This window comes from Lepidochelys kempii, chromosome 12 (assembly GCF_965140285.1).
Source record: "Lepidochelys kempii isolate rLepKem1 chromosome 12, rLepKem1.hap1, whole genome shotgun sequence".
Classification (NCBI taxonomy): Eukaryota; Metazoa; Chordata; order Testudines; family Cheloniidae; genus Lepidochelys; species Lepidochelys kempii.
In genome coordinates, this window is record NC_136391.1 from 17,038,529 (window position 1) to 17,182,707 (window position 144,179).

Here is a 144,179-nt window from a genome sequence, read left to right on the forward strand (position 1 = left end):
CTCGGCTGACAGGGGTAAAAATCTGATCATTAGAGTTAAAATATTTAGTATTTAGAAGAATCCATTTTAGTGTTAGCTACTAAAATCTCTGTGGACTGGCACAATAGCATCAGAACACTAAAGTCTTCAAATATTCCGTTTCAATCATTCAACAAGGCTTAACAGGCAAGCTCTAAAAATACCCCCCCACCCTCCAAAAATTTTATACAATATTTGACATCTTTAAAGTGTTCAATTCTTCCCAATTTTATTGGTCTTTGAATCTCGCCCCACCTCACATAATGAATAAAACTGATTGGTTTTTAGATGTAATGTCTGCATTCCCAGTTCTCCAAAGCCACACACACATACATCCCCTAAACTTATTTTTCTACATCATGTATTTGAGATACTTTCGTTTTCATGAATTAAACAAATACATTTGAAGAAATTAATAAAAAATTTTCATATATAAAAGTCCATCTTTGTCTTTATGCATCCATAATCAGTGACACTTCTTCAAAAATAGGTAATGTATTTTACAGGCATTTCAGTTTAAAATCTCCAACAAACACATTTGAGTAGATATCAGTTCAACAATTTTTATAAAAATCTTTTTTATATCACATTTCAGTACAAAAATAGCTGTATTTTTATTAGGTGTATTACTTTCCCGAATCCAAACTTTACCTTAATGTAGGATCTACAGAAGGGAAGTAAAGCCTATTGAACTGATTTTCAGAAAGCTGAACATCCACAAAATGAAGTAAAAATCAGGCCAAATATCTTTTGCGGGTTTCTTCTAAACTAACTTCCACAATAATTACCTGTCATATAAGAATTTATTATGCTGGATGAAAGTGAATTTGACATAGCTGCTTCTTTGATAAGCCTCGGAGGACAAAAAAAAGTCCAAATGCTCATCACAATCTATGTACTTATCATACTTTGCTCAGGAAACTTGCCAAAGCTGCCCTTTCAATTTTGAACACAGCTGACAGTACACATTAACTTTCTTAGGCATTTAGCCGCTACTTAGATCATCTGAAAAAAAAATCTCGGCTTTTTATGGGTTTTCTCAACTTTGTAGGTAACTGTGATTTTATTTTTTTAACTAATTCCTTGTGGTATAATTTTGTGCCAGGGTATATGAAGGTTTCCACACAATGAGAGTAAACTGTATTTACATATCTCAAGATTGCAACACCATTTCTTACAAGCATTAACATGAAATTTCAAAGTAATGCAATACTTTAATATGCTGAATCCAGCTTTAATATTGCATCTTCCCAGAGAGTATAAAATATACATAATGTAAGAAATGCAATGTTAACATAAAAACAACTCCCTCTCCCCAAAATCCTAGAATTCAAAACTTACATATTTGACAATCAATAAAGAAAACCTTAATTTAAAGTCTGTTTCAAGTAGTCTTTTCCCCCCCTAATTTCTCTTGATAGGCAATGAATCTTCTCAAATTCATTTTCACATTGTCAAGAACACACAACTGATCTGTACTGTACTGTCCTTTTCCTTCTTTCCGCATCTGCAATAAAAAAAAAAAATTATACACACACACACCCCCATAATTGAGAAGGCAGCTTTTCAGATTAGGACAGCCAAGCACTCCTCTGATACCCTCTGGCAGGATATGATGCTCCTGCCTTTCAATTATTCAAAAACAGTAAATTCACAGCACATCATTGCCAGATATCTGACCAGTACTATTATTGGTATCCGACTTCAGAGTTAAATCTGTATTTATGTATAAACATGTATTTATCCTCTGTAGATATTTTAGGGAAAACACCTAGCACTGCACTCAGAAATAAAATGAAGTGCAGAACACCCACACATTTAATGAAGGGTCAATTGGTGGAGTATGACAGCCGCGAATTTGTTGTGCCCTAGAATGATGGGCTAAAAGATATTAGGCCATCCAGCAATAAACTATAGAAATAAAAAGGTATCTATTTTAAAAGTATATTGGAGCTTTTAGCCTACTGGGTGTCACCTGGCTAAAGTAACACAATGCTTTGAAAATTTACCCCCTTTTAAAGGAAAAAAATAATAATTTGAGAGATCGGAAGTTTCATTTGTATAATTTCACTTACAAGTAAAGGATTCTGGTTAAGACTATCTTAACTAAGCAGCAACAGGATAAATATATACACATCTGGACACCCATGCAAATTAAAACAAGAAGTCAAACTAGTTTCAGAAGAGGATTTCCTCTCTCCTCTCTAAAGGTTAACCATGTTTGGCCCTCTCTACCCATGGAGGAATTGGCAGAATCAACTTACCAGAATTTCAGAAAAAGATCGACAATAACTTAGACACCAAAGGTGCCTCGTAGTAAATATGGGATTATTTCTTTATACCCCTGGTTAAATTGATGGTCAAGAAAGGAACTCTTCTTTCCATCTAAAACATACTAACAGTAAGTGAGGTTTGTTTTTGTGCTCTCTTCTATGCACTGAATTGTTTAAAATCATGTGGGCATATTTCACATAAAATTCCTGGTAGTACAAGCAGCTAAACTAATCTCAAGTGTTAACTTGCACTGTGTTTTGAGGCCTTGGACTGGTTACTATTTGTGAGATGCCTACCCTCATTTTGAAGACTGGCTGGAATTCTTTCAGTGCAGGGAGCAATTTAATCTGAACTGCTGCTTTTTCAGCCTCTTTCCCATCTGCAAAAACATCAAAGAGAGCATCCAGAGCTTCTCCGGCTACCACAAGAGAAGAATCCTTCATAGCAACCTCAAGAAGAAATTTACCAATCATCTGAAAAGAGACACTTATTTTTAAAAACATGGCATTATAAAACAATGGCAAGTAATTTCCACTAAAGCAGTTTAGGGGTTGCTACCAAGGTATTTTTTACCTTTAGTGTTTCAGCTGTATCTTCTACTTTTGCCAGCACGCTGCCAGCAATTCCCAGGATGCTAACTACATTTACTCTAACACTGATATTACTGCTATGAATACCTGCTTCACATAAAGTCATCAGCTGCTCAGGAGTCATACACTATTTAAAAAAAAGGGAAGAAAAGTAAATGTCAGACAAATTTAAATTTCCAGAGAAACACTATTTCAAAGAAAAATCTTTAGGTCATTTGCGTCTATATAAGACAGACAAACCTATAGCAGATAAGTAGCATCAGTATATTATGAAAAAAGTTAAGACTGAAGATGGAATCAGCATGGAGATTATTAAACTATCCTTTTACTCCTTCAGGAGTTTCCTCCAGAAAGGCTCGAGACTCATTGTCATGTCTCTGTAGGTAAAAAGCCCTAAACCAAAAGCCACATATTTACCTGAAATATTTGAATAACTCCTTCTAAGCCATTAATAAACATTACAGAAACTCTTTATTCATAAATTCATAGCATTTAAAGCCAGAAAGGACCATTAAGTCATCTAGTCTGACAAGAATATCACATTTCCCCCAGTAACCGCTATAATGAACCAATAACTTGTACGGTTAAAGTACATCTTTTAGAAAGGCATACAGCCTTGAAGCTATCAAGCAAGAAAGAATCCACCACTAGCCTTGGTAGTTTAGCACACAAAAATTAAAAACTGTGGCTGCTGCACAGACAGATACAGCTTCGGTTTTACATTTGTTTTTGAAAAAGTTAGCCCAACTGTTTTTCTTTAAATATGTATATGAAATAACCACCAGGCTCAGAATTAGCGTGAAAGGTTTCTTCTAGGACAGGGGTGGGCAAACTACGGCCCAGGGTCCACATCCGGCCCATCAAGACCTTTTAATCCAGTCCTCGAGGTCCTGCTGGGAAGCTGGGTCAGGGGCTTGCCCTGCTCCGCACGTGCCGTGGCTCCGTGCGGCTCCTGGGAAGCGGCCGGCATGTCCCCCCTCCGGCTCCTACACACAGGGGTAGCCAGAGGGCTCCGCATACCGCCCCCACCCCCACAGCTCCCATAGGCTGGGAACCATGGCCAATGAGAACTGTGGGGGCAGCGCCTGCAGACAGGCCAACACGCAGACCCACCTGGCTGCGCCTCAGCATAGGAGCCAACGGGGGGACATGCCGCCGCTTCTGGGAGCTGCTTGAGGTATGGCCATCTGAAGCCTGCACCCCTGATCCCCAACCCTGATCCCCCTCCTGCTCTCCAAAACCCTCAATCCCAGCCCAGAGCCCCCTCCTGTACTCCAAAGCCCTCATCCATGGCCCCACATCAAAGCCTGCACCTCCAGCTGGAGCCCTCATCCGCCCGCCTCCCCCGCACTCCAACCTCCTGCCCAAGACCAGAGCCTCCTCCCGCACCCTAATCTCCTCATCCTCTCCCCACCTCCCAATTTTGTGAGCATTCATAGCCCGCCATACAATTTCCATACCCAGATGTGGCCCTCAGGCCTAAAAGTTTGCCCACCCCTGCTGCAGGAGCATATTATTTTCAGCAAACCTTATTTATCTATGAGAAAAATTAGGATGAATTTTGTTAAACCTACAATTCCAGCAGTGTTAATAAGCATTGTCACAATGCTTAAAGCATTAAACATCAAGTTACAAGAATCTAGCACTCTTTAAAGATTGGTTTGTTTTCAAAACCATTCAAGTACAATCTGATGTAAATTTACTGTACCTCAATCTACCAGAATGCCCAACGTTTGGTAGAAAAATCTCTCACCTGAGATATATTCTTTGATGCCATTGTTTGCAAGAGAGCCCTCATAGCACTAGTTATGGCTTCCAGGAATTCAGTGTGTGTAGGAAATTCTGTTCAAAAATAAACACAAAGCCAAAGAGTCAGAACAAACTTCAAATCATTTTAAAGACTTTCTGCACTGAGAGCAGAGAAAAATTTCCTTCTATTCCACATCTATTGGTGCTGCTCTATGTTAAAACCTAGATTTTCAGAAACTGGGCCTCTAGCTTTGTAGGTGGAAACTGCCAACAATTTCATGTTCATACACCTCTACCCCGGTATAATGCAACCCGATATAACGCGGGTTCGCATACAACGCGGTAAAGCTCCAACACGCTGCTCTGAGCAGTGTGTTAAGGGTTCCGGGCCGGGACGTTGGATAAGGGGCAGAGGTCTTGGGGGCGGTCAGGGGCTCTCCCCCCAGGGCCTGGGAGGCAGGAGCTGTGGGAGGGAGGGGGCACTTTTGAGTGGCCCGGAAGATTACCCGAGGGCTGGGAGTAGCCTGCTCTGCTTCCCTCGCCCCGGCCCCAGCCGTGTCGCTCAGGGGAGGGGGCTTGGGGGAAGGGATTCCCCCCACACTCACCGGTAGCAGCGGAAGCGGAGCAGCCTGGCCCAAGCCAGCTCCACTCCGCCAGTTCCCAGTGTGGCACTCCGCTTCCCACCACAGGTGAATGCGGGACCTTTCCCCAACTGCCCCCTCCCCCGCAGTGACATGGCTGGGGCAAGGAAAACGGAGCAGGCTGGGGCTGCGTCGCTCCGCTTCCCGCTGCCGGTGAGTGCGGAGGGCGTCCTTTCCCCAACCTCCCCGCGCTCACCAGTGGCAGGAAGCGGAGCGCCACGGCTGGGACGTGGCGGAGTGGAGTGGGCTGGGGCCGTGTTGCTCCGCTTCCCGGGGCTGCCGGTGAGTGCCTGTCACGGGGCAGGAGGTGTGGATAGGGGTTGGAGCAGTCAGGGGACGGGGGGGGGTACGATCGGGTCCTGGGGGTGATTAGGGATGGGGGTCTCTGGAGAGGGCAGTCAGGGAACAAAGAACAGGTGGGGCCAAAGCAAGTTCCATATAACGCAGTCTCACCTATAACGCGGTGAGATTTTTTGTCTCCCGAGGACAGTGTTATATCGGGGTAGAAGTGTATTTGTACCTACAACTTATGCCACAGATGTCTAAAGTCCTAGTTTTCCCAAACAATCCAGGACTAGAACTTCTAAGTGACATAAAATATAGGTGTACAATTATGCATGCAAAAAGAGAGGCCTATTTAAGGCCAAACTGAAAATTTAGCACAAGTGTCCCACAACAATATTTCAGATCATAAGCCCCACTGGAGCACTAAGAGGAGCACTGCAAAGGAGCTAAGGGCGTATTTTAAAACTCAATTCCTAGCTCTCTTAAGCAGATTTATAAGACATCCAGTCTTTTCCCTGGGACTCTGAGCTCCAACATGCACCCAGAATATTAATATCTCCCCAGTTAACGTACAGAACACGTTTGTTCACCTGTTAGTTTCCCCCTGGCATGCAGTAAACCCTGGAAACCTAAGACTCAAACTGTGCCCACAAAATTTTGAATATTCAACTGTTCCCCAATACCAACCATCTTCTTGCGTGCATATTGTTCTGTATTTTAACACTTTTCATTCTCCCCTAATGTGCTTTTGTTGCTATTTACAGGCTTTTGCAAGAGTAAAAACCTGCTGTGGCACCTTACAGATTCCTATCCCAGTTAGGAGACTAGAGCTTTGAACAGCTACTTATACCAGTAGTCCACATAATTCACTACAGTGTTTCTAGGCCTGTCAACAATAATTGTGTGTTAGCATGATTATCTGCTACAGCTAGGAGCATCTGTCATCAGAGACTCTTATCCACAGCAGAGAATCATGGGCTAATGTTGTTCTTGTAGTGTAGATGGGCCCTTAAACTATTAATTTCCAGCATGCTTGCTTATCGGCTGGTCACCTCTCAATCTGAAAGCAGCATTAGTAACTGGAAAATCTTCACAATATCTCTCAGTGGAATTAACACAGAAGCTTTTTAGAGACAGGGATAAGTTTGCTACTCCACAACAGTGCTGTTTTAAAAGAACATTGTCCAACAGGTTTATCATCTTCATTCAAATTAAATCATCATCATTCCAGGAAATTTGATAAGCAGCTTTGATGTTTAGTCCTAAACGTAAAATGTTTGGGGCAGATGATTAAATTTATTAGAGATATACATTTTCAAGAGTGGTACACAAAAAATACACACATAACTTATGCCCTGGAGAAAGAGAGGCCTGTTATATTTCCTATTTTGATAAGTATGCAAATACTAGAGTTTGTTTCAGCTTTGGAAATCACTTTGGGACTAGCTTCCTGTGGTGCCTAACCTGAATTATAATGCTGGTGACATGTCATTTCAGAGAAGTGAATTCTCGCAAATTCAGATTTGTTCAGACATACTCGGGAGAAGTCCTGTTCTCCCTGACAATAGCTTGCCTTATGTGATCAATGGAAAAAACTGTCACCATCACAGGTAGTGATGACCAAATACAGATGATGTGGTTTCACATTAGGATGGGGCTCCCTCACAGGTTAAGTCACTTTATAGTTTAGTGCTTGCATATACTACACACTCCAAAAACTTTATTTGATCAGAGCTTTCCTGGGTAAATAGATTACGTGGGGTTTAGATAGCTTTGGTGCATGGCAGCATATTCCCAACATCAGGTTTTCTTGCATTTGGAAAGAAGTGCGGAGGGGATTAGTAATAAACTAGTATTAAATTAAATGCTATGTATAAAATGTATTTATAATAGAAGCAATCAAACTCTTCTGAGTTAAGTTTCTTTATCACTATGGCCTTAAACTTACCTGGTTGAGAAAAAACTAGCTGGGAGAGGTGCTGTGCAAGTGACTGAAGTGTTGAAGCTCCTCCAAGACAATCCACATCTGATACGAACAAAATGCTATGGAGACACATTAGAGCTCTGCACTGTACTGTGTTCATTCTGGAACAAAGTAAATAAAAGAAATATGCCTATTGAGGCTCTATTAATTAAAAAACTACCAATATAAACAAAGAATTTTAATTTAATTATGCAATGTTGAGGTGGGGTATAATTTACCTGGGGATCACAAAGTATCTACATGTAAATATTTGTATCTTGTTATTAAAACGATGTAGCAGACTTGTAAGGTCCAGTTCTCTAGGGTGACCCAAGATGAACCACACAAAATATCAATGTTTGTGGTACAAAAGATCTTGAAACTGAATATCTAGTGTTACATTAATACACTGAAAATGTAAAAAAGTCAAAGAAATTCCTACTTTCTAATTAATGGCTTCCAAGATGGACTGTGCATACAGATGTCTACAGCAACGCTGTTCGGAAAAGCTGTTTTTTCAAGAATCTGGAAAAAAAAAAGTTCAGCAACAGGTTTTTTCGGGGTGAAGGACAGTTTAATGTTAGCTATTTCTTTCAGAGAAGCAGTCGTGTTAGTCTGTATCCGCAAAAAGAACAGGAGTACTTGTGGCACCTTAGAGACTAACAAATTTATTAAAGCATAAGCTTTCGTTGACTACAGCCCACTTCATTGGATGCATAGATTGGAACATAGAGTAAGGAGATACATATGTACATACAGAGAAGGTGGAAGTTGCCATACAGAGTGTAAGAGGCTAATTAATTAAGATGAGCTATTATCAGCAGGAAGAAAAATACTTTTGCAGTGATAATCAAGATGGCCCATTTAGACAGTTGACAAGAAGGTGAGAGGATACTTAACTTAGGGAAATAGATTCAATATGTGTATTTCTTTGTTGATCACTCAGCAGAAACATTAACCTACATATTTATCCCACAATCCCAAACGACCTCCAGCGCTTCCCCAGATGTCAAAAACTCCAACCATGATTCACTCAACTCCCAGAATCTCCAGCTTCTCTCCTGACAACTTCTACAATGAAGTTATGCCCTGGGTTTCGCATAATATAAATATTTTTTATATTAAATTACATTATAAATTACTTGTTTCCATATTTAATCAAAAACCTCTTTAAACAATTTAAAATAAATATGCTGCATAATTTCCACAATGCTGCAGAATCCACGGATCTTGCCAGATATTTTAGGTTCAGTTTGACAGAGTACACAGTTTATCTTATGTAGACACCCGCTTTGTTCTCAATTCTAGCACACTGCCAAACTACTACTACTACTACAAGATGAGGCATGTTACCTTGGCAACTCACAATTAAGAATGAGCAAGGCACTTTACAAATAAACAACCCATAACTTTTGCCAATCCCTCATACCAAGTTTTTAAGGTTAAAAAGTTGAGGTAAGATTCCCGCAGCTGAAAAGGCAGAAAGATCAACAGGAAGATCTCTGGAGGGTTCTCTGGTTATTCACACAAAGAACTCTGTAGCAAGGAGGGAGCAAATCAGACTATCAAAGAATGACAGAAAAGGCTTAAAAAACCCAAAAAACAGATGTTACTCAGATCCTCCAGTGTCATTCTGGATCCTTGTCTGAAAGAAATCAAACTACTTCACCGACACAGTTAGATGAAGCATCTTTATGTTAACACCAATCCCTAATGGCAGAGTTCCCAATATGACTTCATAGTACATACTATCACTGAACAAAATGTTTGGAAGTTTGATCTTTTTATTACAAAGGAACACACCTTCAATGTGAAATCAGTCAATTTTTTTTTTAAATGTACTCAAACTTGTCTCAGATTTTACACCTAACTTGAAGTTCCCCTTTGAATTTTTGTTATTTTACAGTCCCATTTTCTTATTTTAAAAAATGTTTTCCTCTTCCCTGTCACTGCATGAAAAACCTATACACCCAGAGGAAACTCACCTGACTTTACACAGAAAAAGCAAGAGTGACTAAGCAAAAAAAACCCAAAACACTGTCAAATAAAGCAAACAAACTAAAACGAATATTTTTCTCATGCTGCCAGTTACAGTTATCTGAGTTGTTACTTGTAAAAGTAGCAGGTGAAATATTTTTCCAGGAACATGATATTTTAAGTTGGTGTCCTTTTAAGTACTGGAGGATTAAAGTTATTTTTCCTGGGATGCATCAGTTGTAAAGATGAATTTGAAACAAGTTTTAACAACCCAAATCTCTTAACCTGTTAACAAAATACGGTGTATTTTTGAGAAGGATCCACGTATATGTACGTATATTTTAAAATAAACAGTAAGAGTCATGGCTCTGCTTCTGTTAAAGTGGCCTAGAGAGCAAAAGCAAAAATTGTCCTAACCACAGAAACCGGTGCTGAGATTGGGGCAGGGAAGGGTAGGAATAAAAATAACTAGATTCATAGCTTCCAAGGGCAGAAAGGATCACCATGATCATCATCTGACTTCCTGTTAACAGGCCACTGAACTTCCCTAAAATAATTCCCAGAGCTTATCTTTCAGAAAAACATCCAATCATGATTTTTAAATTGCCAGGGATGGAGAATCCACCAAGACCCTTGGTAAATTGTTCCACTGGTTGATAAACTATACGTAAAAATTTATTCCTTATTTCCAGTCTGAATTTGTCTAGCTTCATCTTCCAGTCATGGGAACGGGTTATGTCTTTCTCTGCTAGGCTGAAGAGCCCATGATCAAATATTTGATTCCCACGTAGGTACTTATAAACTGTAATCTAGTCATCCCTTAACCTCGTCTTTTTTAAACTAAATAGATTGAGCTCTTTGAGTCTATCACTACACAAGGCATGTTTTCAAAACCTTTAATCATTCTTGTGCCCCTTCTCTTAACCCTTTCCAATTTATCAACATCCTTCTGGAATTGTGGACATAGTATGACAGTACAATCACACCAATGCCAAATACAGCGGTAAAATAACCTCTCTGCTTCTACTTGAGATTCCCATTTATGCATCCAAGGACTGCACTAGCCTTTTTGGCCACAAGGTCACATTGGGAGCTCATGTTCAACTGATTATCCACCACAACCTCCAAATCTTTTTTCAGTCATTGCTTCCCAATAGAGTCCCCCATCCTGTAAGTATGGCTTACATTCTTTGTTACTAGACGTATACATTTACATTTAGCCGTACTAAAATGTTAATTGCTTGCTTGCGCCCAGTTTACCAAGCAATCCAGATTGCTCTCTATCAGCGATTTGTCATCTTCATTATTTACCACTCCCCCAATTTTTGGGTCACCTGAAAACTTTCAGTGATTTTATGTTTTCTTCCAGGCTATTAATAAAAATGTAAAATAGTTTAGGACCAAGAATCGATCCCTGCACGACCCCACTAGAAACATACCCGCTCAATAACGATTCCCCATTTACCATTATATTTTGAGACCTATCAGTTAGCCAGCTTCCACTGCATTTAATATGTACCATGTTAATTTTATATTGTTTTAATTTTAAAACAAAATGTTATATAGTACCAAATCAAATGCCTTACAAAAGTCTATTACGGCAACACAGTTACCTTTATCAACCAAACTTGCAATCTCATCCATAAAAGATATCAAGTTAGTAGCACAGGATCTATTTGCCATAAACCCATGTTGATTAGCATGAATTATATCACCCTCCTTTAATTCTTTTTTAATTGACCCATATCATCCACTCCATTATCTTGCCCAGAATCAATGTCAGACTGAGTGGCCAATAATTACCTAGAATGTCCCTTTTACCCTTTTTAAATACTGGCACCGTATTTGGCACATCTTCAATACTGCGAGCAGATCTGGTCGCCCCATCTCAAAAATGATATATTGGAATTGGAAAAGGTACAGAAAAGGGCAACAAAAACAATTAGGGGTATGGAACAGCTTCCATATGAGGAGAGATTAATAAGACTGGGACTTTTCAGCTTGGAAAAGAGACGACTAAGGGGGGATATGATAGAGGGCTACAAAAGCATGACTGATGTGGAGAAAGTAAATAAGAAAGTGTTATTTACTCTCTTTCATCACACAAGAACTAGAGGTCACCAAAACAAAAATTAGGAAGCAGGTTTAAAATGAACAAAAGGAAGTATTTCTACACAGTCAACCTGTGGAACTCCTTGCCAGAGGATGTTGTGAAGGCCAAGATTATAACAAGGTTCAAAAAGAACTAGATAGGTTCATGGAGGATAGGTGCATTAATGGCTATTAGCCACGATGGGCAGGGATGCAAAACCATGCTCTGAAGTGTCCCTAGCCTCTGTTTGTCAGAAGTGGGGAATGCATCACTTGATGATTACCTGTTCTGTTCATTTCTTCTGAAGCACTTGGCATTGGCCACTGTCGGAAGACAGGATACTGGGCTAGATGGATCATTGGTCTGACCCAGTATGGCCGTACTTATGTTCTTAAATCACAAAGTTAGCTTTCTTCCAGTCTTCTGGAACTTCCCCAGCATTCCAAGACCTAAAATCAATGTTAATGGTTCTGCAAGCTCCTCAGCTACCTCCTTTAAAACTTTTGGGTGCTAGTTATCTGGAACTGCTGGATTAAAAATGTCTACCTTTAACAACCACTGTTTAACATCCTCTTGAGCGATTAGTAGACTAGAAAGAATGTTATATGATGTGACTAGGCTATGAAGTTTTCAGTGTTGTTGTAGCTACGTTTGACCCAGGAAGACACACACAAGATGGGTGAGGTAATATCTTTTATTGGACCAACTTCTGTTGGTGAAATAGACAAGCTTTCAAGTTCCACGGAACTCTTCTTCAGGCGACCTCCAGCTTCAGGTGAGGCTTAAAAGCTTTTCTCTTTCACCTACCGAAGATGGTTCAATAAAACATATTACCTCACCCACCTTGTCTCTATATAGGCTGTGAAGGGTAGTCAGCACAGACGGTTTATTTTGCCTCTCTTACAGCTCAGATAGAAATCTTCTCACTAGTTAAAGGCTAATTGTTGAGGTTCCAGAACAGTCATGCTGGAGAATCGATCTAAGCATTGATGCAGCAGAGAGCCTCCAAGTGCGTAGACACAGGGACTGTGTACAATGTTTAAGAAAATCTTTACTATAGTCACTTTAAAAATGAATGTTTCATATTTTCTGATGCCTGTGAAATCCGACTAAGATGAGTTCTGGGGACTCAACAGCAAAATCAGAATTGGCACGTAGACTATAGAAATTAACAATTTAAGAGGGGGAGGGGGAGAAGTTTGTATTTATTTCAATTTGCTCTCTGGCATTCTCCCCCAGCCTGGATAGGAGTGAAAACTGGCATTTATTCCCATGGCTTGTACAATTTCCATTTTCTCTATGCAGGTCACCCTTAATATATCCAACTTGGAAAATCCTGCACCGATTCAGAAAAGCCCAATATCTGACTTCATTCCTGACATACTGGAGGAATTTTTTAGTCTCATTTACACCACAGAATTATTTAAGTTAAGTCAGCTTGCATGAATGATGCTACATATCTAGGATTTTTAAAAAACGCTAAAGGTTAATCAAAGATAAATCTTCCTGTACTATAGTTGGATTAGAATAATTTGTTGGTCTAAACTAGGGTCTAAATCAAACAGTGAAAAGACTGAATTTGAGTTGTGATCAGATGATATACAGCAGTTCTACCTTCTTTGGAATGAGGTTGTTCATGAGTGCTGCATGAACCTCAGCAGAGAGGCAAAGGGGTGACATGGGCTGCCCACTGCCCTCATCATAGGAATTCTCCATAAACAGATCACTCTCATCACTGCTGGAGAGTTCTTCCCATTCGTCATCAGAGGGATCTGAGAATAGAACATAGATTTAAAAATGAAATCTGAAGTCACGCACAAACTAGACAACCCAACTCCTGAATTATCTAGTGTGCAAACTAGTGTCTGATGCCCAGCTTAACTCCAGAAAAATTTTACATGATAGTCTCTAGGAACTAGTGCTCTAGTACATTTCAAGCCTTCAGCCTTGTGCAAGACACTTTAAACCAATATCATATGAATTATTTTAATAAAAGGCTCATGTTTAGGTTAAGCTTATTCAATTTATCAAGTACTACAGGATGGAACAGAATGCTGAGTTTGGTATATTTTTATTCATTCCAAGACTGCATCTGTAGAGGGCAAGGAATATATTTACATATATACATATATAACAATATATTTATATATTTCCTCATTACAGATGATTCCCAGTCAAACCCACATTTGCAGCCCCACCTGATGACTCCTGCTCCCTGCCTTATGCCCCCTTGAAAGGAAGCCAGGACCTGGGGTGTGGAGTCTGTCTCATGCCTGGTAAGCAGGGTATGTCTGAATTCAGTACACTGGCTGAAGTTCGGAAATCAAAATATCTTAGTCCCTAAGCAACCTGAAAATTAAATGAACACCTGTCTCTGGAATCCTCTTAATTCCTACAGACCTTATTTCCGTCTAATCATGGACTGGATAGTACTGTAGTAATGCAAGGGGTTTGTATTTTATACTGAGTAAACAAACAGCAGCATATGCAGCTACCCACAAGAGATTTTCTAATTAAATGAGGAAATCTTATGAATTACTGTTCATTAGATGAGATATTCAGTTTAAAAAGACCTTCATTTATTAGGTGCAGATTTTCTCACATAGTAGAAATTACCAAAGGGAATATATGGTGTTAGTAGGGTTTTCATCAGAACCAGCAAGATTTACTTAAGAAGTTATCACCTAAATGTGGGTAGCTTGGGGATCAAATTTACGTTATGGTCAGGAGCAGTAGTATGAGAGATTAAAAGTTTCAGCTACTTATTTTAATATTCATGTTGAAGACTCCTCAGTTATTTGATTATTTTATTAACTGTCAAAAGAATGACTAATAAACTAGTATTGAAAAAAAGAGACAGACTAACTGCTGAAGTCAAAACAGAAAAAAAAAAATTCCTCCCTCCCCCTTTTAAAAGTAAAGCAGCCTGTTTTCAAAAGAAGCTTCATGTACATAGAGCCCTGTGAAATACTTGCACAAACCACATTGTGCGCATATAATTCCTATTATCAGCACAGTACAAAGCTGCCTCTCCTCCCACTTTTGAAGTTGCATTCCACAAGTCTAGGATGCAAAGACAGTAAAGGACAAATGGAACAAAACAAAAGAGAATAAGAAAGCCAACGCAAGATGAAGAAGATAGCTCCTTAACAAGAATGTGATTGCACAGCAGAAGATCGATCTACTGTAACAAACTGACAGGTTTCAGAGGAACAGCCGTGTTAGTCTGTATTCGCAAAAAGAAAAGGAGTACTTGTGGCACCTTAGAGACTAACCAATTTATTTGAGCATATGCTCAAATAAATTGGTTAGTCTCTAAGGTGCCACAAGTACTCCTTTTCTTTTTGTAACAAACTGAGGCTCCAATCCTGCAAGTGGATCCAGGTGCTCATGGAATCCTATTCACGGTCCAGGATTCTGCTCAAGAGCCACCTTCCTGCACACTCCGTACAGATCCAAATGTAGGATCAAAGCCTTAATAGCACTGAATGTCCTGGGACATAAAGAACTGGGTGGGGTGGGGTGGGGAGGAGAGGAGAGTAGCCGGGGGGGGAAGAGGTTTTTGTAAGTTATTCTTAAAGAGCCATTATCAACCTGAAAACCACACTTCCAGCTGAAAATGTTGTACCTACTATTTCTGCAAATAACCATTAAGTTTACTAGAACAAAAAATTAATGAAAAAAAATCTATTTTTTTCCAATGTACTAGGTATATTTGCACAGAAGTTCATGCATAAATCAGTTTCTCTTTTGTTGGTGGTTAGTATCATCACTTTCATGCATTGCTCTAGGGGGAGTTTATCCACATATTCTTCCCCAAGAAGAGTGTTTATCAGTAACAGCAGCAAACCTAAAACTGAAGAGGTGGATCTATGCACATAAAGGAAGGGGATGGGAGGAGAGGTGGGCTTGAGTAAGTTTAGTGGTGTTGCTCTCAGGCTTGCCCAGGAAACTCTCATAAGCAAAACAAGGGATTAGAAAAGCCTTTGTTATTTATTTATCCCCATCCAAATTAAATAAAAATGAAAGTCAAGAAGTACTATTTAAAAAAGACTCTATCAGACAGTTAATTTTTGAAATTACTTTCATGAACTTCAAGCTGACATTTTAAAATAGTTGCAAGACAACTGGGAAAGTTCTTAATATCCGCAAAATAAAAGCGTCTGGTGCACAGATTAACAAAAACAGAGATAGAGTTATTGTAATTATTTAAAATCTAAAGAAAGCAACTGAGATGCTCAACTGCAGCTGCTATAGCAAGTCCTATAGCAATAATGGAGATAAAAAATAGAATATTATATATAAACCATGATTTAAAAACAAACTAATGATTCTCTCGCATTGCTGCAGTCATAAGAAAAACTAAGAGATTCTTCACACAGAAGGTCCAAAGAATAAACGATGCACATTTCAATGGTGTTGTCCCATTTCTTTTAAAACCAACCATTGATGATTTTATCATTTAGTGAGTAAACAAAAGAGTTGCTGCTCCAGAGCCATAAAAAGACATTTGCTACATTACTCTTTAAAACATTCTCCCCTCCCCCGTTTTTTTTTTAAATTTAGAAGTATCAGTGGTATCGGGTTCAAATTTCCCTCTTTGACGGTGGGCCTGGATAGCAACACCACAAAAAGCTGAAACCTGAGCTGCAGTGCACCCAGCCCCTAACTGAAGACGGAATATCTGTTGAGTCTTTGGCCCTGCCTGCACTTGAAAGCCTGGCAAAACTTTCTTATTGTAGATGCAGTTATCCCAGCAAAAGCTGATACAGTTTTCCTGTGTTCAGCCAGCAAAATAAGCTACAGCAGAAAAGCACTTTTTTGCCAATATAACTGCAGAAACTAGGGCATCTGACAGCACAGCTATGTCACGGCAAAAAACAAACAAAAACCACACCCCTAATCAACAGAGCTAAGTCTGGTGAAACTTAAGTGGAAACCTGGCTTCAGATTGCGTACAATTTTGCTGAAGGACTCCAACAAAGAGGGAAGTTTGAAACTGATACACCTCAAATCTGCAATGTCAAACACATAGAAAAAAGGATTAGAAATTAATATCTTGAGATTCTTTATGTACAGTAAGGGGCATTAAAGGATGCAAATCCATGGTTTGTTCACTTTTAAGAATGGGAGGATTAGCAGGTCAAGTTAGATAAGATCCCAGAATAGTCCAACTAAATTTGCCATGTTACTAAAAATGGAAGCCTTGGTAACAATGAAAAAGCGGCCTACATACCTTCACTGCAGCACATATTAACAATGATTTCCAGGGCTGTCTGCTGAGCCATCAGTAAGGCTGTCACTTGTTTCAGCTCCCACTTATCAGCCTATAGAAAACAAACAAACTTAATTTTGGAGGACAGCACTCTAATTTTAAAGCAGCTAGACTGTCAACCAAAACAGATAAAATATGATAATTGTGAATAGGTGTCACATAAAAAACTAACAGAACAGAGAATATCAAACGTTCTACTAATACTGCTGTGTGCCAAACTGCAGAAATTGTTTAGTATTTCGTTCTGCAGACTAATAGAACCTCTATCTAATAGACACAGATCACAAGTGAGATTAGTAGGGAATATTGTTCTAAGGACAATAGGTCTCGCTGGACAGGTATGAGATCTCTGCTTCAAAAACACTACCAGACTCGGAGGTGTGTGAGCTCTTAATTGCCTACCTCTGATAAATTGGCAGTAAAAACAAAAACAAAAACAACTCATTCAGCATTGCATTAGCCTGGATCAAGTCCACTTCAGTATCTATGCCACTTGTCATCCTGAAAGGTCTAATCTCATCAAAACCTGCCAAAATCTCAGAATTGTTCTGTTTTCCCCCTTTTCAATATGTCCAAATTCTTATAATTTGTAAAAAAGAATTATAGGTGTGACTGGTACCACTGTCTACTAAGGTTGCCCGGCACTTCCCATTAATTCAGTTACTTCATAAACTTTAACCATTTGGGCTGAAATTTGACAGGCTGGGTGTCTGCCTCAGGCTGAATTTATTTTAAAAAATTTCAGCCATAATGACTCAGTGGTTTCTGAGAAGGAGGCTACTGTTTTGCCCTTGTTAAATTCTGGCAATCTTTCATCTGAAAAGGTCTAGCACCCCCATGCTTTGGAGCAGGGACCTGAAACTTGCCAAAGGTTGGGCTTTGTGTCAGGCATATGCCTTTTGCTGTCCCAATGAAAAACTGCCCAAATGTGGTCTAGTTGTAAGACCCTTTTGTAAACTGCAGGGCTTAAAAAAAAAAAAAATCACAGCAGAATCATGGGTAAGTGTTGGAATTTCACAAGACAGGCACAAATGCCAAGGCTCCCTTCGCCTCCCACTCCATGGGGAGGCTGTGGCTGCATGATGGGGGTTAGCATGATGGTCCTATGCCAAAGGGGGGCGGGTAGAGGAAGGGGGGGAAGCCACACGCCAGCCCCAGCAGCCACTGCTACTTCCTATCTGGGTGGCCAGCTGGCAGAGAAAAGGAGATAGCACTGATACCATTCTGGTAGCTCTGTCTATAATTAAGGATGAACCTTCCATTATAGGATCCCATTTTCAGTTGCTTATAACTTTGCCAAACTTTAACAGATCAGGATGAAATTCTCTATGCCAGGAGTGTGTGGCTGAATTTTTTGGGAAAGTTTCACCCTTCTGCGAATGAGTTACAGGAAATTGAGATTGACAGTTAACCAAAGACTATCAGAAGCATAACACTGCCCTAAGCGCTATGTCAGCCACAATCTGCCTCACTTACTGGAAGTAGATCTGAAATGTCATTGTCTCTTTTGATTTTTCCTTTGGGTGGTTCTTCCATTTCATCATCTTCATTCAATACAGAGTTGTCTATTATATCACCCACATTTTCCTCAGTTTCTGCCTCTGCAGTGAGTTTTAATCTTTGTGTTTCAGCTTCCTTCATGTGAATAACTGTTTCACCAGCATCCACCACTAGTGATTCTGAGAAAATCTTCAGGATAGCATTTATTGTGCTTGCCTGGCTACTGGATGGAATGGTGTCCTTTATATTCCAGACAGAGCCTAAACATGGGAGAGTGAGAATGTCAAAACCTTTAAGCTACACGGTGCACGGCCTTCTTGTAGCCATTGCAAAACCAGAGCTTGTGCTAACTATAGTACTCAGTATCTATGCCACATCTTTCATCAAGAATCTCAAAGTACTTTTCAAACACAGATATAGATCCCCATCTTATAAAAGGAGAATCTAAGGCACATAAAAGTTTCCCCATGATCAGAGGTTTCATGGTATGGCTGAAAACAGAACCCATGCCCCCCCGATTTCCAATCCCTTGCATAAAGTGATAAACAACTGCCTCCTTCAGAAAGGCATGAGTCCCTTATGAACTGAAATTTTAGGAGTTTCCTATAGACTTGTGCCTTTCTGTTCAGTTCTTCAAGTGTCAACCTATATCGAACATTCAAGGCCCAAAACCTTAAGCTGGGGCAAACCTCATCTCATAAAAATGGACAAAATATTTCCATAGGGCAATCCTGGTGACACGTTTCCTGATTTATATAGCAGATCTTCAGGACACTGAATGAGTTTAATTTTGAGCTATTCATGGTCTTAAAAGGACGAAGGGAGAGATTTTCTTTCCCATTACATTGCTTGATTTTATTATTCGTCAGACCTATAAACAGTCAAAAAATAAAAAGAAATTAAATAAAACCCTCCCTGTCCAAGCACAGGTACTGAGTGCTTTAGATAGGAGAATTCTAGTTAACTGTACTTCAGTGTCAGAAATCATCATGAATTAAGCATCTTAACTGGAAGGTGTAACACAAGATGGTGAAGCTGAAGGCAAAGCATCCAATGGCCCAGGCACTTTATATTGGGCTTTAAAAACCATGTTTGAAAACAGATTTTCAAAGTCTGTTTCAACACTCTTCCAGCTAAACCAATTTCAGACAAGTCTTGATTGGCCAGCCTGGACAGGCCAAACTGGTGTAAAACTGCTTTCAAAATCTCTGTTACAGTATAATAGGTTGGCCTCACACAGAGTGGCCAGATAAATCATGTTAGAAATGGTTTAAATGTTGTTCTTGCTAAAGCAAAGTTCAAAATCTATTTCCAAATGCTTGAAAGCCCAGTGTAGATAAGGTCAAGAGCAACATAGTTTCTTTAATATTTATTACTGCCTTATTTCCTTAGTAAGAACTAATGAATGAGTAACACCAAACCAAATTGGAACTGAAGTCACAATCAAGAGACAGTGCCTTTAGGCATGATTCAGATATTGGCTATCTTACGCTACGTGGCTGTGAAAAATGACATGAAACCCCAGGCTCCCTGACAAAGGCATAACAGTGGCAGGAATAGATTTGAGAACAATCTACCCAGCTCTTGCTTCTAAGCTGGCACTTTGGCAACAACATAATTTGTTGCTATTACTTTGGCATGATGGAGAACTAAAACCTCTGCCTCTCCCATCCCACTTTACCTTCTATACAGCATATTCAAATATAAAAGTTAGGGTCCAGTTGATCATACCTGCCAACAATGTCCTTAAAAGGATATGCTCCATGGTACTGTCTTGGGACAACATTATGGATTCCAATACTTGGTGCGCAGAAGCATTGAAAGAAGAAAGCAGCTCTGGGTTATCTTCTGTCACTGCCTGCAAGCAATGTGCTGTAGTGACAAAAACCAACCGAACAAAAACGTCATGTTTTCAGATCGCTAACTGGATAGACACTATCATCATGAAAGCTGTTCAATTTCACAAGTGTGGGATAAAAGTAGTTTACGGTACTACACTGCCCCAACAATAACCGTTTTTCAACTAAAAAAGGGTTTTCTTCTCCTTTTATGTTGCATGAAAGATACACACAAATAGGTGAAAGCAATGTTGGAGCTCAGTCTTGCAAACCCTTTTGGGCATGAATAACTTTACCCAGAGAACAGTCCCACTGAATTCAGTTACTCACATGAAGTATGTGGATCAAGCCCTGACTGACTGTACAAGAGAAACAGTAGAAATGTTTTGAAGTACTTGTAACAATATTAGTTAGAGCAAACATTTTCAGAGAGAAGTGTAATTTTTCAATTGATGGTGCCCCCTTGCATTACAAACTCATCCCTAAAAAATCTAAATTAGTTTATTTTTCTCCAGAAAATCTTCACTCCAAAAGGGGAATGGTGTATTGTCATGCTTGAGTGAGAGGGAAAACAAGCATACAAGATGTCAAACTCCAAAGTGTAATTTTTAGAAGAAGGCTTTCTGAAGTTCTTATTTTCAGTTGTGAATCTATAGGATCATTAATATGACCATATAATACAGTGTATTGAAAGGCTAGGTATATATTCGTAGCTCAAAACACTACATGATGATCACTACCCTTTTCACCACTTACCTACTGAGATAGCCAGATCTATATTTGTGGAAAATTTCTTCAAATATTGTAACACAACATCCAAGCACCCTTCTTTGTTAAATACAGATACTGCCGTACCATTGCACTCACTAAGAAAAACAAAGAATGATAAAACATTTTTCACTTTTAACAAAAGTCACTATAATAGAGCTCTAACAATTTATTCAAACATTTTAGTTTTGGAATTTATATTTTTATTAATTCATTTTAAAAAACTAACAGCTTCAGGACACATTTTCCACTTTGAAGGGTGGTTCTTTTCCATTCAGTAATAAGAAGTCATTGTTCCAGCACAGATAGTTGACATTCAGAAGTCTGTACTACTTTTCTAAAACCATCTGAAAGGTGCCATTTACTTTAATTATCTTACTGATCTTATTTGTATGTATTTAAATTAACTCACTTATTTCACTTAGAACTAAAATATTAAGACGGAACCATGACTTCTACAGATCAGAAATACCACAGAACCTAGCCAATGGCCAGGAAACTTGCGATAATTATTATTTGTCTAGTGCCCAAAATATGCTAAATGCTTTACAAAACATGGTCCCTGTCTCAAAGTCACTTACATTTGAAATAAGACACGACAAGTGACAAATGAATACAAGAAATCCAGTTCTATTGAGGGCAAGGGTTACACAACAAAAAGTTACGTGGCAGCACAGAGACTTGTGCATGCAGTTATTTTATAGTTGTGTGTGTGTGTTAGACACGAAGGCCCCAACCCTGCTGCTACTCCATGCTTGCAGATGCCTGGAGCCCCAATGAAGGCAGTAGGGCTTCATATGGTCTCAAGGTTCCACCCCCATGGAGCAGCTTACATGATGGAGTCTAAATGAACAACAACAAAAAACCATTCTAGGTTGAAATTCAGTTTGAACTCTTAGCCCAAGTCTTTGTCAGATTGTGTCACACCAATGTCTGCACTAGAGTTTCTATTAATATTGTTTCCGTTTCTCTTTGTGCAACCTATAATTTTCTTCATGTCAGCTACACAAATGGATGTAAATTAGTAATGGGACTAGTCACATGCTTAAATATGCTTAAGCACCCTTCCTGCATCAGAGCACTAGCGGGCACTGGGAACATCTGCAGAGGGAGGAGGAAGAAAAGAAATCCTCACTCTTTCCCCCGACATGGCCGCAGATTGGCTCCATGGCGAAGCCTAATAGCTAGAAAATCATGGCTCTTAGTATAGCATAACCGGATGTGTTCCACTGCTACAAGGTCGTCCATCCCCACACAGAAGGTGGAAGGATTTGACTCAACAGAGGAGATGACTGCCTGAAACAAATGGCATTTCTCTTTATAATGTCAGATAGCAGGAGGGAGGGGGAAGCTGTTTCTAGCACTGGTGGCATGATCAACCATTTTAATCTTCCCCTTGAGATTGCAGTACCTGGGGAAAGCACATGGTGGACAAATCTGTGTTGTGCATTGCTTCAGCTGCCTTTGATTTTAACATTGTGCTGAACTTAGTTCCCAGTCAGCGTTCCCTTTCTTTATACTGCAGATCTGCATAGGTCACTTTAAGGCTCATACCTCAGCACTTTCTTCACTATTCTGTTACTCTTCTGCAGCTTTCTCTCCATTACAGACACCCCAAAGGTTTACTAACCTCTATGTTCTATAGGTCTTAATTCTTTCCCCATTTCAATACTCCATATTTCTATCTAGACATTCTGCATTCTCCTTAATGTCCTCTCCCTGTAGATTCAGCACTCTTTACACTTTCATGTAGTGATCTCCAGGCGCTGATAGAATGGGCATAGGATATGCAGATCAGGAAGCTCCACTCTGCCCCTTCAGTGGAGAATGCAGAGCCCAGCAGCATACGGGCCATCCTAGGTTTCCATTCTGCGGCTTCGCTATGAATTCTGGGGGACTCCCATTTATATAATCCATGATTTGGAGCATTCCAGAACTCAAGAGGCCTGAACTCAACAAAATCAATATAAAACTCCTATTGGCTCCACTGAGCGCATGATCAGGCTCACAGAGAGTAGTTTAATTGTAGCAAAACATTAGGCTCCAGCAGTAGGGACTCTGGTGGGGCCTACATTCCCCACTGAGGCTGGAACAGCACTGTAGTCTCCTGGTTGGCATATAATGGTCCCCTACTTCTCCATTACAGAATGGTCCTACAGGAATTTTGGGAGGTGCAGTCTTCAGTCTCCCATGAATTGCAGAAAGTCTTCACCTTCAAAGTGATTATGGTCTAGTAGTTGCACAAAAGCCAAAATCAGGATTTAGACTGAGTAGCTCTTGGAAGTCAGATTTCAGCACAGTCCTACCTTCTTGATTAATAATAATTTAAAAATAATAACTTTGTGGATCTTCACAATCTTTCACTTAAAAAACATGTTTTATGTTATTTGCCATTTATGGGGGAAAAGTATATAAATACATTTTTCAAGTTTGAAAAGAGATAACCATGTTAATATACAAACTACTTTCAGGAATGAAATGACCAGCTATTATTGCTTTTATCTTCACTGGGACATATCAGGTCAAACATTTTTCAAAAGAACTAGATATATAAGAAAAGCATCTGTGTTAATATTAAAATGAAACTTACCATACATTCCATAACACATTAACAGCCTCATTGGCTATGTCTTCAACACAATTTTTCTTTGTATCTTGGCATTTCGTGGGAGAGACCTCGTTGGCCTCTAGTCCAGCACTGCACTGTAACCGAATAGGTAAAAAGGAATTGGAAAAGAACTGGACAAGAGAAAAAAAATTAAAAGCAGAGATCTCAGGACAGCTACTTAATGACAGAATTTACAGTTCATCTGCAACTCTTCATGGCAAACATCATATACTTCAGGGTCATATACGAATTCAACTATTCCTTTCTACAGAAAAGAAATTACACACCTCTACTATGTCTTGTCACACATCCCCTCGTTTTCAAAAGCACTTTCTTCTAGACAAATAAACTTGTTAAACTTTTGTCTGACTGCCACAAGAAAACACAATGGCAGATGCTTCTCACGAACACTGGAATGTCCATTAATGCTAATAATTAAACACTTTTACAGAATGTCGTCTACATATCTCACAGCACTTTACAAACATGGCTAATGTGGAGAACTGGGAAATATGTTGTTTTTTTTATAAATGTAGTTTTCCCTTCTGTGTACTCACCTTGTCTGAAAGCGTATTTAAACCAAAAAGGATTGTTGAAGAAACCAGGCTGGAAAGGTAAAATAATACTCAAGGCTCAGAATCTAGGGTTCAAGAAACAGTATTCTCTTAAATGATTGCCCCTATGCTGAGGGAAATTGTCAGGCTGACACGGAGACTTACTGGAAGTTAGGGGTCTGCAGCAACCATGCTGTAACTTGATGCCCAAAGAGAAGAGAGGGGCAGCAGGGCTAAGTCAGGTCTATCCGGGGCCTCAAAGGGAATGCCAAGTGTAGGTAAGAGAGTACGTGTAGATCTCTGTTAATTTAAATCCACTTCTCTAAGAGCTGAGTACCCTTTGGCAAAACAAATATACTTTGTTTTCAAGAATCTGTTTCTGTATCACAGCATGTTATTCCTGTCCACAAACCCCCAAAGAAAACTCTTACAGGTGCCAAGCTATGGGCCTACTAATATGGTTGACAGCTAGCGGGTGTAAATCAGAGACCCAGTGGGAGAGTGGAGGATTGTGGGATCCCATCCCAAAGGGAAGGTAGAGACCTTCCAGTTAAAACGGATGCACTCAGTGGACTGGAAAAGGGTCTCAGAAGGGCAGTCTACACAGGGATTGACAGTTATCCACATTTTATAGATGGGGAAAGTTAGGCACAGAGGTTAAATAGCTTGTCCAAAACACAGTAAAGTCAGTGGATAGATGGAACCCAGGTCTTGACTCCCAGTCTTGGTCCTTATTCACTGGACCAAATGGAGACTATATAGTACAATTAGAGGTATTAGAAACACTTTATCTTACTGTGACTGGTACAACAACGTTGCCAACTGTAAATTCAATCATTAATTTGGATTAGAGCACTCACTGTGAACCTCAGTAGATGTGGCATGTAATGTCAAATTGTAAAGATCCTGCAATCAGATTTGCTTGCATGATTCACCCTCCCTATAGCTGTGTGGGGTCCCATTAACTTCAACGGATTTCTGTGCGGGCACAGGGATCTGTGCTAGCAGATCAGAGTGCAGAATCAGGTCCTTGCTTGGGATCTCTCTCTAGATTTGCATATCATTTTGGTAAACTCTCACAGAAATAAAGTGTTCCAGTTGTGTAATAATTTATGTGAAAAGGGATTAGGAGCAATTCCTTAGGGAGCTAAGACATTTGGGGATCATCCCAACCAGTAAGGGGCTTGGTCACTGCCTGCCTTCTGACCTTGGGGTGCCTTAATGCTCTGCTGTTATGGCTCAGATTTCAAACATAAGCTCCCTAGCTGCTTTTTATCCATTGCATACCAGGACTCTAATTTGCTCATTCTCCCCTTTCCTTCATTATTCCACTTGACACAAAATAAACAAAAGAATACAACAACCTGTGAGCTTGTACTTTGTTCCCTCACTTTTGAATCCACTAGGGTTTGTTCAGCAAGTATTTGGAGAGCGAACCTCAGTTCACTGATACTGGAGTGCAACTCCTGTACCAACTACACTACTGTGACATGCTGGAGATCATCCAAATGAGCAAGGAGCTATGTCACCACCCGCTCTGTACCTTGGGGTGCCTTAAACGCTGTATGACTCAGAACCCTGATATCAGTAGCTAGCCCACCAAGCACAAGGTCTCACCCTGGCTTCCACCAGCTTAGTCACTCCTTGAGGGGTGACTCCAACAGCCCTTGGAGTCCTGAGTCTCCCCAAATCCATCCTCCCCAAGTTCGTAAATACCAGGCACCTGGACCATTCCCATGAAGGCATGAAACAGACCCACTAGTTATCAGTTTACTTTGGCGCACACACGCCATACAGTTTGTACAACAGATCTGCTTGGGGGTTTAAAAAAAAAAAAAAGTGGATTTAATAGAAAAACCCCAGATTCAAAGATGAAATAGTAAAGGAAAGCAAACATGGAACAGGTACAGAGAAGGGCTACTAGGATGATCTGAGGAATGGAAAACCTGTCTTATGAAAGAAGACTCAAGGAGCTTGGCTTGTTTAGCCTAACCAAAGAAGGCTGAGGGGAGGTATGATTGCTCTCTATAAATACATCAGAGGAATAAATACTGGAGAGGGAGAGGAATTATTTAAGCTCAGTACCAATGTGGACACAAGAACAAATAGATATAAACTGGCCATCGGGAAGTTTAGACTTGAAATTAGACAAAGGTTTCTAACCATCAGAGGAATGAAGTTCTGGAATAGCCTTCCAAGGAAAGCAGTGGGGGCAAAAGACCTATCTGGCTTTAAGATTACACTCGATAAGTTTATGGAGGAGATGGTATGATGGGATAGTATGATTTTGGCAATTAATTGATCTTTAAATATTCATGGTAAATAGGCCCAATAGCCTGTGATGGGATGTTAGATGGGGTGGGATCTGAGTTACTACAGAGAATTCTTTCCTGGGTATCTGGCTGGTGAATCTTGCCCATATGCTCAGGGTTCATCTGATCGCCATATTTAAGGTCAGGAAGGAATTTTCCTAGAGGGCAGATTGGAAGAGGCCCCGTGGCGTTTTCGCCTTCCTCTGTAGCATGGGGCACGGGTCACTTGCTGGAGGATTCTCTGCTCCTTGAAGTCTTTAAACCATGATTTGAGGACTTCAATAGCTCAGACATAGGTGAGAGGTTTATCACAGGAGTGGGTGGGTGAGATTCTGTGGCCTGCATTGTGCAGGAGGTCAGACTAGATGATCATAATGGTCCCTTCTGACCTTAATATCTATGAATCTACAAACAAGTTACCCAGCAAACAAACAAAGATGCAGCCTCGCCCTTGGTCTAAGTCAGATACTTCCTGCAGTACAACTACGTCACTCACAGGTGTGAAAAATCTACACCCCAAGTGACGTAGTTATACTGACCTTATCCTCCTGTGTAGACAGTGCTATGTCAGCAGGAGAGATTCTCCCACCAACATAGCTATTGCCTCTCATGGAGGTGAAGTTACTAAGCTGACGGGAGAGCTCTCTCTGATCGGTTTAGAGCATCTTCACCAGACTCACTGCAGCTGTGCCAATGTAAATTTGTAGCGCAGAAGTGCCTTAGACTTTACACTTCCATCTTCAATGAAATCCCTTTTCTAATACAAGTTACCTATTGCCTTTGAACAGTTTCCGAGCATACACCCTAGATTTGGGGGGCATTAGCATCCACAGACTGCTTCCCATCTAAAGACGGTCCCTCGGTTGCCTTTCACTTCCAACCCCTTCCGTTTTAAAAGGGTTTGTAGGGTTTTCTTTTTCTTCAATCACTACAGATATTCAAAGTGGGAAAATACCCACTTGTCTCAATGACTTTCTATTAACTTTAATGGCCCATCTTTGTCTTCTCGTGGATTGTGCAATGGTTACTTGAGTCTGGCTTGGGAGGTGCCTCTCCCTGTCTGATTGCTCGCTGTCCGGCTGGGAGGTGGAGCTGAAGTTTATTTGACATTTTTGTCTAATATATCATCATCATACACAATCAGCTGATTCAACAGCTTATTCTTTAGGGTTCAGCCCCCCTGTTCTCCTCTTGGTGTGTCTGGTTGCTGATTGTCACATGTGCAATTTATTTTCAGCTAATATCCTAATTCTGCTTGATTGTATCTACTACAAATAGAAAAAAAAAATTACAATTCTAACATTATGAGATACATTAATCTTGTCAGAATTTCTGCCTAAATTTCAAGTGACTCCTTCAGAACAATTTTACAAACACTTCATGGTAGTTTTGAAAAAAGAAAGACGAGGACAATTTAAAAATTGTATAGAAGTTAAAAAAAATTAACATACCTCTTTCAAAAGCGCTACAAGGGGTGTCATGATATCTTTAGTCACCATGTCATCACAAACTTCAAATCCTCCACAAGCACTGAGATTTCTGGAACAAGTTAAATGTCTTGGATCACATATTATAAAGTTACCTGCTTTGAATATTTCAAAGATGGTATATTAAATATTTCTATAGTAACAGATTTAGAGGTTATGACAGGTTTTGCCTTATTTTTTTTTTTAAGTAACATTTAATTACTAAGGTGATACTGCATGAAATCACCTGCTTTTAGTCTCTTACATTTCTTAATCTAAAAATATATAAAACTCAGTTTAAGAAAAAAAAAAAAAAAAGACCTTTGTAGATAGCATAGCAATGAGCCAAAGCCACGGAAGCAAGTCTCAGAGGCCAAGGTAACTGACTCAGGCTTGTGCTACAGGGCTAATAATAGCCGTGTAGATGTTCAGGCTCAGGCTGGAGCCTGGGCTTTGGGACCTGGTGAGGAGAAAGGGTCTCAGAGCCCAGGCCCCAACCCCAAGCCCAAATGTCTACACTGCTATTTTTAGTCCTGTAGCACAAACCCAAGTCAGCTGACCTGGGCTTTCAGACTCTGACATGAGTCTCTTCCCCCCCCGCCCCGGCGTAGATGTACCCTGAGCCTACTTTTATTCCTACTAAAATATGGCAAGATTTCATTTGGGAAACATAGCCCCAAGCCCTTCCTTCTGATATCCTGGAAGCTAATCTTTAAAGCATGCGTGTGCAAAATATTTACAGGAAACTGTTACTAAACACATTTCTAAAGGAAACACTAACACTGACATTATATTTCTGTGCAAATAAAAAAAACAACAACAGTAGGTCTAGGTGCAGTACAGTTAGTCCCATAAAATTTTGCCCCTTAGTATTTCTTTCTATTACAGAGATGGAAAACAACAAATGACAAGAAGTAGGAACCAGAGTAGCAACAACTGCTAAGGTAAGCTGTGATCTTGCAACAAGACTCTTGTGGAGCTTTACTGAAGGCAATCAGCATCTGTCCATATGAATCTCATTGTGAGATCAGGACTGTAGGCATTCATACATCAAGACTTTTCTGATTAGAACAATATATATAATAGGGTTAAAGTAAAAAATCCCAAAGATGACAATATTCAAGGTTGTTTCCTTGTATCTGAAACTCCTCTTCTCTACTGTACCAACAGTAACTCCTTCTTCTACAATACATTATTAAAAATCACTTACCGGAGAGCTCCAGCAGCTGTCTCACGAACAGCTAAACTTTGATCAAGCAACATGGGACCCAAACACCGGACTACATCTCTCTGCAGAAAGGCTGGGATTGCATGCTTCTGCTGCAACATTTTGGAAATGTTGGCACAGGCAAACTCTCTTACATCAGCACTTGGATGCTGCAGCTGAGGAGATACAACAAAGGAGATTAGAAAGTTACACTGTAGCAAGAGACAAAACCTGTCATTTTCCCCACCCCCATACTGCACTGTCTTCCCCCTCGTTATCATGTTTTCTTATTTCTGTAAAGGAAGAAGACTTAACAAATTTTAAAAGAAATAAACACTTTTAAAAATCAAAAGATCTTCACCTAGTTTTTAAACTCTAAAACGCAAAAATCTTATCAAAAGAAAAATGAGCATACAAGAGAAAAGGGAAGCAATGATTTTTTCAATCAGTTCAAGTAATCACAGACTACCAAAAGTCTGATTATGGAAAAACAGATTTGATTACCCACACTCATAACATGTCTACATGAGCTTTAAGTACAATCCTCTTCAATGACACTAGTGAAAAGTGAAGGGTTATGATGGGTGAGTGGCTACATCTATTTTGGGGTCTTTTTTAATGTTTGTTCTCTTGATATTGCCAAGTCCTTGACAATCTCCTCTCCCAGTCTGCAGGCGAAAGCTCTGCTCAGGTAGACTCAAATTTTCACAGGGTTTATGGCCTGCGGGGCCAACAAACAGCTGTTTCAAAGAGCAGGAGCAGCAGAGAAGTGGAAAGAGGCAGAAGACGCTCAGCTGTGCCACGCACCAAAGACTGGCCAGTACTGTTGCCCCTGCCCTCTCCAGTAAACATACTAGTTCCCCAGGGCAGGGCTTCTGCTTGCAAACAGGAAGAACATAGAGGAGTGGGTTGGTCAGGGGGCTTTACATGTCAAAGACTAAACTACACTATTTTTCTTTTAAAGGGAGAGCAAGTTCAGCCATTTACTCTGCATGACCCTCCCTTTTATGAAAAGCAACAGTCAGGGTGAAAAAAGAGTGAGTCAAACTTCAGATGTTCAGTTGCCTCCTCATTCCCTCCTCAAGAATGGTACCAAGACTTAAGAGAAGAGCTGAGATATATGTGGCAAAACAGGTGCCTGGTGAGATGAAGGCACCTGGAAGTTTGCCAGTGGAGGAAGGCAGGGTGGTATGGTTATGTATTAGACTCAGACTTTAAGGTCAGAACGAACCATCATGATCATCCAATCTGACCTCCTGCACATTGCAGGTCACAGAACCTCACCTGCTCACCCCTGTAATAGACCCATAAGCTCTGGCTGAGTTACTGAAGTCCACAAATCATGGTTTAAAGACTTTCAAGTTACAGAGAATCCACCCTTTACACTTATTTAAATCTGCAAGTGACCTGTGCCTCATGCTGCAGAGGAAAGCGAAAAAAAAATAGGGTCTCTGTGAATCTGACCTGCGAGCAAATTCCTTTCCAACCCCAAATATGGCGATCAGTTAGACGCACCAGCCAGCCACCTAGGCAAGAATTAACCGTAGTAACTCGGAGTCCTCCCTACCTAGTTTCCCACCGCCAGCCACTAGAGACATCTGCTACTAGCAGTCACAAATCAGCTACATGCCACTGATGGCAATCTTATCATACAATCACCTCCACAAACTTACCAAGCTCAGTCTTTATATGTTTTTTGCCCCCATTACTACCCTTGGGAGGCCATTCCACAACTTTACTCCTCTGATGGTTAGAAACCTTCCTTTAATTCCAAACCTAAACTTGTTGGTAGCCAGTTTGTATCCCTTTGTTCTTGTCTCAACATTGGCACTTAAATAACTCCTCCCCCTCCATAGTATTTATCCCTCTGATGTATTTATAGAGCACAATCATATCTCCTATCAGCCTTCTTCTGATTAAGCTAAACAAGCCAAGCTCTTTGAGTCTCCTCTCAGAAAGTAAGTTTTCCATTCCGCTGATCATCTTAGTAGTCCTTCTCTGCACCTGTTCCAGTTTGAATTCATCTTTCTTAAAAATGGGAGATCCAAACAGCACACAGTATTCCAGATGAGGTATCACCAGTGCCTTGTATAATGGGACTAAACACTTTTCTGTCTCTACTGGAAAAACATTGCCTGGTGCATCTTAGGAGCCTTTTTTCAGAGCTGCATCGCACTGGCAGCTCATAGTCATCCTATGATCAACCAATACACCCAGGTCTTTCTCCTCCTCTGTCGCTTCCAACTGATAAGGCCCTAGCTTATAGCAAAAAATCTTATTGTTAGTCCCTAAGTGCATGACTTGCACTTTGCATTATTAAATTTCATCTCATTTCTGTTACTCCAGTTTTCAAGGTCATCCAGATCTTCTTGTCTGATATCCCAATCCTCCACCGTACTGGCAATACCTCCCAAGTTTGTGTCATCTGCAAATTTTAACAACACACTCCCTCCTTTTGTACCAAAGTTATTAATAAAAATGTTAAATACGATAGGTCTCAAAACCGATCCCTGAAGAACTCTACTAGTAATCTTTCTCCAGCCTGACAGTTCACCTTTCAGTATGACCAACTGTAGTCTTCCCTTTAACCAGTTCCTTATCCACCTTTCAGTTCTCATATTAATCCTCATCTTCTCCAATTTAACTAATAATGTCCCATATGAAACCATATCAAATGCTTTACTGAAATCCAGGTAGATTAGATCAACTGATTTTTTAGACAAAGGAAATGCAGTAATCTTCTCAAAAAAGGAGATCAGATTGGTCTGGCACAATCTACCTTTCATAAAACTAAGTTGCATCTAATCTCAATTACTGTTTACCTCTACGTCCTTAACTACTCTCTCTTTCAAAATTTGTTCCAAAACCTTGCATACAATTGAGGTCAAACTAACAGGACTGTGGTTTCCCAAATCACATCTTTTCCCCCCCTTCCTGTTGTTGGCTTTGTTTTCATTTCCCCACCCCCCTTCCCTTAATTTGTAGAAGAAGTTAAGTTCCCTTAACTCTACAAAGAGCCACCTGCCATGGGAGGACAATGATGGGTTGCCAATACCACTGCTAGATCTTCCTCTACCTGCAGCTGTGGGGCCCTCGCCAGACAGACAAACTGACCCTAGAGACTTCATACCCTGGAGACTTGCTGAGAATGCAACTTGCACATTCCCACCTGCTGTGAGAGGTGTCTATTGGTTGAGTCTTTCAGGAAGCAAGTAAGAGAGCTGCAGGATGAGGCAGCTTGTCTGCATAGCATCCAAGAGCATGAGGACTTGATTGACAGAATGCATATGAAAACATCTGAGATGGAGAATGCTAGCCAACTACAGACAACAACTGCACCAGAGAAGAACTGGCTACTCTATGGCCACCTCAGACCATAGACTGTGCTCCACCCTCAACCCAGCTCCCCCATTCATCAAGGTAAAGTACTGGTATGCCGTACCAGCTACAGGAGGTGAGGAGCAGACCTCAATGGCTGAGGAGCTGCCAGCTACCCCCAAACGGGGAGGCTCACAACCACCGCACCCAAGAGGAGGCAGCGTAGGGTGCTGGTAGTCAGGGACTCTTCTGAGGGAGACAGAGGTATCCAACTGCAGACCTGACATGATGTCTTGAGAGGTGTGCTGCCTGCCTAGAGCTTGCATCTGAGACATTACAGAAAGGCTGCTGAGGCTCATCTGTCCCTCTGACCACTACTCCATGCCGCTCATCCACATGGCCACCAATGATACTGACAGGTAGAACCATGAAAAGTTCAACTGACTACAGGGCTCTGGGAGGGAGGGTGAAGGAATCAGAAGTGCAGGCTGTATTTTCGTCTGTCCTCCGGTTGAGGGTAAGAGAGGAACATGCACATCCTGGAGATGAATCGATGGCTTCACAGATGGTGTTAACAGGAGGGCTTTGGCTTCCTCGACCATAGGATGCTGTTCTGGGAAGAAGGTCTGCTGGGAAGAGATGGGGTCCACCTGACCAAGAAGGGAAAGACCATCTTCAAGCACCAACTTGCCAATCTAGCAAGGAGGGTTTTAAACTACACTCAAAAGGGGCAGGTGACAAAAGCTTCTTTTAATTTTTTCATGGTTTGTGTGTATAAAAACATCTTCTGTATTTTCCACAGTATGCATCCGATGAAGTGAGCTGTAGCTCATGAAAGCTTATGCTCAAATAAATTGGTTAGTCTCTAAGGTGCCACAAGTACTCCTTTTCTTTTTACGAATACAGACTAACACGGCTGTTACTCTAAAAGCTCACAGGTAAGCATAAAAAAAAATGACCTTAACAGAGCACTAGTTGTTGGGGGGGAGGGGGAGGGAGAGAGACGGAAAATTACAATAGGGTCATAGGAGCAACAAGAGGGAAATTAGTGGGGAAATCTGCTCAACATCTTAGATATCTATACACAAATTCAAGAGGTATGGAAAATAAACAGGAAGAAGTGGAAATATGAGTTCACAAGCTAAATTATGCCTTAGTTGGCATCACTGAGACTTGGTGGGATAAATCTCATGAGGGGAATACTGGTATAGAAGGGTATAGCTTGTTCAGGAAAGACAAGCAGGGTAAAGAGGGAGGAGGTATTGCGTTATACATCAAGAATATATATACTTGTTCTGAGTTCCAGGGGGTGAGAGACAGACCAGTGGAAAGTAATATAAGGAAAGATAAAATGGACAACAAATAGGGGTGATGTCATGGGAGGGGCTACTACCGCCCACCAAATCAAGAAGAGGAGGTGAATGAGGTACTTCTACACCAAACAACAGAAATATCCAGTACACAAGACCTGGTAATAATGGATTAACAGAAATATCCAGTACGAAAGTTTCAGAACCACTGGTCTAGATTTACTTGGTTCTGCCTCTGACTGGACTTGACTTCTCAATACACTTGTATGATTCTATACTGACCAGATGACACCCCACCACTTGGTATGTGACAACAACCTGTGCATTTCTCTATCACAGAAGGTACAGCCCACATTGTAGCTCCTTTCCCTCTGAAAAGATGTTGCAGGGAGGGGAAAAAAAGTCCATCTCCCTGTATGGCTAGCATACACATCCCGGGTGGGAAACTGGCTAGCTACTGCACACCACAAATCAAGCCTGAGCCAGGTGCAGAGTGCAGCCGCTTCCGGCACAGACACCACAGGTCCCCTCCCAGATTCCGGGGAGGGTAAAACCAGGCTCAAACAACCCCTACCCATCAATCTGCCCGCGCCTGCACGGCTCAAAGCATGCCACTGAAGCCACACACAGGCCTTCTCCTCCTCCATGACACACGTGGGCGGGGGGCCCCGGCCCACAAAAGGAGAGGCCCCCTTGCTGGGAGAGCTGCTTGCACAGCACTGGCCGAGTGGGGGGGGGGGGGGGGGGAGCAGCAGGGCTCCAGCCTATGCCCAGCCCCCCCGCCAGACCGACTTGCGGGGAGGAAGGGGAGGAGCTGCTTTCGCTTACTTTCTCCAGCAGCTCAGCGGCCGAGGAGCCTCCATCGCCGTCTTCCCCGGCCGGCCCCTCCCCGCTAGCGGCCTGCTGCGGGCCGGCTGGGGAGAACGGGGCTCTCCGAAACCTCCTGGCTTTGCTCTTGCCCATGGTGTCCGCCCGCGGACGGCGACGCGGCGACCCTGCCCTGCCGGGCCGCAGGAGAACGCAGAGCCCCCACGTGTGCGGCCGCAGCCCGGCCGGCCCTGACCCTGGCGCAGGCGCGGAGAAGAAGGAGCGGCTGGTTGCCGATCCGCTAGGGGGCGCTACGCCGGCCAGGCAGCGTACGCCGTGGCGTACAATAGCGCCCTGGGCTGTGCGCAAGTGCGCAGCTTCCCGCCGGCTCCCCGGGCCGGTAGCAGGACACCCAGGGCACGGGCAGCGCCCCTTGCCTTTTGAGAGACTCGGCCCTGCCGGGCTGCTGCTTTACCAGGATAGAAGGAAGGAAGCTAAACCCTCCACTCCTTCCTTCCGAGGCTGCCCCTGCGACATTTTCCACAGGTGGGAAGAGACGGGCAGGGGTGTTTGTCTTAAAGCTCCCCCTCCTAGAGTCACAGCTTATGAGGCTTTTCCCTGGTGGACATAGCGCTGTCCACACCAGTGCTTCTGGTGGTGTAACTTATGTCACTTAAGGGGGTGTCTATTTCACACACCTGAGGGACATAAGTTATACTGACAAAAGTGCTAGTGTAGACGTCGCCTATGTCTGCCTCAAATAGCCTTAGGCTATGCGTTCACTACCGCGGGATGGACGCTCTGGTGATCGGTGCACCGGGGGTTGATTTAGCGGGTCTTCAGAGTGCTTTCCGCTCAACCCCAGTACTCCATTGGGAAGGAGAGGAGCAAGGTAAGTAGACAGGAGAGCATCTACCATGGACCTAGGGCAATATAGACCCCACAGTAAGTTGACATAAGCTACGTGGGCTCCAGCTACATTGTTCGCATAGCTGGAGTTGCGTAACTTAGGTTGACTTACTGCAGTAGTGTCCACATAGCCAAAGGAATAGTCTTTGTTCTAGGTTTCTACAAACCCCATGTTTTACTCAATGACTAGGGGCTCCTAGGCTCTCCACTAGATACAAATAAATAATAAAACATCTTCTGAATCTACTACTATACCCTATCAACTGGAGTAAACTGCATCTCATTTGTTCACAGCTGGACAGCATAAGTGATTAATGGAGATGGATACTTCTGCACAACTAGAAAAGGAGTACTTGTGGCATCGGATACATCCGATGAAGTGAGCTGTAGCTCACGAAAGCTCATGCTCAAATAAATTGGTTAGTCTCTAAGGTGCTACAAGTACCTTTTCTTTTTGCGAATACAGACTAACATGGCTGTTACTCTGAATTCTGCACAACTGTGATGTTTCATTCAGTGGACAAGTTTGCTACATAATACAGCTACAAAACATGCACATAAACCGCTGCAATATCAGATACAAATTGTTTGGATGCTTTTTTTTAAATCTGTCCCTAACAGCTGCATATTTACTACGGGCTGTTATAGAGTAATCGAGACCATGGCAGGACTTAAAGGAAGGGTGTAGGTTTTAAAACTTTGTACAACAGCAGCAAAGGCAGATTAGATTGTTAAAGTAAATACTTTTGAATTATTGTCCTTATGTTGTATCCAACCCTGGAACCACAGAGTGGAGCAGCACACAATAGGAAATAAAAACATCCAGATTCCGACAGAAAGTAGGCAGATTCTTTCTAAATTATCCAGAGCTATTATCCTTGCCTTTTACATGTGGCACACTGGTTTTAGTTTTTGCAGCCTTAATATTTTTCCATTTTATAGTTTGCAACCATGTTTGAAAGTTATCTCCCATAGTTATATACAGTGTTGGTGTAGCCGGGTTGGTTCCAGGATATTAGAGACAAAAGGTGGGGGAGAGGTAACATCTTTTATTGGACCAACTTCTATTGGTGAGAGAGACAAGCTTTCGAGCTTACACAGAGCTCTTCCTCAGGTCTGGTTTACACTACAGACCTATACTGGTATAACTGCCACTCAGGTGTGTGAAAAATCCACACCCTTGAGCGACATAGCTTGGTATAACTAACCCCCCGTATAGACAATGCTTCCTCAGCAAGAGAGCTTCTCCTGCCGACATAGCTACTGCTGCTCCGGGAGGTGGATTAACTATGCCAACAGGAGAGTTCTCTCCCATCAGCCTAGAGTATCTTCATTAAAGCACTACAGTAGTTAACACATTTCAAGGGCCATTCCAGGTGAAGTGGACCGTAGCGGTGTATCAGTAAACTCTTGTATGAACTCACACAGGAATATGATAAACGACCAAAAAAACACTTTCGGCACTTTACAGCTGCACTGATGTAGCTGCGCTGCTCTAAGCCGATGGGCAAGCGCTCTCCCATCGACTTAACTACTCCAGTCCCCACGAGCGGCTCTAGCTATGTCAGCAGGAGAAGCTCTGCCACCAACATAGTGCTGTCCATACCAGCGCTTATGTCAGTGTAAGTTAGAGCTTGGTCTACACGACACAGCTTTTAGCGACATGGCTGTGTCGCAACGGCTGTGTCGCTAAAAGTCATGCGGTATAGCTGCTGTTTGTTGGCTCTCCCGCGGACAAAAACTTCCACGTGCAACAAGTGGCGTTTGCTCTCCTGCCGACAAAGCGCAGTTCATACTGGCACTTGTCGTGGCAAAACTTTTGTCTGCGGGGGGAGGTTAATACGTTCAATTGCCAGTGTAGACATAGCCTTAGTCACTCAAGGGGGGTGATTTATTCACACCCCCCCAACTAATATAAATTATACAGACATAAGCTGTAGTGTAAACAAAGCCTTAATCACCTGTGGATGAACACTTCACAAAGTGACCACTCTATCTGACCTATCAGTCCTCATCCTCGATGGAAACCTTCACAGCACTTTCAAAAGATGAGCCTGGGAGCTAAATTCATAACTTTGCTAGATGCTCAAAATCATGAACTGAACCGAGACACTGGCTTCAACAATCTGTAACCCAACACTAACAACCCTCAAAACTGGCTCCTCCACTTCCTTTCCGTGCTTCCTTTCCGCACTCCCTCCCCATGACTGGATTGCTGTTAACAAGCCATTTTACCTTGAATGGCCCTTGAAATGTGCTAACTACTTATGCTAAACAATCTGTTCCACCTTGTATTTAGTGAGCTGTAGCTCACGAAAGCTTATGCTCAAATAAATTTGTTAGTCTCTAAGGTGCTACAAGTCCTCCTTTTCTTTTTGCGGATACAGACTAACACGGCTGCTACTCTGAAACCTTGTATTTAGCTGTGACATTTCCCAGACCTGAAGAGCTCTGTGTAAGCTTGGCTATATCTACACTACAGCACTTACAGTGGCACAGGAGACGCTCTAAGCTCTCCTGACGACATAGAGTTTAGAACGGTATAACTTAAAATCACTCAATGACTTGTTCAGACTGCTCTGCATACCATACACTGAAATGCAAGTACAGTATTTATATTCCAGTCGATTTATTTTATAATTATATGGTAAAAAATGAGAAAGTAAGACTTTTTCAGTAATAGTGTGCTGTGACACTTTTGTACTTTTACGTCTCATTTGGTAAGCAAGTAGTTTTGAAGTGAGATGACACTTGGGGGTACACAAGACAAATCAGACTACTGAAAGGGGTACACCATTCTGAAAAGGTTGAGAGCCACTGATTTAGGCATTCCAGGGAAGCTGGATGACCTGCAGATCATTAGTTCAAATCCAGCCAGTTTGGAAGTGACTAAAAGTAATTTCCGTCTGATGATGACTCAGGAGCCTACATGAATATGTTCACCAGGAACTGGACAAGGACCCACCATATCAACAAGTGGTCATATCACATTAATGTCTATGGCACCCTTGTTAGCACCCAAGTACATACTTAAGTGCTTATTGAATCTGGGGCCTTCCTGAGGCCTCAGAAAGGACAAAGACTGAATGGAGATAGAGACAATACCTGCTCTAGGCATGAGAAGGTGCCTGGAACAGGGTTGAGGTAGACTGGTGGATTATTGTAGAGGGACCATGGGCTGCAGCTTTCCATTCTGTCCGTATTTTGGTGACATCAATATCCAGCATTACAAACATGACATTTCACAAAAAAACAAAAGCCACAATACTTCCGTCACTGGAGTCTTCAGCTGTTCATAACTAAAGTACATAACTGTTCAGCTTTTGTCACTTCCCATCCTATATCTGCACATTTGTCAATTTATAATACAAAAAACCCCAAACATACTAACATATATAAAGTATTTATTTAATGCACATATTTACCTACAAAATTTACATCAGTTAAAAACAATGGAAGGACAGAAGTACAAAACCTTTAGGAGCAAAGGATTTTATTGCCTCAACTGAGCAAAAATTTAACATACATAAAAGTCAAACTATGCTCACTTTAAGAGGCAGCCTTGCTAATCTTATCTGTAGTGAGAGGTTACTGTGCCGGCAATAGCTTTTTGTTTTTATGCTGATGTATGCTCAATTAAATTACAAAAATCTGAAACAGGTAAAAAGGCACCTTGAACACTTAAAATTAAACTGTTATGATGATTCTAAATATTTCAAGGACTATTGTACTATGTATACACAACAGCCACACTTAGTTTCTCTGAACACTTTAGAGAGTTTTATTAATTTATTTTGTGGCACCGATCATATATTTCCTTTATCAAATTATCTGAATCCAACGTTAAATATTTGCAATACTAGTTGCATGGCCAGATTATAACAGGATAAAATCCACTCTTAAAACAGTGTGATTATTGAATTCAGATACAGTGCAGAACTTTTATAATCTGAAAGTATATTTAAGAGTTTTTAAAATCTTAAAATAATTAATTAAAACCAGGTTGTACTGTGAATTAGATGAAAGCACTGAATTAAGGATAACCACAGTGAAAGTGGCCGAAGTACTGTACATAGACAGACAAGTGATACTTTAACATATTTGTAATATTCTTAAACATAATAAGACCTTTTTTCCCCACCATAGATTTCTCTTTTAAGTCTCTTTTGTTTGCGGATTCCAAAAATATTGTAACCAGGAATGAAAGAGACCACTGTAATTAATAAAAAGCTCGGGGAATGGCAGATAAGCATCCCTTTAAATACTGGTTCATGAGAACAAGAATTCACACAGCATGTATTACTCTTTGCTTAACATTGGCATTGATTTGCTATTTACAGTAGTTTGCAAAAAACACATTATAAGAAACAAACAAGGTTTGGTTTCCAAGTTTAACTTAGTAACCAATTAACATACTTCACTGCATGTTTTGCTCTACCTGAAGAACAAAAGTGACACTAATACTGAAAAAGAGGTAATCAAAAGTAGCAAAAGCATTGATAACATGAGGATAGTCAAAAGAGAATTTAGACAAATATGCCAGACGGTAATATTGCACACTTACGCTGTCAATTGTAAGTAAGACTCTCACTCCTAGGCGACTGAAAACCAGTCCTGTTTGACTTTTTGTGCCCCACTAGCTTGAGAAAAGGTCATTTTTGGTTTCCATGGCAGTGGACAGAGTTGAAGGAAGATCGTGATTATTGAACATGGGGCCTAGGTTTCAAAATTAGTTTTCCAGTCTGCAAAAGAAAAATTCAAGTTCAAACAAACCCTGAAATTTAACATAGCCTTACTACAAAGGTGAATATTATCTGTGCTAATTTCTCTTTAGTCTGCAACAACAGGAGTGAGAACTAAGAGTTTGCATCCATGGAACCATTAAGTAACTTGCAGTTTCATATTTTAACCATACATTATTTGTAAAAATGTAAATATGCACTCTTAGGCTGTCTACCCTTTAACAGCATGTAGAGTACAGGCACTACACACGTGCAACATGCTGCAGTAAAAGGCTCTGGCAACAGGGAACTGCCAGAGCTTCTCACTGCTGCAACCTCCCCACCAGGGCCTTTCCCTGCAGTAGAGAAAGCTCCACTATCAAGATACTATGCTGCTAAAAATAGCAGGATAGTATCTCACAGTACGTGGGAGGCACTGCTTAGGCGGTTCATGCAAGTAAGCCAGTCTACACACCTAAGCCTTGTCTCACCATCTACATTGCTATTTATACCCGTGCCAGCTGGGAATGCAATGTCTGTTCAGGAAGAGAGAGCAATTTCCTCTTTTTTGCATTTATTCCTGCCTTAAACATGTACATGTAGTCAGTGAGACTAGAGTCACTTACATCATCACAGGACATATTATACTCTGCCAAGACTGTTCGACATCGGGCTGCTATGCTGTGTGAATTTCGTCAAAGAAAAGTACTAAACAAAGATTTTATGTGGGCTGCAGTTACAGTAAGAATTACCTCAACTTTCACCTGACAAACTATCAAAGGATACATTGATGGTGCCACCACTCTTTTGTGTATGCCAGCAAAGAACAAGCCTATTAGAGTAATACAGCTAATTGTGAAGAATGGATGATTCCACAATGATGTGAAAAAGGACACCTAGGAGAGAAATAAAATTATCTTGAAGAAAAACTATTAAAAGATTCCGTGATTGAAGGGACATCATCAAGCTGGAGACCAAGTATTTCAAACCGGATGTTTAGGCCACTAATGTAAACTGGAATAGATCTCTTAAAAATTCCCTTGTTACTCAGAACTTACTACTCCTTTGTAACCCTGCTACTCTTTACAAGAAGTGCTTCTGCCAAACATTTTCCCAATGAATATCCCTTCTGTTTTCAGATATTTTGGAAGGTAACAGAGAAAATATTCTCCGATTTTCCTGGGAGAAGTCCCAATTAGAGCAGCTGCCCTACTAAGTGATATATACTGTTTAAGAAAAATAACCAAAGTAAAATTTTAGATCTGCTATCCATGACGTTATCCCTTTTAAAGTGGGGACAAAGAGTGATAACATCTGAAGAGAGTTTTAAAAAACTGTGAGATTCGAGGGTATTTATTCTTCAGCTTCTGATTTGATAACATTTCTCATTGTAGTAGTGCTGTTTGAGTCTCTGCAATTAAGCTAAGTTTCTGTTTTAAAGTTCTATGGGAACAGTCTAAAATTAAAAAGTACTTTCCTGTTAATGACACAAAAATAATCAATTGTTCATCACTCATCTTGTATTTTTCTTTCCACTTCTGAATAAAATGTAATAGCTCTAGCTCAGTTTATTGCTAAGGTATAAAAATGAAAGTAAGTGAGGAATCCTTTACCAATTTTTCTTCAGTTTGGTGGTAAAGCGAATCTCCTATATTCCACTCAGAAGTTCTCTTGCACCATATAAAGTTCATTGAACAACTATACTTTCAGATTCAGTTTCACAGATACAATGTAGCCTAGAAGTCTGCCATCACTTCAATACAAGCCGCAAATTTCTGGTCTGAAATTTAGAATACCAAGCCTCAGGCCATTCCACCCACACAGTTTAGGAAAACATAAATTTGATCATCTTGGATATTCACGTTAAACAAAAACTTAAATGCATAGCTTGTGTATACATATCTAGGGTGACAAATTTTAAATTGTTCCACTGCTACAAAAAGTTATTTCAAGGAGAAAGGGGGAGATATTTCCAAAGTGCAGAGGTACATAAGAAAAAACGTTTAGGACTAATTAATTTGCTACTGTTCTCACAAGTTCAATTTTGTTGATCATGGATCAGTCTAGTTGAAGGTGGCCTCAGCCGACTATGCTCTATAGATAGACAGAATGAAGTTATTCTGGGGAAATCACCCTTATTCAGCACAGCTGTGGAATGCCTCAAAAATTCTTAGTCGCCCCTCAAAGTGCGATACCTGTGATGTAAATAATCCACTGAATTTGCTCTTTGTCACTAGTGTCTTGAATCAGTCAGAGAAATAACCCTGCTGTTAGCTTTTCACTCTTCAAGGCAGTCCACAACTCCTGACTACATACACTTTGTTTTTATTATCTAAATTACAAACATTATGAGACATTTAATATTTCAACATTAGAGTATAACTTACCTTCTGTGTCTCAGGATCTATTAACCAGTTCCAAGCACCCGTTGCTGTGCAGACTGATACCACTATAAGAATCACTGATGAAAAATAAAGGTCATAAGCAACACATCTGGTTTATATTTATTAGAAAGTATTTAAGGTCTCATGAAAAGCTTTGAAAGAGATTACATTCTATTTTATTTCCCCTCTCCATTCTTGATTTATAAGAATGTCCAAAGAAGAGCGAGATTTATTTGAAGAGTTCTACCCGCATATCATGTTTGTTTCTCATCTGGACTCCCACCTTTCTATATATGCAGTCAAAATGGAAGGAAATAAAAAAACGTTTTACCGTTTAAAACAATGCAACCCTTTCAAGAGTCTATCAGCCTCCTAGAGAGGACAAAAAAATAGTACCAGATAGTGTTTTGTTAAGTAAAGACATGCGGGGGCAGGGGTGGGGGAGAGATATAAGAGGTTTCTACTAGATACACTGATTTAGAAACATTAGTCAGAAAATTGAGGGAAAGTAGTACACAATATCTTTCTTGAGCACTACACTAAAAACCCACGCAGTATTCTGCACGTAACTTCCAAGGACCAATAACACTAAAGTGCCAGTCCTGCAAGCTGCTCTGCGAGGAGGCAGGCAGCCTCGCCAACTCTTTCAATTTCATTGCAAGTGTAGCAGTACTCCAGCTCTGGGAGGCAAGTGATTATGTGAGAACCTCAGCTTTTATTACAATAAAGTTTTATTTCCAACCCTCCACTCATAGTTGTGGATAAAAGCCTGAAAGACATGAACAGTGCACATTCTCAAGGTTTAAACCTCACTGCTGGTAAAGCAGACTCGTGATGTCTTATTTTGGGGGCTAGTAATACTGATAAAATAAAAACGGTCCAGTTAGGAGCTGGAATTTGCACATTCGAAGGGGAATTTAAAAAGTTTGTATGCCATATAAAATGAAAGGTATTTCTCCAGTTTCACACAGAAAGATAGTAAAGATCTACCTATATCAATACCAGTTTTCCAGGAATAAAGTAGTTATTATACAGATAACAGAATTATGAAGTCACTAGATGCCACATCCAGTGTTTATTTAAAACTTCTTCATGAGTGTGCTTTAAGTCAGTAAAACTTTAGCCTGCATTTAAATATATTTGAACAAGTTTGGAAGAGATTGCCAACAGTTGGAAAGTGAACACACCCATTAAAAAAATAAACTATAGGACCAGTGAACTTAATATATTGATTTTGGGGGAAACTTTGGAAAATATACTAAGGAATAGGAGAAAGCTATTGATAAACAAATGGTTTTAAGTTATCATGGTGAAAAATAGCCCAACTTGGAAACCAAACCCCTATATACAATCACAAAATAGATACAAGAATGAAAAAAGGTAGTGCAGACTATGCCTACACTAGAGAGCTTACAGTGGCAAAGCTGTACCTATGCAGCTGCACGCCTATAAGATCTCTCATGTAGCCACTCTATGCTGACAGAAGAGAGTCCTCCTGTTGACATAATTAAACCACCCCCAAAGAGCAGCAGTAGTTATGTTGGAGGGATCTCTCCCGCTGACACAGCGCATGCATACTACCACTTATGCCAGTGAAACTTATGTCACTCATGGGGGAGGGAGGGTGTCACACTCCTGAGCGACATACGTTTTGCTGACATAAGTGGTAGTGTAGATATGGCCTTAATCACAAAGCCTCAATATGCCTCGAACTTGTCCTGAAGAATTCCTTTTAAAAAGACTAATTCAGTCCTGGCCTTCTTTGCTGAGACTGCCTATGAGATCATTATCATACTGATTACACTTCTAGCTTTGTTGTTCTTGCCAATATCTACTTTTGAATAGCAACTGTGCAAATGTTATAAGCGTTTTGTGCACATAGTATAGTTGCAACAACATAAATCCATTATTTTACTTTTGCTATTTTTTGTAAAATTTGTGTATGTGTGGTACCTTCAAATATTTAAAAGATTTTTAGGCTCAGATACAAAGTATATACAGTAAGATTTTTAAAGCACGGGTTTGTTTGTGTAAACACAAATCCATAGGCATATACATGGGTAAATGCCAAATGAAGTATTAAAGAGTTAATCCAACTTCTCCTTTAAAATATTAAGCTTACTTCTCCAACGTCCTGTAGCTGGTTGCAAACATGCAATATATTCAGTAAGTCTTCTTTCAAAAGCCTTGAGATCTGAGGAAAAGACAGACAGAGATCTAATAAGTCTTGGTCTATTAGTTGACCTTTAATAGTTAATGCCTCAGATTCTGTTCTGTTACTTATGCCCTGTGCAGCTCAGACTCATAACTTACAAAGGAAAGCTGTAATGCACTGATGATGTAGTGATCAAAAATCACTTGCGTCTCAGATTAAGCAATAGTTAACGGAAAGATGCTTAGCACAGCATATTAGCTTTAGAATTTACCACACTTTTTGGTTAAGCTCCCCACCAAGAAGGAATATATTAAGTGACAGGTATTTCCATATACAGAAGAGATTAGAATACCTTGACATGGTATCCCTTTGTTAATCTAAATGCAAGCCATTAATATTAATAGATTAAAATACTCTAAAACAAGGTATATTTTGAAATGTAAAATGTGTCAGAAAACCTTGTTACACTCCATGGTCTGTGTTAATGATAGATAGAGTTTGGTATTTTGTTTGTGATTAGAATGACACTATCACCATAACTCACTACAAAAATTCTTACCTCAGTTGGCATCATTTGAGATTTTTAATAGTCCTTTCAGTTTCAATAATCTATTTTTTTACATGCCACTCATCTTGGAAAATGAAAATACAATAATAAATTATTTAAGTTTTAGCCAGCTTTAGAATCTGACTCATGAAATAGCATGTTTGGTTTGCAACATTACAGGGGAACTATTTAACATGAAGAGAAGTCTACTTTTTTTTTTTTTTTATCTGAAAATATTTCTAGAGTCAACTGTTCATTTTAACGTCTGTGAAGATTTCCTTTTCCAGCAGAGAAGTTTTGGGCCTAAAACTGTCCCACTAATTTATTGTTTGAAGTTTGATATTTTTTATTAATAAAAGGTATATATACTTCAAATGTAAGCTGGCTTCAAGTAACAACTACTATTCTTTGAAAGAATTTCATGTTGTATTAGAATGTCAAGTTCTAATAAAGGTGACAATGCAAAAACTACAAGAAAAATACCTTCATTAAAATGCATGCCTGTTACTGAAGTATGTACTTACTCTAAAATATACGCAGAGATTATTTCAATGTTTATCAACTGGAAAAAATGTAACTACTTTGTTAACCAATAGAAAGCATTTGTAAATTAGATATGATTTTTAGTGTTTTAAATGAAGCGAATATAAAAAAATAAAGGCTTGAGCTACATTTTATAAGTCTTGGAAGCCCAAATTAAGGACCTCTTTCAAAAAAAGGATGGGTTTGGTCTTTAAAAATGCGTGTCTACCAGTTCTAACCAAAGGGATAATTCTGATATTTACAGTGTTAGAATAAGTGTTGACAGTCACCTCAGTATTCCCATAATTTCTAATATGTCTGCTAATGTATCTACATCTTGTTTGTTTTATATATGACATTTACTAATCTATCTAATCTTGAAGTACTGGTGTATTATTAAAATATTCTCCTGTATTGATTTTTTTTGAAGAAAGCAGTTTTAAATTCCTTTTTAATATCCTTTGCTACAAATCTGCACCAAAACTTAAAACAAGGCTCTGTTTTAGCAAATAAGAAAGTGAAGCTCAGTGAGCTGTATTTTTCCTGAAGAAAAGAATTCCTTGGTTAGATTATTACATCTCAATGTATTTGAGATATAGAATGCAATTAAAGAATTACAGCTGTGTTGAATACATAGCTTACATTCAAAAAAGAAAAGGATTAGTGAATATTCTATGACAAGTTTCCAACTTGTACAGCAAATCTCTTATCAACGCAGAAAAAACAGACTTAATAGACCACACTGTAAAAGCCAGGCTCGGTCATGAAACAACCAAACCAAAGAAAGATGACAAAAAGGAAGTTTTGCAAACTACTGGAGATCTTTTAGTCTGTTCCCGGTGGAGAAAGCCGATGCACACACTCTCGTTCAAATAACTTGGCTCAGTTAAGAGTTAGAACTTTCCCCTTTTGCAACCGAATCCACTTTCTATCGTTGTTCCAAGCGCCGCTTGCAGAACAGGAACATGCCCCTCCTCCATCAATAAGCGAGCAAACAAAACATTAATCCACGACTCACCGGCTCCTCGCCTTTGAGCCATCCCCCAGGGCGTGAGGCTGTGGGCACCAGGGACCTTGTCCTGGGGCAGGTCTGCACAGCGCACCTCTGGCCCTACAGAAAACCGGAACCCCCCAGGGGAGGGGCGCCGCTCACTCCCGTTCCCCGCCCCGCACACCCTTCGCTGGCTCCCGCTGTCACTGGGCCACAGGACGCAGAACGTCCCTCCCCACTCCGGGGCGGAGGTGGGGTGGCCTCGCAGTCCCCCAGCTGCTATTGGCCAGCGCCCTGTGACGCCTCCCGCTGCAGGGGCGGGAGTCGTGGGTCAGAGGCAGGAGTCCGCTCTGGGGCGCGGGAGCCGCACAGACAAGCTCCCCCGCGGCCCCCCCCAGGAAAGGAGGAAGGGTCACTGGGCCCGGGGGGGCGGGGACCCCGCGACCCCAATTACCTTCTGCCTGCTCCAGCGAATTCATGGCGGGTGGGGGAGGGCGGTCACCACGCACGGCCGCCCCCTCCTCAGCGTCTGGAAGCCGCTCGCATCGCAGCCCAGAGAGCCGGCTCCTACTCCCACCCTGCGCCCCTTCCGCAGTCCCCCGTCCGCCACAACAACGCCGCACCTCATTGGGCATCCCCTCCGGGTCGCACCCCTCCCTAGCAAACCCCATCCCCATTGGCTGGGAAGGGAAGGGGCGTGGCTGCAGGAGGAAAGATTCCAAAAAGCGCCGGGGGTAGGACCGGCTCGTGGCAGCGCTGTAGCGTTGGACAAGAGCGGCGCGCGATGGAGCTGCGGGCAGGAGCCCGGCCGAGCAAACTGTGCGGCTGTTGCCTCTTTTTTGTATGTGTCACAGCCCTGAGGGCATCGGTCTCCACGTGCAAAACTAGAGCGAGGAGGAGACGCCTGATCCAAAGGCCATTTGGAATCTATGAAAAGACTCCTTGGTCTCTTACACTTATAGTCCTAGGGACAGTTCTGCAATTCTTTCAGACTCTTCCCCTAAAAATGTGTGCTGGATAATTTCCCATTTCAATAAATGTATATCCTTAATGTTAAGTACTGTAAATTCCTGCATTGGGTTGTGTGTGTGAGAGGGGGGGAGGAAATACATTTTAAACCAAATTTTTATTTTATGTTAATCAAAAAACTAAATCTTTATGAACTATTCTCGGATGTGGAATACAAAAGGCCAGAAGAATAATTGCTTGGGTTGGAGGTTGCAGCTGCAAACAAATGTGAGAAATTCTCCCATAGTTCTTTGTTACTGTATTTAATACCTCTCTTTTCTGTCCTGCAATCTGGTCCACATGACAAGTCAGTCACTATAGCTGGGGGTTAGATTAGATGATCCCTGTGGTCCCTTCTAACCGTATGATTCTGTGAACACCTATTATATTGGCACACTGACTGTATGTTTAATAGGTTCCTGTTTAAATATGTAGTCCAAAAAGCGATATAACTTATTTTGGTAACTTTATTTTACCATCAAACCTCAGTCTTGTTTTAGTGTTGCAAGTAGGTTTGATTAGTCACGAGGATTAATGAGTTGATGTCAGCCTTCAATATATGTAATAAAAATAACAAAGTTGAAGTGCCCCCTTTGAGTAATGTCAAAACTCCACAGCGAGAGCCTAGTTTTCAGGATCATTTGAAATTATGTTTAGTTTACAAAGAAGACGCTTTCAACACACAGCAGGGATCAGAGCAACTTACATGTGCCTGTACAACCATGTAAAGTAGTGGCCTGTGCAATGACTAGGGAATGCAAAACAAAAACCAAACTCCCTGTATTTTATATGTATGGATTTGATTTTTTCAAAGCCAACAAGGTGGAAATTCACACAGATTTATTCCTTTTCTGTCTCCCATCTGCTTGTGAAAGATATTAATCATTGTCAGGAATAGCAAAGTGTCTGGACCACATCTACCGTTCCAAAGAAGCATGCTACTACGGACCCAAAAAGCCAGCCTCATGGTTTTGACCTGCCAGGCAGACTTTGGACCACATTGAACTGCATCCGAATAAACCATGGAAGATGAAACTACTTGTGGAAAATCAAAGACTCCCTTTCATGCAATTGCGATGAGAACATCCAACCCATCCAATCATAATGCAGTGCCCCAAATGTGGATTCAAAGGTGAATTGGGTGAAACCCATGACATCACAGAGGAGGCCTTGAAATGGTTTATGGATATACAACTGCATCTATAGAATGATGTTCTGCAGATGCTGCCATATGCTTGGGAGAGAGGACAAGCATCTGAAGAGTAGAGAAATTATAAAAATGCTTGGCTGCTACCTCTACACTATCATGAAAGATGCCTGAGTTTAATCTGGATTACTTGTTTGCTCTTTAAATGTAGCACTCAGAAGATGGCTTTTGTTGATTTCTGCTTAGAAAAGACAGCAACTTTTAAAGTTTACATTTTCCTAGGGCTGGGAGTCTCTCTTGAACTATTAGCGGTCAGCTCTCATGGCCTCCTCTGACTTTATTAAAATTGTTGCTGCTCCTACAAAAATGTTGGTGCTTGGCCTAATCCCTTTCTCCCATACATACAGCAAAGTTTTCTAGTTAGTGTCACATTTTCCTTGGACCAGTTCAGAAGGTGAGATCTCTAAACCATACATCTATAATAGCATTACCTGCTTTGTCTTTAGTTCCATAATAATGGGTTTGGAGTGGTGTCCTGTATTAGTCAAAGGGAGAAAGTTGGGTACCTAGAAGGTAAAGGGGAGCCCCTACAGATGCAGATTCAACATAGGGAGAAGTGAGTGCTTAGTGAATGAAGGGTGTTCCCCATCCTGACTATGCCCTAAGAGGAGATTATGGGGCTGGAAGGTAGAAGAGAAGACTGCTTTGCACTGTCCTTAATTTTCTGATATTGAGAAAGGAGAAGAGATGGATGCTGTTGTTGCAGAGTCCTGTGAGATACACAAATGTCAAATATGACATGAATATATTGTTGATAACTATAGGTTGATTCTTCTGGTCTTTAAATCAGAAAATAAATACTCTTTCCTCACTAAAGACAAGTAAGGCTAAAAAATGTACCTTTGTTTACTCCACCTCTGTTTGTCCCAAATAGAAGACCAACAATAACTCCTTAAACTTGTGAGACACATTGTCTAAGGTCTACACAGGGAAATTGACTGGAAATTTTTGACATCTCTCTATCTATGATTAATTATCTTGTTCCTTCACTACTGTATAATGTCTCTTCTGTTTTAAGCCCTGAAGGATGTGAAATGAAAACCATGAGATATAATCAAGGAATGTATGGACTATGTCCACTAAATTTAGAGGAACTGTAAAAGATTTTTGTTTTTCTAAATGATTGTTAGATTCTAGAAGTGATATAAATTGTGTGGAATGAGAATGAAAAAGCATATTGAAAGATATAAGCACCTACTCTGTGTATACATTTAAAATATTAAAATAAGTTACTTAAAGGGGACATTCCAATTAATAGTCTGGGTTAATTCAGAAAGACAGTAATTGAAATAAAAAATAAAAATAAAAAGCCTCCGAAAAGAAAAGGATAAAAGACACGTGTTATACACCATTGCCATCTACTGGATATCAAGGTAAGTAGCATAGAAACTGAGGGAGCAGAAAAGTGAGAGTCTGACAAATGTCCAGTACAAAATAAGTGACTTGCTCTCCTCCAATTAAAACTGAAACAGTGGAACCTCAATGTGGAACTTCAGAGTTTGCTGAACCCATCAAAGAAGCTGCAGAACCCTGTAGTGCTATTGGATGCTTATACCAGCCAATAGTCTTTCCATTCTCTTAAGGTTACCAGGATTAAGAAGAAACTTTGTTTCAGAGATTGTATTTCTCTGTGTTCTTTAATGTAAGTAACTGAAAGTTATCTTGCTGCATCTGCAGTCTTTCTGTTGATGCCCCAAGGAACTATATTTTGGGATTTTAACAATGTATTGTTATGTTATATTGTTAAAATATGTTAAACAATGTTTAACAATAAGAACGGCCATACTGGGTCAGACCAAAGGTCCACCAAGCCCAGTATCCTGTCCTCTGACAGTGGCCAATGGCAGGTGCCCCAAAGGAAATTAACAGACAGATTATCATCAAGTGATCCATGCCCTGTCACCCAATCCCAGCTTCTGGCAAACAGAGGCTAGGGACACCATTCCTGCCCATCCTGGTGAATAGCCATTGATGGACCTATCATCCATGAATCTATCTAGCTCCTTTTGAACCCCATTATAGTATTGGCCTTCACAACACCCTCTGGCAAGGAGTTCCAGAGGTTGACAGTGCGTTGCGTGAAAAAATATTTTCTTGTGTTTGTTTTAAACCTGCTACCTATTAATTTCATTTGGTGGCCCATTGTTCTTGTATTATGAGAGTATATATATGTTTCTCCTGGTATATCTAAGTAAATTGGCTTAAGAGAACCTCAAAGTAAACTTTTTCTAAACTATTTCTTTTGATGCTTTAAACTAGTACCCTTCAAAGCAAACACTAGAAATAACAGGGACACCATTCATAAGAGTGCCTTAAGACCAACTACGTTTTTACTCCTCGGCAAATTACTTGAAGGATGATAAATGTATTATTAGAAATATTAAAGAATCAATAACTGATGATTTTAAGTAAACGTAATAAGAAATCTTGGTGATTTTTATTGTTCTATGGTATAACTGCTTGTGCTTGATCTCAATGCCATCTATGTCCATTGCCTTCAAGATAGTGTGTGGTAGGCTAATATCCAAACTTAATCTATTAAACTGTTGATTATATACCTCAGAGGTGCTTAGGCTCCTAACTTCCATTGTAATCAGGACACTTACCCAGATCCTCAAAGGTATTTAGGCTACTAACTTCCATTTAAATCAATGGAAGCTAGGAGCCTAAATACCTTTGAGGATCTGGATAAGTGTCCTGATTTGACATAGAAACTACATAGAAACCAGGACATCACAGAGGGGATGGGAAGAGATGGGAGGGGAGGTCCCTCACAGTAACCAGGACCACAAAGGGATGGGGGTTGGGGGGGGGGGAGATAGGTGACTGAGGGGTATCCCATGGTACCCAGGGCTCTACAGAGTGGAATGGGGAGATGAGTTGCCTTGAACCCAACTGGGTGAGGAGAGGTGCTGGCAGAGGTTCTGTTGGAAGTCAGGGTCCCATGGGGGAGAGGAGAGATGGGAGCTGGGAGGGGGCCCCAGTGTAAATGGGGTCCCCCAGAGGGAGGGATGAGGAGGGATGGGTGCTGGGAGGGGTTCCGATGGTGACCAGGGCCCCAGAAGGGGAAAGATGGGTGCTGGGAGGGGTCCCCATGGTAAGTGGAGTCCCACAAGGGGAGGAAAGGAGTACTTGTGGCACCTTAGAGACTAACCAATTTATTTGAGCATGAGCTTTCGTGAGCTACAGCTCACTTCATCGGATGCATGCCGTGGAAACTGCAGCAGACTTTATATACACACAGAGACCATGAAACAATACCTCCTCCCACCCCACTGTCCTGCTGGTAATAGCTTATCTAAAGTGATCATCAAGTTGGGCCATTTCCAGCACAAATCCAGGTTTTCTCACCCTCCACCCCCCCCCCCCCCCACACACAAACTCACTCTCCTGGTGGTAATAGCCCATCCAAAGTGACCACTCTCCTACAATGTGCATGGTAATGAGTGCTGGGACGGGTCCCCATGGTAACCACAGTCCCACAGGGGGCGGAGGAGAGAAGGTTGCCCCACTGGTTCTCTCTGGGGCACAGTTCCCCGGCACCACCAACAGGGGTCACTGTGGCGGGAGGCTGCAGCCGCTGCTGGCCCCGATGCTCCCTCTTCTCCTGGCAGCGAGGGGGAAGGGGCGGTGCTTCCATTTCGCCCCAGCCAGCCTCCGGCAAACCGGCCGCCGTTGCTTTGTGCGCGAGGAGCGGAGCGGAGCGGAGCGGAGGCGGCGGCGGCTGCTGCGTGGAGTCCCCCAGCCGTGAGTGCGGGGCTCCCAGGGCCTGCCGGGCCGCGGCCGAGAGCGGGGCAGGTCGGCTGGGTCCTGGCGGGGGTGCTGGCTGGCTGGCGGGCGGGCCTGCTGGGGGGCGCACTGGGGAGCTGGAGCAGGGGCTGTCCGCCCTTCCCTGGAGCCCAGCCCGGCGCAGCGGAGGCGGGGGCGGTCCCGCGGGCGCCCTGTCTCTGGGTCCCGCCCGAGCTCGGGATGCTGCGGGGAGCCCTGAAGAGCTGGCGGGTGTGAAACCTTCCGCCTCTACTTACGTTGTGTGTGCAGAGCATCCTCTATCCCCAGGCCCTTTCCGCCCCCGACCCGCAGCCATCTCAGGGCTGGAGGGAGCCGGCTGGCGCGGTAACGGGCTCGGGCTCTTGCCTTTTCTTCAGCGAGCATTGAATGAGTGCTGCCGTTCAGTTAGTTCTCTCTCTTTAACTGTATGTTTCCGCCCATTTGTTAAGCCAAGCAGAGATGCATCAATTTGTTTCTCTCCTTTTATATTGCACCGTTCTGAGATCCATTGAACTTGGCACCTCTGTAAGTATTAGGCTTATTCAATTGAGCTAACATGATAGAAAAATACACCTTTCCCCCTGTCAAGGTGGGGTCTTGGTGTCTAGAATGCTGCTGTAATCAGGTCACGCTATTTTCGTAAACTGTATTTTGAGAATACATCCAAGTGTGCACTTATCCAGACCATTTTGCATGCTTGGTTACTTCTGAAATTATGCTGCAAAGCAACCAGTATTTAGGGTGGCCATACATCCTGTTTTGTCTGGGACAGTCCCTTTTTAAAGCCCTAATCAGTTGGTAAGAGCAAACGGGACAAATGACCACTTTTGTCAAAAAAGTGGGGTCTGGCAGAACATGCATGGGTTCAGGCCAGCCCCATACAGTGTCCCGCTTTCCCTTGGGGAAATATGGTCACCCTTTCAGTACTAGACTTGAAATTCATATTGATAAAATGTACAAGTGCTTATTATATATGAATGCTGGAAGTCTAAATACTAAGATGGGTGAACTAGAGTGCCTGTCATTTAAATGAGTATGTTGATATAATAGGTATCATGAAAATTTAATGGAATGAGGATAGTCAATGGGACTCGGTAATACAGGGGCTCAAATATATAGGAACAACACAGTAGGTCGTGCTGTTTGGGGAGTGGCACTAAAAGAAAGCGTAGAGTCAAAATAAAAATCTTAAATTAATCAAATTGTACGTAGGATCTCTGTGAATCGAAATTCTATGCTTGAATAATAAGAGTTTAGTAGAAGGAATATACTACTGACTAGAATGGTGACAATGATTGTGAAATGCTCAGGGAGATTAGAGAGTCTCCAAAGGCAGAAAATGCAATAATAATGGGGGATTTCAACTATCCTCATATTGACTAGGTATGTCACTAGAAGCAGGGAGAACATGAATGAATGCAGCTTGTCCTGGAACCCACATAGGGAGAGGCAATTTTTGATTTAGTCCTAAGTGGAGCACAGGATCTGGTCCAACAGGTAAATATAGCTGAACCGCTCAGTAATAGCAGCCATAATGTAATTAAATTTAACATCCTTGTAGGGGGGAAATTGCCAGAGAAATCCACCACAGTAGCATTTAACTTTAAAAAGGGGGCTAATACAAAAATGAGGAAGCTAGTCAAATGGAAATTTAAAAGGAAGGGTCACAAAGGTGGAATGCCTGCAAACAACATGCAGACTATTTAAAAACACCATAATAGAGGCTCAAGCTAAATATCCTCCGCCCAACCCCCTGCCCCAAAACAGTAAGACGTTCAAAAAAAAAAAATGCCACTAGGGCTAAACAGCAGAGCAAAAGAAGTTGCTAGAGGCAAAATGGCATCTTTTAAAAATTGGAAGTAAAATGTTACTGAGAAAAATAAGAACATAAACTCTGGCAAGTCAAATGTAAAAGTATGATTAATCAGTCCAAGAAAGTTTTTGTGTTCTTGGCTAGTTGCTCTTAAAATTTGAACTGCAATTTTTTTTTTAAGTACTTCAGAAGCAGGAAGCCTGCCAAAAAGTCGGAGGGGCCACTGGATGATAAAGGTGCTACAGCAGGGGTGGGAAACCTTTTTTCCGATCGACAGAAAAAATTGGTTGCAGGCCACACCTTGCCCCGTGGAGGGCAGTAAGGCTCAGGGCTTCTTCCCCCCGGCAGCAGGTCAAGCCAGCTGTCACGGCTTCAGCCCGGGGGGCGCGGCGGGGTGAAGGCTCCGGGCTTTCCCTCGGCTCCGGGGTGGGGCCAGAAATGAGGAGTTCAGGGTGTGGGAGGGGGCTCCGGGCAGGGGGTTAGGGTGCTGGAGGGGGTGAGGGTTCCGGCTGGGAGTGCAGGCTCTGGGGTGGGGCTGGGGATGAGGGGCTTGGGGCGTGGGAGGTGGCTCTGGGCTGGGGCCAAGGGATTTGGAGTGTGGGACTGGGCTCAGGGCACGGGGTTGGGGTGTGGGAGGTGGTTTGGGATGGAGGCTCCGGGAGGGAGTTTTGGTGTGGGAGGGGGCTCAGGGCTGGGACAAGGGGTTGGGTTGGGGTGGGGGTCTGGGAAGGAGTTAAGGTACGGGAGGGGGTTCCGACCTGCGGCAGGGGGTTGGGGTAGGGGCACAGGATTTGGGAGGGAGTTAGGGTGTGAGAGGGGGTTCCAACCTGCAGCAGGGGATTCGGGGTGTGGACTCTGGCCAGGTGGCGCTTACCTCAGGCAGCTCCCGGTTGGTGGTGCAGCGGGGCTAAGGCAGGCTCCCTGCCCACCAGGGCTTCGCTCCGCTCCCAGAAGCGGCCACTATGTATGGCCCCTAGGCGGAGGAGCCAGGCTGCTCTGTGTGATGCGTGCTGCCTGCGTCTGCAAGCACCGCCCCCACAGCTTCCATTGGCCGTGGTTCCCGGCCAGTGGGAGCCGCAGAGCCGGCGCTGGGGGCAGGGTTGCGCACTGAGCTTCCCTGATCACCCCAGCTCCTAGGGGTCACAGGGACATGCCGGTCACCTCTGGGAGCTGCGCGGAACAAACTGGACTTCTGGCGAGCTGGCACTTGTGGCTCCAGCCCCGCCAGGGGGGCACCGAGGCTCGTGGCTTCCGGCCCACAGCACGGAGACTTGCTGTGAGCTGGATAAAATGAAGCAGCAGGCTGGATCCAGGGTCGTAGGTTCCCCACCCCTGTGCTACAGGAGCACTCAGGGAACACAAGGCCATCGCAGAGAAGCTACATGAATTCTTTGCATCAGTCTTTGCTGCAGAGGATGTGAGGGAGATTCCCACACCTAAGCCATTGTTTTTAAGTGACCTGTTTTAGGAATTGTCCAAGTTTGAAGTGTCAATAGAGAAGGTTTTTGAACAAACTGATAAATTAAACAGTAAAGAGTCACCAGGACCAGATGCTATTCACTCAAGAGTTTTGAAGGAACTCAGACATGAAATTGCGGAACTTCTAACTGTGGTATGTAGCCTATCGCTTAAATCAGCCTCTGTATCAGATGACTAGAGCATAGCTAATGTAATGCTGGATTTTTAAAAGACGCTCCAGAGGTGATCCTGGCAATTACAGATCATGAAGCCTAACTTCAGTACCAGGCAAATTGGTTGAGGTTATAGTAAAGAATAAAATTCAAACAGCTAGATGAACACAGTATGTTAGGGAAGAGTCAACGCTGCTTTTGTAAAGGTAAATCATGCCTTCTCAAGCTATTTGAATTTTTTGAGGGTGTCAACAAGCATTTGGATAAGGGTGATCCTCTGGATATAGTGTTCTTGGACTTTCAGAAAACCTTTGACAGGCTCCCTCACCAAAATCCCTTAAGCAAAATACGCAGTCATAGGATAAGAGGAAGGGCTTCTCATGGATCACTAACTGGTTAAAAGACAGGAAACTTCAAGAGTAGGAATAAATTGTCAGTTTTTGCAGTAGAGAGACGTAAATAGCAGGGTCCCCCAAGGATTTGTATTGGGATGAGTACTGTTCAGCATATTCATAAATGATCTGGAAAAGGGAGTGAACAGGGAGCTGGTTTTTACAGATGATTAAAAAAAAATTACTCAAGATAGTTAAGTCCAAAGGTTACTGCAAAAACATACAAAGGGATCTCACTCAACTAGAGATGATCCACAAGCTTGATTATTAAATACATTATTTTTTAACAAGTTGCAAGCTGTCAGTTTAAAAAATTGCAGTGTACTATGGCTGTTTTAAGACTGTTTTCTCACTTCACTTGTGAAGAGAATAAATGCAATGTATTTTGTTTTCCTAGGAATTAAAATGTCATCTTGGGTTAAGGTTACCAGGGGTCAAGTTCAGAAACCTATTGTGGATAAAAGGTAAAGTAAAATAAATATAAACACTTCAAAAATTGTTTCTACAGATAATTGTGAAAACACTAACGCTTATTTTCATATACAAATGTGAGAATTGTGGTCATTTCACTGTCATTGTTTTAAAATTCAGTCACTTTAAAGAGTTGAATGTCTTTAACAAAACAAACATGCATATATAAAGAGTATATAAAAAGGGAAATAAACAGTCACACCCAATTCTACTTACTATAATTCTATGAAATACATAATTGTATTCTTTAAGGCCCCATTCCTGGGAAGACTTCAGCATATTAACTTGATGCAGTGAGTTGTTCCATTGACTACAGTGGGACTACTTAGTGTGTGAAGTTAATCACATGCTTAAAATTGGAGCCTATGTTTAACATGAATCAGTGATATTTTACTTCTATAATATAAAAAACAAATTAGCTAAGCATTTAAAAATCAACATATGAAATTGTTACTTTTATCGTGTGCATTTTGTATTATGAAACAATAGATTGAAAGGAACTTTGTAGTCAGTATTAGAACTACAATTTGTAAAATTTTCTGAAATGAATATTGTGTATACTGTTTTGTGTCATTTTTCTAATTTATAGAGGAATAAGGAATTATGCTATCCAGTTGTTGGTAGTACTGTACTGTTTGAACACACTCTGAGTACACCGTTCAGATGTCTGTGCGAGTCGGTGTTCAAAAACATTCCTAAAATATTGTGCTTGGACAACACATTTTCAATTAGTCAGTTACATTTTCAATTCTAACTTCTGTGGGGTGAAATTCACACCTATGCCAAGAACTAGCAAAAAGTCTATGCACCACTTCAATCCCAGTTAATGTCTAAAAGCAGTCTTTACATCCTATGAGAACTTAAGTGGTACACAGACCTTTTGCTGGCCCTCTGTACAGGGGTGAATTTCACCCCTAAGCCCTGATCTTGCAATTTACATCATATGGATGGACTGTTGTGCCCACACAGAGCCATGTTGATTTCAGTGGGGCTCTGTGACGGTGCAGTAGTTTGCCTACATGCTGTAAAGTGCAGGATCAAGACTTTGAACATTTTTTCATATATATCAGTGAGGACTAGTACATGAAAAATAGGTTGTTTTTCAAATTTCATGTCTCTGTTTTTGAAGGATGGGGGAGAAATCACTGTGTAAAAGAGATTTCTTTTTGTGCTTGCATAACAAAAAGCAATCTTACGCTGAAATTAAGCATGAGAAATCTCATGCACAATGATAAATTTGACATTCTAGTGGAAGGTCAGCTTGCGACTCAAAGAATTTCATACACTTCTTTCTGTAATTGTTAAACATTTCAAAGGAATGGGCATAATAATTCAGAGCTAAATGGATGAACTGTGAAAGTAGGGAGCTGGGTTCTGTTGAGGAGCCTAGTCTCCAAGAATTGGAAGCAATAATTCACAGTTTTCTTACAGAGGAACTACTGTCGCTAATTATCAGCCAATGTCCTGAAAGGTTTTGGCCTTCCACCTATTTTCAATGTGGATATTTGCTTAAGAAAAGGTTAAGGGGTTGGGTGTGGCCTAGGGTTCCCTAGTTTGCTCAAGTGTTGTTATGGCTGAGGTTAAGGTGTCCAATAAAGGACCAAAATGAAACTAGATTGCAACTTGTTTAAATTAAAAGTATATTAAAGCAGAAAAGATGGACTATCTTTACAAAATATCTTTTGAATAAACTTATTCAGAGTAACACAGACATCAAAGCATTCTCATATCAAGGGTAGAGATGGAAAAAATCATGTGCCTGCTCACCAGTGGGAAGCCTTCTCTGCATGCAGAGGCTGAACATTAGTTCTTTGCAGAATTCAAACTTTCATATAAAAAAAACAGACTGTTTCTAACCAGTTCTGTTGTGAAGATGACCGACTGAACGTAAGCCAATGTGGTGGTGGTGGTTTCCTGAGTCTGCAGTGCCTCATAGCTGTGCCCGCTAGCAATGTAAAATTAACAAGACTAATCTCTCCTATTGGTGTGGGCAGCAATGAAATAATTGAGAGTATCGGTTTTGGTCTGCTGGCATCTGGCAAAATCTCATCAGCATAAATCAGTGCTAGAATTTTTCACAACACCCTCCCCTCCCTCCCCCCCCCCCCCCCCCAAAAATATCTATCAATCTGTGCTGTAGGAGAAGACTAGAGTACCAGAAGCTTTTTCTGTGTTTTCCTTACCCTTGCAGTATCCAGAGAGCCTCTTTTCCTTTCTAGTATCTAGAAGTCGTTGAAGCTTCACATTAATCAGATAGCCAGATGCTGATATGAAAGCTGGAGCCCAATGCATGAATTCTAGCACTTCCATTACCTATGGCAGGAGGTTGTACTTTACAACATGTGATTCTTCCTGGAGCTCATTGATGTGGAGGCTCTCTACTTATCTTTTGTGTCTATCATTGACTAGTAGGTTTACTCCTCCAGCTAGTTACTAGATATTTAGTAACTTTGTCAATTTTCTGACCTTTGGGACACTAAAAGTCTTGACCTACACCAAGAAGCAATGTTTAGAGCAATGAGAATTGACCCAGGAGGCACTAAGTAAAAACCTATTTCTTTATCTTCAAATCTCATGTAAAAGTTCCAGGATATTTCAAAATGCTGCTGCTGCTTCCTTTTTTTTTTTCTTTTAAACTTAAGCAGTTAAATAGAACCTGACACCATCAGTTGAATTTAAGTAGCTTTTACATTGTCCTATCCAATGCCATTCATTTTAGAATAGTCAAAGTAAATGAAGTAAGACCAAACAGCTGTCCTCATTATACTACCATTGTAGCTTGAAGAATCTGCTTCCTCTAAGTAATACATCTGTCAGTGTAATCCTAGATGTACCTTTCTGCTGTGATGTGTGAAGCCTTATAACTAACAGCCTAAATAGAAAGGCTAGAGTAAATTTTGATTGCTCAGTAATTAAATGCACAGAATATCTGAAACTCAGTGTGTGAAGACCCCTGGATTTTCAGCACAGAATTAGGTATGAAGTGTCTTTTCTTTGTGGTACAGAGAGAAAAAAACTCAGTCATTGGTACAGGATCTTTTGGTATCCATTTCTAAATCTCATAGTGGTTCTTTGAGCATAATCCAAGAGCATCTGGTAACAGTGTCTATAGGAGATAATTAGGCTCACTTGTTTCTTACTTTCCTCCTGTGCCAGTCTTGTTATTTCTCTGTACAGTCCACTCTTCTAATGCACCATGTCACTTTAAAGTTCTAGTGTTAAAATTTCAAGCTGTTGTAGAAGTTGTTTGAGACTAGATCTTCAGTCAGGCCCTCTTCTTCATAAGGCCATTTATTTATTATTGCAGATACTTCATCCAGAAGTTCTGGAGGATTAAGATTATTATCCTAATTTTTGTTCAGTTACACAAGGGTAATTTCTTACTCAATTTCTAATACTTTTCTGAATGGCTTTCTAAATTTCATGTTTAGCAAGCAATTACCTTTATTTCTTTCCAAACTTTCATTTCCCTAAGTAAAATTAATATACAGATCCAAGAATGTCTTTTGGTAAGGAGATCAGAATTTAGGATTTCTTATTTTGGCCAACAGTTATTCTTGCCAGGTGAACAAAATCATGTATTTCAAAACCCTTTGAAGTTTGTCATGGAAAGGCCAGCTTTACCAACTAGCTGCATCTGGAAAAAGGGAAATCTTTTGTTAGACAGTAGCAGAGCATCCAACTGGATCATTTTTTGGGTATGTGTATAAATACATAAAAAAGAATTCCTCTGTACGCATCTCTTGATAGAATATTAGAAATATCAATTTTAGGAGCAATCTAATGCCCTGCTATATGGCTTATGGTGTGAGGGATAAAATATAGATTACTAGTGTTAGTAGTTGAATTTCATTTAATCAGTATCGCTAACTCTCCTTTCTTTGCTCTTTTTCTCTTTCTACAGTTGAGGTGAGTAAGGTTTGCATATGCCTCTGAGTACTTGGGGCCTACAAAAGATAGCTTCAAGGAACACACCTACTCCAAAAATCAGATTCCTTTACAACACAACATAATTTCCATTTTTTCTTAAGCTTATCATTCACTCTTTAAAACATTTTGTGATAATCTGAAAGTGTGGTGCATAAGGTCTGTGCTGCTGAAGAAACTCAGCACATTTTACTAATCTTGATATAACTGCTGTTTTTTTACGGTTTGTCTTCAATATAACTTAATCCAAGCTCTTTTCATTTTGGGTCCAGGCATAGACCCGGATGGATTCCACGCCTTCTGGAGTAAGTAATATGTAACAGATTTATTGAGTTTTTAAGTAGATTATAAAAGGTGGACTTTTTCTTCATCCAGTTTTGTGTGTAAAAACGCTATTGTGCATTCTGTTTGTAAGCGTACACTTGTTTTCCCTTCTAGATGTCTTCGTAAGTTACTTCTATCAAAGTAAACAGAACTCCTTTAGTAAATGTTAGAGGGGACAATCTTACAGTTTTTGTTCACTTTTTCTTAACGTTTCTTTAGTACTAGCATGAATGAGTTCTTGATTAGTCTTCAGGTCTTCACAATGTGCATATGATTTTTCCCAGTTTATTCTATTCTTACCATTTTCTTTTCCCAAGTGGTGCCTCCTTAGCCTCTTATCTCCTTCTTCATTTCCTTCCCACATTTTCATATTCTGTTTTATATTACCAGCAGAGTGATTTAAGACTTTTGTCTGTTTCTCCCTATTATGAGATAAACATTGATACTTTGAATAACCGTCCCAGAATGACTGTTTTTGAAGAAATCCTGAAATGTGAACTAACTCTATGGTTGCATTCTTTTACTGGCTTTCTCAAAAGTTTTCTGATAATCGGTGAAAACTTATAGAAGTTACTAGGTTTGTGTTTGTGGAAACAATATTTTATTTAGAATTATCCACCTTAGATTCCTGGCTATATCAGATTATTCCATCAAAATAATTAAGACTCCTGGAGAATCCAAATTCTTACCAACTAGGTTGAGAAACTAAGTTTTTAAAACTAAACTTCTAATCTTTTGGATATGGAAGTGTCCTCTTCTCATTCTTTACAGAAGAATTCTTGGACTAGTATTTGGACCACCACTCTTGTCTATCCAGTCATCCTTTCATCCTTGTCTGTTTCTTGCTATCTCAGCAGCAGCCATGGAATAGCACAGCCCAAAAGTGCTGATACTGGTAGAGATGGCTGAAAGTGCAACACTATCCTGTTGCAGGATCTCCGTCTATTTCAAATGGCTGACATCTCTCTAGATGTTAGCACTTCTGTACTTGAGCAATGTGGTAATCTGTATTACCTGCTGCTGGGACCATTTATCTTGTGATAGATTGGCCCTACCTTGTCAATGTGCCTGGCATGCAACGAAGCATTAGGCGCATCCATTTTATATATAGTTAGTTCCTGAATAGTTTTTTGATGTGCTAGGATTTCCAAAGCAGTTTTCTAATTATCATGAATAGCTATCAGTTCCATTTTTCAGGTGATAAAATATTTGTAATTTTGACAACATAGTTAAAAATATGAATAACTTAAGTCAACTACAGTGTTTATTTCAAGTGAAGCTGGCTCCCTACTGGTGTTGCAAGATTCCTGATCTCTTGACAAGGCAGAGTTAAGACAAAATCTCTCTTCTCCTATTGGTTGGTTGGCATCCAAATATTGTGCTGTTTTTCTTTGTGGCTACTGATTTTGGTTTTGGACATCATCCTAGTCAGCCTGTGTTTCATTCAAAGCAACTTGCTTTTGACTTGTTCAGGTTGAGCCATCTGCTTATTTCTTTTATCCTGTGGACTTCGTATTTGGCACTACCTTCACAAAACAAACTGTACCAAGCCTATGTGATCCTTATCAAATCCCCAGGCACTAGTTCTATTCGTGACTTAGGTTTCTCATACTAGCCCTCCCCTATTCACCTCAGAGTAAGAACATTTTCCCAGATAACTCTTGTGATCCTTTCTGTGTGTTCAGTCCTTTCTATATGTCAAATTCTATCTTGCTCTTCTTTCTGATGAAGTAGAACTGAAATGTTATAGAAGTTAGAGATCAAGTTCTATTAGGGCTTTTAGTCAATCCTCTTGCCAGTGCAGAAAAAGGTCCTAACGGTAATACATAAACTAATTATGTAATACATAAACTAAACTCATTTTCTGTCCTTAATTTGTATGCAAATTCAGGGTGTCTCTACATCAAGACAACTAAAACAGTATGTTTGTCTCCCTGTTCCCCCACTCTTTTTGTGTTGCTTGTCGTAGATTGTAAGCTCTTTTGGGGCAGGAACCTTGTCTAACAGTTTGTACAACATGTAGCACTCTTGAACCCTAATCCTCACTGGTGCCTCTGGCTACCACCATAATATAAATATTAAGAATAAGAAAGTAAAGCACTCACCTGTGACCTTTGTGTGAAAATATATTTGGCTTTGGTAGCATAGGCATCTCTTGCAGAACAAAATGAACCAGTGTATAGGATTGTATTCTTAAAGCAAATTAAATGCTTAAAATGATAGGTAAACTGAAGTTTACTACCATTCAAAAGCCTTGCTTAAATTACATTTTACCACATCTTATGGACAACAAATCAGTTAAGTCGTAACTGCAAGATCCAAAATCGGTTGTGTTAACTTGTGCTTAACAGCATGTGCTTCAGCCTTTACGCTCACGAGCAACTGTAGGTTCAGGGGAAAATGATAGATCATCCAAAGCTTCAGATAGAGGTGGTGTAAGCAGAATGTAAATGTCACTTGCCCTAAAATGTCTCATCGGTGATTGCAAAACTTCATGACAGCTGGTATGACATCACCATTTCATTAAAAGGAAGAATAAAACATCAGCAGAAGCTGGCTGTAAACAAAATGTAGCTGCCTTGTTTTATGTTAGAAGGCATTTTTCTAAGACTATGTCTACTCTTCAAGCTAGGGATGTGATTTTCCCCTGCTCCTACACACATGCTAGCTCTCATTGGGATAGCGCAAGTACAAATAACCGTGCAGCTGCGTTAGCGCTGATAGCGGCCATGGAGGCATGGCTGAGCTGGTTTCAGGTGGGTGCATACTCGGCCCGGCTCAGCCGTGCCTCCATGGCCATTACCAGTGTTACTGTGGCTGCACTGCTGTTTATACTTGAGCTATCTTGATGAGAGCTAGTGTAAGTGTGTGTGAGGAGCAGAGGAATCGCACCCCTAGCTTGCAGTGTATACCTAGCTCAATGCAGGCAAAACCTTACAAGGAAATATGAAAGTGTCACTGGCTTACAGATGCCCAAGATTTGTGAAGGAAAGTTTTTGGGAATGTTTTGTCTTCCTTTGACTGAAAGGAAGATATGTTTTGCTTCACCATAATACTGCAGCCCTGGAATTAAGCAGATAGTTTTATAATGACATTTGTTTTAAAACCAAAACTAAAAGGAATTTGGAAAGTCCATTAAGTACTTTAGAGTACCAGTATGTAAAACTTAAGCTTTTTCATTGTAGCCATGCAAAAGCTCTTTTGACCGAACATACCTAATCTCATATTTCTTACCTCTTTTAGCATAAATCCTTACAGACCATACCAGAAAAGTCCTTATTCTCCCCAAGATGGTTATTCAAAGGACTTTGAAGATCTGAATAGGTAAGACTTTTCAATAGGATAACTATGTAAATTATTTAAAGCCTTTGTGAACAACCCATGTGTCTGCAGGAAAATACTTCTGTCTATAAACAAGCTCACTTTTGTAATGACTATGGTTTTGTCTAATATTTACATAACAAGGATTTATATATCTGTTAAAACTTCCTAAATAGTTGTTGGGCTTTTTTAAACACCTAGTTTGTTCATGGTATCTAATGCTATAGCACATGGGCACACTACAGTTGTTTTAAAATAGAGTTAAAATAAGACCACTTTGATATGAATTTTCAGTGAATTTTGGAGGCGAGAGCTGTCCGTTGAAGATGCCCTGCCACTGATCTTAGAGTTCAGTCTCTGGAGCAGAGAACAGAAATGCCTCCACCAGTCTTGACTGAACTCTAGCAATCAGATCCAAGAACTTTCAGGGCTTTATAGATCATTGTATAATCTTTTTCTTTTAAATATACTTTAGTTTTAGTGAAGCTACTTGGGAGGTCAAAAGCTTTTTAATGGAAAATTAGTTTAGTCTTTTAAGTATGGAAAGACTAACATTTCTGACCTCTCCATGGCTTAAAGTAATCTATTCTGAAACTCGATGTCGATAACTTTTACACTACAACTGTTTAAAACCTTTATCTTCCTAGTTTGTGTGGATATCTGTATGAATTGGTCTGGTATCATGTTTTGAATATATTTTTTTCATCAAAATATTATTTCCTCCTTAGTTTTGAAGAACTATTTGGACAACAGTATGACTATTCACCAGGAAATGAAGATTACTATGAGAGATACCAGTATTCCCAAAAAGGTAAGAATTTGTAACTAATTGATATTCCTTTGTTAAACTATACCCCCTGCAGCCTTTGTGTGGGTCTGCAGGAGAAAGAGGAACTCGGTGGTTTTATCACAGGGTACTTGGCCCTTCAGTGAACTTGGGGCCCAACCTCACCTGTGGCTGATCAGTGAGGGATCAGGTTACTGTAAAAGCCAGCAGGTGACTCAGTAGCAGGCCCGGAGCAGGGAGGCTCTGGTAAGAAGTTTCTGGGTCATGTGGAAGAGCTGCAGGAAGCAGGTTGGCGCCTTTGGCAGGCCCTGGAGCAGGATGACTCTGGCAAATGGCTGGGGGGAAAAATTGTGTGGGGAATCAGTAGGCCTCTCCAAAAGACCTTGCATTGAGAAGACGGGATAGTTGAAGTATTGTGTTAGTTTATGTTGGAAAAATAAAGCTGAAGCCTGAGAAAAGGGCCTGAATCACACTCTAGTTATGGTTTCAGTCCTTCCTGGCTGGGGAGACAGGCCAGCAGTCTACACGCTTCTTTAAGGGTCTCCCACACCCTGTGGGAAGTCAGCTTCCTCTTGGGTTTGGAAGGAATGATTGGGTTTATCCTGGACGATTGTCTGGTTTGAGCAGCACAGTAGAAGCCCAGGGACTCCTATGCATCCAAGCCCTTTCCCCCTGGCTGGGACATCATTACACACTCAAAGCAATAGCTTAGATGCTAGCAGGGAAGTAGTCCAGCAGAATGGGAGCATGGGGTGCCTCCTGGAGTGAGGGAGTCCCGAGATACATCAAGTTGACGGTGGTGGTCCCAGCAGGTCCCAGTCTGCATGAGATCCCAGGGATATCCGGAAGACAAGAGGCAGCAGTGGCAGCCCAGCAGCCAGGTTCTTCCAGGCGACAGGATCCGGAGCATGAATCCTCAGCAGTGGAAGTTGGCCCAACCGCCCCTTGCTCCCGAGAGAAGTGGAGAACAGCAAGGGCTGCAAGTGTGGTCCCCCCGGCAGGGGTATCTCCTTTGCCAGTAGTGGGTGAGTTTGGGCTCTGGGGAGTGCAGTGAGCATGTACTTTGGAAGATGCACCTGGACAGGTGGGGTGGGGGGCGGAACAGAACAGTACGGTGTGGAGGGCCATGCCCCTTCTCCCAGGGACAGAATCGGGGACCTAGACGGGCAGCAGATTTTTCCACAGGGACAATGGAGGGAGCCTCTGACCTGGAGGATACCCCTGGAGCTCCTCTTGGCGAGACTGGGTGGGCTTCCACAGAGGGTTCTAACCCACTTGCCCTGAGTTCTCCAGGCAGTCTGGGGTACAGGCTGCAGGTGAAATTACTCTTCCAGCCAGGTGGCCAAACTTAAACGCCACTGTGGATTCTCTGGTCCTTAAGTTACAGAAGTTTGTTCTCCTTATCCCTTAACTTCTGTTGGGGAATCTAGCATGGGAACCGCTGCACGCCCAACATAGGCTCCGGTTTGGGGTAATGGCAGCAGCCAAATTGATTCTGCTCCCATCAGCAGGGTAAGAGCTACCAATCAAGGAGGGGTAGGAATGCAGGTGCCGAATCACACTTAGGCTTGCAATGTAGGGGTAGGTGGCAAGGCCATAGAGATGAGTACATCACAGGGTGGTGGGGAGCAGGTTATGTGGCGGGTTCCACTGCAGCTGTCAGTTTTTTGTCTTCCAGGTGAAAATAAGACAGGCTTGTACAGGAATGCATCTCCAGTTGGGGGTGCACCTGCTCAAAGCCACTTAAAAAAACCCCACAGAAATATTCTCATTGTACAGGGAAGCAATGATGGAAGGTAGAGTGCGGAGAAATAAGAGGGACACTGAGAATGTGAGGTATCAAAGGGTGGCTTGAACCTGGGAAAACTGACAACCTGCCTTTTTGATATGTGTTGGGGTGATGTCTGGCAAATATCCAGAGAAGCTCAGCCTTGTACAAATATATGTACATATTCTATTGGGCCTGCAATACATTTGGGGGTATAGCATGGGCCCATTAAGACAAGGAATTTAAGTTACAGGCTGCATGCAATATGTCCACGAATGAGTGTGACAGGGCTGATAATGACCTCTGGTTAGAGCAGATGATCCTGGCTTGGTCAGTGCCATTCATACATACCAACAGCAGTTTATTGTTTCCACAGCAGGCTAACCAGAGATCTGATTCTTGCAGTAAAGTATGCTGGGACTTCAGTGAAGGTGGATGTTTCTGGAACTTCTGCAGATAAAAAATCACATGCCAGAAGTGTTTCGGTGTTCACGGGGCACTCATTTGCCACAGCATTTGTGGAAAGTTCCAGACCAGTAGAAGGAGGGATCAGTCAGATGCTCCCTCTATCCCCACACACAGGACCAAGTAGCAGGAATGAAGGAAGGAGCTTTATCTCCATGTCAAGGTGCTTTGGGTGTTTCCCTGGGATTACCTTAACAAGACAGATGGGGAATATTTTTGGGAGGAGTTTGTAGCAGGATTTGGGATACCATATGAAGGAGTTGGAATTCAGACGTCTCAAAATTTGACATCTGTAGGTTTGAGAGACATAATAAGGGGCAAGATTTAACAAGAAACTGTTTCTAACAGAATTACAGGGCTATTCATGCACTGACCTGTGACTGACCTGCAGGTTTCTCCTTCGGGTTTGGGCCCCAAAAAGGCATCAAGGAGTATTGGAAGCTCCATGTATGATGCAATAGACCGTGAATTATGTTCAGTATGTTACTCGTCTTTTGGTACCATTGTGAACATGGTGAGGACTTGCAGTCGCAGGTCAATTTTAGTGAAATGTAGCATCAGGTTGGCTTTTTGATGCTACCAGTAAACCCCCTCAGATTTCAGACCTGTGGGGTTTTATTTGATCGGTCGGTTTTTATTTTGACAAGGCCATAGCAGTGGGATGCTCAATAGTGGGCTCAGCCCAAAGGTGGAGGTCAGTGATATGGGAATTGGGTTTACAGCAAATAGCAGACTACCAGGATGCCTTCTTGTTTATGGGCAGGGCAGATTCTAAAGTGTGCCAGCTTGTTGATCTCCTCTTACCCAGTACCTATGATTACTGCTAGCAGAAAAAAAAAGGGGATCAAGTTAGATATAGAGACTGACATCTCTAGACTTTCTGTGCATGAATTTGCAGAATTATTGGGATTAAGGAGGACAGAGCAGCCAAGTAGATTACACTGCATGAACTGCAGGCTGTTGTTTGCCTTCTTAGTTTTGCATGCCATCTGCTGACATGTCAGGGATAGCTAGGCCCAACCATTTTATAAATATGAGTAAAAAAATGAAGGTGAATTTATGGGCATGGGAACAGCTCAGTTCCTAAATCACTTTAATGGAGTTACTTTTTTGGAGAGAGAAGTGTCTCCTGCTAGATGCCTAGCTGGGGTAGAGACAGACCTGAAAGTTCACTCATGCATTGGGGACACAGGTTTGGGGCCTTTACTAGGGCAGGTGGTGTGCTTGGAGATGCCTAGTGATCATATACTCTGGGAGATAGTAAAGGATATAACATTACTGGGTTTTTTCCCCCCATTTTAGTTGCAGTGATGATCTGGAGGAGAGAAGCTCACAAACAAGTGAAATTCTATAGTGACAACATGGCACTGGTACATACTAACACCCACTCCTCCAGGTCACTCTGAGTTACAAGGTTGGTGAGGGCATTTGTCCTGCAGTGCTTAACTTGCTAAATCTTTTTTACTGCTAACATGTGCCTGGGATTAATAATGGCATAGCCCATGCTGTCTCGATTGCAGGTGGATGGATTTCAAGATTTGGCACCAGGCGCTGACAAGGAGCCTGAGCAGATGTCACTGGCCTTTTGGAACTTTGGCTCATTGCTGTGCTTGGATTAATGCAGAGATCAGCAGCCCCATAAAAGTTTAGGGTTTTAGGGAATTGACTCAGTTTTGGGGTCGGCTTGCCCGAGATTCGGCCAGTTCCTGAAGTGCGTGGTGTCTGATACACTGTGGGCTGGCATCAATGATTGTTTCAGTTGTTTATCAGCATCACCTAGCAGGATGTTGGGTTTTCTGGAACCTTGTGGCGGGTTTTAGTTAGGAGGCTGTTAGATGGTGGTCTCATCCCACAGGCCTTATAGAAGATCCCTGACAAGCCATCATTATTCAGTTTCTTTGGGATCTGGTGGGAGTTTATCAGGTATGTTAATAGAGCCAGTATGCAGACTTGAACAAGGCAGCTGTCTTAATGGGCTTTTTTAAAAAATTTAGTCAATGAGCTCGTGCCTAGATCAGCAAGGGGGTATTTCAGGTAGAGCTTTGGAATTTAGGGACTTATATTGGGGGAACGATCAGTCATTTTGACTCTGATAATGTCAATGGATCAGGGAGGGGAAGGGGAGTCTATAGTACTGCAAGAGTTTGGGAAGGCAGGGACTTGCCCAGTCAGAGCATTAAGGACCTACGTATTGCTGAGGCTGGTTAATGCTGGGCCACTCTTTCTTCCTGTTGACAGGAGTTTCTCAAGAAAATTCCAGTTTGTGGCAGTCTTATAAAAGAGGCTTATGCTATCAGGGTTCCCTGCGGTGAATTTGGGTGCCATTCTTTCAGGATCAGGGCAGCAACTTCTGCAGTGCAACTGGTAATAGGGGCTTGAGGGATACAGTTGGTTGATGTCATAATACTCAGTGCATATGAGGCCTCCAGTTGAGAATTAGAGACCAGGGGTGTGAATTTGCTATGTTTTGCGGCATACCTAGTTTTCTGGATCAAGGGAGCAGGTGACAAGAGATAATTATTAGATCTGTGGGCACAATATTGTTCATTGGGCCCAGAAGTGGGCAGCCAGTTGCCCAGAAGATTCACAATATTAGGCCTTGGTGAGGGGATGATTGCACGGAAGGAGGACTAATTACCTTTTAACGTAAATGCTCTGCGATTAGCTGATATCCGCTTACACCCTTTGGTAGCCACCTGAAATGATTATTATGTACCAAGGTGAAAACAATTTGGGATCTTGTAAGGGGGTTAACTTAACAACTAGGGCAAAGAGACAGGGCAGAATCAGGACCTTTTTCCTATGGGTAACTGTAATCTGGTTTGAAATATTGCATCAGAGATTATGGCAGCGAGCCACTAGGCCTCCACGTGTTCATGAGGCCAGAAAATATGTAAATCAGGAAGTGATTAAATTTTTTAAAAAATCTGTTGAGTTACCTGGGCTATTCAGGGAAGACTTTGACAGGGACTGAGTATATTTTTGGCCAATGTTAGGGAAGGAGTTGTTAACATGTGGGAGCCTAGTTAGGGATGTGGGGAGGTAGCCAAGCTAATTGGTGCCATCTCCTGGTTGCATGCTTCCATTGCAAGTACTTTTTTAATAGAGGTCTGGTTCCTTGATGAACCAGAGTTGGAAGTGGATTTAAGGGAAGGCATTTTCTAAAGAAGATGGGGGAACAGGGTTGGGCTTCCGAATGCCTCGTACAGTGAGGAACCAACCCTTCCCCGCCAGCATTTTAGCTCTAATGTGAGGGGTGAGCAGTGGGCTAACAATGGGCTGGGATCAGGTTTGGAGTGGGGTCTGAAGACACTTTTCCACCAGGTAGAACAGATTTAGGGAGGAAGGTGACATGCATAGGATTAGTTATTACTGGATAATTCCCAGATGAGTCAATAAAATTGCTGCCTAGTTAAATCACATTCCTTGTGTCATGTCTGTCTTGCTATGTGTCCAAGACAAATACATTTTACTAGTTTCACAGTGCACTTTTTAGTGGACTTCTCTGATTCCACAATACTTAACTGAGTGGAAAAGACACCTGAAGCTCCAATGCTCGTTTGCAGTCACTGTTACCTTTTAATCAATTTGTTCTTTGATTTTAGATGATGACTATACCAGGGATGATCGTAGGGAGAAGCTATACCTACAGTTTTACCAGCAGATACAGAAAGAGTACGATAAAGAGAGACCTTCTGACTGTATCATTGTGGCCATCAGCAAGGAACAAACGTAGGTCTCTAATTTAAAAATTAGGTGTTTAAGGTTTCCAGTTAAGACTTTCAGTTAATGATACTTTTCTCTCAGAGCTGAGGACGTAGGTAATAATTGAATGTTAAGCCTACTTTTTCCTCTCTGAAGTTCCTTAACATAGTTCTATTTAGTCTTTTCTAAAGTATTTTAAATTGTTTTGCATCTCCTAAGCCACTGAGCATATGAAGTGTGCATGGGGTCACACGGAGGAACTTTTAAAAAGTGACTTCTAAAGCAAATTAACTCTGACTCAACTCTTAATTTTTTTCTTTACATTTTAGCATTTAATAGGAGAATCTTCTTAGAAACCATGAAATCTAATCAATATAAAATAATGTTAAAAGTAGGTTCAGATCCTACACTTCTCTTGAGTCACCTTGACAATTTTTAATACTTTACATATTTTCCTAACTTAAAATATGTTTTTCTCTGCGGCTGCCAAATGAAAGATCCACATAAACAAAAGGGAAACTGTCTATATACAAGGCACTATCAAATGTGCAAACTCAGATAGGTTTTATTCTCTAATCTTTTAGTCATGTTAAATGGTGCTTACAGCAAAAGAAATTTAAAAAAAAATTCTGAAAATTTTAAGTGTAACATCCTTTTAAACCTAAAGCAAACTTTCTAGTTTTTTTTTTTTCCTCTTAGGTAACTTGGTTTTCTTCCAGATTAATCCTTATGAGTAATGAAGTCTTCATAGCAAGACGTTACATTTTCTATTTAAAGCATTCAATGTCATTTTCTAACAAATACAAAGTAAAGGCTTGAAACATCATGAAATTACATATATGGCAAAACAAGAGAGTTAAATGAGGCAGAGTGCAAAGAACTTTCTTCTTGGTTATTATAGAACTATTAACTTTCATATCATAATTGTCCATCTCCTGGAGATGACCAGGATCAGCTTCGATATGGAGGCCTTGACAATCCATTGATACATTTATCATAGGATTTATTTGAGGGCAAGGAGGATTGGTGCAAGAAAGCTTAACTTTAGCATCCCAATATTTAGTTAATGTTCAATATCACCACTTAAATTCTGTTTGTTTCCTTTCTCTCTTGCCTCCTCCCCCATTTCCATAATGAAATGAATGTTTTATATTTAGTGTCCAATACAAAATTAATTACCAATATGCTATTTTAAAATGGGTTAACTACATGGATACTTGTAGATAATAAACCATACTTTTTAGAATCTTACACAACTTCTAGTAAGGGAATCAACAAACTCATCAGTCTAAAGCAGTACTGATATTGCTGCTCTCCTTCGAATGCTGAATTCTGGTGCTGTAAATTCTATACCTGAATCCCCTTTCTTTCCTCCCTCCATCTGACATATTAGTCTTTTGTTATTCAGATGTTACTTGGATTACACTAGAGATTTTGCTAATCTCTTAATTCGTGGCACCATCTGAAAGATGTTATGGTGGGTGATCACTTCAAATGCAGTTGGCAAATCTTCTGTCAGTACCCAGGATAGCACGATGTCAGGGGTCAGTGCTCTATGAAATGTCTGTTCTGTATTCAGTAGTAGAGAGACTTGCAATCATGGTGAAAACACTGCCATTGCTATAGCTTTGTCTGAAGGAACAACTGAGCCTGGTTGATTGAGTCGCCTGAAGTGCAGTGATCATACTCAATTCTCTAAGCAGTGTGTAAAAATAGATTTCTAAAGTTGATACAGTTAGAAATAATTGTGTGTAAAGTTGACATCTTGATCTCCATTTTCCTTCGCTGACTTTCACATCAAATATACTTAATTTACGTGTTAAAGCAGCATCTTCCTAACTGCCAAAACAGTAAGTACCATGCGGTACACAAAGTTATCTGTATTTCTGTCTTGTGTATATAATAATATAGTTATTGGCTGTTAGCTAACAGTTCTGATAAGGAAGCTGAAATGAACAGGGCTTGCTTTTCCCTATCTATATTGATTCTCTAGTGTTGATACTAACAAACTTTCAACTGTAAAATAAGCAGATAAGACTCAGAAGTTACATAGGGAGCAGTGTACATGTAGTATGATGTGTGCTATACATTTGCTGAGCATAAATACCCTTTAAACCTAATTCTCAGTGCCCTTTCTTTATCTTTACACATTTATTTTTAAAAAGCCAACTAGTTAATGTAACTAAAAAGCTTACACTAATGCTAGTCATAACAGTTTATACTGTTGTGGAAAGAGAAAAGAAGTCAAGTTTTAATTGAATACATTTAATTGACTGTATCAGTGATGATACATAGATGATGAATTAGAATAAATAAAATGCTAAATATAAATAGTTTCAATCATTAATGTATTAATATATATCCATACTTTCCAAAAATAGCACTTAATACATGCTCAACACAGGGATCCTCAATAAAAAATTCCCGTATATGCAGGGATCAGATTTCCAAACAGTTGAACCTTAAGACAAATATTTTCTAAAATAGTTGGTACAGTATATGGTTTTTTTAAAAAAATCTCCATTCTGTCATCTAAAAGAGCTCGTCTGATTTAAGGAACATGCCATTTGTGGAAAGAAAATTGTTTCTTACACTTCACATAACTAGAATTGTTACCTGTAACTTAGAGCATACAAAACATGAACTACAGCATGGCAACAACTAACAGTGACACAGACTTTTATTTGTAAAATAACCAGCCTCTTTTTTTTCTTTAAGGGAATATGCAACAGTCATAGGCCATCGGTTGCAGGATCATGGCCTTGTGGTGGAAATGATATACCTTACATCTGAGTTGGGTCTCACACGCGCCCTCCAAGAAGTTAAAAATGATGGTTCCCCATTTTGTATTCTTGTTGAACAGTCAAATGTAGCACTTTCCTCTTGCACCGTAATCATGCTTCATGAGTCTATCAAAAGTAAGTTTAGCTTCATGTAGAAATGTCACTTAAAATAGTCCCCATTCAAAACTGCAATTTAATTTTCTTTGAACATGTTAAAATATTAAATACTGACATATTACACCTCTTGGTAACACAACCTGACCTAGTTAAGATGTGACAATTTGTAAATACTTCATTGAATTAATTTCCAGTAATTCACAAAACACAAATCCATCTGCCCTGAATTTCTGTTTCCTAAATGGCATGAAATAGTCATCAAAAGCTGTCAAGCATAGTAAGTAATAGTAGGGCATTATATATAAATAACATGATTACAGTTCACATTCTTATCTTACTGCTACATAGATGGATCAAATTAAAATCCATCTATTTTAAGTCTTCAGTTTTCTAAACTTTAACCTCAGATTTCCCATCTTTCACCTTAACAAGAATGTAGCTGTTCTAGTCATTATTAAAAAGGCACTTTCTTTTTAAATGAAAAATACCTAACTGTCCTGTTCTCCCATTCAGGTAAAATATGTTCCGAATTTAAGAAAAAAGTCTATGCTAATCCTACTTTTCCTCTTATTTCAATCAGATGTGTGCATAACTGTTCAAATGTGAAACCAGGAATCTTTTTAGCCCAAACTTAAATTAAGATGACAAGTGACCTGTATCTTTTAATTGGGGAAACTTTTAAAATGTAACTTATAGTTAAGTAACATTGCACATAGCTGGGCTGAATCAGACTAACTTTTGTAATTACAGGGTAACCCTGTTAATACTGAAACAGAAACCTTTTAAATTTTATTCAGTTGAATTAAACACAGACTTAACAGCTCTGTTTTTTGTCTTTTTGTAAATGTGTCAAGTAGATGGGAACACAAGACTGATAAAGCAAGCTATCTCTCTTCTCTGTAGTACACCGTAATATGCCCATGGAGGATGCATTGGCTCTGGTAGTTAAAGCATTTGGGAAAATTTTTGCTGAGCGTGAGCAGCAGGAGCGTGCCGAAATTTCACACAAAGCAGCTGATCTGGCGGATGACTACCTAGAACGGGAGCTCTGTGGGAGTTACAGTGTGCCTCTAGGCATTAGACATCTCCTCTTTCTGTTAAGTGAGGGAAAATATTTATATCGTGAGGAGTTGAACTCAATAAGTGACTACCTGAAGACCAGGAAAGATGAGCTTGAAGGTATTCATGCTTTTTTCCCCAAAACACAACTGTAAACATTTTTTTAAATCAACCTGAGTTACAAAACCAGCTTTCAGGTACATTACACATAAATAGTCTACAAATATAAATGATAAAGGTCAAAAGTCCACATGTAAATGTCAATGTATATTAAAGCACATGTATATCTATCCTAAAATCAGATACATATTCCCCGTAGAAATGGTCACACATCAAACACTTCATCTTTATCTCCAAGCCCCCAGTGGCAATCACTCTCCCATGAGATTCACTGTTACAAGTACATTTTTGTAGCTCTTCTGTTAACACTGACACGCATTTAAGTTTTGATCATAGATACACATATAAAAGCACTCTAAATTAAAGTCACTTAGAAGGAACCATTATGCAGAATTTCACATCTGGTTTAATAAAAATCATTAATTCAACCATTTTATATATATATATATATATATATATATATATATATTTTTTTTTTCAAAGTATTCAAGAGAAATTCAGCAGAACAACTTAAACAGATAAAACAAACCAACAAACTTGCATAAGTTGCAGAATACGTGTATTTTGGAAAGATATTCTGGTGTTCTCTTGATCCCTAGGAGCAGCCTACAGAAACTTCTTGAACCTCTAGGTTAAGGGGTTAATAATTAGAAGTAATCTATCATTGTAGGTCACGCAGTCTTTGTAATGATGTACTCTTAAGCGTTACTTACTTTGTTGTTGGTGGTTGTTCTGTTAAACTAGCCCTTGTTGAACAAACTGATCCTTCAACTGAAGTTGAAGACACACTGTATCAAGCAAACGTGATGCCAAGTACAAGCACTGCCACCCATACCTTAAGTAAACCTCCACCCCTTCTGCCGACACCCAGCAGGAATGTTCTTTTAGGCCAGTCACCCCTTCCTCCAGGTAAACCTGCATTGTTGGGTGATAGGCCATCGGGAGCTCTTCTTCCAACACCAGGTTAGTAACAATTTAACTTCCTCCTATGTCAAATTTTATATTTAAAACTATTTTACTACCTTGATTTTTTTCATGACTGATTTGATCATTCGCTTTAATAGATTTGCTCACAAAAATGTAATAGAAATATTATAATCAGAGTTACAGGAAGTATAATCAAGTGAGGGGATGTGGATCCCCAAAATATCAGTCATTTGTAAATATTTAGAGTGGTGGTTCAATAATAGCGTAGCCAATTAGTTTATTTTATCATCCATGTATCGTGTTTTGTTTTGATGCTCAATTCTTGTGCTATTTCATATATAATCAGTGCATGCTAAATAGATTTAAATCATTGGATTATGGAAGTATAAGACTGACAAGTATTTAGGAGTGATGAGTGTGTATTGGGTATATAAGTAAGGCATGGCTGGAATGAAAGGCCTTCAGGCTGAGGCTTGTAAGATTTTAGCTGCACCATATTAGGCCATAGGCTTAAGACATGAGTGGCTGACCTAGGAAAAACCCTATGCCAGTAAGGTCACAAGATTACTGCAAAAGATGTGCCACTAGGTCAGGGGTGGGCAATCTTTTTGGCCCAAGGGCCACATCGGGGTTGTGAAACTGTATGGAGGGCCGGGTAGGGAAGGCTGTGCCTCCCCAAACAGCCTGGCCCCCGCCTCCTCCCATTTTCTGCCTCCTGACTGCCCCCCTCAGAGCCCCGAACCCATCCAACCCCCCCCGCTCCCTGTCCCCTGACTGCCCCCTCCCGGGACCCCCCATCCCCCCAACCCCCACCCCCGACAGGCCCCCTGGGACTCCCACGCCCTATCCAACCCCCACCCCCTTACCATGCCGCTCAGAGAGGCAGAACTGGCTTATTAGAAAGCCTGGGAGGTGGGTGGGCGCAAGCCGTGCTGCCCGGCAGGAGTGGCGCACCAGAGTGCTCCCTGCGCGGCGGCATGGCTGCAGGGGAGGGGGAACAGCAGGGGAGGGGCCGGGGGCTAGCCTCCTGGGCCAGGAGCTTAGGGGTCGGGCAGGACGGTCCCACGGGCCATAGTTTGCCCACTTCTGCACTAGGTGATGTTACAGAAAACTGGAATAGACTGCAATGTATTGTCCATGACCACGAGACACCCGACTGAAACATCATGGAATGTCATGTCCTGACCACAGGTTACATGTTGTGTGTAGATGCTAATGAGAATAAGATGAACTAAGAAATAACCTATGAAAAATAAGCCATCCAGTATTCATGGGGTGTGGAAGTACAGATAAGGGAAAAGAGGGTTGAAATGCTCATGCATATGCATAGAGTGTTATGTGTGGTCAGAACAACAATATAAAAGATATTTCCTAGTTGGGTAAAAGTGGGAAGATCCAGCAGGAACCATCCCTCTGTCGATGATCATCTGTTGAGAGGTCCATTGGACTCTAGAATATCTGAGGATGTGAATATGACTCCAGTCTTAGTCATTGCATGGGTTTTGTAGGATTTATATATGCATGGGTAATTATAGCTTCACTTATTGGTTTAATAAAACTTGTAGTACAGATAAAACTTTGTACTTGTGATTGTGTCTGTGGTCACTATCCATGGTCGTCTTGTGTTCCTGGATTCTCCAAATTGGAGAAAAGCATCAGAGGTGATTTTCACTTTGAGCTTGATACTGTAGCAACAGAAGCTGAACCCATGGGAGTTTATATTGAATTTAGTAATTTTGTATTAAATTAAAAAAAAAAAAAAGTTGGATAACTTTAGCTATACTGACAGATTTCAGAGTAGCAACTGTTACTCTGTAGCCTCAAAAAGAACAGGAGTACTTGTGGCACCTTAGCAACTAACAAATTTATTAGAGCATAAGCTTGCGTTGGCTACAGCCCACTTCATCGGATGCATAGAATGGAACACGTAGGTAGATACGCACGCACGCACGTACGTACGTACGTACGTTGGAAGTTACCATACAAACTGTGAGAGGCTAATTAGTTAAGATGAGCTATTATCAGCAGGAGAAAAAAAACTTTTGTAGTGATAATCAAGTTGGCCCATTTAGACAGTTGACAAGAAGGTGTAAGGATACTTAACTTAAGGAAGTAGATTCAACATGTGTAATGACCCATCCACTCCCAGTCTCTATTCAAACCCAAGTTAATGGTATCTAGTATGCATATTAATTCAGGCTCAGTGGAGTCTGTTTTTGAAGCTTTTCTGTTGCAAAATTGCCACCCTTAAATCTTTTACTGAGTGGGCAGAGAGGCTGAAGTGTTCTTTTACCGGTTTTTGAATGTTATGATTCCTAATGTCAGATTTGTCCATTTATTCTTTTGCATAGAGACTGTCCGGTTTGGCCAGTGTACATGGCAGAAGGGCATTGCTGGCACACAATGGCATATATCACATTGGTAGATGTGTAGGTGAACAAGCCCCTGATGGCGTGGCTCATGTGATTAGGTCTTATGATGGTGTCACTTGAATAAATATGTGGACAGAGTTGGCATTGGGCTTTGTTGCAAGGATAGGTTCCTGGGTTAGTGTTTTTGTTGCGTGGTGTGTGGTTGCTGGTGAGTATTTGCTTCAGGTTGGGGGGGCTGTCTGTAAGCGAGGACTGGTCTGTCTCCCAAGATCTGTGAGAGTGATCTGCTTCTCCCCCCTCCCTCCCTCCCAGGCTTGCCACGCCAAACAGCTGATTCGCGGCAAGCCTTGGAGGAAGAAAGGGACGGGGGAGAAGCGGCAGCATGCTCAGGGGAGGAGGCAGAGCGGAGGTGAGCTGGCGAGGGGAGCTGCCGGTGAGTGCTCTGCACCCACCAATATTTCTCCCTGGGTGCTTCAGCCCCAGAGTCGGTGCCTATGGCGGCAGCGTGTCTGGCTCCGACACACTTCTCTGAGCGGCATGTTAAGGGGGCCGGGGCCAGGGCCGGGGGGTTGGATAAGGGGCAGAGGGTCTTGGGGGGCGGTCAGGGGACACGGAGCAGGAGGGGTTGGATGGGTCGGGGGTTCTGAGGGGTCAGTCGGGGGGCGGTAAGTAGGTGGGGGTTGGATAGGAGCGGGGCCAGGCTGTTTAGGAAGACACAGCCTTCCCTACCTGGACCTCCATAGCAAGTTCAATATAACACGGTTTCACCTATAACGTGGTAGGATTTTTTTTTGGCTCCTGAGGACCTCGTTATATCAGGGTAGAGGTGTACTAGACACAGATTTGCATCACAACTGATGTCCTGCTGTGCTGTCTTAAATTAGTCGTTATTGGGTCTGCCTCGGGTCTTTTGTCAAATATATTTGACATGAATTGTAACATAGTAATTTAGTCCTGTTTTACTTACTGTCTTTATCAATCTTCCTTTACTAACTAGCTCACTTTATTAATTTAATCTGTGTCAGTCTGTCTTGTAGTGTAAACATGTTTACAGGTCACCACTAATGCAGCGGAAAACTGTACTTTGTGGTAGAGATGTAAAACTTTCCAATATGCATGCCTGCATGTGGGTGTAGTGTTAAATAGCTTGGAAGGATTTTACTTCTGTAGTGTTAGATCTTTTATAAAGTAAAGCTCTTACGGGCATCGGTTGAAGACTTAGCAAAATCTGAATGATGCTAGTAGAGTCGGAAATTCTACTTTTTATAGAAACTGCAGGCAGTGGAGCAGCATTTACAAGTTGAATGTTTTCAGATATTGTTATAATTAAAATCAATGTTCGTTTAAATATTAATGTGAGTATCCTGCTCAAACAAATGAAATGTTCTTTTTATTAAAAATAACATCACCCTAATTTCCAAACAGGGATGTCCGGTGCAAAGGGTAAACCTCCACCTCTTCTAGCAGCACCTGCTAAAAGACCTGGTCTTCTAGGATATTCACCCCATCAGCCTGCAAAACGACCACTACTTGGAGAGAAACCTGGACTTTTGCCAACACCAGGTGAGGATGGGAAAGCTTTGTAGATTCTTAGCATATGTAATATTTTGAGACTAGCTACTTTGCTGTCTGTCTGAATATCTATTTAATATCTACTGTAGTATATGCAACACTTGTCGCTAAAAACTTTCTGATGCTAGCCAGCCAGATTTCTCTCCTAACTAAAAAGCTTTGAAATTTCAAATGAAAAAATGCAATAATCTTCCTTAAAAAAGGCTAATCTGCTAACGAAGGATATGTTTGCTTTATGCATAATGAATGCATCCAATGAAGTGAGCTGTAGCTCACGAAAGCTTACACTCAAATTTGTTAGTCTTTAAGGTGCCACAAGTCCTCCTTTTCTTTTTGCAATTAGTGTGAAAGCAACACATAGAATCAGAAAACCCTTGTATTAATTACACTGTCTCCAAGTAACCAGGATGTTTTAATACAAAAACGTTTCTATTTGTTTATGTACTATACTCTATGCAAAATGCTAAGTGGAGCACAGGATGAAGTCCAAGAGGTGAATATTGCTGAACCACTTGGTAATAGTGACGATAACATAAAAAATGTTGACATCTGGGGGATGAGAGGGGAACATCGCAGCAGCCTACCACAGTAGGATTTAATTTCAGAAAGGGGAGCTACACAAAAATGAAGAGGTTAGATAAACACAAATTAAAAGGTATAGTGCCAAAAGTGAAAACTCTGTAAGCTGCATGGAAACTTTTTAAAGACCCCATAATAGAGGCTCAATTTAAATGTGTACCCCAAATTAAAAAAACATAGTAAGACCAAAAAAATGCCACTGTAGGTAAACAACAAAGTAACAAAAGCAGTTAGAGGCAAAAAGGCATCCTTTAAAAAGTGGAGGTTAAATCATACTGAGGAAAATAGAAAGGAGCATAAACTCTGGCAAGTGAAGTGTAAAAAATATAATTAGGAAGGCCAAAAAAGAATTTTGAAGAACAGCTAGCCAAAGACTCAAAAAGTAACAGCTAGTGGGGCCATTGGACAATCAAGATGCTAAAGGAGAACTCAAAGAAGATAAGACCATTGCCGAGAAACTAAATTAATTCTTCATGGCTGAGGATGTGAGGGAGATTCCCACACTTGAGCTATTCTTTTCAGATGGGAATTGTCCCAGATTGAGGGGTCATTAGAGGAGGTTTTGGAACAAATTGATAAATTACCATCTGATCCTAGTGACTTATTGTTTGTTCACCCAAGAGTTCTGAAGGAACTCAGTAGTTCTGCAATTTCACATTTAACTGTGGTATGTAACCTATCATTTAAATCAGCTTCTATACCAGATGACTGGAGGATAGCTAGTGTGATGCCAATTTTGAAAAAAAGGCTCCAGAGGCAATCCTGGCAATTACAGGCCGGTAAGCCTAACTTCAGTACTGAGAAAATTGGTTGAATCTAGTTAAGAACAGAATTATTAGATGCATAGATAGAAAAGGAGTACTTGTAGCACCTTAGAGACTAACTAATTTATTTGAGCATAAGCTTTTGTGAGCTACAGCTCACTTCATCGGATGCATTCCTTTTCATGAAGTTGATAGATTTCCTTTCCATACGGCTAAAGTCAGTGCCTTGCATAATGACAGGTTTCAGAGTAGCAGCCGTGTTAGTCTGTATTCGCAAAAAGAAAAGGAGGACTTGTGGCACCTTGGAGACTAACACATTTATTTGAGCATGTAGCTCACGAAAGCTTATGCTCAGATAAATTTGTTCGTCTCTAAGGTGCCACACAAGTACTCCTTTTCTTTTTGCGAGTACAGACTAACACGGCTGCTACTCTGAAACCTGTAGATACATAGACGAACACCATTTGTTGGGCAGAGTCAACATCATTTTTGTAAAGGGAAATCATGCCTCAGCAATCTACTAGAATTCTTTGGGGGGGGTCAACAAGCGTGTGGACAAGGGCAATCCAGTGGATATAGTGTACTTTGATTTTCAGGAAGCCTTTGACAAGGTCCCTCACCAAAGGCTCTTAAGCAAAGTAAGCTGTCATGGGATAAGAGGGAAGGTCCTCCCATGGATTGGTAACTGGTTAAAAGATAGGAAACAAAGGGTAAGAATAAATGGTCCGCTCTCAGAATGGAGAGAGGTAAATAGCAGTTTCCCTCGAGCTCTATACTGGGACCAGTATTGTTCAACATATTCATAAATGATCTGGAAAAGGGAGTGAACAGTGAGGTGGCAAAATTTGCAGATGATAGAAAACTACTCAAAATAGGTAAGTCCAAAGCAGACCGCAAAGAGTTACAAAGGGATCTCACAAAACAGAGTGACTGGGCAACAAAGTGGTAGATGAAATTCAGTGCTAATAAATGCAAAGTAATCCACATAGGAAAACATAATCCTAACTACACATTAGGGCTGTCGATTAATTGCAGTTAACTCACGCGATTAACTCAAAAAAGTTAATTGCGATTAAAAATATTAATTGTGATTAATTGCACTGTTAAACAATAGAATACCAACTGAAGTTTATTAAATATTTTTGCATGTTTTTCTACACTTTCAAATATATTGATTTCTGTTGCAACACAGAATACGAAGTATACAGTGCTCACTTTATATTTTTTTATTACAAATATTTGCACTGTAAAAATGATGAAAAAGAAATAGTATTTTTAATTCATCTCATGCAAGTACTGTAGTGCAATCTCTTGAGCGTGAGTGTAACTTACAAATGTAGATTTTTGTTTTTGTTTTTTGTTACATAACTGCAGTCAGTAACAAAACCATGTAAAACTTTAGAGCCTACAAGTCCACTCAGTCCTACTTCTTGTTCAGCCAATTGCTAAGATAAACAAGTTTGGCTACATTTACTGGAGATAATGCTGCCTGCTTCTTATTTACAGTGTCACCTGGAGGTGAGAACAGGCGTTCACATGGCACTTTTGTAGCCAGCATTGCAAGGTATTTGTGTGCCAGTTATGCTAAACATTTGTATGCTCCTTCGTGCTTTGGCCACCATTCCAGAGGACATGCTTCCGTGCTGATGATACTCATTACAAATTTAATTAACACATTTTTTTGACTGAACTCTTTGGGGGAGAATTGTATGTCTCCTGTTTTACCAAGATTCTGCCATATATTTCATGTTATAGCAGTCTTGGATGATGACCCAGCACAGTTCGTTTTAAGAACACTTTCATAGCGGATTTGACAAAACGCAAAGAAGGTACCCATTTGAGATTTCTAAAAATAGCTACAGCACTCGACCCAAGGTTTAAGAATCTGAAGTGCCTTCCAGAAATCTGATCGGGATGAGATGTGGAGCATGCTTTCAGAAGTCTTAAAAGAGAAACACTCAGATGCGGAAACTACAGACCCCGAATTACCAAACAAGAAAATCAACCTTCTGCTGTTGGCATCTGACTCAGATGATGAAAATGAACATGCATCGGTCCGCTCTGCTTTGGATGGTTATCGAGCAGAACCCATCATCAGCATGGATGCATGTCCCCTGGAATGGCGGTTGAAGCATGAAGGGACATATGAATCTTTAGTGCATTTGGCACGTAAATATCTTGCAACGCCGGCAACAGTGCCACGCGAACACCTGTTCTCATTTTCAGGTGACATTGTAAACAAGAAGCAGGTAGCATTATCACCTGCAAATTGTAACCAAACTTGTTTGTCTGAGCGATTGGCTGAAGTAGGACTGAGTGGATTTTGTTTTATTTTTGAATGCAGTTATTCTTTTGTACATAATTCTACATTTGTAAGTTCAACTTTCATGATAGAGATTGCACTACAGTACTTGCATTCGGTGAATTGAAAAATACTATCTTTTTTTACAGTGCAAATATTTGTAATCAAAAATAAATATCAAGCGAGCACTGTACACGTTGTATTCTGTGTTGTAACTGAAATCAATATATTTGAAAATGTAGAGAACACCCAAAAATATTTAAATAAATGGAATTCTATTATTGTTTAACAGCGCGATTAATCACAACTAATTTTTTTAGTTGACAGCCCTTCTATACATATAAAATTAGCTCTTACCACTAAAGAAAGAGATATTGGAGTCATTGTGGATAGTTTTTTGAAAACATCCACTCAATGTGCAGCCGTAGTTAAAGAAGCTAACAGAACGTTCGGAGTCATTAGGAAAGGATAGCTAGTAAGGCAGAAAATACAATATTGCCTCTATAAATCCATGGTATGCCCACATCTTGAATACTGTGTGCAGATCTGGTCGCCCCATCTCAAAAAAGATATATTGGAATTGGGAAAAGGTACAGAAAAGGGCAACAAAAATGATTAGGGGTATGGAACAGCTTCCATATGAGGAGAGATTAATAAGAGGGGGACTGTTCAGCTTGAAAAAGAGATGACCAAGGGGGGATATAATAGAGGTCTATAAAATCATGACTGGTGTGGAGGAAGTAAATAACACAAGAACTAGGGGTCACTAAATGAAATGAGTAGGCAGCAGGTTTAAAACAAACAAAAGGAAGTATTTCTTCACACAACGCACCGTCAACCTGTGGAACACCTTGCCAGAGGATGTTGTGAAGGCCAAGACTATAACAGAGTTCAAATAAGAACTAAATAAATTCATGGAGGATAGGTCCATCAAAGGCTATTGGCCAGGATGGACGGGGATGGTGTCCCAAGCCTCTGTTTGCCAGAAGCTGGGAAACATTTAAGTTGAGCCTCTACTGTGGTGTCTTTAAAACGTTTCCGTGCAGCTTGCAGGGATTTCACTTATGGCACTACTTTTAATTTCTGTTTAACTAACTTCCTCATTTTTGTCTAATTCTCCTTTTTGAAATTAAATGCTACTGTGTTGGGATGCTGTGGTGTTTTCCAGACTACAAGAACATTAAATTTCTTTGTTATGGTCACTATTACCAAGTGGTTCAGCTATGTTCAACTCTTGGACCAGGTCCTGTGCCCCACTTAGGACTAAATCAAAAATTGCTGCTTCTCTTGTGGGTTCCAGGACTAGCTGCTTCAAGAAGCAGTCTTTTAGGTGTTAAGAAACTTTATCTCTGCATCAAGAAAAGGAGTACTTGTGGCACCTTAGAGACTAACCAATTTATTTGAGCATGAGCTTTCATGAGCTACAGCTCACTTCATCGGATGCATACCGTGGAAACTGCAGTAGACATTATATACACACAGAGACCATGAAACAATAGCCCCTCCCACCCCACTGTCCTGCTGATAATAGCTTATCTAAAGTGATCATCAAGTTGGGCCATTTCCAGCACAAATCCAGGTTTTCTCACCCTCCGCCCCCCCCCCCCCCCACACACAAACTCACTCTCCTGCTGGTAATAGCCCATCAAAAGTGACCACACTCTTCACAATGTGTATGATAATCAAGGTGGGCTATTTCCTGCACAAATCCAGGTTCTCTCACCCCCTCCCAAAAACCACACACACAAACTCACTATCCTGCTGGTAATAGCTCATCCAAAGTGACCACTCTCCCTACAATGTGCATGATAATCAAGGTGGGCCATTTCCAGCATAAATCCAGGTTTTCTCACCCCACCACCCCCCATACACACACAAACTCACTCTCCTGCTGGTAATAGCTTATCCAAAGGGACCACTCTCCCTACAATGTGCATGGTAATCAAGGTGGGTCATTTCCAGCACAGATGCAGGCTTGCTCACCCCCCTCCCGCCCCCCCGGGAACACACACACACACACACACATAAACTCACTCTCCTGCTGGCAATAGCTCATCCAAACTGACCACTCTCCAAGTTTAAATCCAAGTTTAACCAGAACGTCGAGGGGGAGGAAAAAGCAAGGGGAAATAGGCTGCCTTGCATAATGACTTAGCCACTCTCAGTCTCTATTTAAGCCTAAATTAATAGTATCCAATTTGCAAATGAATTCCAATTCAGCAGTTTCTCGCTGGAGTGTGGATTTGAAGTTTTTTTGTTGTAAGATAGTGACCTTCATGTCGGTGATTGCGTGACCAGAGCGATTGAAGTGTTCTCCGACTGGTTTATGAATGTTATAATTCTTGACATCTGATTTGTGTCCATTTATTCTTTTACGTAGAGACTGTCCAGTTTGACCAATGTAAATGGCAGAGGGGCATTGCTGGCACATGATGGCATATATCACATTGGTGGATGTGCAGGTGAACGAGCCTCTGATAGTGTGGCTGATGTGATTAGGCCCTGTGATGGTGTCCCCTGAATAGATATGTGGGCACAGTTGGCAACGGGCTTTGTTCCTGGGCTAGTGGTTCTGTTGTGTGGTATGTGGTTGCTGGTGAGTATTTGCTTCAGGTTGCGGGGCTGTCTATAGGCAAGGACTGGCCTGTCTCCCAAGATTTGTGAGAGTGTTGGGTCACCCTTCAGGATAGGTTGTAGATCCCTAATAATGCGTTGGAGGGGTTTTAGTTGGGGGCTGAAGGTGACGGCTAGTGGCATTCTGTTATTTTCTTTATTAGGCCTGTCCTGTAGTAGGTGACTTCTGGGAACTGTTGTGGCTCTATCAATCTGTTTCTTCACTTCCGCAGGTGGGTATTATAGTTGTAAGAAAGCTTGATAGAGATCTTGTAGGTGTTTGTCTCTGTCTGAGGGGTTGGAGCAAATGCGATTGTATCGCAGAGCTTGGCTGTAGACGATGGATCGTGTGGTGTGGTCAGGGTGTCACGGCTAACCTGGTGGCTGAACTTTGTGACTTTGTCCTTACCCATAACTATTTCACATTTGGGGAGAATGTATACCTTCAGATCAGCGGCACTGCTATGGGTACCCGCATGGCCCCACAGTATGCCAACATTTTTATGGCTGATTTAGAACAACGCTTCCTCAGCTCTCGTCCCCTAAAGCCCCTACTCTACTTGCGCTATATTGATGACATCTTCATCATCTTGACCCATGGAAAAGAAGCCCTTGAGGAATTCCACCATGATTTCAACAATTTCCATCCCACCATCAACCTCAGTCTGGTCCAGTCCACACAAGAGATCCACTTCCTGGACACTACAGTGCTAATAAACAATGGTCACATAAACACCACCCTATACCTGAAATCTACTGACCGCTATTCCTATCTACATGCCTCCAGCTTTCACCCTGACCACACCACACAATCCATCATCTACAGCCAAGCTCTGCGATACAGCCGCATTTGCTCAAACCCCTCAGACAGAGACAAACACCTACAAGATCTCTGTCAAGCTTTCTTACAACTACAATACCCACCTGTGGAAGTGAAGAAACAGATTGATAGAGCCAGAACAGTTCCCAGAAGTCACCTACTACAGGACAGGCCTAATAAAGAAAATAACAGAACGCCACTAGCCGTCACCTTCAGCCCCCAACTAAAACCCCTCCAACGCATTATTAGGGATCTACAACCTATCCTGAAGGATGACCCAACACTCTCACAAATCTTGGGAGACAGGCCAGTCCTTGCCTACAGACAGCCCCGCAACCTGAAGCAAATACTCACCAACAACCACATACCACACAACAGAACCACTAGCCCAGGAACAAAGCCCGTTGCCAACTGTGCCCACATATCTATTCAGGGGACACCATCACAGGGCCTAATCACATCAGCCACACTATCAGAGGCTCATTCACCTGCACATCCACCAATGTGATATATGCCATCATGTGCCAGCAATGCCCCTCTGCCATGTACATTGGTCAAACTGGACAGTCTCTATGTAAAAGAATAAATGGACACAAATCAGATGTCAAGAATTATAACATTCATAAACCAGTCGGAGAACACTTCAATCTCTCTGGTCATGCAATCACCGACATGAAGGTCACTATCTTACAACAAAAAAACTTCAAATCCAGACTCCAGCGAGAAACTACTGAATTGGAATTCATTTGGAAATTGGATACTATTAATTTAGGCTTAAATAGAGACTGAGAGTGGCTATTTCCCCTTGCTTTTTCCTCCCCCCCCCCCCCCAGACGTTTTGGTTAAACTTGGATTTAAACTTGGAGAGTGGTCAGTTTGGATGAGCTATTGCCAGCAGGAGAGTGAGTTTGTGTGTGTGGTTTTTGGAGGGGGTGAGGGGGTGAGAGAACCTGGATTTGTGCAGGAAATGGTCCACCTTGATTATCATACACATTGTGAAGAGAGTGGTCACTTTTGATGGGCTATTACCAGCAGGAGAGTGAGTTTGTGTGGGGGGGGGCAGAGGGTGAGAAAACCTGGATTTGTGCTGCAAATGGCCCAACTTGATGATCACTTTAGATAAGCTATTACCAGCAGGACAGTGGGGTGGGAGGAGGTATTGTTTCATGGTCTCTGTGTGTATATAATGTCTACTGCAGTTTCCACGGTATGCGTCCGATGAAGTGAGCTGTAGCTCACGAAAGCTCATGCTCAAATAAATTGGTTAGTCTCTAAGGTGCCACAAGTATTCCTTTTCTTTTTGCAAAGACAGACTAACACGGCTGTTACTCTGAAACCTGAAATTTATCTCTGCATCCTGTCCTGAGGTGACATGTACCCAGTCAATATGGGGATAGTTGAAATCCCCCATTACTATTGAGTTTATTTTTATAGCCTCTCTAATCTCCCTGAGCATTTTACAGTTACTATCACCATCGTGGTCAGGTGGTCAGTAGTATATCCCTACCTGCTATATTCTTATTATTCAAGCATATGTTGGCGCCTTTTCATTGAGTGGTGGTTTTGTTCATAGATAGGAACTGCAATAATGAAGCATGGTGGTCACTATGTTTTGCACTCTGTTGATCACTGTGGCCATACCTATGGTCAAAAGGTTGGGGGTGCAATCTCTTCTGATGGAAGAAGTCGTCTTTGGCTGCTATTTGGGCTTTCAGTGGCATGGGGTCTGAGATGACTCCAAGGCTGTGGACAATTGGTCTTAAATCTGAAGGCAGTAGTGGGAAAGTTATAGAGGAATAAAGTTCTTTACAGTACTGCAGAGATGGGCATTACAGAACTCTCTAAAGTGGAGGTAGCTGTTAGCCTTTTGCCAGTGAAAGAGGATGAGGAGTCCTCAGTGAGTGTGGTACATCTAGCTAGTTATGGGGGAGGGAAGGGGCAGGGCATTTTTCTGTAAAACAGCTGCCTTACTATTTATTTTTCTTTGTCACAGCTGTTCATGTTAAACCTGTGCAGCACCAACGGGCAGCTAAACCAAAGCCTTTGCTTAACTGAGACGACATCACAGACACCATGACTAATAATGGAATACACTAAACATGATGGTGGCATCCCTCTTCTAAGACAGCAGAGAGCATGATAAACTTGTATTGCTAGTGTCCGTACACCCAGACAAACTTAAATGTATCTCATTTTCTGTTATACACATTCCTATGGGAACTTTTTAAAATTTCAGGGCGCTCTTCTGTTCAACCAAAATTGGTATTTGTGGAAGGTCAGTGTTGTAGATTCATGGTCTTATAAATTAGAAGTTGTTTAAATAGATATGGTCACAAAATAAACTATTTGTTTTACACAACTCAGCACTCATTCTTTTGTGGTTATGTTTTACCTGACTCTTCCATATTATTATTTAGGAGGATAAGCAGACCCAGTCAGACTTCATTTCAGTGCTTGTGTTTGGTAGGGTTGGATAGAATTCTCTCTTTCTCTTTCTTTTTTTCTTTTTTTCTTCTCTCTCTTTTTCTCTTTCTCTCTCTCTTTCTTTCTAAATGTGAAAAGTCCATGGGTTGTTGGGATTTTATTTATATATATATATATATAATACAGAAGTGTTGCCTCTATTCTCCTTGCATCTTCCTTGAGTAAAGATGAAGACACATTGACCATATATCAACCTTTATTCAGTATGTCACTTGCTTAGCTGACTTCTAATATTTTTGAAATATTTTAAAATGAGATCTTGTGTTTGTTACTATATTATGCCTTGCTATCTTATGTCTTCAATGTGTTGGAATGTTAGTCTATCCATTTCTATTGTAACTTGAAGTTTAATGACAAGATATGAAAGGATTAAGGAAATTGCTCTACTAATTGTGCTCTCCCAGATGCAATTAAGTAAATTAATGTTGAGAACTACCTTAATTTACATGTAGTTCCACACAAACAGATTTAATTTGTTAATTTAGAGCCATACAGTTATGTTTTGTAAAACGTTTTTAAAAAGAATTGTGTGCAGTCATTCTACTGAAACATGAAGTATAGTTCCAACTGACATGTAATTTTTTAGTTGTCACAAAAAACTAACTTGCCAAAAATAGTTTAGCACCCAGTTACCCACTTATAGTGGCAAAGTTCAAAATTACAGTACTAGCCCCTTAAATTTTGTTTTTTTCTATTGTGGGTTTCCTTTTCATCTCACCTTCATCTCACACAAACAAAAAGGGAAAATGGCAATACACAAAAACAATCAGCTAGCTCAGTAACTAAACTTCGGACAAACAAGTTAAAAGAACTGAAAAGACTTCTTTAACGTTTCAGACAGAAATATGACCTTTTGTATATTGGTGTACCTTCCTAAGAATAGGAATTAACCTGGAGAGTTCTTACTTTCATATAATTTTGGCAGTTGTATATGTTTTTCTTCATCATTTTATGGATGCAAGATTTTCAAGTCTTAACACATCCAGCTAAAGCAGCACTAACTAAGGTAGAATCTATTTTTGTTGTTGTTTCATTACCCTATTTATAGCCACTCTTGAGTATTTTCACCATAGATTCTTTAGTAGAGCATTTGATCAATTAGAAGCTTATAAAACTAACTTCTAGTGCAATTTTCTTCTCATAGTAGAAAGAATTTAATTGGCCGGCTGTGTCAAAATTCACTTGTTTCAACAAATGCATTTATTTAACCACTTAACTAAGGACCCACCTATAAGTCTCAGTTCAGCAGAGCTGCTACAAAGTACAGTCCCCAACACACACTAGGAAAATAGACCTGTCTTTACTGCAGATTAAGCACAGTTCTGCAAAGCATGCTAATTTATTTTAATTGGCATTATGCAATCTTATTGCTACTTTTTTGCTTCTAGTAATAGCTAAACCATCCTGAATTAGGAACCAGTTGCCAGATAACTCAAACTGTTGTTCAAACTAAATTTATGTGTGTGTGAGATTTATTCTTTAATCAACTCTTACCCTAACTTCTGTGGGTTTTTTGTTTCTGACTAGGTATGGGTTTCAAAGTTCTTATGTCAGTAACTAAACTGCTGTCACTGGTCCTCTGAAGTGATTGTAGCCCATTTAGTTCCTGCTATGTCATTATCTGGCTGCTAACACTGTAGTATCTGAGGGCCTTGAGCATTAATACATGTATCTTCCCTCCTGTGAAGTACAGAAGTATTATCTCCATTTTACAGATGAGGAACTGAAGCACAGACTAAAGGACTTTCCTATAAACACCCAGGAAGTCTGTCACAACACTAGGAATTGAACCTAGATCTCCTGAACCCCAGTTTAATGCCTTAATCACAAGATCATTCCTCCTTAAAAGAAGGGTTTAAAGATGAATGTAGTGTGTATTCATTAAGGGTCTGATCCTACACCCATGAAAGCCAGTGGAAGTGAGGCTGTCTTCACTTCAAAAACCCTTTTTGGGGGGGCAAAGGGGGGGGTTTGGTTTTGACATCAGGGTAGCTATTTCAATATAAAATCTTAGTGGAGACAAGGCCCTGAGTTTACTTTGACTAGCTGCCTCAAGGTATAATCTAGAATGCCTTATCTCCAATAAGATTTTATATTTCCATCCTTAGCAGGTATTTGTTGTGTATATATTATATAAAAATAGTTTAAAAAATTCACATCTTATAGGGCAATGTGTGAAAAGGACAGAATCTAAACATGTATCAAATTAAATTCAAGGATTTTATAAAACAATTCTAAGTCCTTAAATAGGAGAAGTCTTAAATACTACCTTTTAAGCAAATTGATGCTGCTTCCCTTCTGGAAAGCATGGTCTCGCAGTTGAAGCATAGGACAATAGTGAGGCTTCAGTAATGTTTTGGAAAGTGCTTGGAGATTCTCAAATGGAAGGCTTCCTAGAATGGCAAAATATACTCTATCTACCAAGGCTAGTGCAGGCTGACTTCCCTAAGCAGTGAAGCAATCCATGGAAATGCTTTACCCTCAGGGTGTGTGCCAATGCTGCAGTGAAAACAAACTTTGGCTACAGTCTTGGCAGGTAAACTCGTAAGCCTACCTCGGGGGTTTTGGAGGCCTTTAAAAAGCTTTGCTCACCTTTCAGACACTTGGTTAGAGATTCTGCATCAAATCTGCAGCGTCTATTGTACATATTTTTTTAAGAAGAGGTAAGTGGAAAAGCTTGAAAGTGTAACAAATATTTTTCCTCCAGTACTTTGAACGTTTGTACGTTGAAGTTGAAAAAGGGTCTGAATTGACAACAGGCTAGTTGTCAAAGGTCCTTGATGCCCATATTAAGTAAATTTGCTTTTAAATCACGTCAAATTTAGTCTGTTCAATTTTCCCGTCCTTCCAACATACTCTGCAGTTATTGGCTTAGTTCTGTTACTTTGCAGTGTCTAGTGACTATAATATTCAATCATGTTTAAAATAATAAAGTTAGCTGAGAATTTAACCAGAAACTTGGTCTAGGACTAGAGTAAAAAAGTGAAGATATACTCACTGTGACCTTGACACCACTATGCACTGGGATGCTTGAATTGTGAAATACCCCTCACACCACCAAGACTCGAGTTGACTTCTGTGTTTAGCTGTTGAGTATCATAGTTTCACAAAGCTGTATTTGACTTCTCGCCCTTCCCCATCTATATTCTGGTCAGCTTTTCTGGCAGTATGTCTTGATTTTTTACTAGTTTTCCGATGGATACCTGTCTGCTTTTTAACCCAGTGTTGTATGTTTAGGAACTGGAGTAAAACAGAAGTCCTGTTGACGAAGCCAAGTCTCCTATTCAGCAATGATCCTGTTCTGGCAACTGACACTAAATCTGGGGTGGGGAAATGTAACTACTTTATTCACTTGACCTCCCCTTTTGAAAGGGGAAGAAACTGGTGACTTAATGACCAACATTTCTTAGCTTAAAAAAAAAGGTCACTCTGGGATAGGGTGACCAAATAGTAAGTATGAAAAATTGGGACAGGGCAATGGGTAATAGTTGTCTATATAAGACAAAGCCCTTAATATTGGGACATCAGATTCATTTTCCCGTTTCCCCATCGCTTAATACACCAGTCTCTCTGATGCTAGACCCACATCAGTCTATGCTTTCAATAGCAACATCAGCCTGAAGACATTGTGGAGAGAAGGGCAAGAACCATGGCCCCTCCCCCAAAATAAATGGGAAAGAGAAGCTGCCTCTGAGCTCTTTGAAATATAGTAGGGGCTGTTGTAGGCACTTCAGTTTAAAGGGCTGACGCAAAGAGAGCAGAACCCCTCTCCTCTCTTCCAGCTCTTCAGGATGAATCTGGGATTTACGTACAGGCTAGAGCAGTAAAAGGCTGTCTGGGGTTCCCTTGCACTAGCAGATCAAAGGACTACCAGGAGTGTAGAGAAAACCCTGCAGTTGCTACAATCTCAGCAGGGTGAGTGTGACAAAGCAGATCACTTCCTTCCCTCAGCTGTCCATTTATTTTGATGAGGATAAAGAAGACCCATAGTGTTTACCCCCCAGCTGAAGAGAGCTGGGAGCAGTTGCTCTATCTCACACACACACCCCACCCCCCTCCAAGCAGCATTCTGTTGGGAACCGCAGCTGCCCATCTGCAGGCAGGTGCTGCTGTGGTACCTAATGTACCTAATTTGGAAAAGGGGAAATAGAGTATAAACCCTCAATTGAGCTAAATTGTTTAAAAAGTGAAACTGACCATGATTGATCATTTACCAATTTACTAAACCCCATTCTTTACAAAGTCTTTTACTCCTGTATAGCTGCTCATTCACTAGAGCCAGGGGTGAGAATGCTGGATTATAGTCCATTTGTGCATCACAAGCAGAATTTTTAACTAAATTCCTTCTGTCCCCATAACTACTCAAAGAAGAGAAGGAAGAATTTAGGCCTGAATTTTTTTTATTACGGGTTATGATACCTAAGCAAAACTAAATAGTTGGGCTTTCAGATTCCAGGCTGAGTTTGCAGGACTAGCAGCTAAAACATCCTTTCTTGTAAACTCACTCAGAAAATAGAGTTGGAATTAGGTGAGACAAAGCATAGAACCCCACAATGCCAGTTTTTACAAAATTACTTTTCAGCATAACAGTTTAAGGAATGTTTGCTAGAAGTGGTGGCCTGCATTATCCAAAGGCTGCAGTGGAGAGAATGCAATACCCTGGACCAGTTCTGAAGGATTCTATTTGAATTCCCAGACCAAAAAAATTTAAGAGGGAGCTAAAGTTGAGAGTAAATATCAGTAAAGTAAGGGTATAAACATAACCAAGATGTTGGAATGATTCCCAAAGCCATGTGGTACAAATGCAGGAAGTTCAGAGTTAAGGTTAAACCTAAATTCCAATGTGTTATGCTGAGAAAATATATTATTTAGGCACTCAAACAACCCTCACTCTGCCCATAGTGAGGCCGTGCAAGAATTAATTTAGGATTAATGAATGTTAGCGTTTGCAGCCCCAGAATAGATTAAAATGATACTTAGAGCATTGTTTTTCATGATTTTCTACATGTAGTGTGGCTACAGGTCAGTGTTCTTAGTCTAGGAAAGCCTAGAGGCAGACTGGTCACAAGGGACATTTGGTGGATGAGAGCAAAGTGTGGGTTATGGCTGAAGACGAGGAGGGAAGAGTGTTCTGTAAGCGGGTCAGGGTGGCTGAGCAGGGATCTAGGAGAGTTCAGTGGCATTAATGAGAGTGGTTGTCCAGAGATATAGGTAGGCTTGGGGCAGGGGAAAAGGGTTGTGTGTGGGGATCACCTGTGGTGGGGTCACTGTGCTGTGCACCAGTCTGGGATGGGGAGCTCCGCTCTACTGCCAAGTGAGGCAGCACTGCAAAGGGGACCCTAAGGTGCAGAGACATTAGCATTTAGGGACCAGTCTCATTCCCCTCTGCAGTCTCTGTGAGATAGCTTTAATAGAGGGGAAGAAACACAAACTAGCTTTTAACACATTTCCATAGCTTCAGCAGTTTTGTAATGGCAGCTAAAACCTTGAGCCATAATGCTGTATTTGTACAGGGGGAAATGCGTACTTGGGTAAAATGGCTATTTTATGATACATGTGTCTATGATCAGAATAACCCATGAATTAGCACAGCTTGTTTCAGTTAGAGGTTAGTTTAGATCTGAGCTGGTTGTTTAAATGTAATTGGAAGGTGAAGGTGAGGGAAATGACTTTGTGCCCATTTGCTGGTTCCTTGCAGTGCAGAAAGGAGATCTGAGCCTTATTTTAAGAACAAAAATTGTAATGCTTTTGTTACATTGGGGGAAAAACCTCCAAGATGCGCACACAAACAAATCCCCAAACATATAGGGCAACTGTGTGGCTCACAAAGAAGAAAAGAGTAAGTTTCCTTTTTAATTTGCAAGTTATTTTAAAAGCAAAGCATGCAGGCCGGGAGCTTGGCTACCTTCATTCAGCTTGTCATGGCAGTAAACGTTCGTCTGCACCCATGAAACTTTCACAAATGTATGTTGAAAAATACAAATAAAGCTTAATATTTTAATTGTAGTACTTGTTATGAGAAGGTGAATGTTTACTTTTATTTATTAATGCATGCTAAAATTTTGGTAAATAAGCATTTTAATGTTTTTATAATCGTTTTTTAAAATATTTTACTAATTCTTCCCCAAATAGTTTTATGGAAATTATTTGTGATAGTCAGTTGGCTTATGGGTCAGTTGTACAAAATATTTTACTCTGACATAGTAAAAAAGCTTGTAATAATTAAACTTAAGTTCTTTTAAAGATGGAAAGACTGCATGAATATCCAGCAAGAGATATTTCCACTTGTTACACACAGGTAATTATGTTGTATGGTACTTGATTTTCCTTGGGTTGTAGACTAAGTTAAATGGTGTGAACAAAAAGTCCTTATGCTTTCTTTTGTGTTCATTTGTGTACTGTAAACTTTCTGATGTTTGTAAAAGTAAATATTTTATTGCATATTTTTCTCTTTAGTACTTCTTTATTTTTGCAACTTATTTTACTACTTAATGAACTATAACATTGCTACCTATTTAAGGGATGTGTTTGTGGAGAGAAGGATTTCCATTCTCAGGTCTGTCATGAATGAAATGGTGTAAATTGTTGGTTTAACAGTACTTAAACTGCTTTGATATCTTGTTGGTTTCTTAATATCGCTTCAGTGAGAACTAGTTATTCAGACATATTCACTTTCATATTCTGTATACACTGTAATTACAATTCCTTATTTCACTGGTAGATCTTAGACTGAATGGCAGCTCCTGAAATTAATAAAAGGGGGACATCAGCTTGCTATCTGTGTATTGCTATAGCACTGTGTGTAATATATCATATAAACATTACATGTTAAAAGAATATTATTAAGGTTGCAAAGTCAAGCGCTAAAAGTTAAGAAATGCAAGAATTAATGTTGCCTCTGCAACCTTAATTGGGCCCTTGCATGAGTATGCATCATGATAAAGTCTTTAATTACATGATCAGATACTATATTTTTCAACAGGACCCCTGCCTCAATCAGTCCACAGAATAGACGTGAGCATCTATTCAATATTTTGTTTTTCCGTTGTTGGTCAGTGAGTGACCACAGGCCTTATTTGCAGCACACTATGCAAACTCTGTTCTGAAGACAAAATTATTAATTTCCTCCTGGGCTGTTCTATAGCATTGATCACTATAGTACCTGAGTGCTTCACAAATATTAACTGATTTATCTTTTCAACCCCCTGAGGCAAAGGTAGGTGTGTGTGTGTGTGTGTGTATTATCCCCATTTTACAGATGGGGAAACTGAACCACAGAGAAGTTAAGATGAAAAGTCCCTGCTAAACTCAACTTTGTCAAAGTACTTGGCGTCATATAGCATGTCATATGTGCAGCTCCCATTGACGTCAGCTGAAGCTATGAGTGCTCAGCTCTTCTGGAAATCAGACCTTGGGGTATGAATTTGGGCATCCAGAAAATAATTGGTGGCTATCTGTGAAAAGTTCAGTTTAATTGACTTGCCCAGATCACACAGAAATTCTGTGGCAGAGTTAGGGATAGATTCCAGTTCTGCAGGGCAGCATTCCACTTCCTTAGCCATATGACCGTCCTTTCTCTTCCTGAAGCCTGTCTCGTTCACCACACACCTTCCAACTTCTGCAACAAAAGAAGCAGGGGTCCTTCAGACAACAGTGTTCTTCACTCCACAACCTTGATTTGTCCCCAGGGTAGGTCTGTTCTGTGCGCTGCAGGAGGCAGAGGTCCTGTGGAAAAAATAGCAGGTTTGGTGTATAACTTACTAGGTTTTTAAAAAAGCAAACGGATACAAACAGGAATCCCACATGGTTCATCACCAAACTGTTAGATGCACCTCACAGACCTTTGCCACTTGAGCTAACAGAGTAACTAGCAGTAGTAGGTTGTCATCCTCTATGTGGACCAGCACTTGCATGGTATGTGACATGTGCTTTGCCAGTGAGTTTCATAGATATGTGCGAGCAGCAGAAGAATGTTGAGACCTGGAAATCTTGAGTTCCATTTCAATCTCTGGAATTCTCCTAGTGGACGCACTCTTCTGCCCTGTCCCCTCTGATCTGTCACTGTCCTAGTCCTCGGTCTTCCCATCCCTGGCTCCTTATTCCACTCCCAATCTCCTTGCTTACTCAGGCTTCTCATCCCAGTCCTAGTCTCCTGCAGTCTCTGTCTACGGCTTTCCCTCCCCATCCTACTCTAGTTTTTGTTCCTTCTACATTCCAGTCACTTGGCTTTCTCCTTCACACTGCCTGAGTGCCATCCGGGAGGTCATTGTGAGCAAAGAAGAGACAGGTTCATGTTCCAGGGCCAGGCCTCACCCTAGCCCAAAGCAGCCTTTAAAGAGAAAGTCCAACTTCACCCTTGTAGCACTGGGCTGGAGGGAGCATGTGCTCAGTTGCTTTGTGGGGGCGGGTCAAGTTTGGTCAACACACAAGCACTGGTGGGTTGAAGCATAGAATCATAGAGTATCAGGCTTGGAAGGGACCCCAGAAGGTCATCTAGTCCAACCCCCTGCTCGAAGCAGGACCAATTCCCAGTTAAATCATCAAACAAATAAAGCAAATAACAAAGCATGCTCAGTTGCTTTGTGGGGATGGTGCGTGTATAGGCTGGTCAGCATTAGGAGATTGGAGAGGCTTGAGCATACCCAGGAGAGAGACTCATCAGAGATTTAAGCTGTTAAAGTCAAGTATCTATGTAGCATGTGCAAATTATGACTTTTTTTTCAGAGGTTTATAACTTCGCCAAATTTGGGCAGATTTTCATGGGGATGACAAAACGTCCAGCCCTGATGCAAAGGTCGTCCTCCTTCCAAATTTCAAATCCCTGCTCTGAGGCACACAGGCACTAGAGCTGTTCAAAGAAAGGGTTATCTGAATTTTTTAACGTAGGCAAAATGTTTTTTCCTAGTTTTGTTCTTGCAAATGGCTGAACCATTCTGGCTGACATTTGCTCAGACAAGTCCAGTGTGAAGCAAATACCCAGCACGCAAAATTGCAGTCCAAACAGTTAAAGTCTGGCAAAGTTATAAGCAACTGAAAAAAGAGAGTCTCGTTGTGTGAAGTGTCAGACAACCTAAATAATAGGTGGCACAACCGGCCCCATCTCCAATGACTTTCTACGTGCATTTCAAAATAATTGTCTGATATGCATTGCTAAAGGAATACTTCATGGGTTAGTGTGTTGCTTTAACTCATGTCAAATGTAACAAAATTGAGAAGCTATTGGAGCTGAACTGAGACACTCGTACCCTGTTCCTGAACTTCATTGAAATTAGCCTTTAGAGCTGCTGCTTAATGTTAAAACTGTTAAAGAATGCACTTTTGCATAATTTAAAAGCTTCAGCTTCCAATTATGAGCAAATGTAACTGTCACAATCTTTCATTTTTTATAGATTTCTTGACAGTTTCTGTTCCTTTTAACCTGTCAGAGTAACGTGCTTGACAGCAACGATCCATTTTTTATTTGCTCAATGGCAATTCCTAAATGTAGTACAGCACAAGACAATTATGGAAAGAGTAAGTAACTTTTCCTCGTCTACGTGTCTTTTCTGTTGATGACTTTGCTAGTAAACTGACTTTTAAAAGGGACAATGCCAGAGGTGATTTAAAAATGCATTAGGCACAGGTAAGGGAGGGGAATATGACCCATCAATTTAGGAATGAGAATGTGTATGATGGAAGTTCATCTGCCCTGCTTCCCCTCATGAGCTGAACTGAAATTGCAGGGGCAAATAAATCACTGTTTTTAATAGGGAAAAGGTGAGGTTCCACCCTGTCTTAACTTTTCACTGAAAACATTCAGATTCTCTCCTCAAAGGTTACAAAATAGCTCACAGCCTTGAAGTATTGTTAGCCCTTCATTTTTGTTGTTGAGTTAGTAGTACATCTAATAGTACCCAGAAATAAATGTTTCGTTTTGTGACAAGTTACATAATTCAGGGAGTATGACGGAAAAAACTTCCATAACGCAACCCCTGCCTGGCTGGGTCTCAAGCAAGAGGAGTTGATGTGAAAATTAAATTAATAGGTTCCTGGACTTCCCTATAAGTGGTTACTTTGCAAAGTGCTTCTAGTTAATACCTGTGTCAAAATGTAACTTTTTTTTGTTCCGTTCCTCCATTGAAAATAATCTTAAACATTAACTTCCTCTACAACACAACCACCACAGCGTTAAAACTGTATTCTGTCACACAGCAAAAGAGCACACACTAAAGGTAGCCCTTTCCTTTCCCTGTGGCGGTCTCTTAGAGTAGGTCAAACTGTTCTCTGGTGTTAATGCAACTCCACAGCTAATTCACTGTATTCTTGTCTTTGTAGCTGAAGCAGTGTCTTGCTGTAGTGTCTTCTTTATTGGGCCATTTAATGATATTGCTGATTCATTACATGAGTTTTGCAAGTTTACCAAATGCACTCCTAACCCACCACAGCCCACTGTACAAAATATCACTTGCCATTCGTGCTGGAAGGTGTCTAATTGTAGCTGATGAGGTGAGACTTTGGGTGAAACCCTGCCCCTGTTGAAGTCTATGGAAGTTTTACCATTGAATTTAACAGGGTCAGGATTTCACTCACTGTCTTCAGTCCTCCCAAAACAAACTGATTGGCAGGTCATGGTTTCCACTTGAGCTGTGAAGAAGCAATTTACTGAGGGATGGTTATGTCTGGACCATTCCACAGGTCTCCTATTGCCATCCACGTCTTTGGGAGACTGAGAGACTGTTACCCCCGGAATGTTTTATTTAAAGTTGATTGGATCAGTTGGACTGCGGACCTGACCTTTGAAGGGGACTGGACAATTCTCTCTAGAAATCCTGTGCTGCAGAGGTGCACCTATTTCATTGCAAGACTGCAAGTTTTTGAACATCCTGGTTCCTTGCCTCTATAGGGATCACTCTAATCCAAGGCCAGAGATCATTTAGTGCCAAAAGTCCTTTCTTAGAATTAGTTTTTCTATACATAAAATGAACCATTATTTAGAAGTCCTAAAACAGTACCAGGTTAGCACTTGCCAATGGTCTGCTCCTCTTGTAATGTGCAGTAATAGGCTTATAGCAGGGTTTCCCTGCGGGGGAGGATGGCCACTTTGATTAGGCTCTAGCTTCTTTCAAGAATAGCTGAAGAAGTGGAGGTCAAATGATGGAAAAACAGTGTCTTTTTCTTTATTTAGGATTTGGCAGAACCAAAACCCAGCACTGAATAGTGAGCTCATTACTGACTACTTAAGATGGCTCCCTGTTTTCTCAATCCTAAGTGCAGTGACCCAACAGGAAATGGAGGAAAATGTTTCCATTCTGCAGAATGAAAACTAACCTCCCCAGTGCAACATTACTTTTCAAATTGTTTCCCAAAAAATTCCCTCTTCTTCCTCCAACCTGCTAGAGGAGGACCAGTACTTGCCCCTTTCTTTGTGAGGATGCTGTGCTACATATGTGTAAAAATCTTATTTAAAGGCACTGAAGATCTTTTGCAGGGTCTGGGGACTGATTTCCCCCTCTTTATTTGTAAATGGCCTTGATCTCCATTCCCATTTGGAGTTTGAGGATATTTTAAAAAGTTTTTGACATGCATCCTATGGAAACCTGGGCAATGATGGCAAGTGGGGCAGTCACCATTAAACTGTAATGGAATTATTCTGCGGGTGCAGAACTGGAGAGAAGGGAAGAGAAGATGGTGAGAAAAATGGACATTGGAAGATGCAGAAATGAAGAGAGACAAAGTATGGACACCAATGGAATCCCTGACCAAGGATAAATAATGGACAAAGTGAAAACCTGCTCTGCAGATCAATGTTCCAGCAACGAAGAGAACCGTGTTACAAGCAGAAGAAACAGAAACGGAGAATGGGCAGATGAGGATCTCTGAGCTATCCTAATCTGGGAAAAACTTTGCACAATCCCGCAGTCCTACTCCTGCAGATAAACTCCCATTGACTAAGCACATCTCGTTGTGTTTTCACATAACAGTTAAAAAGCCCAAACACTGGCAAGATGGTAAATGCTTTTTAGTGATAAGAGATACCAGGAAACTTCTGAGAGAAGAACTGATTTGGCTCCATTATTCCTGAAGGGCTGCCAGTATTTAAAAATATAGATATATATTGTGACAGCTACACACTGTTTCCCATCCTAAAATATCCAGCTTGTGTTTATATTGCCACTTTCCAGAATGCAGAAATTTTGTGTATGTGAACGATGAGCCTGGCATGTGCCCAGGAACGGAAAATGTATGAAGAAGAGTAACATGCACTCATACCTCCAGTGTCTGTGCTGGGCTGGAACAGTGGTTGCAGTTTTAAGATGGTTCAGGGTAATTCAGTGTTACCCGGCCAGCCCCTATATTTGCCAAAGAAGACTCAATGTACAAAATATTTATGAAAGGCAGTTCGCAAAGGGAGAGACAGAAGTGGAAGTTGTTTGAAACCCCTGTGACCTTTCATCTGGGGAAGGTGAAAGATCCCACTTTAGTTCTCTAGCCTTCCCAAGGACTCCTCCAGCAAACACTAAGAAGGGAAGCCAAGACCTGACATGTCTAAGGTGTTTCCAGACAAGACAAAAATGAAACAGAATTGCTTTAAAACTGTAGGGTTTTTATATGCTATGAAGAAGCACACAAGAGCACAAGCGTTGTTTTGCCTTTACCGTTCACATAAACAAAACCAATAAAATAGAGAGCGCTTTATACTTGAAAGGCACAAGCAGAATCCTAGACTATGATCTCCACTCCTGAACCTGCGTGGGAGCTTTCCTCTCCCTGGCCCCCTTTCCTGGAGTTCCAAGCAGGACAGGACATGTCTGTTCCAGGTCTTTTACACAGCAACGATCCCTGTCTTGCCTCCGTTCCTGTGTGTTCCTGATCCTCACACCTGTGATCCTTTGAATTTGCTCCAGATGAAGCCTGTGCCCAACAATAGCAGTTGTCAGGGCATGGCAGCTCTGGTCATCAGGGAGAGGCTGCTGTGCCCTTTCCTTAGCCACTGGGTTGGTCAACAATATTCATTAATGACAGGTTTCAGAGTAACAGCCGTGTTAGTCTGTATTCGCAAAAAGAAAAGGAGTACTTGTGGCACCTTAGAGACTAACCAATTGGTTAGTCTCTAAGGTGCCACAAGTACTCCTTTTAATATTCATTAAAACAGTTTTTTGGATGAAAAATCAGGTTTTTGAGGGAAAGTTGAAATTTGTACAGAAAGTGTGTCTTCCATGGAGAATTTTGACTTTTCATCAATAACTTGACAGCCAAAATGTTTTTGGCTAAAAAAAGTGAAATTTTTGGTCCCCTCGAACTCCATTTTCCAGCCAGTTCTTTTCAGGTAAAATGATCCTTAGAACAAGGCAGAAGCAAGGAAGGAACTGAAACAAACTAAGCAAAAGGTCTTCTCATCCCTTCCTCCTGGCACCCCTTTCTCTTTCTTCCCCCTTTTCACTGAGTTATTTCAAGAGAGAAAAGTGGGCCAGTAGCTGAAGCACTGAATTGGGACCCAGGAGTTCTTGATGTACACAGGAAAGGACGTTTTTTCTGCCATTTCTGCTTTGGGGAGAAAAGACAGAATGCTGCAGTGATTTAGAGGGGGGAAAAAGATGGATAAAACAGCTTTTAGACTTCATCTGTCCACTCTGTCTCCCACACACAGAGAGATCCAATGCAAAATTTAAATGTGGACAATAAGAATGAAACAGGGTAGTCTTGATATTAAACAAAACACCCCTGGAAGAAAGTTAGAAATAGCATTTCTGAATGTACATAGACATTTATTATGTAAGGTATAGTTACATACTAGGCAGTATATATTCTGGCTCTTCCTGTTTTCAGAACTCTGCACAGATAAGTATTTACTTTTTATTTCTATGAACTAAGGAGCAACTTAGCCACAACTCCTGTGTGAATTACACTATCACACTGCACATAATTCAAGTGAGAGCGCATCACAGTGCCCACACTTTCTGCTTACAGAAGGACTTGCTTTCTGCCAGAAGGGGGCATCCATTGACTAAAATATGGACAGTTACCATTTACTTGTGTGCAAGGAATAATGACATTACAATTTTGTTGAGCTCACTAAACAGCGTGGTAATGCGGAAATGATAACTTTTCAGTATAAAAACTATAATTTTATTATTCCCTGGCCATAAGAAAAATATTCCATGGAACAATGGAAAAAATCCTATTAGTGATATGACATTCTCTATTTTATCTTTATGGTTTAGGTTTTTTAAAAAGCTCTTAAATGTTTTAAAATATCAGAGTTATATCTAACAGTTCCTTTCTGTTGCTGTCAGATTTTGGCCAGTAAGATGCTCATAGTACTGATATAAGATTACCTTTTCTCCCAGCCAAACTGGGCTCAGTTGGGCTACGTTCCCCCGCTGCGAACTGCCTCAGACTCTGCTTTTTAGCAGTTTTGTGGTGCATCTACTTCAGGAAACCTATCATAAATTCTCTCTGGATCTCAAAAAGAGTAGTAGTACTTGTGGCACCTTCGAGACTAACCAATTTATTTGAGCATAAGCTTTCGTGAGCTACAGCTCACTTCATCGGATGCATACTGTGGAAAGTGTAGAAGATCTTTTTATATACACACAAAGCATGAAAAAATACCTCCTCCCACCCCACTCTCCTGCTGGTAATAGCTTATCTAAAGTGATCACTCTCCTTACAATGTGTATGATAATCAAGTTGGGCCATTTCCAGCACAAATCCAGGTTTTCTCCCCCCCCCCCCACATAAACCCACTCTCCTGCTGGTAATAGCTTATCTAAAGTGACCACTCTTTTTACAATGTGTATGATAATCAAGGTGGGCCATTTCCAGCACAAATCCAGGGTTTAACAAAATGTCTGGGGGGGGGAGTAGGAAAAAACAAGGGGAAATAGGTTACCTTGCATAATGACTTAACCACTCCCAGTCTCTATTCAAGCTTAAGTTAATTGTATCCAATTTGCAAATGAATTCCAATTCAACAGTTTCTTGCTGGAGTCCGGATTTCAAGTTTTTTTGTTTTAATATTGCGACCTTTAGGTCTGAGATCGAGTGACCAGAGAGATTGAAGTGTTCTCCGACTGGTTTATGAAAGTTATAATTCTTGACATCTGATTTGTGTTCATTTATTCTTTTACGTAGAGACTGTCCAGTTTGACCAATGTAAATGGCAGAGGGGCATTGCTGGCACATGATGGCATATATCACATTGGTGGATGTGCAGGTGAACGAGCCTCTGATAGCGGGGCTGATGTGATTAGGCCCTGTGATGGTGTCCCCTGAATAGATATGTGGGCACAGTTGGCAACGGGGTTTGTTACAAGGATAGGTTCCTGGGCTAGTGGTTCTGTTGTGTGGTATGTGGTTGCTGGTGAGTATTTGCTTCAGGTTGCGGGGCTGTCTGTAGGCAAGGACTGGCCTGTCTCCCAAGATTTGTGAGAGTGTTGGGTCATCCTTCAGGATAGGTTGTAGATCCCTAATAATGCGTTGGAGGGGTTTTAGTTGGGGGCTGAAGGTGACAGCTAGTGGCGTTCTGTTATTTTCTTTGTTAGGCCTGTCCTGTAGTAGGTGACTTCTGGGAACTGTTCTGGCTCTATCAATCTGTTTCTTCACTTCCACAGGTGGGTATTGTAGTTGTAAGAATGCTTGATAGAGATCTTGTAGGTGTTTGTCTCTGTCTGAGGGGTTTGAGCAAATGAGGTTGTATCGCAGAGCTTAGCTGTAGATGATGGATTGTGTGGTGTGGTCAGGGTGAAAGCTGGAGGCATGTAGGTACGAATAGCGGTCAGTAGGTTTCCGGTATAGGGTGGTGTTTATGTGACCATCGTTTATTAGCACTGTAGTGTCCAGGAAGTGGATCTCTTGTGTGGACTGGACCAGGTTGAGGTTGACAGTGGGATGGAAATTGTTGAAATCATGGTGGAATTCCTCAAGGGCTTCTTTTCCATGGGTCCAGATGATGAAGATGTCATCAATATAGCACAAGTAGAGTAGGGGCGTTAGGGGACGAGAGCTAAGGAAGCGTTGTTCTAAGTCAGCCATAAAAATGTTGGCATACTGTGGGGCCATGCGGGTACCCATAGCAGTGCCGCTGATCTGAAGGTATACATTGTCCCCAAATGTAAAATAGTTATGGGTAAGGACAAAGTCACAAAGTTGAGCCACCAGGTTAGCCGTGACATTATCGGGGATAATGGAGGGATAACCCCTCCAATGCATAATTACCAGCAGGAGAGTGGGGTGGGAGGAGGTATTTTTTCATGCTTTGTGTGTATATAAAAAGATCTTCTACACTTTCCACAGTATGCATCCGATGAAGTGAGCTGTAGCTCACGAAAGCTTATGCTCAAATAAATTGGTTAATCTCTAGGGTGCCACAAGTACCCCTCTTCTTTTTGCGAATACAGACTAACACGGCTGTTACTCTGATCTCTGGATCTCGCTGTTTTTCTCTGAGATCTCATATTTGTTGCACAAATTTGTCACTTTGTGAATTAAGAGAATAGCTTGGGTTGTTTCAAAGATCAGACAACCTTAACAAAGAGAATAAAATATACCACTCATCTTGCCAACGCACTCGGGGGGAAGGGGAGAAGGGACTAAACTAAAATGTTTAACTTTGGTAAAAATTCTGGAATGGATGTTACTGTCTGAGCAGAATTGTATTTTCTAAAAAATGATGGTATTTTAAAATGTATTTTCTGTAATTTTTGAAAGCGGGGTTATGCAAATTCCAGAGGTGTGTTACTAAAAGACAATTAAACAAATAGCAGTGTGAGTTAAGAATGCAAACCATTACATCTGTATCATATTGTGGTTTGTTTGTTTTTTAAATGTGATAGGCTCTTGTATTCCAGCTTTAAAATTAATAAATCACGAGGTTCTTATGTGTCTGCTTTTCTAAATACACAGGAAAACACTTGTTCCATATAGGCAAAATTGTCAACATTTTAAAAACAGATAAAGCAGCAAACCATATATTCATAGGAATTAAATCATCAGGGTTTTTTTGGCCGAGGATGAGATTGTTGGGGGAAAGAGGCTATAGAGAAGAGTGTGTTTGTTTAATAAAACCCCCACAAACACCTTTTTTTTAGAAGAAGAAAATGAGAGACCGTGCAGTAATAAAGGAAATGACAAAAAAGCAAAAATGTTCACTAAACTTATTGAATGGAGAGAGAATAGGATGTGTGTGTGTGTGTATAAGCAAAGTAAAAATAACAATCACAACAGAGAAGGTGCCATGCTGTTGACCCTTCGGACAGTATTGTCAGTGGTGATTTTTGTCTGCCTACTCTTTATCTGGGGCTCTGGCCAAAAGTTTCCATTATTGTGATTCGCTGGGTTACTTAAGTTATTCCTTGAAGGTTAACCAAGAAGGAAGGTAGAGAAGTGCAGAGTGGAATAGAAAGATAGAAGGGAGAAAAGATAAGAAGAACCGGCTGTGGTCTTTGCAGAGATGTGATATGAATACTCCAAGGTACTATAGGTGAAATTGATCTTATGGAAGCTCCCAGGAGGAAAAAAAAAATGCATCCAAATTTTTCTGCTTGATGTGCCAGTCTTCTGAAGTCACTGATTTTAGTGGCACAGGCCCTAAAAGGATAACACTAGGATATCTGGCTTAAAGATTTGGGGGTGGGGTAGGGGAAAGCTGGCAGGAATTGTCTTGGTCTTTCCATTGATGTAAATATTTGTTCTGGATTTGATACTCTAGAGTGTGCTTAATCAATAAACAGCTCTTTCTCCCAAACTGTAAAATAATGAGCAGATGGAATGAATACAAAGGGAAAAGTAAGTCTGCACAACATGGGATTTTTTCAAATTAAACTGTAAAACCGGGAGAAAACCACAGAGTTAAAAGGCAACAATCTGAAAACCAGGATTGGGGGAAATAGGGCAGAGATAGAGCATGAGATAAAAGCTGAAATTTCCCAAAAGAAAATGTTGTTAATAAAAGAATGATGACATCTGTAAAAGCCGTTTTCTGTGGATGAGTCTTGCAGCTACAACCTTGGTAAAAACAAGGTCCTGAATCTATGACAATCAAATGCAAAGGAAAGTTTACTGAAAGCACTGATAAGAAAAATTTCACCAAAACATTTTTTTCCCCCCACAAAATGAAATTTTTCATTAAATGAATAGTTTTCCTTGTAAGGATTTAAAGTTTCTCGCCCCTCCCCACCCCATTTCCTTTTTCCATTTTGCCACTGGAAACAGGAAAAACAGGAGGGAAAAAAGAAGGGGAACAGAAACTGAACATTTTGGGGTTTCTGAAAACCCCCAAACCCAAATAATTTGGGTTTTGTTTGTTTTTGTTAAAAAATTAAAAATGTCAGTGGAAAAAGGGGAACAATTTTTCATGTTGTCTGAATGTTTTCAGTGACAATAGCATTTATTACCCAGCTCCAACAGCCTGGAACTGAAAAGGCTGAGGCCTCAGCTAGGACAAATTCAAGGCCTTTCAGATGAAATCCTGTCATCTTAAGGATTTCTCCTAAGCCACGTAGCATGAAGCCTTCGAAGAGGCAAACGGAGCTTGTACCATCCAACTAGAAATTGCAAAATTTAAGTTGATTTGAAGATGACATCTAGGTTGAAATCACAAGTTGTATTAATTTGTCATGCTGAGCTGTAGCAGATGTAGTTTAATTTGTGTTGGTTCTCCTATGAATCATAGACTTTCCCAACAAAGGCTTCTGTCTGTCAAGTGCTTTAACAATTTTAGAGCATTTGTTTCCCACTGAATCTGCCTCATTGAGGAAAACTCAGCTGGCACGATGGGCCCCTTCCTGTAACAACCCAACACATTGTAGTGGCAAAGTCCACTTAAAATATTGTTTTATCATGAGTTTCTAAAGTGGCAAAATGAAACAAAGTGATTTGATGTGGATGCAAATGCAGAAGGCTAGCAAAATGACTATCTGTGACATCTCAAGAGTTTACTTGATGTGGTGCAGTGAAGCCTGGGGAAAATGCTGCGGTGTGGGGGGTGTTCACCTTTATACAAGAGGGATGTCCAAATTTTGCCCAAATGAAGGAGCACAACATTGGCAACAAGAAGCTGCACATAATTTACATAAATGGGGCAGCTTGTATCTGCTTTCCTCTTTAATGGGCACGTGACTTCCACAAGGATGATGATCCACCTTGTTCCACTCAGAGATGGCTCAGCTGGAAGCAGTGGTGCTCGCACACTAAGGTGACTAGGGCCTTGTAAGTACCTGGACAGATAGGAAAGATGAGGGCAGTTGCATGTATCTTTGTAGAACCCTGTGGACTCACTTTGGCAGGCCCTGCCATACCCTTTCTTTAACAGCTCTCTCCTCTACTTCTCACTGACTTATGACTTCCAATAGCACTCGTGGGTAGACCTGTATGACTCAGTTGTGGCTCTGCCATCTGTGAATAACAGTCATTGCATGCTTCTGCCAATCCAACATTTAGTTTGTCTGGGGAGAGCCAGGGGGAGAAGAATCAGAGAGGGCCAGCATAGCCCGCATTAGGGAAGGAGGATGGGCTAGGGGAGTTTTGTAACAAAAGATCTCCAGCCCATTAACTTCCCTCTGTGTAGCAGATCAGAAACCACTTTCAGGGTGTGACCACCCCCTGCATGGTCTCCCTATATCCTGCCTCGCCCTGCAGTGATTTTGCTGCTAAAGGAGCACGTACAGAGGGGAGGTCATAATTCTTCGCTATAAACATTATGCTTGTGGAATATCATGTGTTTAGCCTCCAAAAATGCTAATTTAGCAGAGATGTATTGATTTAAAAATAAATATACTTAGAGACCAAACTGTAAATCAAAATAATGTATGAAGCTGGATTCTTAGCTGTCTGAAATTATGTCACCCACTGTATTCCAGCTTGGCTTCATTACACCATTGCCACTAGAAATTAAAAACAAAATCTCAGGCCAATGTTCTAAATTTCAAGTAATAAAAAGATACTGTTATATCATAGATCTAAGACAGAGATGATAAAACATATGTGATCCCACTAGAAAGCAATATTAAAACGAGGCCCAGAACCTGTCTGTCTTACTCTCACAATAGCTTTCTGGATGTCAGGACTACTGATGTGAGTCAGGCAAGCAGAATTAGACCCAAGATAAATAAAATGACAAGCATTAAAAACAAGCATATTTCATAACTGACATGTTGTCATTAAGGCTACAGTGGAAAACAGGCTACTTTCCATATTGTGGACCATTGTCAAGTGTTGTCTTGTGGTCAGAGTAGGATTCCTAATACCAACTCTTTGTGGTCTTGCCCACGCTGGAAAATTACAACATGTTAGAACACATGCTAATTAGCAGTGTGTAAAACACAACTTAGCACTTGGTGTAGACAAGGACTGTCCTATTTAACATCATGTTATCTGGTTGTGTCTAACTATACCTTAGGAATAACCACAACTAGCTGATGTGATGTTAAACTAAACAGGTCTGATCCCCATGGAGTGTTTTACACTCTGTTAGTTTCTGGAATGCAATTTACCAGAGATGACCAGTATCATGTGACCCTGAGCAAAACATTTCAACTGCCTGTGTCTCATTTTGTCCTTCTGTACAATTAGAATAGTTACCTTAAAAAAGAGGAGGTTATGAATGAGTTGGACTTCATGAATAGTTGCAAAGCACTTAGAAATCCTCTGATGAAAGATGCTATTTATCTGTGTATGTAAAATACTATTGTTAAAGTTATTTGTTGGGCAGTGTCTGCAGTTAAACACTTCTTTGGATATTTTGCTGACTTCAGCGCTTAACTGCAGGATTTGGTAGCCTAATTTTGATGCCAATGTTTGCAAACCAAGCCTTCAATGTGCAACAAAAAGTTTGTATTAAAAAAATTTTTTTTTAAAAAGTGTTTCGCTAGAATCTCTCTTCATGCCTGCATTTTAGAACACCAGAGTTCTGAGGCTGGCTATACCAACCTCATTACTGTGGAATGTAGCTATCCAAACATTATCAGAAGTCTGCTGTCACACACTATACCCTTGAAGGTTAACACAGCTGGATTTGTCAACATTTATTTGCTTCAGTGAGAGATTTGTTCTTTGGGAAAGTCTCAAAAAAATCCAACTGTCTGGTCTTTTCTGCTTTAATGAAAATGCTGGGGAAAAAAGAAAATATCACTTTTTAAGTTTTGAAAAGCTTAACCTTTCTTTAGGGACACATTGCAGTCTTAGTAAGAACCTGAGTCTGAATGGATTTGGTCATGGCTGACATCTTCCTTCAAGCTGACCCTGTGGTCATGATAGAGACTACTATTAGTTCTCTCCTTCAGCACTAACAGCTGTCTGAAACTTCTTATTCAGTGGGGACCAGTTCTCCCACAGCACTTCTATCCTCAAGAGCAGTAGCTTCTTCATTATAGCTCACTGTATCTTCTCTTAGGCTGCCCTCTGAAACCTTTTTCCCTTAGACCAAAGCCTGCTAGATCTTACTAGAATCACCATCTGTTATGCTTCAAAGCCTTTGCCTGGCTGAGACACCATCACTTAGACAATTTGAGGCATCACTGAGATGCAGACCATTGTGGTGTCTATATACAGACACTCACGCCCATCCCAAGTGTAACTTGCAGCTGGAACTGTAAATTGAGCAAAATGAAAATGTTACTGAACTATGGCAATAAGAGTTAGATAGTGATGTCTTCATGAATAAAACATGGGAGGGATTTCATGGAGAAATGACTTGAGAGCAAATTGCCATGGATCAATTTAATCTAATTTATTTGTCTTGCTTCTGTGATCTAAATAAATGCATTTAATAATTTATTAAGAGGGGCATCTAACAGGTGGGAGGGAAGTGAAAAAGGATAGTTTGATATGAAATAGGAAAGGAAAGCAATACATTCTAGACAGTCATTAAAAGCTAGCTGGTGTTTAAGTAGTTAAAGCAATGTGATACCTGTGCGGTGTGGGGAGACAAACTTGCTGTTAGCTCTTCATTTATTTTGTTGAGGATGGTGATATATGTCACACAAATTTTGCAGGAAATAATGAACTTGTCTGACCACAACAGTCAAAAGTTACAGGATAAGATAAAAATATCATAAAATCACCAACCTAAGTCCTGTATTTGAATTCAAAATTACATTTTAAAAAAGCGTTGAGGACTTCATGCATTTTTGTGTCTCAGCAAACCTCTGCTCATTCATCAGCTTTTCTTCTTCCTGGGCTTCATTATTTATTTTCAATTTTTAAAGGCTTCTTATTTAAAGGGAACTCAGTGCCCCTCTCTGTTCCCCACCCTGTCCACACTAGTACTCGAGTCATACCAAATCCTAGCCCACACTATGGCCTCTGCTCTGGGCTTGTCTCAGCTCACTGGACAAGTGGTTAAGTATTATAGGATACACTGATTTAGTTATACCAGTACAACCCTAGTGCGAATGCAGTTATATTGGTATCAAGGTATGTTATAGTGGTAGACCTTATTTCCTTGCTGATATGGAAATAGCTCTACCAGTATAAAGTATTTTTATACCCATATAAATGCATCCATACTGTGGGAGGGTGTGTGTGTACCATTTTAACTATACTGGTGCAGTTAAAGCAGTACAACTTTTGTGTATAGACAAGCCCTAAGAATACATTTGATCAACTGGCATGCTACTGAGTTGGATATTTAGTGTGACACTAGGAAGTGTGGTCATGGGAGATGAACCTATGCTCTAGTTTCTTCCATTTTGGTTTTTGTGTGTGTGTGACTGCAGGAAACCCCAAGCTGGAACAAATTCCATTTGGGGCTTGTCTCTTTTTCACTCTTAATTGGCACTTATTTTCTGGGCTAGTGAGCAAAATCTGTGGCCTTTTTAAGAACTGCATTAATGCTCTGTTATTCACTGCTAGAAAAATGGTTTGTGTTTGACCCTTGTCATAAAAATAAAGGGAAGGTAAACACCTTTACATCCCTCCTGGCCAGAGGAAAAACCCTTTCACCTGTAAAGGGTTAAGAAGCTAAGATAACGTTGCTGGCACCTGACCAAAATGACCAATGAGGAGACAAGATACTTTCAAAGCTGGGGGGGGACGACAAAGAGTTCTCTCTGTCTGTGTTGTCTTTTGCTGGGACAAGAGCAGGAATGCAGGTCAGAACTCCTGTAAAGGGCTAATAAGCAATCTAGTTAGATAGGCGTTAGATGCTGTTTTGTTTAAATGGCTGATGAAATAAGCTGTGCTGAATGGAATGTATATTCCTGTTTTTGTGTCTTTTTGTAACTTAAGGTTTTGCCTAGAGGGATTCTCTATGTTTTGAATCTGATTACCCTGTAAGGTATTTACCATCCTGATTTTACAGAGGTGATCCTTTTACATTTTTTCTTCAATTAAAATTCTTCTTTTAAGAATCTGATTGCTTTTTCATTGTTCTTAAGTTCCAAGGGTTTGGGTCTGTGTTCACCTATGCAAATTGGTGAGGATTTTTATCAAGCCTTCCCCAGGAAAGGGGGTGTAGGGCTTGGGGGGATTTTGGAGTGGGGGGGAAGATGTTTCCAAGTGGGCTCTTTTCCTGTTATATTTGTTAGACGCTTGGTGGTGGCAGCAATAAAGTCCAGGGACAAAATGTAAAATAGTTTGTACCTTGGGGAAGCTTAACCTAAGCTGGTAAAAATAAGCTTAGGGGGTTTTTCATGCAGGTCCCCACATCTGTGCCCTAGAGTTCAGAGTGGGGAAGGAACCTTGACAACCCTCTTAGAAATCAAACATTAAATGCCAAAATATTCCTGATCTCCACTTGCCCAAAGAATGGGAATGCCAGGATCACCCTTTCACTAACTGTTCAATAGACTGTTGTTGCTTAGGTGTGCTGGCCAGTTTTTGTCTAATTGATTTTCTTGTTCCAATGAGCGTTTGTACAAAGCTAAAACAAAAACATTTATTACAGTCAAATATCTTTATTACTAGCACTGTCCATCTGTATCCTCAAAAATGACTGAAACAACACAGCAAAATTTATAGGGGAAAACACTAAAAATTAATACCAGGAGGGATTGACCTTGCTGAAATATAACAAACTTTCCTGTTCAAATGGTTGCAACATTTAATAAACTCCAGTAGGATCATAAGGACTTGGAAGTCTTAAGACTTTCTAGTCCAATATGAACGCAGAAGGTAAAGTCTTTTGGTAGTTTCTCATGGAAGCACAGGGTCTGGTTCCATTTGTCTTCTTACTGGTGAATTTAGGTATGAACTGTGCAATCTATTTTTCCTAGCATACTACTGAGGCTGAGGTCCAACAGTAAGTATACATTCTTTTCCTTGTACCAGTACAAAGTTTATGGAGACAACCTGGGTCAGATGTTAAGGCACTGGACAGAAAGTCAGGGGACACAGGCATTATTCCTGGCTCTGACATTGGCTTGCTTGGGCAAATCATTTACGTTCTCTGTGCCTTGGTTTCCCTGTCTGTAAAATGGGAAGAATAATGTTCTCTCACCTCTAGAATGCTCTGAGATTTAAGGATGTAAAGTGCTATCTAAGTCGGCTTGGCAGAATTCAATTTTTCTTTTTTAATAATTTAAATGGATAATATCAACATTTTTAAATTTTTTTATCGATTTTAAATTTTCACAGTTGTGGGAAATTATAGGGATGGTCAGACACTGTGGGAGGATGGACAATAATTATTTCATGAGTAGATGTTGAGATTCAAAAAGTTAAAGCATTTTAACCATTCAAACACACATTGTCAGCATTACATATCAAAATATACACAGTAAATACCCTTAAATCAAACTCTAAGTTCTCAAGCAGCATTTTTCTTTCTTTGCCTATCCGTAAATTTTGATTATTATCAATAGAAGTTTTTTTTTCAGTTTGTGTGTTGTGAAATTGATGTTTACTGACATTTACCAATAAAAATCGAATCCTTCCATACCAGTATATAAATACTCGCTCTATTCTAATGATAATAATGTAAAATGGGGATACTAGCACTTCCCTATCTCACATGTCTGTTATGAGAGAAATACATCGAAAATTACAAGGCGCTCAGATACTATGGTAAACGGGGACATACAAGTACTTCATATAGATTTAATGATTTGCTCAATTTACCTCCATGTTTTGTGCCCAGTGACCACAATCTGAGTTCATGTGGAGTTGTAATTTGCATTGATTTTTTAAAAATGTTTTTATGTTTAATATTTTCAAAAGTTTACTTTGTAGAATAATAATATGAATCTATCCTTTATATAATTATAGGTCCTGCTTATTTCAGTGAAAGATGCCTGAGTTCAGTATTGATAGTGTTTGTTTGTGGTCAGTGTGTACTGTACATACTAATGTGCTAATTAAAGGCAACATTTTCCAAAGCATTCTGGTGATTTCACAATATCATGAGCTGAATTTCAAATAAACTCGGACTTGGATAAAATTTGGGATTCAGATAAACAATTGTGAATTCCAATTTTTTTTTAAATACATCTAGCTGTACAACTTCTCCTAGTATATCCAGGCAAGGCATTATATTTGAAATGTTGTATATACCTGAAACTCAGGCTGGTGAAATCTGGGTAAGAGAAACACAGATTAAATGAAAAATCCTAATGTTTTGCAAAATATTTCCATCCTAAACAAAATTGTTTCCCTCTTGCTCACCTCTAATTATTGTTGAAAACCCTTTGAGCAACAATAGCCATACAATAGTTAACATTTCTTGTAAGCTAAGGCTTTCATCTCAGCATTTTATGTAGAGCGCAGAGGCAGTTCATTGGAGGAAAACCACAATAGGAAAAAAAATGTCATGACAGAATGTATGGGAGAAATAATGGTTTTGCTTTGTACATCTGTCAACTAATGCTTAACTAATGTCGAATTACTGTCAAACTCCTATGGTGTTCACTTTACATTCCACCTGAATACACACTGACTTCATGGCAATGAATTCTAAATAAATGCATAATGGCTGGACATTTAGAAAATTAGGAAGGTAAAAGAACTTTGTTTCATTTGTTTAATCACCTTTTCCAAGCTTTGCTGGCAGGTGTTTGGTAGCTTATGTGAAATGTGCTTTTTGGTCTCTGTATAGTTATTAGGGGACAGGCATCCACATTACAAAACCACATTCCTCACTGACACTCACTGGCACCATTCTTGGCGTTCTCAGCAGAAAGGGCAGTGACTGTATGTTATGAGAAGCAACGTGACCTATTGGATAGAGCACTCAGGAGCCCGGGGTCAGCTGCTGGCCTGTTGAGTGACCTTGGGCAAGTCGCTTCACCTCCTTGGGCCACAGTTTCCAGTTTTGTAACTGTGAGGATACAGTTTTCATGTTCTGTGTATATAAATCTCCTCACTGTATTGTCCACTGAATGCATCCGATGAAGTGAGCTGTAGCTCACGAAAGCTTATGCTCAAATAAATGGGTTAGTCTCTAAGGTGCCACAAGTACTCCTTTTCTTTTTGTGAGGATAATGATACTGACCTTCTTTGTACAAGACTTTGAGATCTACTGATGGAGAGCACTGTAGAAGAACTACAGGTGTCAGAATTCAATATTACTGTTCCTGTATAGGAGTGATCCCTGCAGAAGGCAGTAAAAGCAAGGGGAGAACTTGCTGCTCATGCTGTACTTTTGGGGAGTTAGGAGGACTTTAATCTCCACAATGATCTGTCTTGTACATTTTACAGAAAATGCAGCTCTACTTTGAAAAGGGATGATAAAAATAGCATTGTGGGGCTGTCTCCATGGTTCTCTATCCAGTGTGTTCAGTGTTTGCACGCGACGTTTTTTCGTTCCAGGGATCAGCCCTGGAAATTCAGCCTGGGCTGAGAGTCAAGCTAGGTTTTTTCTTTCTTATGTATTACTAATGATAAAGCTTTTGCAGGCCACACCATGCCCTTGCTCAGGCCTTGAACAGCACCCTTACTTTCAGTGGGGGTTCCGCAGGGCTTACTAATTGGCCCTATAACTGGAATGTAGTCAACAATTCTGATACTGATGCGCAGGAAGGAATAGAATCCATCCATAGCAAACACTTATTTCAACAGTTCCCATCTGCTGGTTCCTAGATATTGTACCACGGGATACATGGGATTTTTTTTTGTTATTAATACAACAGGCCAGATCATGTCCTCATGATCTGCCTCCTGCAGATCTCTCCCACCCCCCCGAGGAAGCAGTGGCATAGCTACGATGGAGAGCAAGTGGTGCAGTGACACCAGGGCCCAAGAGGATATGGGGACCCAACTAGCAGAGCCCTCTCTACCTTCGGCACCATTGCAGTTATGCCACAGTCTAAGCGGATGGGGCTCCAAGGAGCAGGAAGTGCCCCCCTGCTGGGCTGCCCACAACTCAGCTGCTCCCCACCCCCACCCTGAGTAAGATTGCAGCTGTGACTCGGGTTCTGAGCAGCTAGGACCTGCTCCTGGTGACACTGCCAGTCCTGCCAGGGCTTCATGGCAATGCCCAGCCCCCAAGGGCCCTGCTATCTGGGCAGCTCCTGGCTGCCACCATGGACTCACACTATGACCGTTGTTCCAACAGGGAGGAGCTCATCTGGACAGGTGTTGGGGGCAGGATGGGGGCCCAGGCGGGGTATGGTGGGCTGGGGGTGCAGCATGCAGGCGCGGTGCAAAGGGCACGGGGCTGGATGGGGGTTCCTGGGTCCTGTTGTGGTTGAATTGAGCAACTCCAGGGGAACAGGGCAGGAGGTCCTCCCCAACCCCCGCTTGGGGTGGAGGATGGGGAGGTTTGTGGAGGGCAGATGGTGAATGGTCCCCGCCCCATGAAGTGAAAGAGGAGGCAGCAGCCAGGGGAGGATTGCAGGGGACAGATAAGGAGCAGCCGTTGATCAGAATCTGTCTCCTTACTGGTAGAATGTGTTCTCCGAACAAGGCTATGTTCGCTGGTGCACTCTAGCTCCCAGGGAACATTTTTGACAATAAAAAACCATCATCAACCTGGTCTGATCAGCCAGTTAGTTGGGTTTATGGAATGGCCCAAAGATAGCTGGGGCTTGGTAGTGAATCTTGCCCCATACGGGGTAGGATCAAACCCTATCTGAATAGTGTATCTGAGAGATACTTGGAAGATGTTACAGCTGGTGGTGATGGCTGGCTTTTTATCTAGGTCAGTTAACATTTCTATGGTACGGAAGCAGACATACCATAAGTGCTTGATTTAGATAGCAGTGTAAAATGGGCTAGATATCATGATATTTGAAAAAGTTCTGAGAGAGTAGTTGTTTTACTAGATTGGTGGGTTTTTGTTCGTTTGTTTGTTATATGGCAGTATGGATCCTTGTGTTCTGCTCCTGTGACTCTAAAAAAGAAAAGGAGTACTTGTGGCACCTTAGAGACTAACCAATTTATTTGAGCATAAGCTTTCGTGGATGAAGTGAGCTGTAGCTCACGAAAGCTTATGCTCAAATAAATTGGTTAGTCTCTAAGGTGCCACAAGTACTCCTGTTCTTTTTGCGAATACAGACTAACACGGCTGCTACTCTGGATTCTGTGACTCTGACGCCACATTTTCAAGAGTGTTTTGTATATTTCTGACAACACTTGTTTGCATTTGGTGCCCAGCCACATGATTTGTGAATGCAAGTCAAAGCCGCTTTGTGCTCAAATTGCAAGTTTTGCTCCATGGGTAAAATTGTGGGTTCAGGCTTAAAGATTTGGGGCTTGATTCTCCATTGCATTATTTTTAAGCAGTGTAACCCTGTTCTCTTAGTTCCAGAGGAGTTGCACGAGCTCAAAACTGGAGTAATACAATGGTGACTCAAGCCCTTGGACTGTTTGACTAACTACATGTGTGCTTTGGATGTGCCTTGCTATTTAGTTGAAAGTTGGCATATAAAAGATGAGTTACTTGGGTTTTATGCTGATATGATGTGTGTATTTATTACTAATGGGTGAAGTCTTACAACTGCTGTTGTGCAGATTTTCAGTTAGATAAAATTTACTTGTAAAAAGTTGTTTTGAATATAGGTGCTTTATCTTTTGATGACCTCACAGTCTCCAAAATCTATCGTATATCTCACATGTGACAGACCTGCTAGCTGGAGATCATTTCTGCAGGACTTCTGCACTATAAGATGTAGCACTACATCCCTGCCAGTGAGCATTCTGTATGAAGGTGTACGTAGAACCTTTTGGATAGCTGTCTTACCCATAAATACATAAACACAATGTGCAGGATATCTTCTGATTTTCCAAGGTAGTAAAGGAAAGCAAAATTTTAGATTTTTAGAACTGGGAAGGAGACCCTTATATTATTGCACCAGGGCCTTCTGGAGCCTTGCGATGCCCCTGAGAGGAGGGTTTTCCAGGCCTGGGGATCCATGTTTGGGAAGAGGGTACTCCAGGAATGAGCAGGGGACTCACCAATATATTACACTCTCTGGGAGCCCCTCCACACTGGAACTCCCCCAAAAAAGGCTTCTGAGAAAGTTACTGACAGTGGACTCAGGTTGCCAGGGGGCAGGGCCACCAGAGCTGCTGCAGAGGAACAGGGCTCCTGTGTCCCCTTGTAGTCCATGCACCCCACATGGATCTTGGGAGATGCACAGAATTTGTGGATCTGATCCTTTGCTCTTCCCGTAAGTCAGCGAATCCCCATTCCACCGCCCCTGCAATAGAGAAATGCAGAGGAAACACCATGAGGATTCAAGAAGAATCTGGCAGTGCTTCCTGCTGCTATGTGAGTATCCCTGCACAGCTGTACAATCTCGGCCAATATTTGTATTCATTCATTCAACTGCATCTATCAATCATCAGTCCCGTGCTACAGGCTTGGTACAAAAAGTTACAAATAGAACAATTCAACATGCCAAAAGGTCCAGAAATGGACTTTCCCACCCCCCTCACTAGACTGTTCCATCCACGTATCATCCTTCCAGGAGAAAGTTGTTTTACTTGGCATCTCAGGGACTCCAGTCTGCCCATCACCATGACAGCTTAAATGAATTGACTTATTGAAGTACCAACAGCAGAACGGCAACATTTCATCATGGTGACACGGTAACTGCTTCGCTACTGAACGCGGGTGCGCTGGAAAAACACGCCAGTTCCCCCTCTGCAGGCTGAAAATGCCCTAGAATGCAGAAAATTACAGCTGGTGAGCAAATTTCTACGGTTTTGAAATTCTGATGAAAAATTAAAAGCGATTTTTCCAGAAGTCCTCCCTGCACTTTTCCAGGCAGCCTTACAGAAAATATTCAGGAGGATCCTTCCACAGTGTATGTTGAGAAATTTAAACATACTGCACTTTGCCAGTACAGCCGCTGGGGAATAACATAACCCTGCATAAAAATGTTGCCCTGGATAAGAACGTGCATGGTTTTAGAAAGAAACTGTGTCAGAGGTGACTAGTGTTTCCTCTTTGAAATACTGCGTGGGAAACAGTGCTGTTTGAAACCAAAAATATGGGTCGGTAACACAAAGTGAAGAATGTACTTGCAAGTGCCACTTATGTAGTCATAATGAAGTAGAATGAGCTCTACAAACCAGAACAGATTCCAATGACTGACTCTCAATGCTATGGTAACACCACTGTGACTGAGTACGGCAAACCTCTGCCAAAATATCTCTGTCGGTCAGGCGCATGAAGAGATGTGATCCCAGACTGACAGAGCTATATTGGCAGAAGTCCTGAGCGTAGATGCAACTCTCCTAGCAAAACTGTGGGGGTTTGGGTTTTGGGTTTTTTTTGTTTTTTTCACTTGGGGGAAGGAGTTCGGGGCTGGAATAAACTCTGCTGATGACAAAAGTTCAGTTTTGCTGCTGTAAGCTGTGTCCACACCACGAGCTCTTTGCAGGTATAGCATACCAGTATAGCTATACTGGCAAGTTGCTTCTAGTGTAGACATAGCCTGTCAGGATCCTGGTTTCAATAAAGAGTACAGTACAACAACTCCCTGCACTCTGGCTCCAAACATCCATAATGATGATGATATCTAGCTCTTACATAGTGCCTTCATTCATAGATCTCAAAGCACTTTACAAAGGAGGTAAGCATCATTATCCCCATTTTACAGATAGGGAAACTGAAGATGAGAGAGGTCTAGTGACTTGCTGAAGGTCACCTAGCAGCAGAGCTGAGAATAGAACCCAGATTTCCTGAGTCCCGGTTTAATGGTTTAGCCACGAGGCCACACTGTCTATACATACAACAACCACAGCTGCCCCAGCTTCTTGTTTCATTTCTGATGACTTGCAGAAACATTGACAATGTAAGTATAGATTAGATCAAAAATACATGAATCTTTCCTTTGACTTCAATAGGCTTTGGATCAGGTTCTCTAAGAATAAATGGGCTGTGATTCCTGTTAACTCATTAATAACCAGAGCTGCAACTAACAGCTGGCCCTAGAACTTAATGGAGGATATAGTTATTATTTCATAAAAAGAAAAGATAATTGAGATGCCATATAAAAATGTCATTCATGGAATGACTAGCCCGTACTTTATCACATAGAGGGTGATGGTATATAGCACTTACATTAAAACAATTTCAAACAAGTATTTTACATATAAAGAGGAAGAAGAAATACAACATATCTAAATGAAACCTTTGTAGAACAGGACTCATTTATATTAATTCCACTTAAAGAAACAAACTTATTAAGAGAATACACTTTCTGTGAACCAAACAAAAAATATATTCCACAATAAAGTGAAGCCCTTTTAAATGAATAGTTGAAGAAGGCTTGGACTTTATAATAAAAATAAAATTCCAGACATAGTTTTCAAATCTAGCTTCCAAAAATGTTACCTGCATGTTTTGTATGCACAAGATCTCCATATTTGTTTAATCTTTCCACCATAAATCCACACCATTTATATAGTGGTGTTATCCACATGACAAACTACAAAGCTATTACTTTGTCATGCACATTTATCTGCTTCCCTTGCATCCTCTCCACTAACCAAGAGTCTGGAAACTTCTCCACAGTGTGGAACTTAGTGTGGAAAGATTGTCTTATCATCCACCTCCCCTTCCAGTCACAACCACCTCTCCTCCCAATTGCGATTTCTTAACATTCCTGAGGCAACTACAGCAACTGCTTGTTTGGAAAAGTTGATGGAGTCAAAAGCATCTACATAGATCCAGTATCATGTTAGCAGCTTGCTCTCTGTGGACCATCAGCAAAAGTTGTGTAGACAACTAGTGGTCCTTGGCCGCACTTTGAGAACTTCTGTACTAACCTATTTCCACTAAGACTACTTCAAACATACCAAAAATCTGAGTAGTTTCAAACTGCCACTCTTTAATTTGTTCACAGTGTTCTGCCAGATAAATTTTTACTAATTTCTGCCAAATCTCAGTGATCTGAGCTACACATGGACAATATTGATTGCTGGACCAGTGATCGCTTTAAGGTCTGGTAACTTGTAAACCATCAGGACTAAAAGTGGGAGCTTTATACCAGTGGAAAGAGGAGATTCTCAGGTTTCCAGTGGACACAACACTTGCTTTTTGCCCTGGCAGATCCCTAACGTACAACGACTGTAGAAATATTATTGTAGGGTTCCATGTTGAGTGTAGCTGATTGATTCCAAATCGATTTGCTCATTTTATACAAGTAACAGGATAGTTTTTGGGTTTTTTTAACTGCCAACCCTGTAAACACAGCCTGGGCTCTGAGAGTCCAAATGGGCTGTTTCCTTTTCATGGATCATCATTGGTAACAAAGATTCTGCAAATCTTTGTTACCAGAGACTCTTATGCCAACTAAGATATGTGCAGCTCTCCAATTGCGAGTGATGTGGCCAACCCATATTTATGGTGATAAATGAATAACAAATGCAACCAGCATGGATAATGTACGATAAGCAAAGGATTTTATGAGCAATGGTGTATCAGGTTCTACCATCTATACAATAAAGGAGAACTCACAAAGACACCAGTCCAATATCCCCAGGCAGATGAAATTCCCATTGAAATTCCACTGACTTCACTGGTAGTCTTGCCTATTTTGGGGGTATGGAATTGGCCATTTATTGTGAACCTGGGTAGCGTGAAATTCCCTCTGTGGTGAAAGTAGAATGAAAGTCTCTTTTTTTTCAATACAGGTAAAGGATAGTGGAGGTCTCTGGAGACAGAAGCTTGGTTCATTACTTAGCTCCCAGGCAAACCTGTCCTAATGGCCTCCACATACCTCTCCTTTTATGTGACACTCATGTGATTTAGCTGTAGATACTTTTCCCTACAGCTTTCATGGAAAAACCAGGACTTGGGTTGCATTGCACAGTCCTTTTTCTATAAACTGAAGCAAATGTGAAGTGTTCGCAAGAACTCCTTGCAGGTTGAGAGAAGAGTGTGTGGCCAGTATATTGGCATGGTTTTAGACATTTCCCAGCCACATGAAAAAATACTGAAGCAACCCCCATACCAGATAGCAAGTATGAAAAATCAGGACAGAGTGTGTGTGGGGGGGGAAGGCGTAATAGGTGCCTATATAAGAAAAATCTCCGAATATCGGGACTGTCCCTATAAAATCAGGACATCTGTTTACCCTACCCCACCCCCAGATTTCTGTTCTCAGCACTCCATGTGATCCTGCCATGAAAAATGAAGCTGCTACCTCCACACGCTCAGTTAGTCATTACAAGGTTTCTGCACCTCAGCTTCAGTCAAGGAATCAACAGATACACTTTATATAGCCTAGGTCTTCCTTGTCTTCCTAGGCCAAACTTCAGCAACAGCCAGTGGTCAATGACCGCTTCTCAATTGCACTGGAGGCCCAGAACACCCCAGAGATCAGATCTGACATTCAGAGAGCCATTTTCAAATCCCCTGGGTACATTCCCTACAGCGTCTTCACTTTTCTTCCAACAGCAACCGTGTTTAAAAAATGTATATATTGAAATAATTTTGCACATTTTGTAATGTCATTTATGTAATGTCTTTTTCTGCATTGCCCCTTTTGAATTGTAGGCTCCACTCTGACTTGTTCAGGCAGGACCAGCAGACCAAAAAAGTCAATCTTCATCTCTTCTTGGTATAGTACCATCTACAGAAACCGGAGTATAAACGCAGAGCGAGAAAGGGCAGCAACAAGAAGAGCAGAAGAAAGCAGTGTGCCTGGGAGACGGGTATGGAGTGAAAAAGGGAGAATTGTTTTTGATGTATTAGTTTCCTCTTATTAGTATCCTTCTAGTGGTGCTCAGGCTGAGACAGCTGACCTGTCCAAAAGTTAGTGATCCACACACAATCCACTCCCAATAGTGCAAAAGCAGAGACATCACAGAACAAAAATAGCAGAAGTCAAGATAAAGGAAGAAACCATGGGCTGCTAGATATGAGTGGGAATAACCTAAGTTCACCCAAGTGGCAGAGGTACTATCTTAGTTTGCGGAGAGTGAGGAAAAAAAGTCTTAACAATCTCATTCGCACACCTATAAGCACATCTCTCACTCTGTTTTCTATGCTGCTACTGCTAAAGACTGCCCACACATGAAAGGATTTGACAGGGTACAAGGTCAACCTTATACAATCTCCTCTAATTGTGTGGGTCTGGCTGACCTTCTTATTCTAGAGCAAGGAAGGGTAACTGCAGACAGAGATGAGAGGGGAACAAACTCACAAAACTTCTGCCACTGAGGCAAGGATGCTACCTATTATTGCGGTCCATGATTTCCATAATATAGACTCATAAATGCAGACTGTCAATAAGCAAGACACTAAATAGAATAGTCAGGTGACTATCCAGGCAACCACCAAGTTGGTAAGCCCCACAACCCCACCCTACTGCAGTTGCTCATGTCCCGGGGAGGTGGAATGAAAGTTACAAGGCATTCTGAAACCTAACTATATCAGACTGTCCCCAGAAGAAAGATGACAAGTCCCCACTTTTCTGTTTGCTCAGCATTCTGAATTTCCTTTATCGCAATTGCTCTTTCCCAAAGGCTTGTGAGAAGAGAAGGGGAAAAGTAGCACCAAGAGTCTCCATGCACAAGAGCAGTAAACTGATTTTGTTAAAATCATAGTGTGTCTTGCCACTTTTTCTTCCCTTGCTCTTTGTTTTGAATCAATTTCTTAACTTAGAAAACAATTTTCTTGACTAAAGTGCTTTGTTTTATTTTCCTTGCACTGTGCATGTGGATGTATGACACAATTCGGATCCCTGGGTTAGTCTAACCCAAATGTTAGCTACTTGGCCATCTGTAGTGGGTTTCTCCTTGGGCTCCCATTATATATACACTATCAGATGGAGAACATTGTGAAAACTTTTCCTAGCAACTTTCTTGTGGCTTTGCCAATTCTGTAAAGACATCTAAACGGTATTGTCAAAACAGTATCACAAAAGTGCACCCTGGAGCTTTGTGTCACTGAGTTTGGGAGGATTAGAAAGTAAAAAGAAGAGATCTCATAGAAGAGGTAAGTCAGTATCAGCTTTCATAAATATCATTACATAATGCATACTCAAGAACTGATCATCACTTTTCTTGAAGTAAAGTCTAGCTTAAGAAAGAAGAAGATGAAAACACAAATTGGCACAAGATATTAGTGATCATGTATCACTAAGAAGCTGCATAGTCTCTTCCCTTAATATGTAGTTTCTTGTGGAGACAAAGATGTGGATGAACAACAATAAAAGAAATCACTGGCTCCCAATACCAGGGGAAATGGAGTCACAAAACATGATTATTTTTTGCCACCAAATAATTCTGTAAATGAAAATATGTTGCAACAGCATAATTACTGTGGCTAATAGAAACTGGGGGAGGTGGGACACATCTGGGCACATACCTGGTCAACTTGATATACCATTCTCTAGAACATGTTCTGAAAAACAAAGTGTAACTTCTCATGAGAAATTTTGCCATGTAGGCAGCACTCCATTGATCCGAAGATACAAGATTCTTGGTTCTGATACGTTCATCGTATTTTCTCTGTGGGAATCCAAGACCTAGAAGTATTAGTCAATCCAATGGGTTTACTGTTTTCCCATCAGGTCACAAGTGTCTTATTGGGCTTTAAGACCATGTGACCATAAGATTTGGACATAGTTTCTCCCCCTCCCTCTTACACTCTTTCTTATGAGAAATGAAGCCAAATCTGACATGCCCATGGCCTGATTTTTAGAGGTGCTGACTGCTGAGCACATGCAGTTCCCACTGACTTCAATGAGAGAGTTAAAGGTGCTCCTCATCTCTGAAAATTGGGCTCACAAAGTATGATACATCTCCTCAAAATACAGGATCCTGTACAGAAGACCTTAAAGGTTAGTGTAAGTGAAAGCCAATGTATAGTAGCCTTCTATTAGAAAGAGTGGAAAAACAGGTGGATTTATATAGAGGTGGATTATACCAAAATATTATCCTCTCTTTCTGAATTGGTTTGTCTGCCTACTTGTCTCTGAGGATGTTTAACAATCCTAGCCCACTCACTCTGTCTCAGTATCTCTGTGCATCCCTTAAACCTCCTTCCTAAAATCATCCTACTATGAATGTCTGTCCATGAGACTTATTGTTACCAAATACATATCTGTGAGCAAAGTGATGTTCACACCATATTGAGTTTTTATGTGGTATGCGCCCTTGCCAGAAACCCAGATTTAGATTCTGTTGTTCCAATGGAAGGTAGCTGTTGTGGGTAGTAGGTTTTTCAGGTAACCTGTGCCAGTCTCAGGAACAAAGCTTGGAATTTGATTCTGAGATCCATATGGAGCCTATGCAGCAAGCAGAGCACTGGGCTCATGGGCCAATGGGACAGTCTTCCTGCCCGCTGTGGGTAGAACACTCTCTTTGCATCTATAGCTAGAAGGGTTTCTGTAGGCAGTGAGAATCTCCATATAGCCCTGCTGTGTCTCAGACCTGACCTGCTCTATGCCAATTAAATCTTCAGCCTCTCTGCTAGGACTACCAATAAGATGGCTGCAAATTGTCAATTGTGGTGGTGCATTTTGTGATGTGGACACTTGCCAGCTGGGAACTGGATTCAGGATATCCAACACATTTCTCAAAGCTCACCAAAGAGCCATCTGATGGTGTCGCTGTTGGGTCATCACTGACCTTGGCTGGATTTAAACCTGCAATCCAAAATTGCAAGGTTCTGCAGCCTAGCCCATTCCTAACCCCCTGAGTCATTCAATCCCAGCAAAACACTTTTATGATTATTACAGTACAACTAAATAGACAGAAATGTATTGGGGATTTACAGAACAAAGTACAGGTTTCAGAATAGCAGCCGTGTTAGTCTGTATTCACAAAAAGAAAAGGAGTACTCAAATAATGCTCAAATAAATTTGTTAGTCTCTAAGGTGCCACAAGTACTCCTTTTCTTTTTAGAACAAAGTATGTACACAAAACCAATCTTGAACCTGTAGTGAGTATTTCCTGAGCTGTGCTGATCCCACGTCTGTCTGTAAAACCTGCTGATAAAACCACCTGCTGGCACATGACTGGTCTCCTGTTCATCATGCTATTCAGCAACCCTAACAAAAATAAACTCTTATACCCTAAAGAAGAGAATGAGAAGAATAAACTGGCAAAACATGGAGAGAGGTGATTCCTAAATACAGATACCTAAATACAAAGGAATTTGCACTATTAAGTAGTTGCACTGTGCCGGAAACCTCCTTCTTGCCCAGGAGTCTCTTTTTTTATTATTTATTATTATTATTATTTCCTGGAAGTGCATGTTAAGATAATGGATTAGTAAGCCACACACCCAGTCGTGGTTAAGATAAGTGTAGAAATGTTGAAGGATAAAGGTTTGCCACTGAGTAAAGTGGGGCTAAAGTGCTGCCATTCAGCTTTGCCATTGTTTTACATTCACTTTGTGCAGATCTGGGTGACTCCACAAGAAGCAAGGTGGTGAAGAATCAGGCTAGACAGGCTGTACAATGTACGTCTTAAGATTCAAATGGAGGAGCTCCTGGAGCTGAGGGTGTGTGGACAGTTTTTTAGTGCCCAATCCAATTTACATTTTAGTCAGTGGAAAGCTCTCCTTATGCTCTTTTTCAGGGGCCTGAGCATTAGCTCTCCTTTGCCACTTTGCTGACCAAAAGCACCTCCTGAAGGCAGTGAGAAGTCAAGTGGGGCTGTGGACAAGTCAAGCGGAGCTTTATTTTACACGCTAACCGGTGAAACCCTGGCCACATTGAAGTCAATGGGAGTTTTGCCATTGACTTAAGGGGGGACCAGGATTTCACTCACCATGCTCAACTTCCTTTTAAAAGGCCCAATCCTGCTCCCACTGAAGTAAATGTGAACAATTTAAATCACGATTTGGGCTGGAATTTCAACCTTCCTCCTCCCTAGGCAGATACTGACTTGAACTTCCCTGGAGCCTGAAAATAAGAGAACCAAATCATCTCAAAGTCTGACATAATGCCATCAGAATCAGCCTCTCGGAGATGCTCAGAAGTGAAACAAATCTTTTTTCCCCCCTTGGAGAGCGAGAGCATTGTGCTACTACAAAGCCAGCAGGCTGGATCCACCTCGGTCTTTTCATTCTTTGTACTACAGTACCATATTCTTTCACATAAACCCTGAATGTATTTACATTGTATTTGTAAGATATTTAACCTAACAATTGTACTTGTCAGTAGCATGCAATAGCTTTGCACAGCCCTAGCCAGGATATTACATTTGAACCCTATTGGACCAGCTTTCAAAAGCAACCTCTAAATCTGTGTGCCATGAACAGCACACACAAGTACATGGGTAAGCAATTGTGGGTGCCCAAGAACTCTGATGGCTAGGTGCAAATGGCAGCTGTGTGGTCTGGTAGCTGTCATCCAGGCACAGTCCCCTTCACCCCCCCAAACCTTGTGCGTGCAAATGCAGAAGTTGGGTTGAGGCCACTGAAAATATGGCCCATTATGTTTTTATGCCGAGCTTTTGTTGTTTCCTGGAATGCACATATACAGTTTGACTCTCTGAAGCATATCTAGAGCAGTTAAAGATACTAAGTTATGCTAATAAAATAAATACAGGGAAGCTGTTTCATAAATTCAGATTTAAAGGCAACTTTGATTTACACCTGCTCAGGATATAGCTCTAATTATTTTAATTTCAGATTGTTTAAAGCGAGCAGCCTTTTATATATGGAAATCACAGACTTTATTCCAAGTTGTGTAGGCCAAACCCTGAAGTTCCTATTCCAACAAAGGGGCAGACCCTCAGGTAGTGTACACTGAAGTCAATGAAGTTATGACAACTTACACCAGCTGAGGATATACATCTAAAACTTCCATTGGGATAAACTTTGAGATCCATCTTCAGTTCTTACTCTAATAAGAAGAACACTGTATTTTTTTTCCCCAGATGGAGACTGAGCACAGAACCTCAGGATTTGGTCCCAAAATACTTTAAAAAAAATCATAGTAATTTTTTCTAGTAAAAAAGCGGTTGATGGATATTATTGCATTGCAGACTTGTCAGCCGCCTGTTACTGCTAGATGCCAGAGTGATGATTTTGATATCATTGCCTACACAGATAGATATTCATTCTTTATTGCCAGGGACCTTGTTCCCGCTGTTATGCTGGGATCTTTGGGACTGAGTTTCCAGTTTGCTAGACCCGTTTTCTGCTGGTGTACTTCAGGTAAAGTCAGTGGTGTCACATTACCATAAAACCGGTAAAATGGAGAGGGTTTCATGCCCTTTGCCTTGATGCTGTTAAATAGTACTTTATTCAAGTAGCACAAGAAAACACTAAATAAGTTTTTGGAAACCATAAGTGTTTATATGTGGGGATCTGGGGGGAGGGAGAGGGGAAGAACAACAGATACTTGGAGGTAAACTTGAACTCAGAAAACATTTTACAATTTTCTTATTTAAAAATACAGACTGATGCTATTCCTGTAGAAGTTCAAAAGCACAGCCAACTTTTCTCTCATCTAACCTTCTTGGCATACTAACAATTAATCAACCGTTAGCAACAAATAGTCCAAGGAAAATGAAATGTAACCCAAATACCAGATGAAACTATGTCTTGCCATAAATCACAAAATCGAACCTGTATTCACGTTCCAGTAGCACTCCATTTTTCCAAGAGTCAATTATTCTTTGACCTCACATTTTCCTTTTTTAAATGGACCATCAGTAATTAACGGGAAGTCCTTTTGTTGCAGTGCCATGCATTAGAAACTAGAATATATCTAGTTGTGCTGTTTGGAACAAAGTCACAAATGTACTTTTTATGGGGATAGTTCAGTCTGAATAATCACAATTTACTGTCTGACATGAAAGTTTTGGTTATGTACAAAGCAATGAAATACAGAGGTGTGAAATTCACCCATTGTTTTGCTAAATGTATTTCACTCAAGTCTGCATAGAGAGAAAATAAGTCTCACAGACTGTAATTTCTACCCTTGAGCGTGTTTTACAAACTTTTCTTTTTAGGGGCACACAGTATTTTTATATACACGATATGGTGCTAACTATAGAATTAGGAGCCTAACTTGAGGTTCCTACTTCCAAAACTCTTGGCCCTGACCTTCTGGAATGCTGGCACAGTCTAAAAGAATGAGCTCTATACCAGGTATCAGCAGTTCTACTCCCAACTCTTCCACTGATTTTCTGGGTAACCTCAGGCAAATCATTTAACCCGTCTGTGATTCAGTTTCCCCTTCAGCCAGATATTATTAGCACCGTCTGACTATTACAAAGGGTTTTTATGAGGCTTAGTTAATAAACATTAACTGTGCAAACGCACAGCACTTTGAAGATAAGTGCTAGGTAGGTGCCAGTTACTGTATTATTTATCTCCAAGAGCCGATAACAAAAGCAAGACCCCACATGAGCATAAGTGTCCATTTGCAGGATCAGTGTCTTAGATATTGAAGAAGTCACATAGGTTCTATGGTTGTGGTGAGGCTGAGCCATAGCTTAGGTGTGATGGATCTAATTTATCTGCAAATTACAAATTAAATCTAAGAGCTATTTAAATTCCTGTCATATAAAGTCTGTTGCTTTTACTTGGGACAGGCATCATGGCAATTATTAAGTTTTCAGTTAATTTTAGACTTCAAGAAAACCCATTTCTTTCTGATTGCTTTCAGTGCTGCAATTTGAAATAGTGCATTTTCATTTCCAATGATCTATTTTCCACAGGGGTTATTACAATCAGCACTATTCCATATAGCTCCGTAAAAACACTGGAACTATTGTAATTAACATATCAAATTCTTACATCTGATGTCATTAAACGTGTTACATTTATACAATGCAGAGAGTATTAAAAAGACAAACTAAAATATTCTGTTAATAAAATTGGATTAAATTAGTCTTGCAACACTGAAAAGTCGTTATCCCAAAACTCTAGGGCCCAGTCGTGGACTATGGCTGAGAAGCACTCAATGCAGCTCAGGAGACAGAAAGAAGTACAAAAGTGGATTAAACTGTCTTTGTACTGCCCCTGCGCTGGGGCTGTCCAGATGCCAGGGTGGTCTCTGATATAAACTAGAGTAATCTTAAAACTTCTCTAATTCATGTGAGATCAACAGGCTATTAAGGCAGTTTAAGACGGCGGAGTGCACAACCTCTTTCTGCCAGCCATGTCTCCAATCCCAGCTGCTGTACACCCCCAAAGGATCCCCCAACACAGGGAGAATCCTCCAGTGGCTGGATCCTCTGGGTTGAGGGCTGCATTGTGGAACAATGAATCAAGTCCTAAGTGTGTGTTACAGAATTTTAAGGTCCATTTTGGTCAAAACAAACATAGCTGATGCAAAAATATTGCAATAAGAACTCCAGGGTGCCATTGAGCACAGATACATGAATGTCTGCCTACTGAAAGTTGGAAAATATATCCACTTACACATACTTTCTTTTACTCACGTCCACATAACACATACACATGGGGAGAGGGAGAATGGAAAGTGAAATTATACTTAAAGAAAAGGTGATAAAACATGGAAAACATGTAATAGTATTGTTATCCTCAGACCTTGGTATTTCATGTTTCTTGTGTTCCAAGATTTTGAGTTACTCTGAAATGTACATCTCCAATATTATGCACTAAGTTATGAGAGCTAGAAAACTTCCTGTAATGGATTTATGAAAATCTTAGATAAGTCTTACTCTGGGCAGAATCTGGAAGAAGTGAATGAGATCTGTGAATTAAATATTGTGCTTAAATGCACCTGTATGAAGCAGTATGCAAATAATTTTTAAAAAGTCCCAACCATTTATAAGCCTGAAGCAAGATTTCAGAAAGGGGCCCATCACTAAAACTTTTCTCCACCCATGCAAAGGTGAACAATTTGTTTTCAATTACACCACTACCCCAAGTTATAAACCTTTGAACTCTGAAAACTGAGTAGGTAAAAGATAATCTTGTTTGTTAGTTCTCAGTAACTTCATATCAGATTTGTGTGGTTGACAAGTAAATAGATGGCATCTGACTGTTATGCTGGGGTTCTTTTTAGTTCATGAATCATAACCAGTAATGAAGGTTCTGCAACTGGAACTTTGTTAACAATTTGGCTAATGATACCCAAGACAGAATGGAATCCAACTTGCTGTCTCCTATAGCTGTGTTGGCTCCATAGGACTAAGAGGAATAAAAAGCACTAAACCTTTATTTGTGTGACTAGATTCAATGGACAGGACTCAGGATATGTACCTTAGCCACTGATTTACACCCTGTGCAATCCCATTCAACTTTCGATGCCAGCAGGAGAGGTTGTGTAATTATAAGTCAGTTGTGCACAAAGAATCCTAATTTTTTAAACGCTTCCATACTTAAGAGAGTGCTTAGCTTTCCTGGTGACTAGAGGAAATTTAGTTCTGTCTTTCTGGTGAAAGAGGATATATTGAGGGCAACAGAATTACTTTTCTGGATGCAAAAGGTCAGCTATGTACTGGGCCTTTGATTCCCCAGATACATCAAACTGCATAATGTTATCTCCCAATAGGAGCATTGAGATTACAGTTGAGAAATTTGGTCTGTCATACCTTTCCAGAAGGATTGACTACAGGGGAAAGATCATAAAATATGTGCTCACTTCCCCACATTGTTTCTAGCACACTGTGGACTCCAGCCACTTGGCCCCAGGGACAGAGTGTGCCTAAGTACAGTTTCAGCATAAACTTAAATTAGATATCTTGCAACCTCATGCAGAAGGATCCCCTATGTATTGAGTTCCCAAAGGATGACCGGTGGCTTTAATCTATCTCACATCTTCATGACATATTCACTCAAGAGAGTTGTTTGTAATGGGGTTGGAGGGTGTCAGTAACCCATAAAAGAATGACAGGCAGGCTGCTCTATTGTTATATTTTGCTACCTATCATTTTAATGTTATTTTGAATGTATGAATTATACACCCATTGTGTGTAATTATATTTCTCCTCCCAACCCTGCTCAGAGAACAGTGAAAAGATGGTGCTGTTAATATTAAAAACAGCACATCGTTCACAAAAAAGTTAGCAGACACACCTTAATTCCTAGTGCATGAGGATAGTTAATCAAAAAATGATGGGACTAGAATGAGGATGGGGCCAGAAATACCCTGTATGATTTCTGATGGAATTTAATTAGAAAGGATGTATTAATAGCATTTACATCTGCAATTCTATTTTGCTTTGTTATTAGAATTGCTTTATCCAGGCCCTGGTTGATACGAAATACATTTAACAGCTCTTTATTTAAAAAAATAAAGACTGTTTCTTAAAGAGTGAAATGTGGAAAAAGTCAGTTATAACGAAACCTAATGGCAATAAACCCCAGCAGGAATCTAGTTCTTCTTATCAGCTCTCATAAGAGTTTATCTTTTAGGTCAAGAGATGATTCCAGTCGATGAAGTCTTTTGCAAAAGACTTCATACTCTCCCTGCCCTAGTAATGAACCTTCAACCTTCAGTTTTCTAAGTGTCGCAAGGTTCCTGAATGTGAAACTAACCGTTTGGGTATTTATGCTGAAAAACCAACTGGTGTGCGCCTACTGTTTTGACTGCTTCATCATATTGCTTAGACAAATCCGCACCACCTACAACGACAAACTGGGTAGAGCATGAAGGTTACACCAGTAGAAAACCTCTTAACTCGTCAGCTCTGAAGCCCATGCACAATCATTACTTTCCTAACAGCAACAGCAAGGTCCATACTTAAATTAATGGAAATCTTTGCAGTACTCTGCTGAATGGAATGACTGGAAGATTGTTCTGTACATATATACATAATTTATTGCAACAAAGGGAACTGAGTTTCCCTCTCTTCCCACTCAATATAAAACTAGTTTTTTTATTTTCCTTTTTTATTAATTTTTCTCATACAGAAAGAAAAAATAGATTTAATGTACTCAGTATATCCTATTACACCACTACTTCACTTGTAAGATATACAATATTGTGGGTTTTTTTAATTTGTTAATTAAGAAATGAAGGCTTCATTGATTAAGACTGAATTCAATTAGATTTACAAAATGCTTTGCTCAGATGGAAGGTGCTATAGAAATGCTAAATATTTTTATGATTTATTTATTATTTTCCTCCCTTTCCGTTCAGTATTATTTACTTATACTGCAGTATTGACTAGAGGCCTCGGTGAAGGATCACAATCCTGTTGTGATAGGCAGTGTTCACTGCAGTAAAATAAAGACAGCCCATGCCCCGAGAACTCACATCTTGGATTCTGACAAGAAGAAAGAGCAAGATAAGCAGATAAGTGGGAGCAGGTTGTGGGAGGGAGATATGGTAAAGAGGGGTATGAGCAATAGCTTAAAGTAGTCATGGCACTTGAGAGGAGGAATGATGGGGGTAGTGGTTAGGGCATAGAAAACCAGGATTCAATTCCATACTTTGCTATAGACTTCCTGTGTGACTTTGGCAAGTGTCTATGCCACAGTTCCCCCCTCCAAAGAAAAGGTAAATAAGAGTACTTCCCTAGCTCACAAGGGTGTTCTGAGGATAGCTATGGGGGCCACAGAAGTACCATAGATAGTATGAGCAATGGCTTGCTATAATTTCCTGGAGGCTTAGTAGACATTCCATCCCAGCTTCTCTACCATTAGTATAGTACACTATGTTGCTTTGTCATCTTGATACTAAACTTCCTGCAAGCTGCAGAGGGTTGGCCTTCCTTTGCCCAGGTATGATGTCAAGACATTTTTGTGCAAAGAACATTTTGTTTTGTTCCTCTTAAAGGAGAAGCATCAGCAGGCATGTAGAAAGAAAAATGTTATATCAGATTAGGTAGAGCCCGCACCTCCTGCCAGCAGCCTGTAATTAAAATCCTGCCAATGACCTTTCCTCCCACCTGAGGATTAGTGAGACTTAACCCCTCTTTCAAAGCCTATTGTGAGCTACTCTGATGTGCCATAACAGAACAAGTTAAAAAACACAGTTCTAACCAAATGCCTCATTCTCTTTTTCCCCCTCAACCACTACTCTTTTCGACTTGTACTATATATAAATAACACCAAAACTTAGGCTGTGTGCTAGGGTGCACTTGCCCCGCATTGGCCAAGAAGGGGTTAACTTCACATTCTGAGTGGAGTAAGCTCCGCCCCCCAGTCCCTGCTGGGTATGCTCCAACTGTAGCACCAGTATAAAAGGGAGCAACTAAGCTCAGTCTGAGCTGACTGTTAAGGAGAGAGGATGCACCTTGCAGGCTCTAGCCTGGGAGCTGCTGAAGCCCCAGACTGTGGAAGCTAGTAGCACTTAGACCAAAGAGGATGCTGAGGTACCTATGGACACCCAAGAGGATTTAGAGCTGCTGGAAGCTGCATGGATAGGGTTGCCAACTTTCTAATTGCATAAAACTGAACCCCCTTGCCCTGTCCCCACTTCTCTGAGGCTCTGCCCCTGCTCACTCCATTCCCCCTACACTCTCTTGCTGCTTCTTCCCCCACCCTCACTCAATCATTTTCATCAGGCTGGGGCAGGGAGTTGGAGTGGGGGTGGTGGTGAGGAATTGGCTGGGGGTGCAGGCTCTGGGGTGGGGCTGGGGATGAGAGGGCTGGGGGTGTAGAAGGGGCTGGGGGCATAGGTGCCAACTCCGTGGGTGTTCTGGGGCTGGAGCACCCATGGGGAAAAATTGGTGGGTGCTCTGCACCACCGGCAGCCAAGCTCACCACCTCAACTCACCTTGACCTCCGCCTCCTCCCCTGAGTATGCCATGTCCCCACTTCTCTGTCTACCTCCCAGTGCTTGCCACTGCAAAACAGCTGTTTTGCAGTGTAACAAGTTCTGGGAGGGAGGAGGAGCAGGAACATGGTGTGCTCAGGGAAGGAGGCAGGGATTTGGGGAAGGGGTTGGAATGGGGGAGGGGCAAGGATGGAGTCGGGGCAGAGGGGGGTTGAGCACCCACTGGTGCCAGCAGAAGTCGGTGCTTATGGCTGAGTGGGGCCAAGGGGTTCAGATGTGGGACGGGGCTCTGGGCTGAGGCAGGGGGGTGGGGTAAGGAAGGGGGTATGGGCTGTAGGGTGGGAGTGTGGGGTCTTGGGTGGGACTGGGGAGTTTGAGGTGCAGGAGAAAGCTCCGGGCTGGGACTGAGAGGTTTGGAGTGTAGAAGGGGACGCTGGGCTGGGGTTGGGGTGTGGGAGGTGTATGGGCTCTGGGCTGGGTGGTGTGTTCTGGGGTGGGGCCAGAAATGAGGGTTCAGAGTGTGGGAGGGAGATCTGGGCTGGGGCAGGGGGTTGGGATATGGGGTAGTGGTGAGGGCTTAGGCTGGGGGTGTGGGCTCTGGGGTGGGGCTGGGGAAGAGCGGCTTGGGGTGCAGGAGGGTGCTCAAGGTTGGCCAAGGGGTTCAGAGTGTAGGAGGAGTGTAGGCTCAAGGCTGTGACGGGGGTTGGGGATATGGGAGGAATTTTGGGGTATGCACTCTGGGTGGTGCTCACCTTATGCGGCTCCCCACAGGTGGCGACATGTCCCTCCACTCCTAGGCAGAGGTGTGGCCAGAAGGCTCTGTGTGCTGTCTCTGCCTGCAGGCGCTGACCCTGCAGCTCCCACTGGGTGCGGTTCCTGGCTAATGGGAGCTGTGGAGCTAGTGCTCATGGCATGGCGGGGGCAGCGCACAGAGGCCCCATGGCCATCTCTCAGCCTTAGAGCCAAGGCATATTCGCCGCTTCCAGGGGCCGCTCGGAGCCAGGTAAGGAGCCTGTTGGCTCCGTGCGAACCGGACTTTTAACGGCCTGGTCAAGTGGTGCTGACCAGAGCCACCAGGGTCCCTTTTTGACCAGGTGGTCTGGTTGAAAACCAGACACCTGGCAACCCTATGCAGACCAAGGAACCCAGAGACCCTGGAGATGCCCAGACCACAGCATCAGGGACAGGGTAGGAAGTAGCCCGGGGAGATTAGCCCTTGGTCCAGGTGACATTAGCGTGTTTCAGTCAGATCCCAGATGACTTGGCGCAAGCACACGCACCACTGCCGGAGAGTTGGGCTGAGACTCGGTGGAGTAGGGAGGGCCCAGACCCCCTACCATGGCTGCCACTCACCCCTGCGTAGTGGTCCACTTCTCTGATTGTCCACTAGACTGCACAGCCCTGCACAGGAGGGTGGCCTCATAGGCTCTGGACATTAGGCCATTCTGCCCTGAAGGAGAGGGCAGACATAGTGACAATGGCCACTAGGTCACCCAGCCATGTGAGGAAGGGTGACCATATAGACTTTGGCCATTCGCCCTCACTGCCTTGAAGATAAGGGTAGTTAGGTAGACTTAACCATGAGGCTATGATGCCTTTGCCCCTCCCCCAAAGGGGGATGGGGTGCACTTGCCCTGTGTCAGGCTGCTACAAATACTTTGGATTTAGCAGTGACCATATCAGCAATGTCAGTCACTGACTCATTTCCACTATGATAATTTTTTAAGAGATGTGTATCTATCTGAAGAGGATGTGGGACAAAGATACAAGATGTGGGCAAGACCAGAATTCCTTCAGGAACGTTAGCTTGTGAAAGCATCATGTGGTGTCATTACTGCACCATCTTTCATAAGTCATCTTATGAAAGACAGAGTGCTTAATTTTCCATCAAGCAGCATGAACACTGGCATTGGTGTTAGAGACGTAAGAAGTAATAGTTTGCTTTGTACAGGCAAAAGGCACCTTCAGGGCTCTCCATCCAAAGTGGGTCTGTGGACTAATGTACAGCACTCACCAAGGTGACTAGAATAGGAGGAGGGGAGAAAGGATGGTGTCCTTTATAATGAACTAAAATGCCTTGGGTTTTTTGTTTTTGTGTGTGTGTGTTTTTTTTTGTTTGCTGCTTCTGCCCACCTCCCTTAAAAAAATACCAGAAAGTGTCATGTTGTGTGCAGCTAGGGTTTTCCGTTTTGGTTGGATGAATTCCTGGATGTTTCATCACATGACATTATCTTTAATTAAAGTTTAATCTTTAATTCCTGGAGACTCCAGGACAATCCTGGAGGGTTGGCAACCATATGTGCAGCAAGGAGAAGGCTTGATTGTTGCTGGAGGACCAATTGGCTGACTCAGCTGAGTATTGGGAACTTTCTCAGCCCTTAACTGTGAAGGGGATGCATGGGTCCTGGGGGCCTTAAGCAGAGCTTTCTGCCCAGGGCATTTTAGTTACAAATCTGTTCAAGAGTTTTAAACAATCTGAATAAAAATCACTCCCCTTTTCAGTTAATCAAGTTTGACTTCCTTGATATCTGATGTCATAAACTTCTAGTTCTCCAGTCACCCATACACTCTTGCAGAGTAAGCAAGACCTGAATTTCTTAATCACTAAGCAGATCTGCACACACTTCCCCAGCCTCCCCCCAGAGTAACAAAATAAAAATTAGGTGGGTCCTCTACAGCCCATAAAGAAGCCAAAAGGGCACAAACTCAACATCTATCCTTTACATGTCACTCTTAAAAAGTGAACCCATCTGTAGTGGAAATATATCCTATCCACAGATGGGTGAGAGACCCATTTCCACACCTTATGCAAAGGTACTCCTCATTCTGATAAGGGTCGGTTCTGTAACAGAAACGCTGGATAACTGAGCTGTATGTTTCTTCAAACTGGGGCAGCACGTATGCGTAGGGAGCTCTATGACTTACACATCTGGCCTTAGGAAAAAAACATCCTACAGAAGGGCACACACATGCTACTTTCATCAGTGACTGGGATTCCTCCTAGAGAAGAAACTGTCCTTACAGTAAATAAGGACACTTTCAACATGTAAATCCTGTTATAACAATTCAGTGGAGGTGACTTTTAGGGGGGGAAAAACCCCAAAACTAATCACAGTTTCCATGAGGGAACAGATCTCTGCTAGTCAGAATCACAAAAGGCATTTCTTCAAAGTCTGTCTGCTTCCTATCACAAAACATTTATGGGATCAAGAAAGACACATGTCTGATTTCTACAGCAGACCTTCACCCTGGCAGGGAAAAGCACTCTGCAGTCCAAGTTCCTATTTTTGGAAAAAAAAATTCACTTTAATTGTCATGACGCTGAAGAAGACCAGGCCCACAATCCCAGTATAATTACGTTCTTGAACCCTATAAGCTAGACTGACTTTCATGCCATTTAAAAATGTTGTTCCTCATTCCAAGTGTTACACAATCTGCAACTGAATCAGAATGGCCTTTCCAGAAATAAGGCTCCCTCTTACTTTTTGTAGAGCAGTTTTCTGTCTGAGGCAGTGACAAGTTACAGTCAGAGCTGTCTGTGGCATGCTTTCATCTCTTTACTGGGAGGCATGTTACATGCTACAACCTCTTCTTTTGTTCTTGTCGGAAGAATTTTCATTTTGTTTTGCTCTCATATGAGGGAGGTGAAATCCTGACCCCTCTGAAGTCCATGGGAGTTGGCCATTGATTTAAATAGGGCAAGGAATTCACCCATCATGTTTGGAAACAGTAACTACAATGCAAGCTGCATTAGCAGACAGCCCCACTAGGCAAACTCCTGTCCTATGCAACCAGTTTAAAATATCCTTCTACCTTTTCAGCTTGTTGTTTTGTCAGCAATAAATAGCCACCTCCTCAGCACAATTAAAGACCTGGACAAACTACTCAGTACTTCAGAGGCACCTGTTATCAGTGTCTGCATTCCCATTGCCAGCCTGGGTGTTAACACCAGCAGTTCCAGAAGTGACCATGGGCAGTCACGCATGTTGAACGAAATGCAGAGCAGTCACAGAGGGTCTGAGTCTCCTATCACTCACACCGGTGTAAATCATGAATAACTCCAATTAAATTAATCAGAGAGCCCAATTCTTTCCTTCAGTGCAGGGGTGCTACTTCTATTGAGCTAACTTTATATGGTGTTGCGGTGAACTTATGTCCGGCAGTAGAAAAGAAGCCAAAACTTTTGCTGTGCTGCATTTTAAAAATGACAGTGCTTCATCAGCCTTTTTTTTTTTTTTTTAATAGATCTGATGTCAGGAGTCAAGATTTCCCACTGTAGCAGAAATGTGATAACTCCTTAGCAGCAGGGATGGCTAGAGCTAAAAGAGATGCATACAACTGTAGTAGCAGACAGCTACTAGGAAGTGAAAACATTTGGCTAACTCAGAGCTAGAATCTATACTTATCTGGGGGAAAAAAGAGCATGTTTTGCAAGTGAAATTTGCTTTGACCTTGAGATAAAGACTGCCTCTGCCAGACCATCAGTTTTTGCTGAAAACTGTGGACACATTTCATGGTGAAATCAAGACTGCAGTTTACCTGTACAGTGCATTGGTCATGTCTGGCAAAGATTTAGAAGATACTCATGTGAGTGAGTGTAATCCATACATTAGCTTCTGGACATAAGGACCTTCTGAGTGTATAACAAATCCCCACACTCTGGAGTCTATATTTAGATCTGAGTCAGCAGAATGATTTGTAAGATTGCATGTAGCCAGGTGACACTGTATTGACTAAATTTGTACAGTAATAATAAATTAAACATTTTGCATATATATAATATGCCACTCTTTCCATCCAAAGGACTCTGTGCTTCAGAGGCTATTCATGTTTCTTGTTTTCCACCAGATGGTGGTATACAAATAGCTAGTACGTGGGCCTGAAACTTGACACTTTCAGGCACCCCTGTGCCCATTGATGTGTTGTCACAGCTGCAATAGGTATAGCTAGGTATATATATCATGGTTTTGGGAGAATGATAGTGCCCCAAGGGAACAACTGTTTTGGTGAAGAGGTCATTGATAGCTCTCAAACACAGATTAATTGCATGGCGAAAAACTTGTGTATCAAATAGCAGACTTCAGCCCTAATTGTGTTTGACTTGAACATTCTTAAAACTTTGTTATTTCCTAGTGCTACAATTCACTGCAGAATAGGGTAAGGAATAGAAAAGAGCATGGGCCTGAAAACATTAAAGACTAATATCCTTCTCTCAGTCCAACAAGCTAATCTGAAAAGACGTCAATGACTGAAATGTGAATGGGAGGGATGGACTCTCATTGTGCTTATTGTGATGGCATAGGTAGGTTCTGGCACTAGAATTGCCCAGAGTGTTACAGAATTCCAACAGGTCCCTGGCTCTCAGGCTTATTCAGACACATGGGCTCCAATTATAGTGATATCTTGCTCTCAGACCAATTAAAATTTCATAATCTTTCCACCAGCTTTGGTGGACAGAGTGTTACGCTAGGTCAAGCAGTATCTTCTAGCTACACTACTTCTCTAGGAAGTCTTTAGGCCCTTGAGGAATTGTACCTATATAGAACCTATGAAGAAAGGCTGTGAAAACATAGAACTTGCAGCTTCCTTGCAGCCATTTTTGCAAGCTATTTTATTCTACATTTGGGGGCAAGAAAATTAGGCTTTGAAATATGAGTTGTAGATAAGGCTGTGAGGAAGCTTAGAATCACAGCCTCAGGTGAAAATAAAGCTGTAATACATAAAGCATTAAAAAGGTGAAGCATAACAGCAGCCTCCAAAGACTTCTCAACAGCTTCGAGGAAGCCTGCCTTTTTGCTGTGATTTTTAACATGAGTTATATGGCACTAGGAAAGACCTGCTTCTGATACTAGAGAAATGGTTGCATTGTTGTTTTTCTGCAATGTACCAGGGGCTTTATTTTAATCGGTGGTAGCTGTCATTTGGTCCCCTTTTTGTTAATAGTGTTATTGATTATATAGCACCTTTTGCAAATCTCACAGCACTTTATAGGATTAGGGGAAGCCCCTAAATAAAATTTATTATTTCCCCTAAAGAACACTTTCACTATAGGCCAAATCCTGAGGTCTTTAATTCGTTCTTACTCAGTCCTTACTTAGGCAAAATGCCAACTCGCTGCAGTGGTGGTTTGACCATACACTAATTGGGTGCATCAAAATTCAGCCCAGCAGGAGTTTTGCCTGAGTAAGGTCACTGAGTAAGTTGTAGGTTTCTTCCCTGTAAGCAGAAAATCTTTACAACCACATTTTTTATTTGCATGTTGCATTTCATTGTAACAATTTGGGACTTTCATCCCATACTATGGGCTAAATATCAGCAGAGTAACTGAGGGCAAAATGTTTCCATGCACCTGCCTTCACTACCAGTTAAACTCCTTGGAACCCCCCTCTTCCCCCTTGTGAGCCCCTCACCTCTAGTTGGCAGATGCTCCACAGTAGTTTTAGGGGGCTGCCAGCTCCCTCTGAGCACAAAGCCACTGTGGTCTCCAATGCCAATTCTACTTTCTGATCCCAGCTCTGAAAAGCATCACCTCTCCCAGGCTGATTCTCGGCCTGTGAAATCTATTGGGGACCAACAGCAAGGAGAGATGGGCCCAATAAGTATGCAAGCTGCTGAAGGATGTGGGTTCTCAGCAAGAATGAAGCTGTGTGGGTTGGATCTTACTCTTGCCAATAGTCTCAACCCAGCCATATCTCCAAATACTATAAGAGAGAATGTCCCCTCTCTGGATTCTGCCACTCCCCTGCCAATAGACAGTGCCTAGAGCTAAAGCCCTGAAGCAAGCACTCCTCAGTGGTGTTTCTAGGACTTTATCCTCTGAGGTGGCAAAGAATTTTCCCAAAAGGGACACTTCCCCACTCACAACTCTGCTGTTTGAGAATGGTTAACTTAAAGGAGAGCTGGGCCCCAGCTGCACAGTTTGAACCTAAATTTTCCCAATTTTGCTTGGAGTGGGTATCTGCAGAGTTGGTTCTGTGCATTAATGCAGATAGGAGAAAGCTGCCAAGTCCAGATCCAGGTACAGGCCTGTCAAGGTTCCTTCCCCACTCTGAACTCTAGAGTACAGATGTGGGGACTTGCATGGAAAAACCCCCTAAGCTTATTTTTACCAGCTTAGGCTAAAACTTCCCCAGGGTACAAACTATTTTACCTTTAGCCCCTGGACTTTATTGCTGCCACTACCAAGCGTCTAACAAATATGTAACGGGGAAAGAGCCCGCTTGGAAATGTCTTTCCTCCCAAACTCTTCACCCCCTTTCCTGGGGAAGGCTTGATAAAAATCCTCACCAATTTGCATAGGTGAACACAGACCCAAACCCCTGGATCTTAAGAACAATGAAAAAGCAATCAGGTTCTTAAAAGAAGAATTTTAATTGAAGAAAAAGTACAAGAATCACCTCTGTAAAATCAGGATGGTAAATACCTTACAGGGCAATCAGATTCAAAACACAGAGAATCCCTCTAGGCAAAACCTTAAGTTACAAAAAGACACAAAAACAGGAATATACATTCCATTCAGCACAACTTATTTTCTCAGCCATTTAAACAAAACAGAATCTAACACCTATCTAACTAGATTGCTTATTAGCCCTTTACAGGAGTTCTGACCTGCATTCCTGCTCTGGTCCCAGCAAAAGACAACACAGACAGAGAGAACTCTTTGTCCCCCCAGCTTTGAAAGTATCTTGTCTCCTCATTGGTCATTTTGGTCAGGTGCCAGCAAGGTTATCCTAGCTTCTTAACCCTTTACAGGTGAAAGGGTTTTTCCTCTGGCCAGGAGGGATTTAAAGGTGTTTACCCTTCCCTTTATATTTATGACAAGGCTCATCACTGAAAATGACACACGTTGGTGCATTTTTACCCATGTGTCATTCCTGAAAAACTCTAAGCACTGATTTAACAGACTTCCTGGTTTGCACACCCTTATGAAAACAGTACAAACTCAATGCAATGGCCATTGCCAGAGGCTCATACTGAGCATACATTATGCCGAAGATATTTGGTTTTTACCTTATGACTTGCTTTAAAAATCAACATGGTACAAAATATTGAAACATTAAAGGCAAGTTTGACTTGGGCAGCAGCCTCAGGGGAGCAGCATGCAGTAAACAAAGAGTTTGGAGGCAGAAGAACTATGTTAGTGAAAACAGTCACTCCTCTGACTTCTATTACAGGGTTCCAGACACCACCAGGCATTCCACTGAAATGCTCTTTCTTATTTAGGAAAGCCCATGATAGTCATATCATGCTGTCACTGACTATTGCAAACATTAGTTCTTCCCCATTTTTTGCTCACCAAAGTGGAAGTCTCACTTGGCGGTAAAACAGCAC

At 41.2% G+C, this 144,179-nt stretch overlaps 3 protein-coding genes across 16 annotated transcripts; 1 reads left to right on the forward strand and 2 right to left on the reverse strand.

The window, feature by feature from the left end:
• Positions 1–221: 221 nt before the first annotated feature.
• HEATR3 (HEAT repeat containing 3) lies at positions 222–40,114 on the reverse strand. 3 transcript variants are annotated; one of them, XM_073307671.1, is made up of 15 exons: positions 40,026–40,114; positions 29,121–29,293; positions 27,896–27,983; positions 23,561–23,709; positions 20,959–21,068; positions 20,096–20,236; positions 18,341–18,624; positions 16,826–16,916; positions 13,204–13,361; positions 7,963–8,045; positions 7,506–7,642; positions 4,636–4,724; positions 2,866–3,009; positions 2,589–2,765; positions 222–1,525 (listed from the first exon to the last, which is right to left on the reverse strand). In XM_073307671.1, the coding sequence occupies exons 2-15, from the start codon at positions 29,237–29,239 to the stop codon at positions 1,403–1,405; spliced, it is 1,893 nt and encodes a 630-aa protein (XP_073163772.1). In that variant the 5' UTR covers positions 29,240–29,293; positions 40,026–40,114; the 3' UTR covers positions 222–1,402. The 3 variants fall into 3 exon arrangements, with proteins under 3 accessions (XP_073163772.1, XP_073163771.1, XP_073163770.1); XM_073307670.1 differs by lacking the exon at positions 40,026–40,114 and adding an exon at positions 34,574–34,830 and having other exon boundaries at positions 23,561–23,673; XM_073307669.1 differs by lacking the exon at positions 40,026–40,114 and adding an exon at positions 34,574–34,830.
• Positions 37,647–47,416, reverse strand: CNEP1R1 (CTD nuclear envelope phosphatase 1 regulatory subunit 1). The gene is made up of 6 exons (XM_073307672.1): positions 47,236–47,416; positions 44,689–44,760; positions 42,570–42,643; positions 40,969–41,078; positions 40,809–40,863; positions 37,647–40,203 (listed from the first exon to the last, which is right to left on the reverse strand). Exons 1-6 carry the CDS (start codon positions 47,414–47,416, stop codon positions 40,162–40,164), a joined length of 534 nt encoding a protein of 177 aa, XP_073163773.1. The 3' UTR covers positions 37,647–40,161.
• A 5,199-nt stretch (positions 47,417–52,615) lies between these two features.
• On the forward strand, positions 52,616–95,505 carry LOC140896231 (nuclear receptor coactivator 5). Of its 12 annotated transcripts, none has more exons than XM_073307675.2 (12): positions 52,616–52,794; positions 56,998–57,064; positions 61,271–61,303; positions 64,566–64,646; positions 65,372–65,454; positions 66,240–66,455; positions 71,269–71,395; positions 74,087–74,286; positions 75,172–75,447; positions 76,192–76,410; positions 80,172–80,309; positions 89,390–95,505. In XM_073307675.2, the coding sequence occupies exons 2-12, from the start codon at positions 57,006–57,008 to the stop codon at positions 89,449–89,451; spliced, it is 1,494 nt and encodes a 497-aa protein (XP_073163776.1). In that variant the 5' UTR covers positions 52,616–52,794; positions 56,998–57,005; the 3' UTR covers positions 89,452–95,505. The 12 variants fall into 12 exon arrangements, with proteins under 12 accessions (XP_073163776.1, XP_073163774.1, XP_073163779.1 ...); XM_073307673.2 differs by having other exon boundaries at positions 52,616–52,743; XM_073307678.2 differs by having other exon boundaries at positions 52,616–52,743; positions 66,243–66,455.
• Positions 95,506–144,179: the final 48,674 nt, after the last annotated feature.

Excerpts from the sequence above, each read along its gene's own strand:
- HEATR3 (XM_073307669.1), bottom strand. The coding sequence starts at position 34,708 with ATGGGCAAGAGCAAAGCCAGGAGGTTTCGGAGAGCCCCGTTCTCCCCA. Across the intron at positions 13,362-16,825 it reads TAATATGTGCTGCAGTGAAG|ATCCCTCTGATGACGAATGG; the intron begins GTATGTAGGCCG and ends TTCTATTCTCAG. Across the intron at positions 1,526-2,588 it reads AGCCAGTCTTCAAAATGAGG|ATGCGGAAAGAAGGAAAAGG; the intron begins GTAGGCATCTCA and ends TTTTTATTGCAG.
- CNEP1R1 (XM_073307672.1), bottom strand. The coding sequence starts at position 47,416 with ATGCCCAATGAGGTGCGGCGTTGTTGTGGCGGACGGGGGACTGCGGAA. Across the intron at positions 41,079-42,569 it reads TAGATCCTGAGACACAGAAG|GTGTCCTTTTTCACATCATT; the intron begins GTAAGTTATACT and ends TTTCTCTCCTAG. Across the intron at positions 40,204-40,808 it reads ATAATATGTCCTGTGATGAT|ACTGGAAAACTAATTTTGAA; the intron begins GTAAGTGACTCT and ends TTTCTTTTGCAG.
- LOC140896231 (XM_073307675.2), top strand. The coding sequence starts at position 57,006 with ATGTCATCTTGGGTTAAGGTTACCAGGGGTCAAGTTCAGAAACCTATT. Across the intron at positions 64,647-65,371 it reads GACTTTGAAGATCTGAATAG|TTTTGAAGAACTATTTGGAC; the intron begins GTAAGACTTTTC and ends TTTCCTCCTTAG. Across the intron at positions 71,396-74,086 it reads GCCATCAGCAAGGAACAAAC|GGAATATGCAACAGTCATAG; the intron begins GTAGGTCTCTAA and ends TTTTTCTTTAAG.